Raw genomic sequence first — 144,179 nt, forward strand, 5'->3', positions numbered from 1 at the left:
TGAAAGGAAATTTAAAGTTATATGTTTGAAGTTCTCTATTTTTATAACATGAAAGTTATTTTAGGATTTTTAAAATTTGTTATTAAAAGTTTCAGGTTGTCTTAAGGTCTTACCAGTTATTTTGTGCTTTATTTTTCTGCTTTTCTTGATAAATAAATGTTAGGCATAAATGAATATGCTATGCATAATACATTTACATGTTTAATGTCTTCACTAAAAACTCTCCAGGGAGAATCTCATCAGTAGAGTCGCTTTAACTTTTGGAAAGTTTATGTTCTGAAGTTTATCATCTGTGTTGCCCCTGTGTCACACAAAGATGAACTAATCTCAAACTGGTAACCTAGTCAGCTGTCTGTGGTTGTGATTTCCTTTTTTGTGTTGGCATACAGGAAAAATTCTTATAAGGTAGAAGAAATATCAGTGGATCCAATAATATTTTTTCTCTCTCTTTTTTTTTTTTTTTTTTTTTTTTTTAAAGCAGCATTATGGTAGTGTTAAATTTTTAGGATGCTTCGAATGTTTGATCTGAAAATGAGAGAAACTCACAGGCTTTGGAATGAAAGTAACTGATACTAGAAGGGAAAGTAAAAATAAACACTGCAGAAATTTTGTTAAATATTTTAATATTGTGGATGAAATGTATATGTGAGTTATAAGTAGGACTAGAGCTATGTTGGGATTTGAGCATTTCATTTCTCATGTATCAATTCTTTCTTCTTTTGAAATATATAGAGAAAGTGCTAAGGTAGCCATCTTCCTCCACAATCTAGTATTTGAAAATAGGCAATTAGGAGAGCAAATAATTTAATATTAGTTGACAGATCATTAGCCTGTAAGACAAAAAGTAAGAAAAGACAGGAACCTAAGGAAGTAGTAATTGTATTTGGAGTTGAGAGGAAAAAAAAGGTCTTAATTGTGAAGCATGGTAATAGCTACAGGTTAGGTACAAGAAAGCAGAAAATTGCTGGTACACAGAAAATTGGGATTATGCCTCTTTGCTGCCACTGAATCAGCCTGAATCTGAACACTGATTGGCACGTGTAGGCTGGTTCCTGTACTATTCCTTCATGACCTGGACGTGTCTTGGGGGATGGTGTGTACTGAGTACCTGGGTGAATGACAGCACCCAGTGATGGGCACATTTGGGCCTCATTTCCCAGAGGGCTGGGTCTTCACTCGGATGTGCTTTGAATAGTGGAAAATAGACTCAGTTCCTGGTGAAGATAAAATAGCTGAACTATTTCATGTGCTAAAATTTGGTTTATATATTCTTCCATTTCAGGAGAGAGGAACTGGGGGATGTGTTGCAATGAGCAGCTACAAACTGGAGCCAAATGGGAATTTCATGAGACTGAAACAGTAAACTGGACAGCCACATGAGTAGCTTCTTAAAATACAGATTTTCTTTTAAAGAGTGATTATGGGTGGGTTGTTACTTCATCCCAAACCTACTTTCAAACTTCTTTGCTTACTAGATCACATAATTTACGGTATGGGGCAAATCTTATTACAGATATTTCACAATGAAAAAGAATTATAAGCATTACCTACCCTACATTGAAAACTGCTGCTAGATCTGTTCATTATGATGTAGTCACCACCTGGGTGCAAAACATTCCAGTAGGGAACAGCAATACCAGCAATGTGAGATGGATGTCCTAGGACTGGGCCTTTACAGAAAGAAAGGGGTTATGTATTTTTCCTTCAGGAATTGTAATGCGATAACAGCAAAGACTGGTCTGGAACTAACCTTTCACTCTAGGCAAATAAGCAAAATGTGTTCTACTGTTAATTTTAGGTGAGTTAATGGAGGGTATGATCCCTCCAGAAATCCCAAGCTAAACAGTCACTACCTGAAATGCAATTCACTAAGCAATACATTGGGGTTTTGGATGGCTGTTTAATTATAGTTAGATATATTATAATTTTTCAAAGTATTTTTTCCACTTAAAAAAAAAAGAAAAAACAAAGAATGTTTTAATAAAATTCAAATAGAAGAAAAGTTTGTTCTTCTCTTTTCAGTGTTCCTGTAGAATGCTTACCTTTTGTTAAATTTTCTTCTCTTCTTTCCCAGTACTAAAGTTTGTCTTTAATTAATTTCTATTTCTTCACAGCAAATTATTAGGAAGTAGAATCCGTAGTGGAGATTAAAACAAATGTGAAGTTTTCTGCATTCCCTGAGAAACGTGGGCTCTGAACAGCTTAGAATAACATACAGTTCTTGAATATTATCTAATTATGTGTTGGGGTTTTTTTTTAAACAAATTCCTAGGAGAATAAAATCAATGCTATCTTTCTTTATAGTTCAAAGTCCTCATTCTGCAAAGACATTTGCATAGCAGTTTAGTAGCTGCTCAAAATTGATGAACTATATACCCTTCTCTGATTGAAGTGCATTTTTAGAGAGGCAATTTAAGATATCTTTTAGATTGCTGGTGAAATATCTAGTCATATAAAAATATTATATAGGATACAGTTTAGTAAAAATCTTCTTAAAAATTATAGCACACATCCTTCATTTAAAAATAAGGGTATGGAATTTCAATGACATGCTTAGATGACTTTGAATTGAAAAATGGAAGAAGATAATAAATAGACTTATGGGGGAAAGACATCTTTCCTGCATGGGCAGAAGAGAACAAGTGAAACAAACTTGATTAAATTTTGAAGGTGGTCTGTCCCTCTAAAATCTGAATATGGTGTAAATATAATACAGCACTTGTAAAAAAAATGATCTTGTAAGTGAAATGACAGCTGACAGACCTAGGAGCTCTCAGCTACAGTATTCCATCTGGTTATTCTGATTTTTGCCCTTTGTTTTACCTTCTCTGTGTATACCTTTATGATTGCTGGAATCTGGGACTTCTCTGATACAGATATGTGATTCTCCTGATCTGTTTTACAGCCCCTTCAATTCTCTGTTCTGTTTCTATCCATTGATTCTAACTTTAAAGTCCAGGAGCATATGGGATACCAGATATAGCTATATCCATCTTGTCAGAGGAATGATGTGCTGCTGTGTAGTGATTGACATTTTTAAAGAATGTTGTCCTTGCATATTTCACAAACTGCTTTCTTTCACTAATACAGGAAAGGAGAGTAGAGGACTGAACTTATAACACTGGTTTTGGAGGAAATTAGATAATCTAAATACATAGGTAAAGCAAAAATTTCCCGTAGAATTTAATTGGAAATTGAAATTTTCAAACACAAGTACCTTGGATTAGGCTGTTTCTTGATGAAATACTGCTTCTGGGCACATGTACAAACACAATAATGTATGCAAATATAGCATAAAAAGTAAAATCCTACAAGTTCAATTTTTATGTGTTTCTGTTGGCCAGATTTTCTTCATTATTTTGCATTTTCTCAGCTAGAAAGTACAGGTTCTGACAATTTCAGAAGTTCAGGGTACCCTATAGATATGAACTATAGACACAAAATAGAACTGTGTTGGGATGGCTGAAATTTTCTAGTGAGTGCAGATGAATAGGGCTGCCCAGTACTTTTTTGTTTCAATTAAGGATAATCAAAGCTTCCTTGCTGTTAATTTGTGAACTATAGAATTACCTTTTTTTTTTTTTTAAAGGTTAAATCACACAACACTGAAGAAATACTGTCTCAGCACTGAAACTTCCTGAGCTAATCTAAATGATGAATATTAATCAGTATTTTTGTATTTATAAAAAAAGATATTTCAGGCCACAGAGATTTCTCTTCGTGCCAGAAATGAGCCCAATAGTTCATGCTTGACTTGAGAGGTTTTGAATAGTACTAAAATTTGTTGTGGCTGGTTCTGACTGGCTTATGCCAAACTCCCTTAAAGATGCAATTATCTTCAGTTCTCCACATTTTTCTCTGTCATACAGAATAAGCAATTTCTTGTGTTTTAAACATAGTTTCAGATAAGAACTTTAAAAAACTATAAGTTTTTAATGCTTTTTGTAAATGTCATTCATAATGACATCTTGTGCCAAAAGTAGCTTCTAACACTGTTTTCTCTCCATCATGCCAGAGAATATTATCAGCTGTTAACTAGTGCCAACATTTAATCAGAACCTTTTGCAGTTTTCTGGAAGCATGGACTTCTGGAGGGAAGACCATAATTTTTTGTTAGAAAAAGAGAAGAATGTGTTTCAGGTCTCTTGGTTCCTCTCTTTTGCATGGAAAAACCTGAAAATATAAGCTTTATTCCTCCCTAGTGTCTAGACAATACAATAAAAAGGGATCTATCAGAAGAAAAAATTGGTTTTAAAAGGCATTTGAGGAAAGGGATTGTTCCAGGAGGGGTAGAGGCTGACTAATGAATTTATAAGGCCAGGAATTAACAAGGCCGTCGGTGTTCTGGAACTGAACTTAACTTGTGCAACTGGAGGCACAAAAATTACTTCTCCCTTTTATCTTGCCAGCTAACAATTTATTCTTCTCTGTTTGCTGTGTAGGTTGCTGGTTAGTGGATTACAGGAACAGAAAGCTCCTGTGCTTGTGAGACAATTGCTCTGATTTTCCCATTGTTTGTGTGTTATAAATTGAGATAATCTTTCAGATATTAAATTATGTTATGATTCTGAATAATTTGGATTCTGAATAATTTGGCGCTCAGCAGTGTGCTCTTCTGATCACTCAGTTATGAGTCCACCTTTCATTTGAAGATGACCTAAACAGAAGAAGATGTCATACAAACAATAATCTGTCATTCCTCTTTAATCATTCACTTATGCAAAGTTTCTTTATTTGCTTATCAAAGAAAATTCAGGATGTGAGGTTGGCAGGAGTCCCAGCTGATTCAGAGTGACTATTGCGTAAAACAGTCTTGAGCAAAACCATGGTCTCTTCTGATTCATTTATCTTTTATATCAGTGTGTAAAACTTGGGCAGGTGTGGGATCTGGATGTTTAAGGCTAGGTTGGATGGGGCTCTGAGCAACCTGGTCTAGCTGAAGGTGTTGGAAAGAGATAGTCCTCAAGGTCCTCTTCCAACTTGAACCATTCTAGGATTCTATGGTGTGCTTCACTGTAGTCCAGATGTGGGATTAATACTAACAGATGTGTGCTGGGGTGGTAGATGAAGCTGTTCTTGGCCTCTGTCTCCTTTGCAAAGAGCCCAAAGGGCTGCTGTCATACCCTTCCCCAGCTGCCCTCACTACTCCCTGGTCCTCAGCACAGAACAGCTGCTCCCTCTGACTTGTACAATTATGGGCTTGTGAAGAAGTGCAGGACTCCTTTGTACCCTGTCACCCTCTTTGCTGGGTTAGGTGTTTTAAAGGTAGGTCCATCAGTATTCATTCACTGTCTGCATCCCTTTCTTTTAAACTTTTTTAAGGGTATCGCCTTGTGTGAGAAGAGAAAATGGACAACTGGCCCCATTAGAAACACTGCACAAATTGGCTCTGTATTGTTATTTGTTTGTGCTCAGCTAAACTTTGATTTCTGTCAGTTTTATTACTCAAGTGGTGTGAATAAAATCTGACAGTGTAACAGAACATTCAAGACACAGCCTCAATTCACTTGTTCATTAAATAAGCAATCAAGAATGCATGCCACTCCATAATTAAGTTGACATGTGTCCGGGACTGAAATATTATAGTTTATGATTTAAAGATTTTCATTGAGGACTTTTGCCTAGCAAAAACTGTGTTGCAAAGGCTGCAGAGAAGACCACCACACCCTGAATATGCTTTCTAACTGAGGCCCTGGACTGCTTGCTGATGCAGATAAGACAAAGTAAACTCAGGTCTGGGGTGAAAAGAATGCATTTACACAGGGATCAAGCTTAGAATCTTCCGGGTAGAGACCACAGCCCCAAGTCTATCAGCTGCCAGGTTTGCACAGACCCTCACACCAAAGGGTGGGTGGTGGGGAGAGAGGCTTTGGGTGTGTCTTGGAAAAGCCTCTGGTCAGAGGTGCAGTGAATGCCCATCCTCTACTGGGCAGACTAGCTCAGCTCTGGGGCCCTTCATCTGGGGAAAAGCCCTTCTGCTGGGTATATTTTGAACCTTCAAAGTTCTTTCTGTTTTATTCACAGAGACCTTCTTTTCTTTGCTCTTCTGGGTTTAAACCAGATCATAACAACATGTTTGTAGAACCTTGGGTGCTCTATTGCCTGTTTCTCTTTATGCTTTTCAGGGAATCTTTAGGTCACAGGAAAACCACTTTTACTTGCCCTCAGCTTGGCTCCCTCGTTGCTTTGTAATTTGTAACCCCTAGGCAGTTGGAGCTCATACACACCAAGTCTAGCAAATTCATGGATTTTGTACCCTGGTTTGTTCTCACTGGTATGGCTCTGATATAGAGGTTAAATATCTGGATAGTTAGAGGCTCAGCTTTATACAAAACTGTTCATTGTTCTTGAAGGATGGTGGATTAATGTCCATTGCCTCCTTGGCTGGCACCATATCTTCCTTCATCTTTTCTCCCCTGATATTGCACTGTCACAAGAGGGAGTGCAGTAGGAACATCACTGGTTGAGAATGTTTAGTCCAGAAAATTCTGGGGTTGTGCCTTACCCTACAGTGGATTTCTCTATGTATAACACCAATGAGGTTCCAAAGGCCTTGGGATATGGCTAGAAACATTGCTAGAAATGAATCAATTTGAGTATGAACATCTCACCTGTGTGAGATGCTACTGTTCTATAGTCCTCAAGCTTTTGAGGAAAATGTTTGACATTTCAAAGAAAGAAGTAATACAAAATGCAGGAAAGCTTCTTCAGCATGTTGACATGGGGATCTTGCAGACAAAGCAACACAATTGATTTCTGCATATTGTCATATTCATGTTAATTTTTTATCACTTTTGAAGTAGTTATACCCTTGAATTAAGTATAATTACTTCTAATATGTTTAACTTTTTTCAAAGTGTTCTGTTTCTCTCTTCACCTTTCATGCTTGCACCTCAGACACACTGCAAGGAAGAAACATGCTTTGTTCTTCAATTATCAACAATTCAACATCAATTACAGCAGGATGGTCTTCTGTCCTAATACATCTTTTGTGATAGCTCTTGTTGAAGTAGGTAACAGCTATTTTTGGTAAGTCCCACTTAAGATCCTATTAAGTTTTTATTTCAGTAGCCTGCAATGGAGATCAGTTGAAATTACAAGATAGAATATTAGGAAATGGAAACTTTTGTTATCTCCCTCAGTGCTGCTTCTCCTACCTACCTACCTAATTCACCAAAGGCAGTTCTGCAATAACTTTAATTGTTTTTATAATTGAAGACAGTGATTGAAAGCCTCTCTGAGAGTATATTTTTGTTAAGTGGACAAAAGACACTTGAAACTGGTTTTTATTTTGCAAGGGTAGGAGATGGGGTTGTTTAGCAATAAAGATTACCTTCACACTGTCTCTGTCTTAGATGGCTGTAACTCATGGGAATTCACTGAAATTGTTCCTGATTTACAGTACTGTAAGAGAAGGGTCAGAGAATAGTTAGCTTTAAGAAAATGGAACATGTTTGCAATGTACTAATACTTGGCATTCCTAGAACCTTAAATTTGTGTGTGCTTTGTAGGAAGACATTTTCTTGGTCAGATTGCTGCTGATGGAATTAGTATTACAAATCAGGAATCCACAATTCAAATGGTAAACTTCCAAATCTCTGCTGAAGTGCAGTTGTGTCTGGAAAATATATTTCTTCTTTTAACCTGCTTTAGGAGCTTTTGGATTTCCACTACTAAGACTTCCACATCAGTGTCCAAAGAAAGAAAACCAAGATGTACAGCTGAAAGCCAAACTAGACACAAAGTTGTTATGTGCTGATATTGCTTATGAGAATGAAATTGTATTTGCTTTGTACAGGACTCAATTCTTTGTAGGTCTGGAAATGATGGGTTGTAGCCTTTTCTCAGCTACCACTGAAGTTCATCTTGTCAGTGGACATGAGCTTCCTTCAGAAATCCTGCATGAATATTTTTGGTAGTATCAGTATCTATCTGTTAGTCCAAAGACTGAATCAGGCTGGAAAAAGTGCTTGGGAATACTGCATGAGATGGGTGGCACCATATGTTGACCTGCCACAGCTTGTGCTGTTGTCACAGACAGGGAATCCTCTACTCCAGATCTGCCTGAGCAACACGGATCAGGTGCTCCCCTTTCTTTTCTCTTTTCCTTTTTCTCTAGTTGTCTGTTTGGCTGGGGGCCCTTAAGGAAAGTTCCCTGGCAAGACCATCAAAGCACTTATGTTAATTACAAAGTAAGAACATCAGTAGATTTGTATTTTCTACCTCTGAAGGAACTACATAGGGAGCCGAAAGCTACTGACCACTTGGAAGGATGCTTAGTTAACAAAATTTCTTTTTTTTTTTTTTTTTTTGAAAATAATTTCTCTGACTACCATCTGGTCATTTCTTGCATGACCCTTGTAACCTACTGGTCATCTTGTTGTGTTTTTCCTGTATTACTTGTCCACACACTGCTCTTCTCTTGCATTAATCATGGAAACCTTTTCCCTGTATGCTGTCTTCTTAGCCAGCCATTGTTTTTACCTCCTGATCTGGGTTATACAGGAAGAAAATGTCAGTGGGAAAACTTGTATCTTGTTTGGTGCCCCTTCCAGAATGCTGCTGTTATTCTGTGACTTGTTCTTTTTTTTTTCTACCTGTGGTAATTTATAGCAGCTGCTGTCCTTGAAAGTGGTGAGCACAAAGGTGAGCATATAATTATAGCTAAGGGCAGATCCCTGACATGCTGGGCTTTGGCACAGTGTTGTGGTTTGCATCAGAATTACAAACAAGGCTAGTCCACAACACGGGAGAAACAAAGTGGGAGCAGGAGCCCATAACCAATCAACTAACCAGCACAAACCCCTGCTTGATCCAAGAAGGGATCAGAGAAATGTAAACACAAAAGCTTTCTTAGGAGAAATGTTTGGGGATGACAGTTAGAAATTTCCTTGTGCCATTGCATCTAAGCATAGCTTGTTGAGGTTCGCTGTTTTTTTCTTATAGGAAGCAGATGGCTACCTGATTCAAGAGTGTTTCTTGAAAGGTAGCTGTCAGCCTGGAATTCCAGATCAGAATAATAATTCCAGGATTATCCTAGCTCTGCTGGATGACGTTCCTTTCCCAATTCTTCCTCTGATCTTTGTTTGAAGCCTTTTGTGAGTCTTTTTCTTAGATGGAGAAAGGGAATGAAATACTTCTTTTGCTTTTCTAGCAGTCCTTAGATAGGAGAAGGGTTATAAATATTGAATGTTCTCTTTGGACATATTTTCATTCATTTACTGTTGCCACTTTCCAGTAAACACTTCATTATGATGACTTATTGAAAGCTCTGGCATGTGATCAATAGAAGTGGCAATAAATACTTGGAACTTAATATTGAGCTGCTCTAAAGGAAGACAGAGTTTCTTGTTGACTCTGGTAAGTGCTCTCAGACTTATGATGCCTGCTCATCTTTTCAATGAACTCTGATAACCTTAGTGTAACTGAAATGCTGAGAGTGTTTGGAAAGTGAGAATAAAAAGAGGAACGGAGTTTTTTGATAGTAGATCTGGTAGAGAAGGAAAAGAATAATGTAGGAAAGCAGCAGATATTGTCTTGTATAGGAAACCTAAGATCAATATCACTAACTTTTTAGAAGGATCTGAGTTGTGCTTTTATTATATGCTATAAATAATTTTGTCTTTAGTATTGGGCCCACATATAAACAGAACAGGAACTCTTTAAGGAACAGAATTTGAGTTCAATGTGCTCAGGTTTTTGTTGTCTGTGTATCAGTTCCACATACCTCAATATCCTAATGGTGTTTGGTTTTCCCCCACTAAAACAATTTACCTCCTCTTTTGGGGAGGATGGCTGTCTTTTCCAGGGTTACTTTTTTGGCTGTTCAGATAGATATGAGTAAAGAACAGCATCTTGCCTTCACAATATTCCTTTTAGAGTTCAGCAAGTATACACTGCCTGTGATAGCTACAAAAACTATTTTTTCAGTTTGGTTCATATTGAGACAGAGGTGGGTCTTGAATTTTTTTATAGCCACCAAGACCAGAACTCTTGCCACCTCCTTGTGCCTGGGAGTAGAAATTCTGGGCAAATGGCTCCGGTTCACCCATTTAGAAGCACAGGGAGTTTTAAGGTGGGATGGAAGTGAAGAAGTTGTTGTTTGTTCCACATCCAACCTGTTTCAGGTGTTGAAATGTTGTACAAGGCAGTGGTCAGTCTAATTCAGTGTGGTTTCCCAAGAGCTACCATTGTCAAAGGATGGTACTGGGTTGACTTTGGCTGGACATGGGTCCCCTCCACAACTCGAGAGAGGAAAGAAACTATAACAAAAGATTAATGAGCTGAGATAAGGACAAGGAGAAATCAATTGCTCATTACTGTGACAGGCAACACAGACTTGACTGGGGCTAATTGGTTGCATTTATTACCAATCAAATCAGAGCAGGATAATAAGAAATAACATCTTAAAAACATTCTCCCCTCCAGCCCTCCTTTCTGCCCATGCTCTACTTCCTCCCCTACAAGCTGGGCAGGGATACAAGGAGTGGGGTTATGGTCTGTTCATCACACATTCCTCCTGCTGCTGTTCAGGGAGTGGAATCCTTGCCCTGGATCCCTCCCATCAGAAAAGTGCTCTCCATGAACTTCTCCCAAGTGAGCTCTTCTCATGGGCTATAGTCCTTCACTAACTGCTCCAATGTGAGCCACTCTTTCATGGAGTGAAGTCCACCACAGAGTGACAAATCCCACCAGGAAATCTGCTCTAATATGGGCTTCTGTCTCCATGGGCCCATAGGTCCCTGCCAGAAACCTGCTCCAACACAGGCTTCCCATGGGGTCACCAGCATCCTTTGGTCATCCACCTGCTTCAGCCTGGCCTCCTCCACAAGCCACAGGTGGATGTCTGCATCCCCATGGATCTCTGTGGGCTGCAGGGGCACAGCTGCTTCACCGTGGCTGCACCACATGGGGGAATCTCAGCTCTGTTACCTGGAGAACCACTTGTCCCTCCTTCTGCACTGACCTTGGTGCCTACAGAGCTGTTCTTCTCATATCTTCTTACTCCTCTCTTCCCTGTGCAATATTTTATTTTATCTCCTTCTTACGTATGTCATTCCAGAGGCACTAGCACCATCTCTGATGGGCTTTGCTTTGTCCAGTGGTGGGTCCATCCTGGAATCAGCTGGCACTGGTTTTGTCAGACATGGAGAAAGACTCTGCAGTTTTTCATAGAAGCCCCTGTACCCCCCTGCTTCCCAAATCTGGCCTTGCAAACCCAACACAGGGGCTCAGAGAAGTTGCAAATCTCACTCTGGAAAACTTTTCCACAGATGAAGCACAGCTTCTTTAGCTGTTTTCTATACATTACTGGTAATTTAATATATTTTCACATTGATGTTGGATCTATTTAGGATTTACACAGACACTGTTATATCCACATCCCCTAACCTTTGTGTATTTAGTTTGTCAATTAGATTTAAATATAAAGCACCCTTAGTGCAAATTTAATTAACTTGTATTACTGACTAGTTTTCTGGCAGTAACCTATCTCTAACTGTCCAGGCTGGCTTCTGAAGGGAGCTACTTATAAAAATATATTCCCAAGGGCAATGATTAGAAAGGAAAGACTAAAAGAAGGGTCTGTGCTGAAGGAGGAGTTAGTAGTCAATACAGGCAGAGGAAATTTTGCATATTATCATGCAAATTTTTCCCAAGCTCTTGCATGCATAAAGAAGACCTCATGTACATACTCACAAATGCAAATTGAAAAGCAAACTCCTTACTGAAGCAGTTAAATAGCCTCATAATAATCTAAATAATATGTGAATTTATCGTTGAAATATTATGCAAAAATATCTTATTAGAAGATGCTTATTGGATCTCTAGGTGATATGTAGATATCAATTAGTAAGCATTATATTTATTATTTCTGATAATAGAAACCCACCAAAACACTGAATTATAGCATAAAAGGACACATATTTAGGGCTGAGTTTGTACTTAAAGGAAGGACTCAGCACCTTTCTGGAGCCTGAATCTCCCTGTGCTTGTGAAGTCTCCCCCAAGCTGCTGACCTAGTTGAAGCCTGGAGGAAATCTGCAGGTAGAGAGAGCCAAACCACTCCCCTCTGCTGGGGCTTGCTTCCAGGATAAACCACTGCCATTCTGCTCTTTCAGCTATCAGCTCAGGCTTTTTAAGGAATGTGGAGGTGAATTAGCATCACGCCAGAACTATTACTGCCTATTTGGGCTCCATACCAACTTTGTCAACTAACTTTGATGTCAGGTTACCTTATTATGCTAAAGTAGGATGAGTTAGGAGTTGATTCATGAGTGGATCAGACATCCCTGCCTTGGGGGAGGCAACATCTGTTGGGCAGGTGGGGGAGGAAGGCAGGGAGTGGCAGCAGCTTCAGCTGTCTGATTTTCCTCTGCTGCTGCATGTCTGCCAGAACCCTTGGGTCACAGGTTACCCCTCATTAAAGTCTTTCCAGGACCGAGATTTGCTGTTCTCAGTGAGACTGAGGCTTACAGGATCAAAGGTTCTAGCTTTGCTTAACATATGGCCACAGGCTCTATTTGCTTACTGCAAAAGCAAATTCTTCCTACCAGATGAGCCTGAGCTGTGCAATGCTTTCTTCAGCCCTCAGCATATGGAGAGGGGAGGGCTGCAGTTTGAAACTCCTTTCCTTCCAGCTTTTTCAGTTTTTTCTGACATCTTCCCTACCTTACTGGGTTGGCACTGCCGTTTTCTAATGTGTTTCAGGAAATCTTTTCCCTGTCCATATCTTAAAGACAGTGCTCACTTCAGCTGCAGTGAGCCATCCAAATGCTACAAGGTTGGCATGCTCACCCAGTTTTAGGGTATCCCAGTAGTTCTCCATCCAAGGATCAGCTGTCATGGACAAAAATTTGCAGTCATTCCTGGACACTGTATGCAAAATTATTAACTTAAAAAAATTAGTTTTAATTTGAGTTTGTTTGCTTTTATCTGTAGGAGTCTCTTTGTCGTGTTACTAAAAATGATAAATTAATGATTTCTTGATGTCTTGCAGATTACAGGCTGAGGAATCCTGATCATGTGAAAAGCCTTGTCAACATCTGAGACATTTCAGTCACAGCCAAGGTCTTCATTGGTAAAGAAGAAGTTGCTAACATTTGTTAATAATACTTGTATTTTTCTTGATCAACTTCCCAAACCCAAGTAAGAGAAATTTATTTACCTGATGAAATTTATCTGTTTGCATACTTTAAGATTTTATCTAAGATACATCTAGACTACATACTGGGTTCAACTGTGGTGTATGCAGGTTTTTTATGTATAGAAATGGTTTTTCAGGAGTAAAGGATCACTTGGGATGCAGAATGCAGAACTGGGAGAGGATATGCACTCCTGCCAGGCCTGGTAATACAGAGGCAGCTCAGACTTCTTCTGTTTCTGCTTATGATGACAAAATAAAGAGTAAATAGTATTGCCTTTCATCCTGCTATGAATCCACTAAAAAGACAGACACTTTTTCTTTTCTTTTATGCTGAAAAAGCTACTTGTTTTGGAAGTGGAACTGAAAGAATCTACCTGTAGGATGTTATGGAAGCACATGCTCAGCAAGCATGAATAGCAAGGAAGAACATCAGAAAATAGAGGAGATATGGTAAATGGGACAAGCCATCTCATCAGAAACAAATTTTTCTTCTTGATTCTATTAATATTTTTAAAATACTTTTCCAGCCATTGCCTCTTATTTATATGTATTAGTGAGAAACACAGAAGAAATATTGCTGGTGTCAACCCCTGCCAGAGTGTAAAATCTGGAGAGGATCTCCTCTCAACTCTCAGTCATTCTGAGCACAGTCTGAGCATAAAGATGCAGATGGCCAGAATGTGGAGGCAAGAGGGGAGTGTGGGAAATAGCAATAATCCCACTGAAGCATATCCTTATATTGTAAAACTTTATTCTGTTAAAAGCCCTGTGCTTTCCTTACAGCTAGTTCATATCCTGATATTTTAAACTTGCAAGATTATTATTCTTTTAAGATGCCAAATCAGATATATACTTTAGTAGAGGTATGCCTGATGTATACCTTCACTCATTTTCAGTCTGCTCAGGATGGGACAAGTAGGCATTCAGGACTAGATTCAGATTAGTTGTATACTAAGTACACTTGCATGAAAGGAAAAATCTATGCTAGTTCTCTGAAATACATGTTCCACTTCTCATTTCATTTGCTCAATTTCTTTTGCACACCTCCTAAATGAATAAGGGATTGTTTGTTGTCAGTTAATTAAAACTATTAACTAAATTATTTCTTTATCCCAAATGTATTGAATCACTTGGTTTCTAGTGTAAGAAAGATCTAATGAGGTTAATGTTGCACAGGAAAATACCAATTTAATCTTTTGTTTTGCAACAAATTTTATCTTAGTGTTCTGTTTTTTCATTTAGTACAAAAGTTGTGACTAAAGCTCATCAGATATTCAGATGACAGTGGTCAGATATTCGCTAGAGAACGAATTCGTCAGGTGTGGTCCTGGGCGTGTTCTTATTTCTTCCTCTGCTTTCCTTACCCCCTTCCTTCCAATTAAATTGTCCCTCTCTTGTTCAGTTTCAGATTATTTCATGAAGATAGAAAACATCTGGTGTCTGCTGTGGGCTTGCACAGAGTCAAGGATGGAAAAGGCACACAGCCACAGACAGACTTGGACTGGACTCCTAGCAGACTGCTACAAGGTCTTTTCCACATAACCTTTGCTACACAGTGTGTCCCAATGTGTTTAATTACACCATACCGAGGGATTAAAATCCACAACAATTACCTACCTCGGAAGGAGAGTGGAGAAAAGGGAAGGCATTGCTATTCCAAAGTCCTGAAGTGCCTGGCTATTCTGACCCCTTTTCTTCTAGCCGGTTTCCCCAACTAATTTTTTCACACATTCAGGTTTATAGCTTTTCAGCTTCCTCTGTAAGAATTGTTACTGAGGGGCTGCAAGTGAATTTGCCAACCTAATGCTTTCATTACCACCTTTGAAGCTTTGTTATTTCTTGTGCTCCATCCTTTTTCTCATTCTGATCTCTTGTTCTGAGTGTGTGCCTGAGGGAAGCATTACAATAACATTGAATACTGCAGCTCTTGCCTCTCTTGCTCCAACAAGCACACACATGAGTGTAAGACCCAGGCAGTGTTCATAGAGCTATCAAAGTTTGGGCTTTAAACTGAAAGAGGTTTAGATTAGATATTTGGGAAACTTTTTTATGATGAGGGTCATAAAACACTGAGACAGGTTGCCCAGGGAAGTTGTGGGTGACCCATCCCTGGAAGTGTTCAAGGCCAGGTTGGATGGGGCATTGAGCATCCTGGCCTAGTGAAAGGTGTCGTAGCTCATTCCTGAGATGTTGGACTAGGTGACCTTTAAAACTCCCTTCTAATCCAAACTATTCTATTATTATTCCAAGATAATTAAGCAGGAGGAATTTGGATTGTGTTTGTTTTCTTCAGGTAAGTTGTGAATGTAGTGCTTTCAAAAGTCATGAAGGAACAAGATGATACCCTGTGCAGGCAGAACAGCAAACCTCTTCAGTCTGTTTTATATCTTGGAAATAAAGTGGGTATGCATTTCTTTCTGCTAAGCTCTTTGCATCAATAAATACTGTAAGCTCTTGGCATTATTAATTGCCCTTACATTCTGTGAAGCAGGAAAACAGCCAAAGGTGAATAATCTTAATTCCCAGTCCCTTTATCTAATTTAAACAGTATTAAGTGACCTTTAGCCAGAGAATGATTTTTCAAAAGCCTTTTCAAACTCTATTTTAACATGACATCCAGACTTTCAGCTGTGCCTGAGATTTTGCCAAGCTTAGGGGAAGGGAAGGTCAGGACATTATATAAAACATACCAGCTTCTTCCAGCCATGCTCCAATAAAGAAATAAAATAGATCAATAAAGCATGTTGAAGCCACTATAATACAGATTTTGGAAATTCCTGTTAGCAGAGCACTTGTGGGTATTAACTGAAAATGTGTTTTCTTTAAGGATGAGTGGCTGCAATATCTGCTGTCATTCAGTGACTGGGAGCTTTCTCTGCATGCAGATATCAAACCCAACTCAGAAATGTGTTGGCCAGGTGACAGTCTTGATATGTGCCTTATTAAGGACACATTGGTAAAAGGAGAATTATGTCAAAACTCTGATCATCCTTCAACTAAACTAACCCTGTTTTGGAAGTTTGGACATTTTTCACTCATATGTTTGTATCTAGGTAGTCCTGATTAGGCAATGACTTTGTTCCTCCCTATTAAAATAAAATGTTAAATTATTTGAACTCTGTTTGCCTGAACATATTGATGGGCAACAAAGGATACATAAATAATAGGAAAATAATCAAATTTGATAATATATAAAAAAAAAAAAGGATCACACCAGTGATCCAAAGAGCAAAATTAATTGCTCTTCTTAATAAAACCAAAATCCTTTGTGTACTCCAGAGCAACGTAATTGCCTAAAGAAAAAGAAAATCCATAAAATGCTTAATGCTTCACTTGCTGTGGCATATTTCCTGTTATAATTATAAAACATTTCCAATTGTCACCTGCTGTATTTTCTAGGTGCTCACCTTTTATAGATGGGGTAAGTTCAGGAAATTAAGATAGAAGGAACAAAAAGAGATAAATATTTGTTTGTTTGGGTTTTTTTTAAGTTTCTTGGGTTAAAAGTTGCACATATTGAACTACATCCTAGGCTGATCATTCATATTTTAAAGAAATGGAGAAGAGTATATAAATACGGATACAAGTAATTGATTTACTTACTTTTCTAAAAACTATTCTATCATGTATTGTTCATGTAAGATAGAAAATCCCAGGTGTGAAACAGCTGCAATACAATGAAATTTCTTGTCTAAAAGAATTTTCAGGTTTGTAATTACCTTAATTTTTTATAGAAGATATTCTTTAAATTCCTCCCCCTGTGATGCTTGCAGAAAGAAACCAAATGAGTAAATCTGATTAAGTCTGAAGTAGATGAGATAAAGCTGTTATAGGACTATGCATTTATTTGTTTACAATGTTCCTAAGCCAGGGTGTTTTTCTGAGCACTGACATGTTGGGTGCATTGTGGTGTGGGAGTTAGTTTGCTATAACTCTGATAATTATAAGGTCATGGGATATACAAACAAGTACAATTACTGCTCCAGCCAGGTGAGGATTTTTTCCAGAACAGATGTTATACTTAGCTGTGGTATTTAATAGCTGAAGGAGGGAAGCTTCCAGAAGGGATCGTGCAAATCTGTAAGTGTGGCCGCTCCCAGCTCCTCTGTGAGAGGAGAATGAACTGAGCAAAGTGAAGAAGCAAAGTGAACTAAGAGAAGTGAAGAAGTCAGCCAGCCCCCTGAGCGTGTGGGCTATAGGCAGGAAATTTAATGCATTCTCCTGTTCTCCAATTAGTCCCATTATTCTCCCCTATTTCTCTTGCAATTTTATCCTTACACATGGGAGTAGTCAATCCTAGTGGACATCTGAAGGATCAGGCATTAGATGATGTGTGATGTCAGACCTTGATGAGGACGACTGTGTCCTTCCTCAGGACACAACAAGCATGTTCAATCCTTGTCTTTTTGGTATTTTGCATTTTGTCTGGGAACAAAATACATGACTTGTGTGCTTGAGTTCTGATGCCCAAGGACAAGCTGACAGGACTGACAGTTGTTATAGATGCAGTGCTTTTTGCAGAGTGATCAAGACTTGCTTTGGAAACTACTGACATGAAGTTGATTTTCTGAGGCAAGTCTTGACATAAGTGCAAGAACCATGAACTTCTAAAGGGATTTTACCTTCCAATGAATTTGTTACAGTTTGGAGACACCCCCAAAGTACATGCAGTCTGATTTCACATGAAGTCACATCCAAAATACATTATTGGAAAATGGATACACCCTTAAGCAGAGGAAACAAATGCAGAGTACTGTTTTTTGCTCATCAGTTATTAGATTTTCACCTCAAATGTCAGCTGCTTTTTGAAAAAAGAAAAAAAAATAAAGATCTTCAATAATGATCTTCAGGTAAGTCTTTCTTAAGAACTATTGATTTTACATGCATTAGTGCCTAAAGGAGGTAGAAATTAATCTCATAAATGTCAGAGAGAGAACATCAGCAAAACATTTTCTGTAGAAGTCACAAATCACAAAATGTTTTCCTCTGAAATCACAACCAAACCTAACAGCAGTTCCTCTCCCAAATGGTTAAGTAACCTTTTTCATTTCAAAGATTTTAATGACATACTGTTAGAGGGTGATTTGTTATTTTTCAATATTTATTTATAGGGACCATTGCAGCAGGTAAGTTTGGAGCTGTACTTTTTTTGGTAGATTTTAAAAATTCTTTACTGAAGTCTTTAAATGTGAGGTCTTGTAACATGCATTTTCATAAAAATGACAGCTGTTACAGCTGATAAAAATGCAAAAGGTATGGTAAGAAAAAAGGACATAAGTCACCTTATACAATATTTATGCCTATACAATAGTTAAATACTGGCCAAGAGGAACTGTCTGCCAATGAGTTTAAGTGCATGGCCAGCATGATCATTTGTGCCTTTTTGCAGTCAAAGCAAACAACTTCATTTAACTTTCAGAGAAATCATGTGTAAAAATATGCTGGTTTTCAAATTAATTGTATCAGAGTCAAAGAAAACCTGCAAATCTATTGTTTCCCTGGTTACAACATAACTTTCTGTCTTTGCACATAAGCATTTAGTCTCGTAGCACTTTGTAAACTGGGTGAAATTTTGCAGTGAAAATGGGGGAAAGAGGGGAGTCTGTGGCATAAATAATTTCTGGTTTTAGGCAAATTAGTAATGTGAGGATTCCTGTGGGGCACAAGGGGACCTAAAGTTATTACACAGGAAATTTAGATCTGCAAGTGCCTCCTGAAAATGCAATTAGAAACTCTCTTCCTGACCGAGTAAGGAAAGGCAGAATTACTGGTGTAAGAGAATCCTCCTTGGAGTAAAACCTCAATAACTCTGCTTGGAGATGAAGTTTTTGTTTCATGGTGATTATTGTTGTTGTGCTGCTTCCACCCCTCCTAACCATCCCATCTTGAACCTTCTTTGTACTCCCAGTTTTTCTTTTTAAGTAGTTCTCTTCTTTGGTCCTAACATGTAGAAGAATTAAACAAGCTTCTCCAGGCTGCTAAGATCAAAATCTGTAAAATGAACCCGAGGATGGAAACAAAACTCAGTTTGAACAATAAACAAAAATAATTATGATGAAGGTCATAAGAAGAAGATGAATCCTCAATTACCCACAGCAGCCTAGCCATGAAACTATAATAAGGGGAAAAGAAAATCCATCCTAGCATATATAATTTTAATTAAACTCTATTATTTTTAAGTGCTGCCATAAATTTTGCCACCAGTTTTATAAATCCTGACTTCTTGCCTAAATCTGATTGCAGATTGGGAAGTACTATGTCCACACATAGAAATCCAGATGTCTATGGATTAATTCAGAAGTAGGAAAGGACTTTTGTTTCTTGTGTGGACCAATACAAAGAAACCAGGAGTAAAAGAAAGCAGCTGTGGAACAACAGAGTATCAGTGAACCTGGATTTCATGGGCTTCAGATGAGCATTTTCACTTTAATGTGTCTTTCTTTAGCATGTCTGTGATAACGTTTAGTCAGTTGAGAGGAGGAGGTGTGTAGATATGAATAATTAGTGAAGCCCACTGGATCTGGGATGTGTTAGGAGCTCATGAACTCTTCTATCTGGAGCCCAAGAAAGGTTATTGGTACTATAAGTCAGGCAATATTAGGAAAAATATACAGTAAAAATTGATGCAAGTTGTCTTATTGGAAATTCTTCTTATATTCAAAACTTTGAATGCAGAAAGAGAACAGTTGTGCAAAGGTCAGTCTGAAGATAATAAAGTAATTCCTTCAAGTCTTTATAGTGCCTTCTGAGAGAAAAAAGCCCTATTTGTGTCCTTTTTGTAACTTATGGAACCTCCACAGCACATGGAAAGACTGAGCTGTCGACTTTGGCCACTTCTGAAATGCAGTAGTCTCTTAGGAGTGTGTGACTGCATTGGCAAGTTTGACAGAGGAAAAGGAGACAGAAGGGAAGAAGGGAGAGAAGAAGAGAGGTAGGGGAGCAGGGGGGCTGCAAGAGCTGCTGATCATTATCTAAATAGAAATTTAATTATGGCACTGTCATTTACACAGTTAATTTTATAAAGTTGCTACCTGATCTTTCTTGATCCCAATTGGACTCTGAATTTATTGTTCCTTTGAAAGAATCATAGAATCATTTAGGTTGGAAAGGACTTTAGGATTATAGACTTCAACCATTAACCTAATGCTGCTGTCTTCACTATTAAACCACACAGCTTTAACTTATTTAGCTTATTAACCCACCCTGAGACCTTCTTTCCTGATGGCAGGACACAAACAATCAAGGAGATTTCTGGAAGGCAGCAGAAATAACTTCTTACTTCAAGCACTGGGATGAGCAGCTAGAGTGATGCACAGATAGATCTGCTTATTGTTAACCTGGAAGACATGGCTCTGGGCTTTGGTTAGGCAGTCAGGTTTGGATTCAAAGGGACCTTGAAGATCACATTGTTCTAATACCCCTACCATGGGCAGGGATGCTTTTCATTAGACCAGGTTGCTTGAAACCCCCTATAACCTGATCTTGAACACTTCCAGCAATGAGGCATCCACAGTTTCTCTGGACAATGGCTGTGGATGTGGAGGCCCATGAGCCTGCCAGGGAGAAGTCAATGGCAATGCTCTGGAAGGGTGGGCTCCAGGCATTCCCCAGAAGTTATGATGAGGAGAACACCCCCATGGTGCTCTGCAGCACAATGTTAATTCTCCCCAGTTCTATTCTCCCCATTGGCCCGTTCTTGCTTACCCCTTTTAATGCTTGTACCCCAGTTCTAGAAAGTTCTTTGTTCCCTGTTGGTTCTTGCATCCCCTCCTGTCCACCCTGGCATTCCCTATTGGCTGTTTCCCTTTTCCCTGCTTACATATCTTCCCTGTGCCCTCAGAGCTTTGGTTCCTGTTGCTCCGCTCTGCCCCCTCTTACCCTATACTTAAACCTGGACTCTCCTTTGTTCCCTGGATTCTATCCCTGGACCCTTAGGTGTGTGGATTCAACAAACCTTTGTCAGAACTCCATCTAGAAGACCCTTCGTCCCCTTTTCATTGGTTGACACATCTGTGGCGAGAGCGTGTGCTAGTGCGTGATTGTCAGAGCGCCTGCCCAAACGCCCTCACCTGGAGACACTTTTGGGAAGTCCATGCATGCCACTACAGTGGGGTTCAATATCCTGAAAAGAAGGAGAAAGGATTAGAGAACAGATCCTGGACTCTGTATTAATGTATTCTTCTGTAGGGATTTTCATCACTGAATGACGTGGATGAAGGGGCAGATGCCTTCTCAGTAAGTTCACTGATGGCATGAAGCTGTGAGGAGGGAGCAATACTCCAGCTGTTAGCTCTTCAGAAGGACCTTGATAGACTGTAGAGATGGACAGAGGAGAACCTTCTGGAATTCAACAAAGGCAAGTGCAGGGTCCTGCACCTGGGGAAGAATAACCCCCTGCACCAGCACAGGCTGAGAGTGACCTGCTGGAAAGCAGCTCTGCAGAGAAGGACCTCACAAACCTGGTGGACAACTAACCATCCATGAGCCAGCAGTGCCTAGTGGCCAAAAAGGCTGATGGTGTCCTGGGGTGCATTAGAATGAGCATTGCCAGCAGTTTAAGGGAGGTGAGCCTGCCCCTCTCCTCAGCCCCAGTCAAGCACATTTGCAGGGCTGTGGCCAGTTCTGGGCTCCTCAAAAGAGAATTGGAACTCCTGGAGCATGTCCAGCAGAAGGCTATGAAGATGATGAAGGGACTGGAGCATCTCCCTTATGAGGAAGGGTTTAGAGTTGGTTCTGTTCAGCCTTGAGAAGAGACTGAGTGGGGCCCTCATCAATGTCTGTCTGTGTCTGCAGGGTGATGTCAGAGGATGGACCAGGCTCTGCTTGTTGGTGCTGAGCAACTGGACAAGAAGGAATGGGCAGAAACTGATGTGCAGGAAGTTCCACCTGAACACGAAGGAGAATTCTTTACTATGTGATCACCAAGAACTGTAACAGATTGTTCAGAGAGGGTGTGGAGTCTCCCTCACTGGAGACATTTAAGAACTGTCTGGGCGCAATCCTGTGCCATGTGCTCTGGGATGACCCTGGTTGAGCAGGAAGGTGGGATCAGATGACCCACTGTGATCCCTTCTTGATCCATTCTCTGATTCAGTGACTTCAGAAGAGCTTCAGCTGAGATTTGCAGCAAACTGACAGCTGGGATGACAAGGGAAGTAGCTAGAGGGGCAGGTAGGTCAGGAAAAGAAGCAAGCTTATCAGGAGATGCCTGTGTGTGGAGGGATGCAACCCACCACTACTTCTCTTACTTTTTTTTGCTTATGGATGAATGATACAGAGCAAACAAGACAGGATATCTAGTCTGTTCCTCTGAAGATTGGAAAAGGGCAAGATATCCCAGTAGCTGTTCAAGGACTGAAATCTGCATGTTTCTATAGCAGGCAGGGCTGTACATGTCTCTTCCAAAGAAGTGCCTTGCCTGGGAGAGGGAGCTAGAACAGCAGACAGGTTAAGGGCTGGCAGCTGGTGCCAGAGAGAGCTCTGTACCCAAGAGTACACTTAGAGCTGGCTGTCTGATGAATCATGTCTTCCCAAAGCAGCTAGCTGTACAGGGTGGAAAATTTCCATCTTTCTTTCTTGTTTTTGAAAAGTGATGCCATTTTTTCCTTGAATCGGTGATGAAAAAATAAGTTATACCTAAGGTGTAACTGCAAGCTTGAGTAATGATTTCCTATCCACTCTCATATCATATTACAGTTTTCCTCAATGCCTATTACCTATATTAAATGGTGCCTTTCTAATCTAAACCAACCTGTGAGTGCCAACATCACCAAGAACATGGAGGTGAGGAAGGAGAAAGAGGGAGGACAGGGCAGGCCCAAATCCCAAATCCATCTTAAAACCTCTGACCCCCATGTACAAAACCACTGCCATTTAGAGGCTAATAAGTGCTTTCATCATTTTAAAAGCAGAGTAAAAATTCCCTTTTGCTTGTTACTCATATTAGGGTGTGATTCATCCAAAGCATTTCTATTTGATTTCTGCAAAGACTTTGGATGCCAAGCCAAAGGTGTTTTTAAACCTGAATAGGTTTTGTTGATTTACAGAATGGGGATAGTAGAGAATGTGGAGATAAGCATGCCACGACTGAAATGAGTAAAGGAGCAGCTGAGATCCTGAACTGTTTCACTGGTTATGTGATTTAATGCTCCCTGTTTTGAGTGAGATTCACTTTGCACTCTGTATCCTCAGAGTCTGTAGCACAGAGCTTTGTTGTGCTAGATGCATCTATTAATGACTTGCAATTTCCGTATGGGCTATGCCAAAACAGGGGAAATATATAGAAGAGAAGGCCAAAAAAAAAAACTTGGCAAAAAAGTTTTCTTACAGGATAGAAAAGAAAGGAGGATTAAAAAAAATGGAAAGAGAAAAACCTGGCATTTGTTAGTTGGCTGTTCATGTTAATCCTCTTTAAGACACATGTGACCTCAGCTGGAAAACCTCTCACATTTTTCAATCTGTTGTGAAGCAGCGAGCTTAGTGACAGTCATAAGAACCTTTAAAAATCTCTGAGTAGTTTCTAGCCCCTCTCAGTGTCACTCTCTGACTCTCTAGGCTGGCACACCAGCATTGCTCAGTGACTTGGACCAAATGATAAATACTAAGCCTGCTTCTATATATATCAGTTAGTCTGTTCGAGGACTATTGGTTCAAAATGACATGTCAGAAATTGATGTGTGGATTTTAATGCCATTTTTGACAAGAGGCTTGAACAGAAGTTTTTATTTTTGAAATGGAATTTAATAATTTGTAGTGTGTGCCAAAAAAAAAAAGTGCCCTGGATTTGGGCTGCTAAGGTATTTCAGAGGAGTTATTAAAAGTCCTGGAAGGACAAAGCAGAACATAGTGCTGAAAGCTTTCCCTCTTGAATGACTATAGAGATAACTACTTTTAAAAAATAAAATAAGGTCTAATACAATAGATCATTTTGTCTCTTATGTTGTCAAAGTTAGAGTAGGCTCATACATTGTTATTTTCAGTACTTATCCAGATTAATTTTGGTTGTCTGGATTTTACTACCATATACACCCAGAACTACAGATATGTTCAGATTTTCTTTACTTCATAGGATCTTAAATATATTACCAGGAAATGTGGGCTGACTGAGAACAGTAATAATATGGCTTGTATGGTCTAAGTGTATGGATTAACTGTATGACAATGGTTTTAGACCTTAAAATGAAATTTATACCTTTCATAATTCAGAGGGAAAAACAACCTAGAAAAGAAAGAAAATGGTCAGGTTTGGGGTTTTTATTTCACCATTAATTCTTCTGCATTAGCTATGCATAAGAACTCAAGAGAGCAGCTATCTGCTTGAAATGGTATTTTATGCTGAATTCAAGTGAAGTTTATTTTTATCCCTTTGGTACTATCATACTGTCTTTATTTTGCCTAAATTTTTAACACAGTTATAGTGATGAGATTTGATGTTGTATGATTCCTTTCATATTGTGAGAAATGAAATATGTTGCTGTCTGGAAACACCAAACAAATAATTTATCTTTTCTCAGATCTAATCAATTATGAGAGATTGGGTTTTTCTGTGTATAAATGCTTCAGTCACAGTGGTTGTGAGTAAACCTGGCAAACCTATAAAAACTGAACAAGTGGCAAAACACAGAAAAAAAACATATGAAAAGATCTATTTTATCTGATGATTGTGAGATGATATGTCAGGAATTAAGTACGAGGATGTATTTTGCCATACCAAGATATCACTCTTAAATGAAACGGTTTAGTTCATGCTGACAGACTCTTTCTTCTTCCAAACTGATTTCCAGGTTGTAACTAGTATTAATGAATTCAGTGACAATTTTAAGACTGTGTTTTTTAAATGCAAGTGTGTCATCTCTGGTTTCATGTACTGCTTCTCTATCAACTGAAAAGGTCATCTCAAAAATTCACAAGTGCATGTAAATTTAAAAGAAATTTAGTTTTTCCTTGTAAAATGCTCCAGTAAGAATGATTTAAAAGCATCCTGAAAAGTGAGTCATCATACACTAAGGAAAAGCATTTTGGGAATATGACCTTGAGAAGTCTGGGGACCTGGTCCACAAATCCTACTGCCATTAATTTTTTTTTTTTTTTTAATTAACTAACAGTAAAGCAGAGTCTGACTGCACTTAGATAAACCTTAAAGTGGGTGATATATGAAAGATAAAACTTACAAAGGGACAGTGTGTGAATGGAAGCAGCCAGGCAGGCTGTGGGTGTGGCCATCAATTTATGCACACAACTGCATTTTCAACATAATTAGCTGTCTAATTGAGCATTATAGCTTAGCTGACACATTTAAACATGTAATTTATTTTCATGTACACTGCTTGTAATCTGTTTCTAATGTTTGCTCTTCAGGATGGCATCAGACTCTAGAAGAGGAAATTACCCTTCTGATGAACAGAAAAAAGATCCAAGAGTAAATTGAGAAGACCTGAATGCAAATAAATTTCTGTAATTTGAGATCAGAAGGGGAGCATGGAAACAGAAAAGCCATGCAGAGAAAGTTAAGTACTGAGCACGACTGTAAAGACACAACTTAATTTCAAATACCAGCACTTCATGTCATCAGGCTACAGTGAAAATCTGACTGGATCAGCTGGCACCTGGGTAAGAGGGATATTGTAGAAACTGAGAGGTTTAAACTGCACATCTGTCTTGTCCCAAGGAAAAAAACACCCTTTTCTCAATGTGATGGATTTTGCCATATAGATATGGCTGGCTTTTTCCATTCCTGAACAGGGACAAGGGTGCATCACCCAAATTCTGTTAAAATATGGAGAGTAGTCTGTCAGCAAGTTGCAGGAGGAAGGAACAAGAATTTCCTTCCTTTCCAGTTGCACAATCCCTGGTGTGCCAAAATTTCACACTCTGGGTGATAGTTGAGCACCTAGACATTTATTTTTGGGGGAGAAACAAACCAATGCATGTTTGGTTTTGTTCCCAGGTCAATTTCTTTTTTTTTTCCCTTTACTTTTGGGATTTATTTTCTGAACAAAATAGTGTCAGATTTCCTTTTAACCCAGCAAACTTTAGTAGTTGCAGCTCATTATGTACTTTGTGGTGCTGAGCTATGAATCTGCTGCTTCAGTTGCAGAAACTGCCAACAGACATGAAAATCCAAAACATAGAGGCTAAACCATTCCTGCTTTTTATCTTTGGAATTACTTTTGCATACTTTGACAATTTTACCTTCTAAACAAAATGTAGTAACAACTACAGTTAAGGAATGCAAAACAACTAACATGAAATGTTGCTGCTAAAATAGAGATGAAAACTACTTTTTCAAACTGAAGTTGGCACAATTCCTGGCTTTTCTCCTCACCTTTCCCTCTGCTCTCCAGACTCCCAAGTAATTAATTATCAGAAGGGAAGAAGAGAAATTAAATGCAAGATCATGCAAGTAGAAATAAAAATGTATGAGTCTTTTACCCCAAGATGAATTCACTTATTAGGAAGTCCTGAAATTTATAGCAGTGGATTTTGCATATCGGGATATATAAGGTAGAATAAGCTCAGAAGATAAAAATAAAACACTGTATGTAAAAGGATCTCTGAAATTTGTATAGGTTCCCAAACACATGGATGCCATGCAGAAGCCAAGAGGAAAGGGAACACTTACAGGAAAACTGGTCTTTGTACCCTTCATGGGGAGATGAAGGGAGAGTTAGGAAGATGGACTGTGACTCAGGGCATCGTTCCTCATTTCCAGTTTTTTGACAGAACAATTGTCAGGAGGTAGAATTTCTATTTTGCTGCCCAGTGTGTTCAGAATAGCTCTTGTCAGGAGAAGCAGTATTGGAAATAAAATGAGAAATACATTATAGAAAATAAAATTCTTTATTACTTTGACCTTTCAGTCCTTTACATCACACTCCGTGGTGATATCCTCCATTTTGTGAAGAAATGCAAGGCTGTCCATCCAAAGAGGAGAGCACTTCAAAAAGCTCCCTACCCTGGTTATGGGATTTGTTGGAACTTCTGAGTTAGTGCCTCTTCTATTCTCCCTTCATGATAAAGTAGCAACAAAGCCTTTCCCATTTGAAAGGGGAGGACCAGTGGAAGAGGAGAATCAGAGAAATTACTCCCTAATTATCTCTGATGGAGTTATTTTAATGATGTTGCTCATTCTTGCTCTGCTTCCAGAAAAATAGGAATTCCTGTCTTAGGACTCTGAGTTGACTCTGCTCTGGTGGGAAGCAGAAATGGCACCAATGCCAAAAGGCAATCTGGGAACTGCTGTCTCCTCACCAGAATTCCTGCTTGGCTGTGCACTTGTGTGGACACACAGAGCTGCCTCAGCTGGCTGGTCATGTCCTCCTCCTCCAGTGTGCAGAGCTGGCATAGCCTGGGGGGCAGGCAGGACAATGAAAAGCTCTGGATGAAGCTGCCTTGCTTGGCTGAGCCATCTGGGATAAGGATGTGTATCTGCATCAAAGACTGAATTCTACATTATTCATGAAGATTCACTGAAACTTGGGCTTTCACTGCCCCCTGGAAAGGGGCATGGAAAAATATGGAAAATAAGAAGAAATTAAAATGGGAATGGCTCCTACTTTAATTCAGACTTTACTGAGTGGGTGTCTTCAGGTGGAAAAAAAAAAGGTGAGAAAAAATATCAAAAACTAAAATAAAGCAACAATGAATGGCAAGATACTCCTTATGTAGCAGATCCGTTGCTCTCATGCCTGAGTACAGGCCTTTAAATATATGTTGTTTTCAAAAGCTGAATTGGGCTATTTTCTGTAGTCTCTCTGAAGGGTTTTATAAATTGAACATGAGTATTAATGAAAGGTGTATGCAGATGATTAACTTAATCTCTCTGCTTAACCTATACTACTGTCCATTTATTTCTTGATTAAATTAAGAATAAATAAAAGTCTAGGTTGTGTGACCTGAAGAGAAATTGATACAGGAGCAGCTCAATTTTTCCACAATTTAAATTTCTGTGGTATTTTGACCTATTCTGCAGGAAGTGTTCGTGTGATTTACAGTGCAGCATCTTTCTGTACTCCCTCTCTGCAACTCTCTTGTCTACCACAGAATGACTTTTACAGGGAGGTGGTGTGCTACTCGAAAATGACCACAGTTCACTTGGCATGCTGTTTTTAACTAAAGTACAATTTGTATTTTGATTCAGCATGTGGGTACTTAGTGAAGGAGATATCTGTATATTCAGGGTTGCATACTCAAGGGGAGGGCCACTTCAGTGTGGGTCAGATTATGGGAAGGATTTGCTTTAGCTATAGAGGCAGCTGACTAGATATGTTTTCTACTCTGTATTTAGCTCCCAATTTCAGTGCTCCCTCTGTGTGTGTGTGTGTTAAAGAGGAGTGAGAGTCTTTTATCGTGTTGAATCCCTCTCTGCCACCATCTCCTGTGAAGGAACTATTAGGACTGTGAAGCCTCTAGAAAAGTGTGAACAATACTGATTATATTCATTTCTTTTAAGGCAAGAGCCCTCGAATTGTGCTCCCTTACCGAGTCCTCTCGACTCTCCTCTTTGAAGTGCAAGCAAGGTGTTAACAAAGAAGGATAAAACTCTGAGGTTAGTATGAATTTTGTTATGAAAGAGCCTATGATAAGAGTAGAAACATTTGCTAGGAAAGCCTCCTCTCTTAATATTTGGGCTAGATTAAAGGTGGAAGGGATGGAGAACTCTGTAAGTGGTGCATTATACACAGAGAGGGTTGAGCTGTTGGCTGTTTCTATGTGTGAAGCATGAGTTTGAAATGTGCTCAGAAATCCATGTCAGTAATTTTTTGTCATCCTGGAGACTGAATTTCTCAGGATCTGGGTAAACTGCACCTCCTCACAAATGTGGGGAGGGGGAAGAGGACCTTTCTTTTTCTGTTTTGCACAAAATTTTTAAGTCTAGAAGTGGCAAGTCAGAAATACCTTCATCAAGCCCACACACTGTATCCATTTGCCATACATGGGCTTATTAATCTTCTTACTAAATGTCACAAAACATGGTAAAATTACTATGCTTGAATAGATGGTGTCTCTGAAGAATAGACTGTGAATGTGGAAAATAGGAATTTCACTTTCAAAGTAAAAACAGAGGCTGACCTCAGCACTAAAATGCTGCTCTCTTTTGAAGTGTGGGAGTAATCTATGAAGCTGCACTAGTTCAAACTGCTGAAGCACCTTGGCAGTGCTCCAAGCAGGTGCTTTTTCTGATGGAGTTTCTAATACCTCAAGAAGACAAAGTATGTGTATATAGATGCCAATAAAATGATTCCCTGTGTGATCCACAGGCTGCTAAACTGCTATGACTGTGTGAATGATTGACTGCCAGTCATTTCCGGGCATGTATGTGCTTTTGCTTATCTGCAGGTTAAATCCCTTCTTGTGGTAAATTCTGTCACTGCTTCAACCCTTAACTGAGATGCTTCTGTCCATCTCTATTGATGGAGATGTTGTGACATTACTGCTAGAGAAGTCCTGACCACCCCAGAGCTCATTGACTGAAGCCTGACCTTGTTGCTTTCATGACCTGCACAATGCCCCAGCCAAGATCTGTTTGGTCTCCAGAACAAACAAACAAAAAAAAAACAACAACCAAAAAAACCCAAAACAAAACAAAAATCTACATTAAATGGACCTAATGGGAAAAAAATTGAGTATTGCTACATACGACAATTGATACAGGAATGAGAACAAAATGGGACCTACAATTCCCATCACAATTATTCTAAGGTAAGAGAGTAGTTTTCTTCTAAAGAAAAATCAAGTAACTTTGTATATATTCTCTATCTAGTCTAAATTGTATGCAGCAGAAGGGGAATGAGCTTGCCCAGTCTGGTGGGATAGACAAGTGACTTTCTGTTAGGGTGGAATTAAGGAATTGGGATCTGAAAGATTTCCACACTTACTGGTCAGTAAATTAAAACACTGTTTAAGTTCTTGAATTCTCCTCTCCAAGATTTTGTATAGATTCTTCTCAGAACAGAATTCAGCAGCTGTCATACCTGTGAATAAGTATCATTAACCCTTTAATAAAAAAGAAAAATATTATTTTTAGCATAAAACCATAATTCACAGAAAGTTCAACATCTAATCAAATAGAGTAATGCAAATGGAAAATGATACTGTATGAATTGTATGAAAAATATTATAAAAGTGAATATGGACTTGCTAAAGAGCCAAGGTTAAACTTGACAATCTATGCAGTTGTTGTAGGTTTTCTTCACATTACAAACTTTTATTTACTGTGAAGAATTCTCCCACAAAAAACGGGGAAATGGGTTAGAAAACATTCTCACTGCTAATTCTGTCTTTATCTGGGTTTTTCAAAGATTTGTTTTTTCTGAAGTACCAATTAATTCTCTTCACATGCCCAGCCTAGCCTGAGTCATCTGAAATAAAATCCCGACTCTCTGAAGCTGCCAGCAATCTTGCCATCATGCTAGGTATCTGGCACATGCATTTTTAATGGAAATTTACCCTGAGGTCTTGATTTCCTGAGTGCCAGTGTGTGCATCCAAAAGCTGAGGAAAAATAACATGGGGACTCTGAAAATTATTGTCTCATTCTGCTAATTGGAAATACAAACACAGAGAAACTCAAAAATAATATCTATGTACAGCATTGCTTAGATTTTGATAAGATATAGCCTGAATATGAAAAATGGATTGGTATAAAACACACTCATATTTTCACATCCACAGGGCTTCAGTGAGAATTGGCTTTCTCTCATGTGGAGCTTTCATGCTTGATGCAAGGTGCTAATGATTCCTGTCTGCTTAAAAAAGACCCATTAAACTGTCAAACCATTCAGCTAAATTCATCATGTCTTTTGAAATAGAGCTTTAATAGTGAGAAAAATTGAGAGATTTCTGAAATCCCTTTTTCTTTCCTTCTTTTCAAGCTGAAAATTGACTGGCAGCTATCAGCAAATTGAAGACAGGGAAACTTTCAGAAGCATTTGCCTTCTAAACTGCTCTTGCTTGCAGTCTTCTTGAGATCAGATTTTTATTTGCTTCCTGCATTTTGTAGGAAGGTTTTGACTGAGAATACAAGAAAAAAAAAATATTTGAATTGCTTTTGGATTTCTTATAGTGGTTTTATCTTATTTTTAAAATCTGTGAGCTGCATGTGTCTTTCATTCCTTCTCATTTTTTCTTTCGCTGCAAAATATGTTTGTATCCAGCACAAAGTGGAATGCAAAAGAATTGAGGAATTTGTTAGACTCTGACTACAAAATAACAAACCCCCCAACATTCTCAGTAGTTCCATTTTAAACTAAAGATTTGGCCTGTATTAGAGATAACAAAGTATTTTGATATTCTCACAGTACTATGTTTGTATTAAAACTTTAAAAACTGTCCCAGTAGTCTGAGATTTTAGTTATTTCATATTCTCAATGACACCTTATTTTTTAAATGCTTATGGATTTTTTCCCCCCAGTACTAGCTAAACTTCTCAACACTAAAATAGGAGCTGAAATCCCCAGTCAAAACTACTCAGTGTTAGATTATCTACATGAAACAAATACTTTTAGGTATTTTGTCATCCTTTGACATTTGAAACCAGACTAGTGCCTTTCTGCAGGGCTGCTTTCTGAAGCTCACAAACAACTTGGCATTATACACAGAAGACTCAGATCAGTTTTCTAAACAACATTTTTCATGCCATGCCACCCACGTGTAATAGTCTGGGGCTTTCCTCGCCTCTTCAGTCTTGCTGAACTTCCTCTTTTATTTCTGTGTCTCCAGTCAGCATGGCAACCTGTGGCTGGAGGCTTGACTCGTGACTCTTTGGATTTGTTTGATGCAATAAGCTGATAGCCAAATGCCTGGAAACGTTGTCAAGGTATGCTCTCTACATCTAGAAATTATGGAGTTTTTGTGGGCTTGAGAATTGGGAACTCAAGGTCAGGATTGGACTTTAGGTTCTCCACTTTGCTGCATTCGTTGCGGCATTACCATAAAGTTGAATGCTTTAGTTCAAAATGTGTATTTTGTAGCATTCCCCAGGGGAAATGCCAGAACTGTTGCTTCTTTGGAAAGATACAGCTGTGTCCAGATGCTGGCAAAAACTCTGTTAGTGTGATAGGCAGGGGTAACACCCTATTAGGTGTGTTCAGCCTGAGGTATTGTTATTCCCTGTGATGCTCAAACCCTGACAAGAGAGATGCAGCTGGCCAGGAGAGGCCACTGATGGCATTCAGGCAACCAGCCTGGGCTGCTGAATCTTCTGCCTGATGCTTTAGCTCTTTGCAGGGTGTAGGTGTAGGATTTGTAGGCTTTTCTGGTAAGGATTTTTTGTTTGGAACAGCCAGTGGATAGATTGATCAGGGCTGGTGGTGAGATTCAAAAGGGAACTTTCACAGCGATGATCTCAGTTGTGCTCTAAAATGTTTGTTCAGGAGAAAATGTCTATGGGTTGGAAAAAAAAAAAATAACCAGAGAGAAACAATAAAAAGGCTATGCACAATGCCAGATGCTATTAGAGGTTGAAGGTTTATTTTCAGAACATATTTTTTAGAAACATGGCTTCAAATAATGTCATCAGTCTAAAGAAAATTGCACCTTTTACATTTTTGTTCTGCTTTTATAGTGAGTTTTTATGGAAGAATGGGGTTGTTCTGAGTGTTGGACAGGTTAAGCCCTGTGCTTTCACAAAAGCTCTTTGAAAAGACACTGAGCATTTTTTGTTGTGTTTGCATAGTGGTCCTCTCTCTGTGATGAATAATTGAAGTAAAAGTGGCTGTGAGATACAAATAATAAGAAGAGATGTTGTGAGTATAGTTTAAGTGGGTTCAGCAGACAGTTATGACCCTCTTCCAGCTTCATGACCTCCTCAGGACTGAGCTCAGTTGATGGATAATTCTCATGAAATTCCCAGAATATAACGAAAAATCCCCCAACACCAAATAAGTATTCCTTATCCTGAGTGGAACTAATAATTGGAAGTAAGGCTGGAACTCAAAGGAGAAAAGCTCCCATTTTTCTTATTTTTAGTGGATAGCATTGAGAAGCTGTGAAGAATAAGTAAACAAACATACTCCCTGGGAAGGCTACAAATAATGAGATCTCCAGCAAGCTGCCAGAAGTTAGGAAAAGGAGTTTTCTGCAACCAGCCTTCTTCTGGTCCTACCTTATAAATTTCCCTGGGAATGACACAAAGCCCTAAGCTTTGCCTGTGTGCTATCCCCACACCACTGAAGGAACAAGCACCCTTTTCCCTGCGTGGGAGAGTGTTAATTGCTATGCCCAAAGGGGAAACATGGATTCTTCTGGCTAGTAATCAAATGCTATTTGAAAGCCATTATAGTGCCCAGGATTTGTACTGGATGGTTGTTACAGACAACTGGCTTGCTGGGAGCTGCCTCGGGGTTGTCTGGCTATTGAGCCTTTGGTTTGATCTTGGAACCAACTTCCTGTGCAAATAAAGACATTAGTTAAGAATGTCTACCTTAAAGTATCAGATGTTTGAAGATGTCATGCGCTTCTTCATTAAAAAGCCTTTGAAAATTAAAATAAAGGTCACCAGCCCAACTCAGTTCTCTGGTTAATGCTTTTTGCTGGTTTGATTTGATCCAGTTGCCTAATCCTATTGGGGGGCAGCCTGTGGAACGTGCAGCCAGAGAAAACATCTTGGCACAACACGCCACCGAGTCCTGGCTTGGCTTGTCACTAGTGCCACGGGAATTGGCTGGGTTGGGACTGTGGGGTGACAGGGAAGGTCCTGTCTGCAATCAGCCTGTGCAGTCACATGTGGGATCAGCTGCCAAGTGAGGGATCAGCCACTGAGCACATCAGCGGCTGGAAGCACAAGTAGGATATGTTCAGAAAACCAGACAAGCACTACTTGACTGTCATGCAGCCAGAAGCTGCAATCACTTGGTTTTTTTACCTGTGTGCATTTAAACCAGATAAGCTTTCTTTTCTGCCTTCTTTCATCTCAGTGCTAACTGTTACAGGTGAGTTATAGCTGAAAATATGAGGCTTTAAAAACACTCAAGTTTGACAGCTGCAGCATGTCGCTAGTCCAGTATTTCTTCTTTCTCACATAAATTTGAAAGCACATTTGTGCTCTGAGCTCAGTGCCTTCTTTTTGAAGGATAAAATGGTTTAACTGATCTTCTTTTTACTCCCAAACCTAGGTACTAATTAAGCAATACCTGTAAGAGCAGTAACTGTAGCAATAACCTCTCACTACGCTGATCTAATCTGGAACTATTAGCAGCTGCAATAGTTATACCGCTAAGAATTTTCCCCCTTTGGCATATGTTATAAAGGCTGTCCCTTGATTAGGTCAAAAAATGCTTGGAGGCTATTGATTTTTGCTCCGTTTTAGGAGAAAGCACCTCAATTGCTCAGTTTGAATTTGAATGATCGTGCCAAGCAAATGTATTTATGCATCCGATCACCTGTTTATCTGGTCAGAGGAGCTCTGCGGATTTTTGTGTTATCGGGGACGACACAAAAAAGCCATTCTGACTCCTGAGCTGTTGGAGATGCTGTGCTCTGGGGTGGTGCCCTGCTCCTGCCCGGTCACACACGGGAGGTGGCTGCGAACTTTTGCGGCGCATTTTAACAAAAAGTGATGCGGGGCTGGCTCCCGGCATCCCGGAAAAAGAGCTGCCCCTAAGAAAATGCCTTTTCCATGGAAATAAGCTGAGTAACTCGGGGTAACACCGGGGCTGTATGGATCCTTTCTGGTCCCTACAGAGATTTCCAAATTAATAATATAGTCGTGGGAGAGGCGGATCAACCGCGGCGCTGAAAGTTCAGCCCCCGCAAACGGAACTTTTGTTGGGAGTTTTTCGAGAATGAAATTGGATTAGACCCAGGGATGACGTATCTTGTTTGATTTCTTTTCCTCGTGCTCTGACGAGCTTTGTGTTTAGGCAGGCTTTTGTTTCTGGCTCTGAGCTGCTTTTAAAAAAATTGGGAGCGTGTCTTGGGTGATAGGCTTGCATTGATTGGGGAGGTTTGGCTCGAGTTGCTGGCGAGTGCTTTGTTCTTCTCACCACCCCCAGGTCAGCTGCACAACATGCCCCTACAGTTTAAAAATGAGAAAAAAAAAAAAAAAAAAAAGGAGGAAAGAAAAAAAACCCCAACAACCAAAAAAAGAAGAGGAAGGAAAAAAAAAAAAAAAAGAAATGCTGAGTAATGCCAGAGGTTTCTCAAATGGCTGATGCAAACCTGGAGAATTTGCATCATCATTCAGCTGGAGTAACTTGGTATGACAAGAGCTTAAATACAAGTCCATGCGGAAGCTGAGCTGGTTTCCAATGATAGGGCAGTACCACGGTGTGGAGACGCAGGTGTTCCTGTGCTGGGCTGGGATCACAGGAAGGGCTCACCTACTCTTGAAGAACTTGTTACCTGTGTGTAGGAGCAGCTGGAGAGATAAAAGAAAACAGAGGAAGAGACAAAGTAGTTGGCTACACAGAGAGGGGAAAAAAAAAAAAACAAAACAAACCTTCAGTTTCTGCTGAAAACTTTTCTGCCTGTGCTTGCCAGCAGCGTGCTGGTGGCACTGTAGCATGTTCAGGAAAGCTGCTGTGCCCACGGTCTCTAATGGAAGCTACTTGCAGGGACGAGCTAATGGCAAGTTGTCCTCTATGGACAGTGGACAGCCAGCCCGGGAGGGAAAAGTTGTGCTGAAGAAGAAAGTGACGCTTTTGAGGGGGATATCCATCATAATTGGCACTATCATTGGAGCTGGCATCTTCATCTCTCCCAAAGGCATCCTGAAGAACACAGGCAGCGTGGGCATGTCCTTGACTGTCTGGACAGTGTGTGGTATCCTCTCGCTTTTTGGTAAGTCCCTGAAAAGTTTCTAATTGGTCTAGAGGGGCAGCCGGCGAATTATTGTGATTATTTCTCTGATTTTACTATTGGATAGGAAGTGAGAGTGCAGAGCTTGAGCGCCAATGGGACTACAGAAGGTCTGTGCTTCGCGATGGATTTGTGGAGGGTGCAAAAATTTCAACCTCTGTCCCTCTGCTCCCAGCACCAGCTGGTGAAAGCTGGAAGCACTTTTTTTTTTTTTTTTAATGAGTCCCTAAAGGAACAGAAAAACCAAACGAGCATTTTTTTCCCCTATAGAATGTGCTGTATGTTTTTCTCCTGTAAGATGTATTTATGGTTTGCATGTGAAGCCCTGGCAGCTGGATGAGCACGCTGCTAGATCACCACTGAAATGTTTAGACAGCTCAGCCTAGTTCCCCAGAGGCTAGAGCAAGGTCTGAGAGGAATAATTCCTACTGTATGTAAGCTGTATTGCATGAAGGGGAGCAAAACAATAATACTAATAACCCCTCTTCCCAGCCCTTCCTTCCTCACCTGTGATGTTGCTTTGAAAGATTGGGCTACAAAAAAACCAGTGTGATGGAAGCAAATCTGTCCTGGGAGTTTTATTACTGCTTATTGTGGCAGTTTTTGTTAATTCTTTTTATTCTTGAAGAGTGTTGAATTCTGGAGAAGTCCAGTTAAGTTGTTCTGTACACAAAACCCTCATTCAGAGTGGAAAACCCCACCCTGGCCTCCGTGGGACAGAGGGCTCATTGACCTATTTAATGAGTTAATCTCAAAGAAACTGAAGAACTAACATGAATATTGGCTTTATTTAAAAGGGAAACTGCTTGTTTACTGGCAGGAGGTGAAGAGGACAAAGAGGGACTAAGTGTCTACTTAATAGGTGGAACATGCAAATGCCACCTTGTAAATTGGTGCTGAGCTTAAAAGAAATATTCTTTACAGGCTAAACCCATCCAGGCCAAACAAACAGTCGAGTTAGCTGGGACCCATTTGGGTCAAATGATAAATGTATGGGTACAATGTGCAGCATAATCTCTTGTACAAATGTGGAAGATCTGCCTGCAATAAAATTCTCCTCCTTTCTCTAAGCAAGAAAAACCTCAGATCCAATTCGTAACCCTGTCAAAAGACCTTGGTCATTTGAGTTACTTAACCCAGAATTTGCTTAAGCACTGCATTTATGGCTATAACTTAAGTAGTAGTAATCTTCTGGCTGTGAAATAAAGTGTGTACCAAAAAAAAAAAGAAAAGAAACCCCAACCCCACAAAAAACCAAATCAAAATAAAAAAAACCCATTCTCTTTTATCAGATTTTTAGGTCCCTTTCCAGACATCTAGATACGAAGAACTGTGTAATTTGGCACAGCCAAGGATAATATCTTGTTCTCACAATGGGCCTGTTACAGTTTGTTTGTTTTTTGGTTGTTATTTTTTTGGTAATATTTTGATTTTTAGTTCTCTTCATGACTCAGTTATAGTTAAATCACACAAAGAGGTCACATAAGATCTTGCCGAGGCTGTGTTTATAACATATATTAAAACACAATTTCATTTCATCCTGAACCTCAACAGAAGAGGCTGGCAAAAGAAAATGCCAAAACACCTTTTTTTTAATGTGGCTGTAAGGATTCCTTTAAACACATCTTCAGGTATGTTAAAGAAAAGCAGATAAAAGTTGCCACATTTTTGCAATGTCCCGAACAAAAGAAATGAACAAGGCTGGAGAATTTGTCATCATGTGCTACAGCTTTGATGGGCTTGTACAGGTGATGTGGTTTTGATAAGTTGTAGTTTTTATCTAAAAGTGCTGCAGCGTAGAGGCATGCAGGGAAGAGAGCTGAAATGAGTTCATGTGTGATTCATTGCTAACAAACTTTATTCCTGATTATTACTGGCTTCTCAGAGTCTTCCAAGAGGGCTGCCTCTGTTTGTTGGTTGTGGAGCACTATTGATGTGTTCCACCTGTGGAGCTGTGAATCCCTGGCTTTGTAACTCAGTGATGGTTCCTGACCTTTCGCTGCATTTGCAGGACACAAAACAATCCACCAGTTTTGAAAAGCTGCCACTAAGCCATCCCCTGAGTTTTGTATGGAAGATGTTAGGAGTACCGTTGAGGAGAATTCTTATTCTGCAGATCCTTCTTCCAAATTTTGGCCATTTGTTTGCTTTTGACTATGGTTGAGGAGAGGTGATACAATTTCAGAGATTGAGCCAGGCATCTCTAAGGCTGAAAGGAGTAGATCAGCCTTTGATAACAGGCAAAGATGTCAGAAATCTTTCATTTAGTGGTGCTGCCTGGGAAGTAGGGTGGCTGGTGTGAAACCCCAATTTGTTGTCCCTCTTCACAAGATATTGAGTAGTAATTGCAAATAGCTCGTCCAGTGGCTTTAAATATAACTAGATAAATAGTTTGGTTTACTGCATGTCTGGCTGATTGAATTAAAGTGTAGAAAATTAATTGGAAAAAAAAATATTAAAAGTAGTAGTGATACCATGACAGCTCTATAGTTTAGGCTATATATTTTGATATATATTTCTGGATATCTCTCATGTTGGTGTTATTGAATTCTCACAGGTGCCCTCTGCTATGCTGAACTAGGGACGTGCATTAAGAAATCTGGTGGTCACTACACCTATATCCTGGAGGCCTTTGGCCCATTACCTGCATTTGTGAGGGTCTGGGTGGAACTACTCATCATTCGGTAAGTGTGTCATGACTCTGCACTTGTCAGTCATAAAGAAAAATCTCTGATATATGTTGGGCAGAAAAAAAAAAATCAAATATATTTTGGTCAGTTAACTGTGTTCTTCCACTATGATTGCTTCAGAGAGTTTAAAAATGCTGTTCTGCTCATCAGCTTTGAAATGTTCAAGGAGACATGTTTACATACATGGGGAAATAAGAAATCTACCACAAAAATTCAATAAATTGCCTTAGTTTTGCTAAGCTTACTATGTCCATTGAAGTCATTAATAATGTTGTTAGCTATACCTAGATATGGTAGAATGAAAGACAGAAGTCACCTTTACCTTTTTTCAGTCTTGGCACTACCTTCTGGAGCAATTACTGTTGTCTATGGATACAAGGATAACTCCTGGTGAAATTATTGTCCAGTAGTTTTTCAGAGTTAGGGGCACCATGTATGCTTTTGATGTCAGATTGGGCCCTGATTTTTTTGGGTTTTTTTGTGGAGTGTTGGAGAACGTGACTCTTACTTTGGAAAACACTAACTGACCAAATAAAGAAACACTGTCTTCACATACCTAAAATGTCCAAATATATTGCATTGGTGTGCAAGCCTGCGACTCATGCAGCCTTTGACATTACAATACAAAGATGCTGAATCATATAAAATAAGCTTTCATAATGTAAACGGATCAACGCATCAAACCCACGTGTAGCTTCTCTTTTGTTTTTAGGCTTTTTCTGAGTTTGGAGATCTTGAAACACATAGAACAGGGCAACTTGGAATTCAAAATGACTTTGGGAATGCTCCATGCCCCTGCCTTAGGCGCTTCTTTCCCCTCTTCCGCAATCAGCAGATTAGTCACAAATGAGGCACAAGCAAGGCTTCAAACCACAACTACGTTTACATAACACTGACAAGTCCTAGCAGACACCTTGACTTTAAAAGTGCTGACGGTGCTGAGTCATTATGAATCCATAAATCCTTGTGTTGTTTCCAGAGGAAATAATTTTTCCATTTCAGGTTGTCCAGCACGACCTCCCCACCAATATGTAACTTCTCAATTAATGGCATAATTTCCATCAAGTGTGGTGAAAGGGCAGATGTCTCAACTGTGTGAACCTTTTGCCAAGAAGGAAAATCAGGCAGTGGAATGAGACCCATGTTTTCACAGGTCTCTGTGAACAGCTATATCATTTCACATCAGAGAAGCAACAAAAGGGAACAGTATTAAAAATCTCCCTCTTAACCTGCATCTTTTTCGGCAGAGGCAACTTATTAACCTAGACGCAAACACCCACAGGAAACCAGGCATCATAAATTCCTTTCCTCACAAAATAATTACCTTTTTATGCACAACAGTGTCCCAGGAGTGTTGTATAAATGCTCTTAGTCATCATGATCTGCCCCACACCCAGAAAATAATCGTGTTGCATGGGAGAGAACATCAGTGGATTCTTTAATCACCCAATCTGAGAGGCAGCGAGGAAACCATACATGTTGTGACTTGTGATGAACAGAGCAGCACTGCTGAAACTCTGTGTAGAGTTTTATATCTGACTCCTTCATCAGGAAACTAATTGACTGCTTCCACCAAAGGACTTGAGACCTCTTATTTGTTTATTTTTGTTTTCAGCAGATGAAGTTGCACACACATGTCTCAGCTAGACTGGTTTTTCATCTGAAAAATTGCAGAATTATCACACTCATAGGCTGGTGGAAGAGTCACAATGAAAATAGATATTTCCTTCTCTCATATGTCTCTTTAAAGCTGCTACTTGGCACTGGAGGACACGCTTAACTACTCAGCCCACATACTGATTATTTCTGCCTTGCACTGCACTGCTTCTCACTCAGTGCACTCAGTGTGTGAACCTTTTCCTGTCCCAAAGCCAGGTTGTGTGTATTTTATACATATTTATATGCATTTAAAAAGCCCCCAGTAGCTACCTTTCAAACAAGTGAAGACAGCAATGTGAATGCATTGTCTGTAGAGCTTCATTGTGGTGGTTGCTAAACAAAGGCTGGATGAGAGCGTGCTGCCAGGTGCCTGACTTACCTGTGGGATGTGCTGAGACCCTGTCCTGGTCCTCATCCTCATCTGGTGCCTTCCTGTATCCTTGCCCTTCAGTGAGAGCTGGTCATGCACTTTCTACCCACTCCTGAACACACAGCTATTGAGCATAGAATCAGTAAGGCTGGAAAAGACCTCCAAGATCATTGAGTCCAACCATTGTTGAATCCACCACTAAGCTGTGTCCCTAAACACCCATCTGTGTGTTTTTTAATGCTGCTCCATTCTTTGAACTTCCCCCTCCACTGATTGACTGCGCTGCCAGCAGCATCTCCCCTGAGAGGTGGGAATGTCAGAGCTATTTATTAGAGGTGCAATTTAGGAGCTACGTTTTTAGAAACATAGGTGTATAGATAGCAGTGACTGCTTTTTAAAAAGGGCTTTTCCTTGAAATGGGAGGGCAAAATCCAAGTTCTGGGGAAAGGAGCTGAGACCAAGAGAAAAAGTCTGGGACAGCTCCAAAGATCTGATCTTTCATCTGATCTAGGGCCAAAACTGCTTATGGAAGGCTACCTGCAGTACTTAAAAACCAGAGGCCTGGTGATCTTCTGATATGAATTAGAAATATTGCACTAAAGTCAATAAATGTCTGTCAAAATCCAGACAAAATTTGCCAAGCCATTTGCTGGCCAGTGAGAGGAACATCCCCATGTATGGCAGATGCACATGCAGCAGCACTTATTTATCCATGCAGAAATTTACTGAGGAAGATTGTTCTGTTCTGTGCTGCTCTGCAGCTTGGTCCAACACAGTGTGTGACCTCTGGCTTGAGTCATAACCCAGTGAAAGTGGGCTTTGTTTCCAGGGTGCAACTCCCTCGTGGAAAATTCTTTTATTGTTTGATGGAGAACAGCAACATCTCTGCAGAATTTTTACTCTGTTCCATGGAATTTTAATCAAAATTCTGTGAAGTGAGGTGCTGCAGATTTTTTCACAAGAAATTTGCGTGGACTCTTGCTCAGCTCAGAAATCCTTTGAGAATCATGTGCCCTTTTGTCCAACAGTGTGCATGTGATAAACCACAGATGCCACCAGCTGTCCTAAAAAGAGTGCAAATGTCCTCCCAAATGAAACATGAACAGTAACATGCAGGCACAGGCTAATTTGCTACTAATATATGTCAGTGCTAAAGCTTCTGTCAAACAATTAGCTACTCTCAAAGAGAAAGTCTGTGTGAACATTATGAGCATTTCAAATTTGAAAATGCAACAACTTTATGGGGTGTTGGAGAACTTAACTCTTACTATGAAAAATATTACATGACCAAATAAAGAAACATGTCTTTCTTCACATTCCTTTGTTCTATGGTATTCTGTGGCATACCACAGGGATTTTTGCTTTTGCCTGCAGTGCTAGGAAATTGTTAGTCAATAAAACGAAAAAAAGATTCTGTTGGTATTTTAGAAAATCCCATTTGGACTGTCTCAGAATTTAATAAAATACCTTAGATTTTTGATATTTATTTCAGTAAACCTGAATTCTCACCTTGAATGAGGTGCATTTGATTGTGTCTCTGTGGGGTGAGATATATCTGGCCACTGAAATTCATTGACTTTCGTGCAGGGTGTTTCCCATGTAATCTGATTCTGGCTGTGTTCACTTCAAGTCAGTGAATGAAGATTTCTATTGCTAATTTTCCTTTTTGATTATTACTGCTTTGCAACATGGAAGTTGTAAGAGCCACCCTGGTAAGAAGTGTCGCTGTCAAGACCAGAATCACTGAGTTAGTGCTACATTCAGAAACTGTGGTACATGCCAGCAAAGCTACAAGAAAGCACCAAAATTAAGGTTCTCAGTTTATGATTGCAGATTAATTTTGTGGCTTTGTTTTTTCTTTCACTCTAGCCCTGCTGCCACAGCAGTGATATCATTGGCATTTGGACGCTACATCTTGGAGCCTTTCTTTATGCAGTGTGAAATACCAGAACTTGCAGTTAAACTTATTACAGCTGTTGGCATCAGTAAGTGTCCAATTTTAGGTTTCAGGGGAGGGTAAAGATTATATAAATTAAAAAAAAAAAAATAGCACACTGAGCAGGTTGTTGCTTGGTGTAAATAATTAATTACTGTGCATCGAATGCCAGGGGCACCTGTGTGACATTTAGCCTGGGCGTGTGTGTTTGTGAACAAATGCAGGAGAGAAAAGAACAGCAGACTTTATCAGTGGCAGGGAAAATCTATTGTCAAGGCTGATTGTGCTGCCTCTTGAATTTATGGCCAAATCTTCATTATTTTTGTAGAAGCAATTCCAGTCCCTAAGAGAGGGCAAGGCAATGCCAGAGATATGGAAGAATGATTACTTTCTTTAAGCGCTTTGCTCTACCTTGGTTTTAGGAGGCAGCTGAATGCCAAGTATGATGTCATGAAGAAATGTAATTCTTTTGTGTGCAGACAGGCAACATGAGGTCATCTTCCCCAGTCCCACTCTTTCCATCCTGGCAATAATCCTTGTTGAGGCACTTGTGGTTCAGAAAGCAGGGGCTGAGTTTTGGGAGCAGAGCACGCAGTTGTTGCTGGCTCATTGTCCTACACTCGCTAACTTTGGAGACAGTGTAAAAGGGATCATTTAGGGTTACAGAAAGCCAACATTTGCAGTGGAAAGAGGGACACTTCCCTGAGAGCAGAGGCTTTACAGTGTACCTGGGGTGGTGTGGAGGATGCCTGCAATGGGAAGGCACAGAAGATGATGGGAATGGGAGTTTATAACCTTAGAGGCTTGTTCCCAGGTCTGCCTGGTCACAGGTGAGAATGCTCCTTGTGGGCACACGTTGGAATTCAGCTGTGCTGGGAGGGATCGTGGAGCAGACCTGAGTAATTAGTAACAGAGTGTTCCTTTCCATTTGCTCAGTGCACCTATCAGAAACAAAAAGACTGGAAAAAGGAATTAAGACATGCAAAATGATCAAAGGCCCACAGGAGACCCCTTCAGTTTTGCACAATAATAGGTTCAGATGACTTTTTCTTTCTTCGGGGCAAGGAGTTCAATTGACATTGAAATTTCCAGTCTCCAGGTTACTGTGGCTTTTTGTGGGAGCTCTCTTGGTAAGATTTCCTTTCTTCTGGGAGTGTTAAAAAAAATCAGTATGTGTCTGCATTCCTTTCTAACTTAATTTTGCACAAACTATAGGTTTCATAGGAATAATTGAATTAGGGGTTTGAATTTTGAGTCCAATGACTTTTTTCAGCTACGTCTTGTCTAAAACATTTCAGTGCAAGATAAGAGTGAAACAGATGTTCAGTAACATTAAGGTCACTGAGACAAAAAGAATATTAAGTGAGGACTCCATTGAAGTGTTTTGTTAATTGCATGTGATTTAAGCACAATAGGTGAACAATTTGAAATATGTTTTTATTACTTTTAATTTAAGTGAAAATCTGTGTGATAAGCCAGGGCTTGGCAAAGTAATTGAACAAATAAGTAGCATTGCAGGGGAGGTGGAGTTAGGCTGAAAAAATCACAGCCTAAAGGGAGAGGGGAGGTCAGGTGCTCCTATACAAAGTGGGTCTGTACAGCACAGTTAGGATGAACTGGCATTTCACTGAAAGTAGAGATTCTTGTAGAAAACTTGTAGTGGTGAATGGGATGATGCTGAGAAAAACAGTGACATGTCAGACTGACACTTTATTCTTTGCAGTACGCGCTACAGTGGATTTTAAGTTGTAGTAGCTCTTAGAACTTCTGCTGCACTTAAGCTCAGGGACCTCAGAGTATCTGAATCTTATCCTTGTCTGGTAGGAATCAGCTGCTGTGGTGGTAATTGTTATTATGAATGTTTGGTATTGGGCATGTAGGCAGAGTGATAGGTCAGATTAAGTTGGTGAGCTGAACAGACACTTTGGAGCCCTGAAGATCTTGTAATCCAATATAATGGTGCAAAAAGTAGTATTTGTTTCCACTTCAAATTTTAAGTTAATCAGAAAGTGAAATGGCATGCCTTTTTTTTCTCATCCATACCTGCTCCCTTTTCCTTCCTTGCCTGATGAGGGAGCAAGGGTTGTGTATATGTCTTTATTGCACAGGGAAAGGCAGTGGGATGCACCACTGAACTCTGTCCTTGGCTGAGAGTTGTACCTTGTCATTTCTCATTGTACTAGAAAGGAGAGGTAGAAATTTTGAAAAATCTTCAGGTGATCCCCTGATCCCAAACACAGTTAGTGTTATTGAAACAATTTCTTACAGATGTTTGTATAAACTGGCATTAAAATCTCCAGCATGGGTGTTTTTTAAACCCTTTCTATTATTGTAGCCCAGTTTTTTCTATACTTGTCACAATACAGCTTTTATCTTTCCTTTTTTTTTTTTTTCCTCCCTGCCTGTATCTCTATTGATGCATCTTAAGTCTATTATTAAAAGGTTGACTGAGATGGATGCAACCAGGATTGTGTTGGGGAGTGGCAAATACTATTGCTTCTCTACCAGCTAGAGGGGTTGCAGCCATTCTGCTCCCCACCATTTCCCCTGTGTGCCTTTTCAGTGAAAAAGGAATGATAGTGCAGAGGAGATGTAGATCAGATGAGAGTTAAAATGCAACTACTGGACATGGTGACATTTAAAAAATCCCTTGTTCTTGCTTTATTATTTATGGGAAAAACACATGCTGGGCACAAAATTCCCCTCAAAATCACCTGTTCAGAACAATCTTAATCTGCAAAAACAAATTTTCTGTTCTACAATATGCTGCTTTCATTTTTAGTTGCCTTTATTGTGGTTTTTATTATAGTTTTTCTCTTTTTGCCACAACCAACCAACCAAAATGTCCAAACATTTCAGCGTCTCTGTAGAGAGAATGATGCTTGTGTGGAGTCTCTTTTCAGAAGCCACAGCTTTCTGAACCTCTGAAGCAAAGCATTCCTGTTCTTTTCAAACTTAGAAATCACTTAAATTCACTTGGTGTTTCTTACGCAAATCTTCAGAAGGAGAAAAACCCAGATCAAATACTGGATATGCAGCTCTCAATTTGTCAGTCTGCCATAAACTTTTTCTCAACTTGGTTAATTTAATTGTACATGAAAGGGGAGCAGATATCTGAAAGACTTTTATTACACTATACATTTCATGGACACATAGAATCATAGAATGGTTTACGTTGGAAAGGATGCTAAAGATCACCTGGTCATGGGACATTTTCCACTAGACCAGATTGACCAAAGCCCCATCTGACCTGGCCTTGAACAATTCCAGAGACAGGATATCTAATTATTACAACTTTATGAAAATCATTGGCTGAGTAGAGGAGAGAGAAGCTGGATATGCTCCAGCACAGGGAAGGAGAATTGAAGAAAATGCAAGCAGGAGATTCAGCCCTTCAAACTCTCTGCTTTGTTCCAGCAGGACAAAATAGCTCCAGGACACAAAGCAAAGGGATGTTGTCAACCTTTGCTCTGATGCTGAAGGTAGTCTTTTTAGGAGAAAGAGTTTAAAACTCATTTTTCTCTTGAAGTGAAAGATGATAGACTCCTCCATAGTTATTGTTTCATGACATGAAGAAGCATCCTATCACCACCACGCCTGTTGTGAAAAACGCTGATCACTTGGTTTTTAAAATTTTAAAAGTTTAATAATAATAAAATGGTTATAAAAATAGTAATACAATTAGAGTAATAAAAATTTAGAGTTAGGACAATTACAAGACAATAAAGAGCAAAGAATTATGGGTCGGATGCTCTCTGGCATCTAAGCCACGACAAGCATGCTTTGTGAACAAAGGAATAACCCTTAAAAGCAACAGCCTGTTGCATATTCATACATCTCATACATGATGCATAAATTCCTTGCAAATTAAGAATTTATCTGGTTTTTGTCAACTCCTTCCTCTTAATCCTGGTGGTTCCGTGAAGACGGAGAGAAGGTAGAAGAATGTTTGCCTTTTCTGATAATTTGTCCTGATGCTGATATCTCTGTGTGAAGAGTTTCTGAATTATCCCTTGCTTGAGCTAGTAAAAAAATCCTGCATCACAGAGTTTCTATTTTAACATTATGTTGTAACCTAAAACTGTATTTAAGACACCACTTAAAAGAATTAATACAGCATAACTTCCTAACATTACACATATAGTTTTCATTTTAATATTTGTGAAAAGCCAATCATAAAATCTGTGTTTTTCACACCTATCATTGCAAAAAAAGTCCCTATATTCATATATTGCTTTTTTTGGATCTATTAATTTTTTCGTAATGGTAAACTTAAATATAATGGTAACAGGAAGGGATAAATTGCACTGTGCAAATGTATCAAACTCTTCTATCAATATGTATCCTGAATAGGAGCTGAGTCTTTTCCAGACTTTTCACATGGTCTCCATATCAGAAAGCAGATAAGGAGGTTTCAGCCATTAAAAACTGTGAGGCTGAAAACCACATGAGTTCTTGCACTAATTCCTATGTGTATTTTAGGCATTTTGCACTGCAATAATATAGTTTCCCCTCTTTTTTTTTTTTTTTTTTTTTTTTTTTTTGAGAAGTCTGCCAGCAAACTCAAATAGCCCAAATTTTGACTGTTAGAGGTAAAGTTATGCTCAAAAACTGAGGTTAGCTGTACATGTCTATCAGTGCTTGCTGGCAAATGCTCCAGCCCCAAGTTTTATTGGTGTCTAGGTGAGTCTGTAATTAGATGCCTTTTTTCCCCTTATCGTGGCAGATGTTGCAGATGCCACTCTCTACTGCTGACAGTCTTGAGAAGAGCAGTTTACATTAAAATATCTCCTGGCTTGCAGGGATATGCTCTTGCAAATATGCTCTGAGAGGTGCTTTTGTGCTTCCTGTGACTTTTAATTGGCTCATTAGGGTCTGCAAATTGTGGGTATTTTTTGGCGTTTTTTTTTAATTCCTTGATCCTAAAAGTCTGACAAGTTGTGGGAAGCAGTTTTCTTGGTGTCCTGCTGAGGTAATTGTACATGCATTCTGAAAAGTAGGCCAGGATGTAATGCTTGCTGCTGCTTCTCCCATTAGATTTTGTTATCCATCTATAGCTGTGTCTGTGGGAAGGAAAGAGATGGTGAAAAACATGCTTGGTTTTTCCATTGTGTTTGATTGTTCATGAACCCCATTTTGTTCTCCCTCCACAATACTCTTGGTTAGGATTCATCTTGTTTTTAGCGACGTATTTAGTTTAGGTAATCTTCTGTGCTCCCCATACAGTGGAGAAAGAGGAAAGAGGAACTTCCTGAAGGTAAACTATCTCATCTGGGATAGGCATCTCACAGAGGTATTGTTATTCATCCTCTGGAGCTGTCTCTTCACTGAGAATGCAGCCACACTCAATGCCTGACTTTTAGTTAGAAAAGTTAGACCTGAGTCCTTCTTTCACTTCCCCTTTCCTGGGAAACTGCTGCTCCTTCTGACATTTGCTGTGATCCCTTATCAAAGTGTCTGCAATCAGTTTCTCTAAATATCTCCAATAGGTTCTGTTCTGAAAAGGGGTGTTGGCTAATGGCCATAGCCCCAGAATATAATGTCCTCCCTGAGCCCTGGCACAGCTGTCATCATCTTTTCGTGCTTTTTAGCAGTTTTCTTCATGACTCCACTTCCCCACTGCCTTTCATTACCCAGCTGCTAACACAGCCAGTACTATGGTACTGGTGCATGGCACTGATGTAAGCCCCACATTTCTAGACAAGTGTCATGCACACAGAACCATTAACACTGAATATTTTATTATAAAATACCGTTACTATCATTATTAGTATATAATAAGCAATAATGCATTTATATTATGTAACATTATACTATATTATAGAGAAGACTGCAAACTCTTATAGCCTAATAAAATAAAATTTAAAAATATAAAACTGGTAACTGGTATTTATAAAAATATAAACTCTCAAATTTTCTGAGCACTTTTAAGCACTTAAATCTCAGCTTTGCAATCTGAATTGCTACTATTGCAATCCTCCAACTCTGCTCTTACTCTTATGAAGGACTATCAAAGGACATTTGTATCAAGGGGCTTTTGACAAAGGCAATGATAGGTGTCTTGGTTTCAACCAGGTTAGAGTTAATTTCTTCTCAGTAGCTATTACAGGGCTGTGTTTTTGTTTTGGAATGAGAATGGTGTTGGTAACATACTGATGGTTTGGCTTTTTTTTTTTTTGCTAAGTCCAGTTTACCCCTAGTCAAGGACATTGTTTTCCTGCCTCCATGCTCTGCCAGTGAGGAAGTTCACAAAAGAAACTGGGAGGAAGCATAGCCAGGACAGGTGATCCAAACTGGCCAAAGGGATATTCCATGCATCATGCCTGGTATATAAACTGGGAGGATTTAAATGAAAGGGCATCTGATTTGGGTTTGGGAATGGGGGTCTGGCTCTGTTCAGTGAGTGGTGAGCAATTGTATTGTGCAGCACTTGCTTTTTTTTCCTTTTAGTTATCATAATTATTATTATAATTTACATTATTACTGTATTTTACTTTGTTTCAATTATTAAGCTGTTCTTATCTCAACCCACAAGCTTTACTTTGATTCTCCTCCTCATTCCAGTGGTGAGTGGGGGGAGAAAGGGGGGAGTTGAACAAACAACTGCCAGGTTTAATTTCCATTTGGGCTTAATCTGTGACCATAGGATGACGGGAAGTGGCTTCATGTTGGAAAAGAGATGGTTTAGATTAGTTATGTGGAAGAAGTTTTTCTGATGTGGGTGGTAAGACACTGGCACAAGGTTGTCCAGAGAAATTGTGGCTGATCCATTCCTGAAGTGTTTGAGGCCCTACCACCCAGTACCACTCTCATCTGTGTATCAGGAAGGTGAAACCAATGCATTAGAAAACCTGGAGGAGCTCTCCCCACTCATGTTACCTCCTGTGACCTGTGGAAGGCTGACAGACTGATTGCTGCAGTCAACTTGAGCTCTGAGTAAGCTGGGTATCAAATTGCAGATTCTCTTACACAAAAAAATCCTCCTTGACATGCTCTGGTCCATGCCTGGGCTTCATTTTCTACAGAAGAAAAGTATGATATCCTGAGTCTTTTATGAAAATTAAAATAAGCTAGTGCTTGACTATGCCATTAGATTTCTCTAACTTAAACAGTTTTGGTCAAATAAATATTTTAAATATATTTTGCTTAAATAACGGTTGTTAGTCTTGCTGGTAATCAAGTCTCAGGGAAAGAAGGGGGATTCAAACAGCACTAATATTAATCAGCAACCTAAAGGGATCTTCCAACATTTAAATGAGTCAAGATATGTCAGTGTAATATTGGAACAACAGAGTAATGAATCAGGGCCCTGGGATTTCCTGTTGCCTGTCAAATATATGTATACAAGGAAGTAAAAAAGAAAAAAACAAAACAAAGTGTTTCAGTCTCAAGTGAAAATTTGCAGAAGTACAAGCGATTTCTTTGTGACTTCAGAACACTTCAGCTCTGAAATATGGTGAGATACAGAACCGAGTAAAGATTTTTCAGGATCTTTTTCTGGTGAAAAAATTGTGTTAGGTGGTGTTGTGAGTATATATTGTCTTGTAAATATCTCATTTGAGAGTGGAACTGTCTCTCTCACAAATAAAAATTCTAGAAAAATACATTTCCCCCCACCCCTGAAAATTTTATTTTATTAAAAATACATTAAAAATGCATTGGGGTCTGAATTACTTGGAATTTTCTCAGTCTTCCATTAAACTCAAACTACTTTCAGTTGAAATGAGAAGATTTTTAAATATTTTTTAACCTTGCTGGTGAAGAGAAACTGTATGAAAGACTTGAGATAAATCAGTGGGGTTTTTTTCCAGGAAGCCTGTGCCATGCCAGATTTATAATGCTAGCTCCTATAAACTAGCAAGTTGTGCTGTTGTGTGTCCTGAGATGTGTGATGTGGCTGATGATTTACACAAAGTGGTGCTCTTGAGAGAGCTTGAATTGTGGGAGGATTGAGATGAGGAGCTACTCCATTACCTCCATATGATGGCAAGAAAGAGAGGAATGTGCTTGACCATCTACCTGGAGCAGCAGGGGAAAGAGATTTTTTATCTAGTCAAATGGCTCCCATTTTCATTCTTTAGGGAATTTTTATTTTGTTTTTAACATCTAAACTCCATCTGTTTAGGTAAACTAGAATAAGTGGCACTAAAATGACAAGACTTGCCCTCCTCTGGTCAGTGAGTGCTGTAGGAAATGCTGGAAGATGTTGGGTCCCTGACCCAGGAGGAGATACAAGCAGACCAGGCAGGATGTAAAAACCCTTCTCACTGATCTCTACACATGCTAGGGAGCTGCAGACCTGGGCTTTGTTTTCAAGAAATAAAAGGTCTCTGTTTCTTCACTGATTCCTAGCAAGGGTGGGCACAGTACCTGCACTCTGGCCCTCTGGCAACTCTGTAAAAGAGGACCAGAGTTAAAGCAGTTACAAATTTATGTGTGGCCTAAATGAGGGTGAGAAAGTTCAATATAGTTATTAATTGTTCTTGTTTTATGAAAAATGCAAATCTCTACTCAAAGCAGCGCTGTTAAAGAAATCTGGAGTGACAAGAGTTGGGCAAATAATTTCATTCATCTGAAGAAGCATCCTGCCAGCCAGTTGTCTGCCAGCAGCTGACAATTCTGGGACAATGAAGCTGTTATTTGGTGAGAAGGATGTCAGGCAGAGATGGGACAGGTGGATGGTCAGTGCAGTGGGTGAGGCATAGGGGCTCAGCTCAAGCCTTTGGTGTGGTACCTTGAAGGGTGATGGGAGAAGTGGGAGGACAAGAGCTGGAGAAGGTTATCAGGGTGTATTTCCTTTAATGCATCAGGATCTGTTGTTGTATTTGTGTGACCTCTCTGCTGGCAAAGAATTTTGTGACAATTATTTCTTTCTGACTTTTCTTTTTCCTCCTCACAGCACTGGTGATGGTCCTGAATAGCACAAGTGTCAGCTGGAGTGCCCGCATTCAGATGTTCCTTACCTTTTGTAAGCTTGTAGCAATTCTGATAATTATAGTCCCTGGAGTTATCCAGCTAATTAAAGGTATGAAATGAAATGTAAATGCTTTGAAAAAGCTTTTATCTTTACCCTCAACAGTCTTTCCCCATTTGCCTCCACTGCATAATGCTTATAGCAGCAAAATCTCTTAATTAGTCTGTGCTTGCTTAACTGAGGCTCTGTACTGTCATGTCATTGATAAGAAGTGGAAGTACACTGGGATGAACTGGTATTTCCTTCAGCATGCCAATGACACTATTCTAATCAGACTTGCTTTTCAAAGGAGCAAAGGGACTGCTCTTCTCTGTAATCTGTCTTTGGCCTGAACTCTGTGGCAGGGAAGGATGGGATTTAGAGGCAGAGACATGTGCATCTCCCCAGAGCACATGCCTAGCCCAGGCAGGATGGCTGCTCTGACTGATGATTTACACAACGTGGTGCTCTTGAGAGAGCTTGAATTATGCGAGGATTGAGATGAGGAGCTACTTCATTAGCTCCATATGATGGCAAGAAAGAGAGGAACGTGCTTGACTATCTTTACCTGAAGCAGCAGGGGAAAGAGATTTTTTTTAATCTAGTCAAATGGCTCCCATTTTCATTCTTTAGGGAAATTTTTATTTTGTTTTTAACATCTAAACTCCATCTGTTTAGGTAAACTAGAATAAGTGGCACTAAAATGACAGGACTTGCCCTCCTCTGGTCAGTCAGTGCTGTGCTAGTCCCAAGTCATGGTGCACGTGTGTGGTGCTAGAGGGGGCTCCCAATTCACTGCAAAATCACACGGTGCTTTGGGTTGAAAGGGACCTTAAAGATCATCTAGTTCAAACCCTCTGCCATGGGCAGAGGTGTCTTCCACTAGGCCATGTTTCTCAAAGATCCATCCAAAGCCTTGAACACTTTCAGAGCTTCCTGGGCAGCTTCTCTGGACAATTCCAGTGCCTCATCACTGTCACTGGGTGGGATGTTCCTGACACACAATCTAAACATGCCCTCTGTCAGTTTACAGCCATTTCCCCTTGTCCTGTCACTACAGGCTCTCTTTTCACTGACAAATGCTCAGCTACCTGTAGAGACTTTCCCATTCCAGCCCTCTGAGCAGCTGGTGTGAGATGGGCACAAGCCCCAGGTCACCCTCCTTACAACAAGTACACAGAGCACACAGGGGCAGAGCAGGGAGCCCTCTTGAGTGGATTGATTTTATCCAACAAAAGCTGTCACAGTTTTGGGCTGTGTCCCAGGGGATGCTCTTCTCTGATGTTTGCAAACCCATCAAGCCAAGTGAAGTGTCAGTCTGTGCAGTAAGCTCAAGGACAGGTGGCTTTCTGTGGTTAATACCGACTCCGAAATAAAAGTTTTCCTGTGTAGCACTCTGCTGATTCACTATTTTTGTTTCCTTGTTTTTCACTTTCTTTCTGGCACTTGTAATGCCGTTTCCTGCTGCACCTGATGTATGAAATGTGCAAAATTCCTCTCTGTTCCCATCCACCTTACTTTCTCTAGACCTTTGGAGCAGGTCAAAGCCAGGTTTCTTTGAGGGTTCTTGCCCTGAAGTAGCACAACTAATGTCCCTGATTCTCCACTGGGACCTTCTCCTGGTGGCAGTTTCTCCCTTAACCAAAAAACCTCTGCTTCAGTGGGAATTTTGACTGAGGGCGTAGTAAAAACAGAGTAAAGGGTAGAGGATTTGACTCTGAATTAATTTTCTCCCTGCTGTGTATCTGTGAAGGATCATTGCTTCTTAGGAAACCTGGGATATGGTGGGGACATTTTAGAAACAATAAAGCACTTTGTAAATGAATAAGAGCATAACAAAAATGTTGCATATTTACATTTATAGATATGTAGATAATTCTTACTTGATGTAATATTAATACAGCATTGATTATCACGGTACAGGGTTACTAGACTAATTTCTAAAGGGTAGAAATGTTTAGGATTTTGAGTTTATTTATCTTATAAATGTTTATCTTATAAATGTTGCTTCTGAATGAAATGCCAGCAAAGTTCCTTCTGATTAAAATGTTGAACAAGAGAAATTTTCCACATCAAAATCTACTGAGCTCATTCTGCTCTTTCATGTTGATGTAAGTCACTGCTGGAAATGACAGAGCAGCGAGTGTCATCAAGTTCAGAATGCTTTGAAAGAATCTAATAGGTCAAATTCTCCTATTGCATGAATACAGATTCCACAAAGACTTTTACAATTGGCAGATTATGGCTGCAAGGGTTGAGTCAAAATTTAGGGTCAAGAGCAGAACTTGATGTCAGTGAACTGCTGGGTGATTAAATGTTCCATGATGTGTTGTGTTATGTTTTGTTTTGTTTTTTTTTAAGTAGTTATGACCAAAGAGCTTATTTTTCAAATTTTTTTTTTTTGTTTGATTTTGCAGGAGAAACACAGCACTTTAAAAATGCCTTTGCAGGGAATGATGCCAGTATTATGGGATTGCCACTTGCTTTCTATTCAGGAATGTATGCCTATTCAGGCTGGTAAGTGGATGAAACTTATATATATTTGTCCTGAAAACAAACATTAATATGCTGTAACAAAGCTGTTTATATGAAGCAATGAGTAGAGCATTCTACATTTTTTTTGCCAAGCTACATCATACAGCTAGGCTAGTTATCACCACTGCTCCATTTACTCAGTGGTCATTGTGCAAGCAGCTCTTCAAAGGAAAGATTTTTCTATTAAAGTCTACAATATAGAAACATGCACTGACCACCAAAATAATCACACCACAAGAAAGGAATATTCTTCATTTTTTCATTAAATCTTTTAATAAAAGGTTGAAAGGACTAATGAGGATTTAATTTTTTTTAAGAAGTCAGTAATTATATAAAAAACAAATCTCTGATTCTGTTACAAAGTTGTGTGGCCCTTAGCCTTGCTTTGTGGAAACAGTATTTGACAAGTAAGAATCACTGAGATTGGTATGGACCAGAAAACAGAATAAAAATCTCTAGATTTTTTACACTTCTTGGTCTGAGAGATTTGAACCATACTTAAAAGAAGTGCAACCAGCTTCCACAAAAGTCAGGTGTGACTGACTGTGAGCAAAGGTATGAGAATCTACCTTCAGGTATCCGGCATGGAACTTTTCAAGTTCTTTCTCTCTTTTCCCCTCCAAAGTACACAGCAGCTGGTTTGAAAGGTGCTGCTGGTTTGAATTTGCCTTTACAATTGATTCATGCTCATGGGGGCAGCCTGGGGGGAAGAAAGCAGTGCACAGAGTGGGCTTATTTTATTTTGAGATAGCTTTGTCTGCAGGTCTTCCCTTTGCTCTCCATGGCCTCACGGGGGGCCACGTTCTTTGCCTTGCACAAAAGATAAGGGGTTTATTTATTTAATTTGAAGGGACAATGGGCCGAGTGCCGGAGTTCTCTGCCCATCTGTAACTCCCTGGTTGCAGGAGCATTATAAATGTGCACGCTGAAGTATGATCAGAACTTTATATACTAAATGGCAGCAGGGGAAGGAACCCAAGAGAGTCCTTTATCTGGGATAGATATTTAAGAAAAGAGCCTGGCATTTTGAAGCCTCAAAGAAATAGAATTGATTATGTGGAAAAATCTCTACTTTCTTCCCCCTCTCTCCTATAACTGACTCTGTCTCTCATATCCATACATGTGATGGCTTCTCACTTTTAAAATATGAAACTAAGTTTTTGTATAAAAGCAATTTTAATAGTTCTTTAATATTATTCAGTTTCTTTCCTGCAAAATGCTTCATCACAAATTCTGTCGCTTCTTTCCCATTTTTCGCATAACAATTCAAAGACTTGCAATAAAAATTACCTTTTTCCCCCCCTTTACACCTTCTGACTTTTATTTCAAGGTCCTTATTTGCCACTTATTAAAGAAATTAGCAGGAAAAAGACCTAATTTGGCTAGTGGTTCTTCCCAGCTGTTTATTTTTCTTTGTCATCACCTCAGATCACAGAGGAGCAGACCATTAAGTGGAGTGGCAATATCCCTGCACTCTCAGTTTCATGGGACTAAATCAATAGCTGAATATGAAGGAGTGTTGGAAGTGTTGGTGATGTGTCCTGGGATGCAGGCAGAATTTTATGCATGGCTCACATGGCTGTTAACTTTTAACTGTTAACTTTTAGTGATAGAGCTTTGAAGAAAAGCAGTATTTCTTCTGTGTGTGGGTTCATTATGCCCAGAGCAAAGGTAGACTATGGGGTATGGAAAATATTGGCTGAAAAAGTGGGGAAAAGAATGCAAGGAAACGTGTCTTTGCATCAATAAAAGGACTGATGCTGGGCTATCATAGAATGTTTTGGGTTGAAAGAGACATTAAAGATGATTTTGTTCCAATCCCCCTGCGACTAGACCAGGTTGCTAAAAGCCCCATGCAACCTGGCCTTGCACACTTCCAAGGGATGGGGCATCCCCAGCTTCCTTGGGCAGCAGGTTCCAGTGCTCCACCACCCTCACTGGAAAGGCTTTCCTCCATATATCTAACCTAAATCTTCTTCTGTGCTCTATGCACTAGAAAGTTTAAAAACAAGTCGTGATGTTTTTGCATGAAGTGACAAAGAATTTCACGTGCAGTCACAAAAACCCTATTTTTAAAACGCCACGAGCCAGCGTTAACTTGTTCTGCTAACCCAGTTCTTCTCCAAGACTTGTGATGGGGCAAAGCTCCCAGACTTTCTGCCAGGTTAGTTACAAGCTGGTGTGAAAGTTCTTGGTTTAGGAGGGGTTTTTCTAAGGCTTCAGTTATTTGTATTGTGTAGGAGCCCTTGCTGAGTATTCTGATGAAGCTGATTCCAGCACAAATGGAATATAAAGATTGAAGTGTGCATGTGTGTGTATGTATGGAATTAGGATAAACCATTAACTGAGTAGTATGTCAAGGGAAAAAAAATAACTTAATTACGCACTGCTTTTACACAGTCACTGTATTTTTCTTTTCCTGCTTTGCTGTCTTTTCTGAGAATTCCTTTCCTGAGTGTGGGGATAAGGGAAGATTAAATATCACACTCTTCTTAACCCAAACATGGGCCTCAAAGCCTACTGTAAATAAACAGCAGTGCTTAACTAAAAGAATCATCTTGATTCTTAGTGAGAGAAATACAGAATAAAAATATAAGAATATAAGAATAAATCTTATAATACATTTTATAACTATTTTCTAGGTTTTACCTCAATTTTGTTACTGAAGAAGTGGAAAACCCTGAAAAGTACGTACTTAATGTTTTGCTTGACTTTTGAGAAATGGTAGTGAAATTTCAAATGTTATAAAATTAGTGGTCTTCAGAAATTCTGTATGCTGGTCAAGCTGCTTGCCTTCCAGCAGATCTGGTATCTGTTTGAATTGCCACTGCTTGAAGATTTGCTATTTTTGGTCTGTTGTGACCTTATTATGTATTCTGCTTTTATCTGCACTGAAAGCAGAAAATTAAGTAGATCTCTAGGCCTCTGGTTCTCCTCCTCAGGATACAAGTAACTATCAGTGGCTCCTTTCAGTGGACGTTACTGATAACCTGTCAGGGAAATCTTGCCCAAGAAACTTATCTGATGCAATATTCGTCAGTTTTGCTGTGTTTAAATATTAATCAAATACAGTTCTTGTATTGCTTTAGATGTCTCAGAGATGTAGGATCTTGAATAAACATATGTCACAAAGCATCCAATCTAATTAAACCGAACATGGGGTATGGGTTGGAGCCTGTCTCCAGCCACAGATGAATACTCCCACATCACCTGCCTGTACAACATGGAAAATTATCCTGTCAGGGAGAGTTTGATTTGTCCCATCTATTTTGGTAGATGTGCTTTGGTACGTGGGGCCAGTAATAAAAAGCTACGAATGTTTTCTAAAAGGTAGAGAAAATGTGCCTTGCCAGATCAATTTCTTTTCTTTGAGGAAAAGAAACTATTTACTTGATAAAGAAATTAATGGTTAAATATAATTTTCTTAAGTTTTTAAAATAATATAGCAGGCTGGGTACCAAATGACTTTTAAAACTTATTATTTTAAAGGGAACCCCAGCACTGTACACTCAGATAATATGAATTTGAGATATATAGGGAAAGAAAACCCCAAGCCATCGGTTGGGAGCATGCAGAAGATTTTTGTTGGTTTCTTCAAAATCTGAACCAAACCTTGTGTTATTTCAGAGATGTTTTGAAAATAATTTTCAGGAAATGGATGATAAAACATGAGGTTGATAGAAAGACTGGCAGATTTCCATTGTTTCAGTGACTTTGAGATGTGTTGTGCGTTAGCGGACTCTTGGATATGATCTGGATATGTAGGGTGAGATTTGCATGGCCAAAATCTGAGACCAGACAAATGCAGGTGGAAAATACTACATTAATATTTGTGAGTAATCATTGTGACAGATACCCTTATACAAATGGGTTTTTCACTGGTGATCTTCAGTTCTGTTAAAAATCACCATTTTAGGAGCTGAGGTTTAGTTAAACGTGACTCTGGATGTATTTAAAGTATTATTGGGGACATGGTTTAGTGGTGGACTTGGCAGTGCTGTTTTAATAGTTGGACTCAGTGGACTTTTCAAACCTGAAGGCTTCTGTGCTTTTTAGTCACTTGTGTCAGTCAGTGGAGAGCAGCTAGCTAAAGATTCCCAGGCCTGGGACACTCATGAACTCAAGCTGGGTGACCTGGGGTTTAACTACCAAGGATCTGTGCTCTATATAAAATCATGAGAGGCAGACACTAAAACCAAATGACAACCTACAGGTTTTTTTACTTTTGAAAAATTGTTGTGTGACAGACTGATTTTAAATGTGAAACTAAATATAGGTGTGAAGGGATTTTGGTCCAGGACATCTACTACTTCAGGAAATTATGGAGAAATAGGTTAGGAACCAGAGTCTTGGTGGTGTAACTAAATTCAGCTAGAAGCAATATAATTTGTAAATTATTATGTAGTTATCACCAATACTCTGTGATCTTTTCAAATGTGCAGGTGTCTACACTTTTTGTGACTTTTCAAACAGTTATGTGTCTCTGCAGTTCTTTTAACTGGAATTCTTGGTAATTTTCATTATAGCCATTTTTATATATGTTGAGTTTTTATGATTTGAGTCAGAGGAGTGCCTATTTTTTGAACATCTTGCTCTCTACTGCATAGGATAGAAAAGCACAGCTCCTCGTTTTTTTAAAAGCTAAGCACCCCTTGCAGCATGATATGTGTGAGCTAAGAGAAGTGGTGCTGGTTGAATTCTGATGGTTTTTTTCCACTGCAGCTAGGATGTGAGGGAAGAAGACAGGATTTTCCCATCTCGGGAGGACTTCTCTGTTCTCCAGGTTATCCTTGGAGAACTGCTGTAGTTCTGTGTGCTGCTAGTGAGGATGTAGGACTGGAGGGCAAACCACATAACGTAGCTGGTTTACTGTATTCCAGGATGGCTCTGGAAAAAACCCAGCTCAATATTACATGTGCAATGTCATCACAAGGCTCCTAAAGCTTACCTTCATCCCTCTGCCTCTCGAGGTTGCACTTTGAGAGGATGAGTAGATGCCCAGTTTTTACAATCTCCATGCTAAAGTATAATATAGAATAGAAGAGAGTGGAATTTTAAGAATTGCTAAATAAGCGGCAGGGGATGGTGGGGCAAATGGATTGTTACTATCTGTGCTGACAGAGACCTCTGCACCACCTGTAAATGGGGATTCTGGACTCCCTTGAGCTGAAATAAGCAATTAAGTGAAACATTTGGAATATATTTTTTATCTGGTTGCCACCTGTGAATGGCTCTGTTGGAAAGATATCCTGAATCAAGGCCTGTTCCACCATCGTTCCCAAATTTACAGGGCAAGGGAGTAGTGTGGATTAATCTCAGTGGCAACTGTCTCAGCTGCTACTAAATCCAATGCAAATGTTAGATGAGCCACTAATTGTCCTGCTGTTGTAAGCATTTATTACAACTCAATTGTTTGTTTTTTCTTTCTTTTTTTTTTTGGGGGGGGGGGGGGGTGTGACTTAAAATGCTGTCTGTCATTTTTGTTGTGGGCCTTATGTTAAGGATTGCACTGAACAACCAGGTCTAGTGGAAGGTATCCCCACCTATGGCAACAAGGTTGGAGCAAGATGATCTTTAAGGTCCCTTCCAACCCAAAACATTCTGTGGAGGTGGGCCATAGAATATATCCTGAGAATGTATCCTAAGGAAAGTGGAAGCATCTGCTATTAGACATTAAGTTTCCCAGTCAGGGATTGCATTTCTTGCTGTGGTACATGGCACCAGCAGGACCTTTTGGAACATGGCATGTGTCATTGGGAATGCAGAAGAGAGGCAGGGGAAGGGGGATGCTTATGGCCTTGCCCAGTCCCCTTTGTGCTCCAAGCTGCTGCTTGTAGGGGCAGGAAGGGCTTTGGAGGCTGTGGGAATCTGTGGAGGTGCAGCTGCCTGCCCAGGAAAAATAACCCACACTTGGGTTTAAAAGTAGGATAAATACTCTGGGTCTTGGACACTGGGGTGCCGAGGCAATTTGGAACCCTAGAGAGGGAGAGCAGAAACAGAGACAGTGAGAATGAGCAAAGCAGGGAGCAAGCACCCTTTGTAGTACAGAAGGGAGAACATAAAGACTTAAAAAAAATCTCAAGGTGCATGTCATTACTTTTGAACAGAGTTTTGGAAGTAGTGTTGAGCTCTCACTTTGGAAATGCCACTGTTCCCTCTTTTGTGTAAGGACATTATTATAACCCCAATTATCATAAGATGTAAAAGTAGCTGTTTCTGTCTCTTGCTAAACCCCCTTTTGATGTCTCATTTTAAAGCCTGAACTCATTTCTTTATTCCTCTTTGTTCAAGTGCTTCTCTCATGCAGCTATTAGTGGGACCTGAAGAAACATGAAGTTAATGTTTATTTTAGAAGGAGATATGGTTGCAGTGTTAATGCACAATTTTTTAAATTAGCCTGAAATAATTTTATTATCAAGAATATGTGAAACAACATTAAAGTGTGACAACAAATTTCTTTTTTTTTTTTTTTTGAAAATTATGCTTTGCATCGACAGGCTGGGTCAATAGCAATTGTTGTTTCAAATAAAATCCCTAAATAATCCTAGAAGCAGAATTTCACCAAAACAAACTTGTGCAGGTTTGATCTTTTTAATTTTCTTACACTATAAGGATCAGTCTCAAACTGAGATCTATTAAATAATAGGTGAATGGAGTAACAGCCAGGTCTCTGAGAGAGTTTTTCACCTGAATATTGACAGGAGCCATGTTGTCTGGAGCAGGAAATTTAGAGGACTAGAAATCATGCATGTTGAACTTCCAGATTAATTTATTCTACACAGTCTTTGATCTCATCTGTGTGCTTGAGCACCCACTATGTACTCTCAAGAAACAGGCTGAGTTTTTTCAATCAAGACCCTGAAAGCTGCTCATGCCTGAGGAGCACTTCCCTTTTCCCTTCCTATGCTGAGCACAGTCTGGGATCAGTGCTAGAGTTCACCAAGCATTTTGGCAGAGAAGATAACACAGAATTGTTTTCACATCACAGCATCACCTTCAGAGCCTTGTCAAAGTCAGAGCCAGGTTGTGTCAGATGCTGGCCAAAGAGAATCCCACTTTAACAAAATTGAGCTCAGTCCTCACTGTGATGATTGGCTTCAAGTTGTGAAGATTAGGCTTGTGTTGGAAGAGAGAGAAAATATTATTTCATTTTAAGGGGAGGGATTAAACTCAAATTCCTTACCGACTTCAAGCTAGTCTCTCATCAAGTGGGAAACTTGAGGGAGATGTTAATTTACAGCCCTTGTTTTACCAAATAATTTTATTTCTTTGGCAGTGTTGTTTTTTGGTGTTGTTGAATTTAGGAAATATTTTTCATTTACAGAATAAAAATAATAGCATTTCAAAGAATGTTGATTCTGAAAGCATTTTACAGCATAGATTACTTTGCAGTTGCAGTTAAGTACAGGTGCTATTTGGCATAACCTTTCTTTTTTTCCCTCTCAATCTCTTTTTTTTTTTTTTTTTTTTTTTAAATTTCTCCCCCTGCCCCCCTTATTGAACCATTTCATTTGCAAATATTTCATTTCTGTTTGTAAAATAACTTTGGTCCAGCCCAGGCAATCTATCATTGTATAAAAAATTACACAGTGCGAAGAACATATTATTGAGATGTATAGTGTTTATGAGTGTGGTCTCAGATTGATAAATCATGTCTTGTGCTGTTGAAAAACCAAGAAATGAATTGCTTTGCTATGACCTTGGGGTCTGAGATCCGTCAGTTTGTCTATTAGATTTTTGCAGTGTTCTTCTCACTTCATTTATTCCTTCTTTCCCAAAACACCAAGAAACAGTAGCTGTATAGCAAGTCACCAGAGCTTGATATCATCAGACATTTTGTAAAATCAGGATATCAAAATCTTTGATAAAATCTATTTTTATACTGTTTTTAAATAATGTGAATGTCATGTCTAGCTAATGTAGCTAATGTATGCTGCCCATTCATTCTAATTATAGAGTCAACTTTGCATTTATGAGGACTGCATGAGAGAAATAAATTATTAGGGGTGTTTTCTTCAGTCTTTTTGAGCATTATAGAGATGCAGATGGATGGGAGGGGAATGGTGGCTGAGATGCTACAACTCTTCCAGCTCCCTTGTTATTTGTAGCCGTCTGATTTTCGTCACTTCTCATTAAAATGCAGCCCCCCTACCAAAGTCAGTCAGAAACTTGAATTGCACTGTTGCTCATTGTCAATCTAGCCACTGATTAGGGATCAAATTTCCAGTAAGCAAAAGAGTAAAAAAATCTTTTCAGTGTTAACTGAGAGGATGCAAACCTTTGAGATTTCTGCCTCTCTGCTTTTTGCGTTTTTTTTTTTTTTTTTTTTTTTTTTTTTTTTTTTTTTTTTTTTTTTTTTGTTTTGTTTTGTTACTTTATCATTTAATGACAAGATTTACTCTGAAGAGGAATATTAATATCAGTACTCTTAGACACTAGAACGGTTTATCTGCTTGGAGTTTGAAATCTTGCTTGTGTCATTATATTCTGCTTATTCCTAAAAGACTCATTTGACTCCAATTCATTTTCTTCATGTCAGGCTACAGTGCCAAGTATTCAGTGCAGAAGTTATAGGATTACATTGTGATATTTGACCTGAAGATAATCAAAAGAGACAAATGCTAATCTTTCCAGTATTTTGTAAAACCCATGTGAATTCATCAGATTACCTTAAAGGGAAAACCAGGTCAGTTAAGTGAGCATTTGCATTTTTTCCTCTATATATTATTTGTGTCTTGGTGTTTTTTTTATTCTTCATCACAGAGTGAGTATATTCTAATTAGCCTCCCCACAAGTATTTTTATGCCTCTTTAGTAGAAGTTTTATACTTTCTAAATTTGACTGTATCTAACAGCATTCCAGTCTGCTTAAATTCTGTTAGTTATCTGGGAGGCATCTCAGATGAGGTGTCCAAACCTGGTGAATTCAACAATTTCTACAGTTTATTTGTGCCCTCTGTAAGTGATAAAATTGTGTTTTCAGATCTAGGAAATCCTTTAATGGGGAGGAATCTGTAAAATAAAGAAAATAAATTAATTTCCTAGCTAAAATGTGCTTTCACAAAACCAAGCATGATTTTGCTATTTGTAGTATGTTTGAAAAACATTTAATTAAGAATGTAATTCAATAGTATTTGTGTATGTTTGAGAGAGACAAATAGACAATTACTAGCTCTCAGGGGAGTTGACTCACCAGCGTGAGACTGTTATTAATAAAATTATCTTTACTTTTGCTTTTTCACTAATCTTATTAGTTCCTTACTGTTTGCATTACTTACATCTTCAGCTCATTAATTGTTGTTTCTTTTAGAAATTACTAATAATTTATTTCTGAAACTAAGTATTTCAGTCTTGGATGCACGTTTTTAATGGATTCAGATTTCTGAAATCTCAGTATGGGAACTAACTTTTTTCCTTTCATAAATTTATTTTATTCTTTTTAGTTGAAGGATGCCACTCTTGCTGGAATTTGGAAATTCTCTTAGGAGTGGGATCTGAATATTTGGAGTTGCTTTGCCTTTATTTATATTCTTGTTTTCACTCTTAGTTTGGGAGATTTTAGACCAGGCATCTCAGAGCCCCATCCAGCCTGGCCTTGAATACTCCCTGAGTTCTGCCTCCAGCCTTTCCTCTCTTCACTCTTGCACTAATTTGAAAGCAAATCAGTAAGAGATTCCACATCAGATCTACAATTTAGTAGGAAAATTCCATTGAAATGGTGGCTGCAGTCCCCCTGGAGTGATAGATGTGGTTCTGTTGAAGCAGTGATCCTGTAGAAAGGTCTGGTCTTCTTCTGCATGTCAAGTGGTGGTGATGTGGCCCTTGTCTTCTGGGAATTCAGTAGAAAAGGCTGCTTGTGGTGTTCCAAATCTCAGATTATATCCAGGATAGGACACTTGGCTCCTCCCTCTGGGTGGAGCACCTCCAAATAGGATGATGTAATTTTATCAGTCATGCAGTGAGACTCAATGAGCCATTAACAGAAGATGTCCCCTGCAGTTATCAGGGATGAGTCATGTTAGAGATAAACAGAATAAACAACCTTGAAACCAGCACAGACCAATTATGGCTTCTGCTTTGGCAATGAGGCTGAAAGACAGAGACTTTCTACAATCTCAGAATCACCAATACCTCAGATTCTGACAGTCTGAGATGTTCATGGATGCATACGTGACACACATTCAATACATATTATCAGATAATTCTATTTTTTTTCCTTTCTAAAATTTTCTTTTTCTTGCTTTTTTCCCTCTACCCCATTTTTTTTGGATGCTTATGTCACTGTTGAGTCATGTGGTGAAATTCTACACCATGGGAGAAATGTTCCTCAGGTGTTGTATCTTTGTCATTGGCAGCTGCTTTTATAACCCCAGTTTAGCATTTGAATTGGTTCAGCTGTCTTCAGGTCTTTCTAACTCCTATTTCCACTTTATTATCTTACTTTTTTATGTAAAAAAAAAAAAAAAAAAAAAAAAGTGATGGTGTGTTTTGAAATTGACTGCAGTGAAGAGCTACCTGTGACAGGGTTTAAACTGATGTGTCAGTCAATATGTGTAAATTAGAAAAGAGAGTGATGTAATCTCTAGTGTCTGTAAAGATTTCAAAGATGTACCTTGATCATTAATTAAGACAATAAGGATGTCTTATAAAGCTGCACTTGAGAAGACTAATAATTCACTATTGAATGAAGCAAGGCAAGGTCACTTGTATAATTGCCTGTTCTGACATTTATATTCCTTGTATAAAATACTCCTACTCACATAAAAGTTGAGCTGAAGGCCACAGAAATATTCTGGACTAGGCAATGCAGCTTTCATACCTAAACTTTTGGGCACACTAAAGAAACACACTCATTGTCTTTTTCTATGTATTTGTGTGATTTTTATCGACTGAATTATTATTTCATACAGAGTTAACTTATAGCACATACCTGGCATGGGTGCTGGAGAAGGGGGAGTGGGAAAATTGCAGAATAAAAATGAGTTCTATAGATGCTTGGTTAGATACAGTATTGCTGCGCTGGGTTTTATCTGTGGATATGTGTGTTCAAATTATAGTGCTACCTCTGCTCTTTTCCCCCTAATTGTCTAATATAGAATCTGATTCTGACTCCTTTTATGTCTCAAAAATGTAATAAGGATACCACCAAGACATTAGAAATCAGGAAGGTAGTCAATACCTGAAAAATCAAATCTATTCAGCAAACGTAGGTGGAGGATGGAAGGAAAAAGATAAATTGCAAGGGCAAAGAGTGCAATACCATACTGCTATATACCAGGACAGGATAGTAGTGGTTGTGTTCTCAGTGTGCTGTTGGGAGGCAGGCTAGTAAAGCAGGATGGCTCAGGGATTGTCCTCCTCTAAGGCAGATCTGCATTAAGGCAATTCTTCAGAAGTCATTGCTTTGATATGTTTGTTTCTGTTTATGCAGATTCTGTGGCTTAAGATAAAAGAACCAACTTGAAATGAAAATTACTGGATTAATTCCTTCACAATTCTGGAGACAATTGAAACTTTTTGAGGATTATTTGTTAGAACTGTTTGATACTTCTAAAAATGCATCAGTGGGGCAGGATCCTACTGCAGGAGAGATGGGTGGGAGAGGTTCCTGCAAACTCACTGGGAGAATGGACAGGCTGGGCTGCTGCGATGCATGTCCTTATCACTTTTTTTATCCAAGGCCTGTGGTGAAAGGGGATCTGGACTAATGTCTTCTGAGGGGATGAGGATTGAGCAAACTGGTCAAGGGGAAGGTGTCAGAGGGTTGGAACTGGATGGTCTTTAAGGTCCCTTCCAACCAAAGCTATTGCAAGCGGCTGCTTTCGTTAATTCCTTGGTGGCAAGGGAAGGCATGGGTGAGGTTTTCTTGCAGTGTACACAGAGGGGGCAAACATCTACGTGGAAGTGAAGAGGATACAAGCCCTCAAAAGGTTTTTTTTCCTCTGCCAAGCCCGTGGCACCTCTTTGGAGGAAGCAAAGTCCAGGGAACTCAGCTGGAGCTTCCTGCCCTCTGGAAGGTTTTCCTAGCTGCCAAAGCTGTGGCTGGCTGCTTCAGAGGGTCCTGCAGCCACTGTTCCATGGAGTTTTGGTGTCTCCAAGGTGTGAGGATGTGCCCAGCCCCTGTGCTGGCCCTGTCTGTCCCTGCACTGGCTATTCAGTGTGAGGTACATGGTGTCGTGCCACTGCACAGCACATTGCTCCTTTCCAGCCCTCGTGGCTCATTTTGTTTGCCAATGTGATAACCTGCTGAGTGTAAGGTTTGCTTTCTTTCCTGTTGCTGGTTTTACTTTTTTGTTTGTTTGTTTTTTTTTTTTTTTTTTTTTTATCACTTCTGTTTGTTTATGTGAATCATGGTTACTATGAATCAGCTCTCCTAAGGAAGTAAAGCAAATGTTTATCCACAGTCTCTCTGGGTAGCTGGAAAAATTGCAATCTGCTTTACCAGCAGGGTAATGTAACACAAAACATTGTAACCTTCGAAGTTTCCATTGCCCTGGATTTTCCTTAATTTTCACCAGCTGAAACACATGCAAAACTGTTCAAACATCTATTTCTGTTTCCCTGAGGGACACAGCAGTACCTATACAGAAGGGTGACAGCTTTCTCTTATGGGGAACTTAAGTTGCTCGGCAAAATATTCATGGTAGGAATAAAAACCCCTTGCAAGACTGATGTTCTGCTGTAGAACAGAGTGTATTTTACTGGAGAGATGATGGGTTTCTCAGGGCTGAGCAGCTCTTCTCTTGGCCAATGTGAAGGTTCATTAGACATTTTAATTCTCTTTTGGTGGTCCATAAGCAGGAGGCCTGACATGACTGTAAATGTGATGGGCAGCAGTGAATTAGGAGTAGGTAGAAAAATGAGTAAATTCACTAGGGTGACAAGTTGAACTGAGGTGGTTTGGAGCAGTCACTGCAGCTGCACCTCACATCTCGTGTCCTGGGTCCTAGGGGTGTTGCACTCTTTGTGAAAGCAAGTATGTTTTACAGGACTTTTGGTGTGGGTGCTGCTCTGCATTGTAGATAAACCTCTCCCAGATTTTCCCCTTCCCACTTTAAAACTGGAACCTGGTTTTGTCTGATGTTTGAGCTTTTATTTATGTGTTTACCAATGCCATTAGCTCTTGTGGAGGTGACTCGGAGCATGTTTTGGTCTGAGATTTAAATCTGTTTCAAATAGCAGTGGAATTTCACTGTTAACCCCAGTCAAAACCATGAAATTCCTTATGAAATTGTAGATCAGTCTTTTCTGATGGGTACTGTCAGTGTTGGTTTATAGGCTGGGTATAGGGAAAGAGGTCTCACAGCCATTTATCCTGGTATTTGTGAGAGCAAGCCACCCCCACTACCTATAGTTAGTTATATAGGGCACCAACAGCTACTTTAATTCATAGTGCAGTGTTGTGAGCTGTATGTGGTGCATCCTCTCCTGGAGCCAGAAGGGAATGACCCTCTTCTGCCACTTTTTATTTCCTTTTCTTTTTAATGCTGAATCTCAAAATTGAAGAAGAGCAGGGTGCTAAGGCAGTGTTGGGTAAGCAGGGTGTTATACCAGCACATGTAGCAGCATCTTGCCTGCCATTATCAGCAAATCTTTTATTGGCTGATGCTGGCTGACACCATCTGACAGAGGTGGTGAGATGACTGCCAGAGAAAGTAAAGACAGCATTTTTTACTGGCATAAGATACAAAATCAGGGACTAAAATACAAACAAAGCAATGGGCAAAAAATTTTGCAAGGGCCGTATGCTCTTTATTGCAGTCTTGCACATCAGATTGGAATTTTCTAATGCACAGAGTCATTAACACATGCCATGCCACCACGAGTAGTTGGCATGGTCAAAATTCCAATAGCAATGGTATTATGCACACAAGAGAAGGAATATGTTCCACTTCCTTCAGCCAGCACAATAACTCACTCTGACACAATTTTTTTTGTAGAGACATTAAAGGGGGTTCTCTTATCTGATTTTTCATCTTTAATAGGTTTAAAAGATTGCTGGCTTGTATTTAAGATATGTAATAGTCATAGAAAAATGAGACAATTTGGCTTTGTACATCTTTCCTGCAGATGAGTACATAATTTCCTGTGTTACAGCAGAATTTCCATCAGGGACCACTGATTTTACCTAGTGAATGATAAGATTCTTAATCTCCTGCACATCCCTCCACAGCATGGTGGCTGTTTTATGTGAGTGCTTATGGGTGTGCAGATGTTCTGGGAGCAGGTTCTGGTCACTTACAGTGTAGCTTACACATTGATATTTGGCTGTGAATATATTGGAATTTTAAACACATAGTGACAGTGATATTTTCTTTATGAAATGACTATTGTTAACTAAGTGACCATTAGGGTTTTTAGTCATTTAAATTACTGTACAGCCTATATCCATTAAATGTAAACTAAGAGGATTTATAGAAGATTATTAATGCTCCAGGGGTGCTGTGAAGTGAATAATCTGCATTTCACAAGTTGTGGTGCTGTGGTTTATTATGTTAATCCTCATTCACTTGCAGCACTTGCTGTTGAACAACTGCTGTTATTTGCATCTTCACCTTGTCATTATGTTTCATTTATTGTGAAAAAGTGGAGTATATAATAACGGTATTTAATTTTTTGAAGTATGATGGAGTGAAAAATCCTTTACAAGAATAGTTTTGATACCCTCATTTGAAAAGATCTAGCAGCAATTTAGAGACCTCCTCCATAGATAATGAGAATGGATAATTAATAGGGGCACTCTGGTATGATAAGAAGTTTAATTTCTGTGTGGGGGTATTTTAAAGGAAAGAAAATTTACATTCATCCCACACTGCTGTAAAGGAATGACAGGCACTTCTAGTTTATCATATCTGTTTATTATAGGAAAAAACAGTTGCTAAGCAAAACCAGATAAATGTAAAGATTTATCCACAAGGAGCATGGAAGACCATGAAATTCATTTTCCTTGGGCAAAACTCCCATTAGATAATAAGCTGCTTGTGAGTCTAAGGAAGAAATATTTCAATGGATGTGAAAATAAGCAGAAATGCTTTAGGATTCTTGCTTGATGATTGTAAAAGTCATGAGGAGAAGCTTTTTCTTAGTTGCAGGCTATCCCAGACATGAATAGATCCAAGCCCTAGGCTACCTCAGTTTGATGTTAAGTGTTGACAGAGTCATGATGCTGCTCTAGAATGACCTGGAGCGCAGTGAATTACATATTTTCTCAGTTTTTAAGAACATAATTTTGCTCACAGAGGCCCAAAAGCTGCCATTTGCCTTGTGTTTATTTTGTTCACTGAAAATATGTCTTGCAAGCACTATTGCTAAACTAACACATAAATTTGTCCTGTTCCCCAGAGCTGGTGTTTTCAAATGGGGTCCTGCAAGAAAAATGAAGACCGAATTTTTAGCAGGATCTGTTGCAATCTATAGAAAAAGGGGTAATGATTTTAAACCAAAGGAGAATAGGTTTAGATTAGCTATGTGGAAGAAGGGCTTTACAATGAGGATTGTAAAACAGTGGAATGGGTTGCCTGGGGCAGTGGTAGATGCCCCATCCCCAGAAACATTCAAGGTCAGGTTGGGTGGGGTTCCGAGCAGTCTGATCTTGTGGAAGGTGTCCATGCTCTTCCCAGGAAAGCAGGGAAATATACGTGGAATTTAATAGTCCCTTTCAACCTTAACCTTTCTATGATTATCTAGGTTTACTTTCAAATGCAGATGTCAGGGAGGCTGGTGCTGGACAGGCTGCTGTGGAGTGCCAGGGATTTTTGATGGCACCTGTACATGGTCCTTTTAAGGTGATGCTATGGGTCACAATAAGAGATGGTGTGGTAAATTCTGTATAAACCCTCATTACCACTTTCATTTTAAGATTTCAGCATGGAAGAGTAGGGCATTTTTGCAGAGGGTACACTGAACAAAGTGCAATTGCAAAGATGAGTCAGCCTTAAAGTCCTGAGTCTCATTGATTATACTGTCCAAGATAATTGAAATAGACTATTAAGTTTGGCTATTTCATGTCACTACCAACTGCAGGGAACTTGATTTGCAGCAGTTTCAGGATTAACTCTCTAAGGTTATGTTTAAAATTTCTCAGTTTGAACACAGAAAAAAGGAAACCTCAGCCTTACTGGCCATTTTGAAAATTGTGCATATTTTGATTCATGATATCACTTCATCAAAAAAGACAAGGATAAGCTTTTCTCCTATGCCTGTGATTGTAGTTTCAGCATTATGAAGGTTTAGTGAGAGAGGATTTCAGCTTACTATTTCCCTGCTCAAAGCACAGAAGGTAATAAAACAGAAAAAGTTGATATTCCCATTTGAACTCCATTCAAGTGTGCTGCAAAGGCATATTTGAGCTCACATTTGAAGTTTTCTGGATTTCTGTTCTATGTCAGAACTCCTGCAGATTTATTTCAGTGTGCTGTATGGGCTGTCCCACATCTGTAGGTGCACTGCTGGGCTGTCCCTAACAAGACCATAATTTCCCTGCTTTCTGCAGAGAAAACAATTTATTGTCCAGATAGCCACCTTCATGGCAGTGCAGTATTGTTAAGACTCCTTTTAATTTCATTTACACCTTTTTGTATCTTTAAAAGTGCTAATGCTTTAAGGCACCTGCATTTACCATTTTTCTCATTTTGAATTCCTTCAGAAGAATAGCATGTCTTGGTAAATGATACTTCAGTTTCCATGGTACTCCTCATTACAAATAGCTGCTCTTTTCATCACCAAATGGTGCAATTTTCATTCATGCTGAAATATCAATGGTAACGTACAGCAGCAAATTGTTCCTTTATGATCCTTGGCGTTGTGGAAAGTCTCCTGCTCAAAATTAAATGTCAAGGAATTCAGCAAGTATGAAAAATCTGGCTCCTTTTATGCACATACACACAGAGACATACGCTCTTCCCTCCGTGCACCTAAGCATTCACCTTCCTTTATTAATGTTAAGAGTCATTAACATGCTACCAGTGATGCTTCCCAAAAAGTCCAGCTTTTAGAGGGGTTAAGGGGGTAGCATCCCTTCCTGTACCTTCTGCTGGAACTGAGTGAGGGGTTTTGTATTCAGGCTATTTGTTGCCAGACTGTGAGAGTGAGTAGATCATTTTGGGAATGATAGCAGCCTTGCCAGCCTGCTCCCTTTCATTCCTCAAAGTGCTGCTCTGCCATTTGCCCTGGTCCAAATGACAAACCTCTGTTGTTGGTGTAGGCAATAGAAATGCACACAGATCAAGGCTGGGCTCTGCTTCCACCCCAGCCCTGCTCCATGCAAGCACTGAGGTACCTGTGGGAGTGTGGGGAGGGTACTGTGGCAGGCAGCAGGGTTTTTAGTGGGATTCCTTTCACATCCACTGTGATCTCTTTCCCTGGCCATGATATTGTTATGCAGTAGATGATGGCTTAGGTTTCTCAGCTACGTGGCCTGATGGGCACATTTCCCAGATCAGGTTCCCTTGTTTATAATTCTAAATATCCCTCACTCCCCCACTGCCAACTACTGCCAGTGGTCCATCTTTCCTAAGAAAAGTGATCCTGTCTGGAGAAAGTAGACACTGCTCATAAATCAAGTGCTCAGGGAATTAATATTTTCAAATTCCCAGGAGTGCCTCCGGTAATAAATTAAACTACTTTTGTACACAATTCACTTCCTTCCTTTTACGTTTATTTAAGTCTGGCAATGAGGTATGTGTTGGTATAGAGCAGTTAAGAGGAAGTTAGATTCCCTAGACCCACTAAATAAAGCAGCTTGGAGGAAGAGCTTTGGATTGTGCCTCTTCCCCTTTCCCCTTCATTTCCATACAGGAGCTGGGTGTGGGCAGATATTTTGTTTTTACAGCCCTGTGCCAGGTGTGTTGTTATGGCTTCCTTGCCTCCAAGCAAGCAATGTGATTTACAAGTGCTCTCACCATGATCTACACTACTGGCAGTACTGGGAGCACTTCCAACAAATAGACCTCAGAAGAAAATAAACAGTGGAACTTTTTGAGAGAGCAGAGGTGCTCCTTTCATCTTCTGGCTGGGAGAGAGCTGGGCAATAAAGGTAAAATCTGAGGTTTTGTCTCTCTGGTGGAAAAGATCACGAAACTTCCTCGAGGACATTAAGGTTTCCCACAAATGAGATAAAAGGAGGGTGATGTTAAATGATGATGTAAGATAGAAACATAGAAGTCATTCATCAAACTCAGGAGTGACAGTACATTTGTATTTGAACCCTCTGAGTTTAGACTCTGCTGCTTTTTAAAAGGCAAGCTTTTGAAAGAGTTTGACAACCTTTTGACTGGGTTAAAAGCTAACCTGAACCTCGTTTTTATTGCAATACACTGGGTAAATAACCACTGTCTTCTGGGCATCTTCACTACCATTTCAGTTCTGAAATGCAAAATGCAGATCCTTTGCTAGATATCCTGCATTTCCCAGGCACCTGGCTGTTCTCTGGTTCTCTGGAACTGGGTAGGCCTAGTTCCCTGCAGGTGTGGCTACAGCAAGAGGAAAGAAAAGCAAGCTCCTTGGGACTTTCAGGTTCTCAGGAGGGACGTAACTTGGGGTGAAGCTACAGTGCCAAATAAAAGCCACTTGTGGTTATTCACAGTCTTTTGGAAGCAGTTGTAAACGTTGTACAAAAAGTTTGCAACCGAGGTAACATGAGGATGTTGAACCCTGGCACTTGATATACTTATGGAGATAGAGTTGACTGAGAAATCACAGGGGGTGATGGATATTTTATGTTTCAAGTCTGTATTCCACTTTTTCTTTTAAAGAGATTTTAAAAATTAGCCCCCATAGTAGCTCTGTGTGCTGCCTCTTCTGCTCAATTTCTGGCTCCTAAGAGTGCTCACATGCCTGCTATACAGGACATGGCTAAGCAGAGACAGAGAGACTATTTAGTTCTGTAATCTCAAAAGTCCTTTGTGTGTTTAGCTGTCATCTTTGATATCTGCTGTGTTGGCATAGTTTTCTTTGGGAATTCCAGTAGTGCTATCCACTGCATGCAAAAGGATTAAGGATCCTGCTTGACCATGAGGAGTGTCTCTGGCTGGTAGTCCAAGTTTCAGAGTTCATTCTGCTCTTCCAAGAAAGTTGTTTCATAAAAGGTATTGACTTGACAGGGTGGGGCTTGACATAAATGAGCACTGTGGTCACGCCTGGCTTGGCAACCTGAGTTTGTACACAAAAAACATCATAGCAAACTTTAAACATCTCTTAAAATAAAGCAACTCCCCTTGTGAGCATAACAACTCTTCTCAGTCTCTCAAGGGCTGTGGACAGATTTCTGTCTTGATGCTTGAGCTGGGAGGGTTTGCCTGAAAGGAGATATTTTATGGAAAAGAGTGCTACCTTGTGCAATTAATACCTAAGCCTTAAGGCAGTATTTATGCTAATTAGCTTTTGAGGAAAACCTGTTGGAAAAAGTGCTGAAAACATCTCAGAACTTAATAAAATTTCCTGCCTTTTACAGCACTCTGATAACACAGTATAACCCTTTAAAGTCAGTTGGTCACGGAAGACCCTATTTACCAACTGTGAGCAATTATAATCTGAACCACTGAGAAAACAATAAGTAATTAGCACAGCAGAAGTTCTTTTCTTCTCTTGTTAGGTGTTAGAAGGCAAGAAGACTTTTAAATGCAGACTGTAGCCTGATTCTTCACTCTTATCCCAGTGTCGTGCTGCTGTGTGTCTGAAGTAAGAGATGGGGAACCAAAGCATGGAAAAGAACAAGGGGAGCACTTTAAGACTTCACTCCAGCAGTAGCATCCATGGAGCATAAGGTGGTGTAAATGAGAGTGCAGCTTTGATGATGGGGCTTTCCTTTCTTTCATTCCTTCTCTCAAAAGAAACAAAAAAAGATCACAGGATGACGAAGGGCAATTAGGTAACTGAATATTGTCTAAGCTGCAAGCCCACAGACTGAAAATTCCTCTGATCTGGAACATAAGGATGGAAGGCAGTGAAGGGAAGAGATGATTTGCTGATGGGAATCTTCAAGAAACAAAACAATAATAGCTTGTCAGTGAAGTCAGCAGTTGCTGAGACACTGGTTAGCATGTAGAAATATGGGGATTAGAGAGGTGTTGTAATGATGCCCATCCCTTCTGTCTCTGTTCCTGGCTTTGATTTAGTCCTGGGGAGGTGACCTTTGAAGTTTTACATCTGCCTTTTCTCCTAGCAAATGGATGAGATTGTCATTTTTTTTCACCTGTTGACACGGTGAGGAGGATTTGATCCCTTCAGTGTAATATCTTGTCTTGTAGGCTGCTTTTTACATAAAAACATGTCAGGGATAAGTGAGTTTATATGGAAATGTGCTGCTTGCTGTCCAGGATTTGGGATTGCCACAGCTCATGGAATGACCACCTGGGAATGGTGAGAGACATAGTCTGGACTCTGGAACCAGCACTTAGTAAGGCAAGCCTGTGCCTCTTCCAGTCTTGCACTGAAGTCCTGGGAATAGTAAATTTCTCTTGCCACTTTCTGTATTTCGTTATTTTTTTTTTCCAGTGTCGGTTTATTTAGATAAATTTACTCTTGTAATAAATTTGCTATTTTTCTGCCAAGCATTGGTGCTATGGGCAGTCCAGTGGATGATTAGATTTTTTTAAAGAGTGCCAAAATCTGGAAAGAGTTCATTTGGAAAATTTCCTAGCAGATTGCAAATGGTGAATAAATCATTGCACAGGGGAACTTTTGAAACTCCTCTGGTGGTTATTTTTCAGCTAAGGAGATATAGAATATACAGCATTATGCTCATGAAAACGAAGCAAAACCTTGCCCATGAATCATGTGAGGAAATTAGGATTTCTCTCCTTCTCTCCTATTGTCATTCTAAATTTATATGCAAAATTATCTTCCACAATTTTCTTACTGCAGAAAAGATGTAATTTCATGTAACTTTATCAGTAATGAAGCTATTTATTTAAACCTTTTAATTTATATTTCCTGGCTGGGTCCTGCTAATGCAGCTTTGTCCAGGACAGTTGACTATGATGAATATTTGTAAGACTTGGCTTTGATATGGATGCAAGGAAAAGGTTTTGGTGTGACCTCTAAGTGACAAAGAATGTGACAACAAGTTGCTTCACCATTGTGAACTCAGCTGGCTTGGAGGGGTGTCTTTGACTTTGTGGCTGTAATTTCATAGGAAAAACATCCCTCAGTGGACACAGCTCTTAGTGCTCACTGTTTGCTGTTATAGAAGTTGCTATTAACCTGGGATATGTGCTATACATTTCTAGGAATGTTCCTCAGCTGATTTATTGGCATGTTTTTTCTCGTCCTTAGGTTCTTGCTCTGGCTTTCTTTCTCTTTTTCCTTCTATATTTTTTTTCTTTTTCCTTTCTCTTGTTTGCTCCGCTTTCAGTTTTTTCTTGCAAAAATATTTGTAGGAGTGGAGATGTACTCTAGCTGATTATCAGAAGGCCTATGATTCTGCAACACTGAAGGTTAAATGCAAAACCCAGTGGTTATCCTGATTAACTGAACCCTATGCCCTAACTCTGGTGCCTTTTACAGGCTCTAGAGGAAGGAAATTTTACTTCTAAGCAATACACAGCATTGCTTGGCAACCATTTGAGCCCTGTACAGCACAGGATGGGCTAGCTGTATTCCCAAAGCTGAACTTCTCTGTGATGGTAGGCTCCTTGGTGACTCTTTTTCTGGGAATCACAAGGTAAATGTGCTCTTTGTTCAAGTGTGATTCTTCATTACAGTTGCTCTGTATATAGGGCAGAAGGGGAAGATTTAGCTTTGACTAGCAGCTGGGGATGAGTAAGTCTTAAAAGGTATGGAGATTCAATTCAATTTTAGTCAGCATTCAGCTACATAGAAGCTATCCTAACTGTCTCTCACCCACTTTTTAAAAGATTATTTAATTATAGGGTCAACACTGTCCTGATTCAGATTTCCTCAGATTCCCTTTGATACCGATTTTCTTCAAAGTTTTGGGAGATGGCATGAGTACTGCAAAAAGACTTTCCTGGCAGCAGATTTCCCTTCTAATCAGTTCTTGAATTTTCTCTCTCTAGTCCAAAAGTCTCAGCTGGCTGTGAGGCAGCTGTGAATTTGCTTAACATCAGAAACATGGCTTATCAGTATTATGGGCACCCTGTGTTGTGTGTGATTCATAGAATGCAGAAGTGAAAAGGTGGAAATTGCATCAATAGAGGCAATTTAATGGAGAGTAGAACTTAGGTATGATTTTTCTTATTTAGAGACAACATTGGGAAGTCTGGAGAATATATAAAATATTCCAAGAAAATTGATACAACGATCCTCTAAGGAAAGGAGATACTCTTTATTGCTAATGGTATTACAGCTTTTATTCTAGCATAGAGGCTATAGTTCACAGCAGAGAGTCTGATAATGGGATCATGTTGCAAACTGGGAATTGTCTCTTAAATTGGATAGATAGAAAAGGCACAATGTAAGCTCTCACTCAGTGGTTTTGCATATGGTTCCTACCTGCCTACCTGTGCTTTCAGGTGTTTTGAGGAGCAACGAGAATCTGAATGGAGGTGCCAGTGAGAAGTGAACCATAATGTACTGCTTGTCCCTGAAATCTTGAAACTGGCCTTTTATTTCTGTCACTGGAAGCAGTGGGTAATGAGCAACACTTGGAAGGGTTGTGCAGGCATACACAGGGCTTGGGAGCTCAGAAGCCACAGCATCCCTTGTGCTGCTCCAGGCGCTGGGTGAAGATTTGCAATATCTTTGGCTTTCTAATGAATAGTGCTTCCTGACTAGTTCTGGCTTGTTTAGGGGTTTTACTCTCCTGAGCGTGTTTCTTTGTTGGTATTACTATGCAAGGGCGTTAGCACTCTTCAGCATAACAAAGCAGGACTTGCAGTGCTAGGGTAATGGTCACGTTTTGAAGCATGATTCTTCGAAGCACAACCCCAAAACTCTTTCCCCCACCCCGCTCCATTTTGAATTGCCATTTTGTTTTATCAGAAATTCAACTGGGATTTAAATGAGATGTGAATATAAAGTGTTTAGTAAGAGTTAGAACAAACAACAATAAGCTGTTAAGTTTAGCGATATGCTTTCAGTCATTTAAATGGTATTTGTGAAAAAAGTCCAAATTTGCTACATTTGGCTGAAAACACTCTTTTTGAGGTTGGAGTCAGGGCTGATTTTTCCAAAAGCTTGATGGTTGAAGCATTCATCTGCGATGCAGAAAATATGGATAAAAGAACTGGTCTGAGAGGCTTTAAATCCATGTATCCCTACTTTGAATCAGATGCTAAGAGGATTGAATTCAGTTTACACCCAGGTCAGGTAAGAAGCTTAACCCAAATGATTGCAATGCATCTGGCAACTTACAGACCCCAATTTTGTATATATATTATCTGACTTACAAACCCCATTTTGCCCTATATTATCACCACACAGAGCTGCAGTATTTCTTGTCTCTATAACTATGGGTTTTCCAGCCACACAGCACTTGTATCTGGGCTATTTGCTCTAGTCCTTGCTGTCATCTTCTCCATCAACAAACACATCCTACAAGTTGATTGGCTTCCCTTCTCCCAGTTTCTTCACCTGAGATATGTGCATAAGGTAGCCACGGCTTAATGCAGCAGCATGATGCCTACCCAGATTTGGTGTTCCATTTCTAGCACGATCCTCTTACCTACCTGTGTGTCTGGGTTAATGGGAGCATTTGACACCACGGCTCCTGAGGTGGGCAAGATGTGCAACAATGATACTGTCCTGCTTTACTTATTTATAAGTACATTTATTTATTGATTCTCAGGGTTAGAGCTTGTTTTCAGCTCCATACAGCCATACTGATGTGAAGGATCTATTTGAGAAATAAAGTTAAGAAGATCCTTAAATTCTTAACTGGCTGTGTTTCTTCAAGAAAAAGATCAGAAAAGAACGGATCTTTGTGTTGGTTTTCAAAACACCTTTTTCCTTTGAGATGATTACAGTAGTCCTTGAGAAATGTGCTTGTGATCTCTTCTGGAATACCAGAATTCCTAGTTCTGTCTTTCCTTTAGCCACCTGCTGGGGTGACCTTCTTTAAACATGACAACCTCACCATCCCTCCAAAAGCAGCCTTCATGTAGACAGCCGGAGGGAACCAGCCATGAAAGAAGAGCTCTCAGCTCTCCTCAGAGGGACCATACATACCAGCCTTAGAACTAAAGGATTGGTTTCACATCTGAGTTTTTTCTTGGTGTGATGAAGATATCAATAATATTAGGTGGAAAGAAACTAGTGTAACACTTGGGGTATCTGGGTTTTTTCTCCTGACTCAAACATTTGCTTGCAGTGTGGCTTTGGACAAATTCACTGTGCCTCTGTTCCTCCTTTCAAAACCAGAAATAATTCTGCTGTTCTGACTAGGACATGCTATACAAAAGTTTGGCATTATTATTTATTTGGTTGTTGTTGTTCTGTCTTTTAGCTAGCATGGCAGGGGGGTTGCGCTTTTCAATACCATTTGTGCTGTGCTAAATTTACAAATTGGTACTGTTTCCCTTTCTGTCGTGTTCTGCTCTCCTGTTCCCCTGAATAGTGAGAAAGATCACTGGGATGTGGTAAGGTGTGTAAAGGAAGAAATACACCCAGGAGGAAAGGGCAGAATTTTGCATGCTGGATATTCTGGTATCCAGGGGAAGATGTCAAACACCTCCAGGTGTTTGGGTTCAGTTCACAAGTCAATCTGAGCAGGCAACTTAAATGGGAAGCAGGGGACCCATGGGAAGCATGGGGGCCACATGTCCCTTGATATCCCCAAAGAACTCCTCCCTCAAATGGTTTCTCACCTTTTCATTTTAAACCTATTTCCTTTGTCTACAGGGTTTTTTTATTCAGTTTTTCACTGGTAGTTTCTAATGATGATATTTTGGGATTGCCAAACGTGCATTCACCATCATTAGTGGCTTTTCCCCATGTTATTTGTTTAATGTTCAGGGATTAGCAACCAGATTGCAAAATAATGAGCTACCTTGTGTATTTCAGAAACATACCCCTCGCAATATGCATTTCAATGATTATCGTCACAGTTGGCTATGTGTTAACAAACGTGGCTTATTTCACTACAATCAGTGCTGGGGAATTGCTGCTTTCAAAAGCTGTAGCAGTGGTAAGTTACAGAAGAAAAATACGAAGATATATTCCTGCTGCAGTTATGTTTGTTGATATGATTCTTATTTTCAGGGTGGACACACAAAAAGATTGGGTGGACGCATCCAGTCAGGTTTTAGTATGGCAGCACTTATTAGCATCCCAGTGAAAGTTGATTTTTGACTGATTGCAGCAGGATTGCAGTTCAGGCCATCAGTAGCATTTATAATGTAACATTGGACTGTATTAATTTACCACTTACAGTCAATAGGATTTACATTTCATAGCCAAGCACATGCTTGAAAAATTCAGAGCTAAATTGTAAGCCCAGCTCCTGGGAAGCAGAAATTACAGATATTTATAGAAGAGAGAACTCTGAACTATCTTGTGTAGCAGAATACAGTAACTTTGCCTCTGCACAATGTGTGTCCTGAGTACTTGGGAAGGGGGTTGCTGTGAGTTCTGGAGCTCATTTGGGAAGGAGTTGGAAATGTTGCTTTGATTGTCCTTGCTGAATTGCGGTGATGACACTGATTTTTATATTTGTGGTTTCGGAGTCACAATGAGGACATAAATAATTCCATTTCTTTTCCAGTAGTGATGCTGCCTGTGGCTATTTCAATTGATGTGAGTTTTGAAAAATGACCAAATCCTGTACCTAATGGGAGGTCTAGAAAGAAAACATTTTATAAACATGACGAAAACTATGCATGTTGCCTGTGGTGCCCCAAACTCCAATTAAGACTCATCTGCTAACTCAAAACTCTGAAGCCTGGATGGATAGACTATACCACTGGGTGGTACCAGCTGAGTGCAATGAAGGCTGTAGAAAAAAGATATTAAATGTGCAGATCAGACTTTGATCTATTTGGACTCTCTGTTCTTCTTTGGAACCATAATGGTTTAAATTGACATGAGTCAGGGCCTGATTTCACCTCTTCATCACTGCTTCCACTGGAGGTCTTCCACATCCCTCAGGGGTAAGGGCAGGACAGCGTGGCTGTAGTAGCTGTGCTCTCACAAAAGAGGCAACAAATGCACTGCATGATTTTCAGTGAGGGATGCAGAGAAGGGGTGTAACTAACACCATGCTAATTTGTTAATAGAGGACAATTATTTTCCCATTTGATGAAAAATCACTGCGTGTTTCTCTCTCTTTTCTAATAGACCTTTGCCGAACGACTGATGGGAAACTTCTCTTTAGCTGTACCCGTGTTTGTTGCTCTCTCCTGCTTTGGATCTATGAATGGTGGCATTTTTGCGGTCTCCAGGTGAGCACTGCTGATGTTCCTGGGGGTGAGGTCTTGGGAGACATATGAAAATATGGGAGCAAAGGGAGGGGAGGGTATCCTTTAGCAGGATATGATAAATTACTACCCTGTTTATCAGGTGTAGGGCTTTTTCTCCCTTTGTTTAGGGTACTGTTTTTAAAATCTTTTGAATGGTTTGGAAATTAATGTCTCTGAGGCTAGCCCTTAATCAATGGCTGCTTTTTTTCATGTAAAGGAGGAAAATTAGAGGGAAAATATTAACTCTTTCCCAACACTAGTCAAGAGACACTTTCAGAGATGGTTTCATGTGAGTTTCTCCTGCCAGTGCTTTCATTTGAAACACCTCAAAGAAGACTAAGAAGTTCTGCTCTGCTCTGTGACTTTCATGAGCCACTTTGCATACTCACAGTAATGAGCACATTTAAAGTCTATTCACATTTATTTCCCACCAGGATGTTCTTCGTTGCATCCCGCGAGGGTCACCTTCCAGAAATTCTCTCCATGATTCATGTCCGCAAGCACACTCCTCTGCCAGCTGTCATTGTTTTGGTAAATCATACAAACAAATGTTCCTGCACTAGAATTCATATTACAGGCTTGCTCTAGAGGATTCAAACACAATTTGGGCACTGCTTGAGTCTCATTTATTAATGTGAACATGGGCTTTGTGCAGGGCGGAGGACAGGAGAAAGAGGAATGAGATTTGTGAGCTGTTCTTATTCTATCATCTCCAGGAAGATTTTCACTTAACATGCAGTCTTCATAATCATGGCTATTCAGTCCCTCTTTTGGGATTAATGACTGCAGAGTATCTGGATAGGCCTCTGCCATTATTTAGGCACTTATAGCCAAAGCAAAAGATGCACCTATGAGTCTGTGCTACTAAGAGCAAATGCTTGTGGAAATTAAATTGGTTTTTGCTCTTGATACCCATAAGCTCGCTGCTGAATTGTTGAATTTTATATGTGCACATATAACAATGAGCTTTGAAATTTTGAAAATTAGGCAGTGTGATAATGGTGAAACATTTTAATGAAATTAATTTTCCATAAAGATTTAGTTTGCATCTTATTTCTTTGGGTGTAGTCATACCTTGTGGATAAATTGCATTGACCGTTTTTTTTTTGTTTTTTTTTTTTTTTTTTCTTTGTGGAATGAAATGCACAAAATGTATTAATATATTATTTATTTTCTTTGCAGACATTTTCTGCTATTGCATATGGTCCAGTTACACCAGTGCATTGATTTCCTTTGAAAAAGTCAGATTATTGTACGAAGATAGCTTTCCTTCAAAGATTGCAATTTTTTAGCTCACCTTACTGCAAATAGAGCAGTGGCAGGATATATTCTACATCAATAGTAATTTTGGCATTTCCCTATTTTATTTCTCCTTCCAAGTTCTACATACTGTAAGAAAGAAAAGAGCTTTTGAGCATAAACTGAGAAAACAAGCATGTTTTTGAGGCTTGTTAAATTAAAACAACAAAACAAAAAAACCAAAAACAAAACAACACTTTTTTTTTACATTAAGAAATCTGTTTATGTGTGTATGTTGCTTGAGAAATTTTCTGATCTGATCATTCACAAGATTTCCTGGCAATCACATGCCCAATGCCAAGTATCTGGTGACTCAATGGGTCACCACTGGACTCCTGCACATTCCACTCACAGGCCAGGTTTCCCCACTGCTTTGAAGCTGAGCAGAATTCCCATGGCAGAATAGCAGATGTCTCATCCCATAAAGACACTTATTCCTGGCACAGGAATACAGGAACAACTGAGCTGGTGTTCCCAAGGAGGAGCCCTCAACCAAGGAACCCCACTGCCTTTTATACTCCACATTCTCCCCACTAGTCTTGCTCTTGCTCCCAAATCTTTGGTTCCTGCTCCATCTCCATGTCCATCTACTCTGCTGGCTTCACTGGTCTTCATCTGCTTTGGTATCCAAAGGGTCAGCAATTCCCAGCTCCTGCTGTCACCCAGTGTTTGTTCATCTGGCTGGAGTCACCAATCTTTCATACTCTTTGTTACCTCAAATGTTGGCTCTTCATGGTCCTTTATCTCAAACTTGCACACAGAGCTCAGTCTGCATTTCAATCTGCATCTCAATTTGCAAGTTGAGCTACCTGGACCAGAAGTATTCCTCACCAACATGAGGAATTTGATAGATCAGTGTAGTAACTCATAGAAATTATGCGATCTGATTGTAATCCTCCTTTCTTGTATTTTTTCTTGATAGCTCTCCTTCACTCACATCGTTATATATATAGCTTGCATTATAGTTATAACTGAGATTTTAAACTTGTAGAGGTTGAGTCTATAGAGAAGAAATCTTTCCCAATATAACTCAGTGGGACAATTTCCCTTGACATTTACATAGGAGTTTGCTTACTATCTATATGTAAGGAACCAAGTACTTTATAATTCCTTAGAGGTTGGAGGCCAGAGATCCACATTTGAAATATTGATCCTTCTGATTCAAATCCATGTTATCTGCACTGCTTTGAAAGAAAGGAGAGAGAGGCTCTGAAATGTAAATAATACAAGTTAGTTTTCTCTGTGTAAAGATTTAGCCCAGTGTCTTACTGCATCTGCAGTTGATTTCACCTGTTGCCTTGTTATGAACCTGAAGGCTCTCACTTCCAGGATCTTCTCTCTTGCTGAAGGATGAAGGATATGGTGAATTTTACTTATTCCTTCATGCCCAAATGCAAGGATATTTTTTTGTCCAAATACTACTTTGAAATAGATCCAGGTAGCCTTCACTAACCATCTAACTCACAACAAAACATTCTATACATAACCATACACAGAAACCTTGTATCTCAGACTAGCTTTTCTGTGAGGAACTGTATTTATTCTGGTGTCTTCTCTCCTTCCTGTTCTTAAGTGACAGCTAAATTCTTCCTTCTTCTGATAAATATTTTCATTTGCAATGTGCAATAAGTCTACACTCTGCAAGTCTGAAAGCTGGTGGCAACCCAGTGTGCCCAGCTGGCATCTCATGGTGTGGACCTGCCCCTTGCTCACTTTCCTTGTGAAGCCTGGGGGACTAAGACTTTTTCCTTCCACAAAACACCTAGAAACTTCTGCTTTCATATGATTAGATGTGACCAACACCTAACTGTTCTTATTATTTACATCAGCAATGAGCAAGTAAACCTGCAGTGAGCTTATATCCCGTGAGAATGCTGCCCAGGATGCTCCAGCACTTCGGTGGTGCAGTATTTTTATCTGGGTTACAGGGGACAGATTTGTATTGACTATGTATGGCCACTCAGGACAGATAAATATTGATCCAAAATGGTCTCAGGGGACAGCTAGACATTGATCACACACCTGATTGTATGGCAAAGGCAATCCTGAAATCTGTGACACTCAGGTGTGTGCATAAGTCTGTGCTGCTTGTCACTGTGGAAAAGTTTGACATCACTGCTGTAAAATAATAGAGATCGATCTACTAAACCCCTCTTATGCTCTGAATTTCTTTTGCAGCATCCTCTCACAATGATAATGTTATTCAATGGGGATCTCTACAGCCTCTTGAATTTCCTCAGCTTTGCCAGGTGGCTTTTTATTGGACTAGTAGTTGCTGGGTTGATTTATCTCAGATATAAACGTCCTGATATGCCTCGTCCTTTCAAGGTAACATCTGCTCTCTACTCTTTTACATGAATCCTCCCTCCTCTCTGCCCTGCAGTCAGACAGCAAGGGAGCATTTTCTGATGTCACAAGCTAACCTCTTTCTCAGGAAAAACCGATTTAAGAGGAAACAGTGTTTGCAGTGAAGACTGAGTTTTCCTGCAAGGTCCCCAGTGCTACCCCAGCTGTTTTCCATTCTGGAAAAGAATTCTTGCCTATTCCCTATGCCTGGGGGACAGAGGCTGAAGCTGCTGTGCTGAGATGAAGGTGTTTGCTCAGTTTTGCTTGTCTGTTGCCTTCAGACTGTGTGATGTGAGCTCTGTGATGCAAGCTGTGTGAAAATACCTTGAGACCTCTGCAGTCACAGAGGGCTCAGACTGCAAATGTTGGGGTTACATGTGCCAAACTGATTTTTAGCCAGTCCTCTATTTAATGTCTCCTTTGATAAAGGCCTGGATAATTTTATGACCAAATATACAATAACATGACCAAAAAGTCATGTCAAGCACAAGGATTTATGAGAGAGGGCATTTATGTCATTGCATATCCAATATTAAGTAAGCCAATTTTCTGTGCAAATAAGTGGTTAGTGTGATTTTTTTAATATTTGGCACTTGCAGCGGGTTAGCAGAGTTATTGTGAACCCAGAAAGAAAATGCTAATAGTCCAGCCCCTTGAATAGTAGCTATTTTGGCCTTGGTTCTGCTATTTTTCTTGCTTGTTTTAAGTAGAATCATACAAAGTAAACTGTCCCGTTGTGTATCCACAAAGATTATATCCATCATCAAAAAATTGAGAAATATATCCCTATTTAGATGCTGCCAAGAAGACTATTCTGTGAAGAACTAAGAATGTGTATTGTTGCATTTTTGTAGGTATATTAGTAAATAAGGAGGTGAACACTACAACCTATTTTCTTTTGATTAAAAAAACAGCTTTGACAGTGGCACAAAAGAGGAACAGTAATGCTTTGAGGCATGAAAGGAAGAGAACAATCTCCAAGGAAATCTCAATTCTCCATTACACTTGATGTCTCATAAGCCATGCCTGTAGGCATTTCCTTCAGAGAGTTGCTAAGAGAGTGATTGTATTGGTGCTCTTGAAAATTGAGCAAATAAATTTGATATGGTTGCTTTGTGTACTTTCAACAGTGACACTGGCAATGCCATCAGTCATGCAGTCAGAAAGTGCTTTTTCAATTGCTATCAGGTGCATAACACTATCAAATATCTTTATCGCTAGTCAAATTGCTGTTTAATTTGCTCTCTTCCTGGTAGATTTTGATTTTTACCTTAGGAAGAAAATCGATACGTTCTTAATAGTTTTAAAAGGTGACTTGAGCTCCCGGTTGTGTTTTAAAATGTTTTCTAATGGGTAATTATCAAAACAGAAATCTTTGCTGTGGTTAGAGCTAGTTGCTTATATGCTGGGAGATTAGAAGAAGGACTTTTACAATGTAACTTATTTACAGTCCTTGCATTTTAAAGGAAGTAAAACGCTGGAGTGTTTTAGAGTGTAATTAAGACACTTCTGTGGCACTCACTGCATAGCAGCTGGCAGGGCCTGGCTTCTGCAGTCACTGACATTTTGTGTGCCTCCTCTAGATACCCTTATTTCTCCAGAACTATCCTGTCCTGCAGGGTCTTGTCCAATTTACATTTCATGGAAAGTTAAATGCCTTAGTCGTTACTTTACAATGGCCTTATTATTTAATGGTTCTTTGTGTGGGTATTTTTCAGGTTCCTTTATTTATCCCGGCATTGTTTTCCTTCACTTGCCTCTTCATGGTTGCTCTGTCACTTTACTCTGACCCAGTGAACACGGGGATTGGATTTGCAATAACCCTGACTGGCATTCCTGCCTACTACTTCTTCATTGTGTGGGACAACAAGCCAAAGTGGTTCAGAAAGCTTCTAGGTAAGTCCTGGTGTGGGACTTCTGTCCTTCATGGTGACTCCAGGAGTTTCTCAGAGTGTTGTGAAATCCTCTGGATGGATGCTCTCAGCTGCTGTGGGCTGGGGATGAGGATGCAAGTTGTGCAAGCTGCTTTTGGGCTCGTGCTCTAGCATTGCTCTGCCAGTGGCAATGTTCCCCAACTAAGGAGGTACATGCACAGCCAGTGATTGACTTTAAAGGACTGATGCTTCTTCCCTGCCCTCCTCCCTTACAAACATCTAATTCCTTGTAAATCACCATCACCTTCTCCTGACCCTGTCTCTGTGCTGATAAAGACAGCACTGCACTCCTTGGAGAATCTGTTTGGAATCTCCAGCAGAACAACCGAGATATCAGGAGGAGCTTGGTGCTCCCTACTGACACCACGTGTTTGTGGACCACTGAGGAGTGTTTGGAATGGGACTGGAAGTGTCTGGAAAATTCAGGCAGGTTTGGCACGGGGATATTGTCCTTAGCAGTGGCTCCTGACAGGGTGACAGCAACATGTACCATGGCTGACATGCCTCTATGGACATTATTTCTGTGCTTCGTGAAGAATGACTTCTGTGTGACTTGGCTAGTAGTGTTTCATGCCTGAAATACACTGAGTGAGAATATTTCCACTAAGAATATTTTCTGTACCATTTCTGAAAGGTTTTGAAAGGATTTGTGGAAGTTCTGATGTGTTAAGAGAAGGATTATTTGAAACATTTCAATTGGAAGTCAGTATCATTTATTACAGCTCTTCATTATCTTTTTTTTTTTTTTTTTTTTTTGTTACTAGGATGATAGGCTTCCAAAATAAATGGAATTTTCAAACATGAAATAAGACTATTGGCAAGATATTTCAGGAATGATGGATAATTTATTAAACAAAAAAAAAAAATTTTTTTTTGGCTGAAAAACTAAAACACACCCTGTGAAATCTTTACCTAAAAATAATTGATTTCTGTAGATGCTGAATCAAAAGTGCATATTGATGAATTAAAATGAGCTGCTCACAAGAAAAGAATAGTGCTTTTATATGTAATTACAGTATAAGCAGTTGTATGTATTTTTTATATTTTTTGACATAAATATGTTCTAGAGTTATATCCTATCTGCTGCAGAATATGTAGACTTTCCCTCTCTGGGAAGTCCACAGCCAATAGGGCAGAAAGTTTTTACAGTGAAAGGTGTTAGTTTAGGCTTGCAAAATCTTAATTTTATAGCCAAAACATTATAAATTACTTGCATTGTCCCTGGAATGGGTAGAAATCTTCAGTACAAATTAAAGCAGTTGTATGCAGAAGGACATTCTATTAAGTAGTTGGGTTTTAATCTATTTATAATCCCTCAGTCTTGACATTTGGGGTCTAGAAATTTTTTCCTTATCAAATCCAGGAGCTTTTTTGGCATTTTCTGTCATGTCTCAGAGGTGTTGGAATAGAGCCACTTGAATCTTTGGCCACGGGATGACAGTGTTGAACTACATTTCTCGGGAAAGAGAAGGAATATTGTCTTTAAGGTAGACTGGATAGATGTGGAGATTTTTCTGCCAGCTGTGACAATGAAGGTGAATAATTTCTACCTTTTGAGACAACACAAAATTCTCCTCCTAGAAAGAAGTCTGTGGATGGGCATGGTGTACTGGCTGAGAGAGGAATGCAGCAGAAGCCAGTCAGTGAGCCAAACAGCTTGTTTGCTTTCTATTTATTATCCCCAAAATAACAACAGTAATGACAGAAAACTGATGCTGACAGTTTTGAGGTGGAGAAGAGTGGAGATTTACGTGTGAAACAAGCAGATTTTTCTTTTCCCTAAGAAGAAGCAATAAACCTTCTGTGTGGAGTCATTAAGCTGGCATTATTTTGGGAGACCCATTGTATAGCCTGAGAACATTTACAAAAGGAATGAGGATAAATTCACTTAAGGTACCTCTGTGAGATATAGAAAAAAAAATGGGTGGCTGCAAGCTTGATATTCTAACCTTGAAACAATATGTCTTACATAGGCATGAAAGTGTAAATACAGACATGAGGTAAAGGACAGTATAAAAAATGGGATTGTTATTTAAGAGGTAGATTTTTGCCAGAGTAACTGGGTAACTTTGTATGAGAAGATAAATGACTATTTTTTTTTTTTTTTTGCAAAGGAGAATGGGATGAATCCAATCTACTTAGACTTGACCAAAGCAATCCATGTGGTACCAGAGGGGAAGGAGGAGCCTGCTAGCCTAAACACAGTGCTGTGCTACCAATACTGTTCCCAAGTTGCTTAATGTGCCCAGATCAGCACATGGAGAGCTGATGTTAGGCTTTGAAAAGTCACATTCCTGAGGCATTGACTGGTCCAGCTGCCCAGCATGTATTGAGAGGGAAATTCTGCCCAGCTTTGGCAGTGGAGATGGCTGCTGCTCATAAACCCCTGAAGTGCAAATACCCATGGGTACCCAGTGCCATGAAAGGTCAGAGGGAATATTCTGAATAGGTTTTGTAAGGATCAGAGGAAAGGGATATTGAGCAGCCAGAATGAGTAGTGGGATGAAAAAACCAGCCTGAAATACATATATTTCTGAAAGGAGTTTCAGGCTGATTACACTAGCAGAGCCCACAAGTGGATTACCCAAGGAATTCTCTCCCAAGGCTGAAAGTCTTTGTTCTGTACTTAGGCCATTTATATTGCCAATTCTCCTCATAAAATTGAGCATTGAGCAAAAGGTAACTTTGCAGCTTGTGGGGTGTAGATTCTGGGATGGTATTTTGCAATGAGAATAACATTTTCTACTTTCCTCTTCCAAAGGAATTCTGCTGTAGCACTAGACGTGGTGGGACAAATAATTTTCAGATGGTACAGGCTTCATTTGACCTCTGCATTCTTTTTTTTTTTTTGTAAAACTAATATGAAAATGAGAAAAAGTTAAGCCTAGCAAATCTTAAGCAGCAGATCAGTGTGTAAAAGTATGCATCACCAGCACAAGAATGCTCCTATCTACAGCTCCTCAGCTGAAAACCCAACCTTAGACTCACACTTCAAAACATCTATTTCTTTACAGTGGGTTGACTTGCAAAGAAGTTGAATCCTACTTTTTATCATAGCTGAGCCCCTGCTGGAAATGAGATCTTGTTATATAACAAAATATCTCTGCCAGGATTATTTAGCAACTCCAGAGGATAGGACAAAGTGTTATATGCTCAATTTGTTTCTCTTTGTTGAGTTTGTAGTGGGATCCATGGGAGATTATCTCAGCATTTCATTGTTACAGATTTCATGTTCAATCATATATATATGATAAAATTCCTGCTCTCTTTCCTCACTTCAACTTTATGTGGTGCTTGTGTGGATAGAGGGTCTGGAGTTTTTTAATAAAGGTTGTCCCCTGGGACCCCTTTACAGTGAATTCTTCTCTCAAAAAGGGAAAATTGGGATTTAAAGTGGGCTGGGGAAGTTATCTGCACTGCCATGGTGTGTTAAGTTTTCTTGTGACAAATGTGAAACTGGTCCTGTAGGCAACATAGAGGTACTGACTGGAAACAGATTGGAACATTTTCATAGGGGAAAATGCTCCAAATGCTGATTTATTCTGAGTACATTGCAAACAAAAAATGCAAAAAAAGCTAGCTCCCCCAACTTCTCTGCTGTGCTGTGGCTTCGTCCCAGGAGAGAGAAAAACTGCTGCATGGAAATGGAGACCTGGGCAAGGTCTTGCTGCTAGTGGGTCTGTCAATTTAGGTGAACAAAATCACAGCCAGCTCTAGAGATGCCCACGGTTTCCCTCTGCTGCTATGCCCTTTTACAAGAGCTGTCATGCCACTGCTCAGCTTCATAAAATTCTCTTTTTCCCTTTGCTCATCCTCAGAGCTGGAAGGGCTGGGATGAAGCCCTGCTGTTTTCCTGCTGCTGGTTTTCCTCCTGTCTTTCATCCCTGCTACACTCAGCCCAGCTCTGCTGTCCCACTAGGGACAGGGAAGGCAGATGGGAGGAAAATGCAATGCCTGGAGACTCTTGGCCTCCCTGCCCCTATCAGTTTATAGTCTAAGGGCAACCTGGCTTTGCAATGAACTGGTGACATCCAGAGAAAAGAGGAAAGGATGGTAGAATCTGCCTTAGACAGATGATCAGAGAAGTGGTTTCAGTTCATATCTTCTGTCAGATGCACTATTTTACCCTCCTGGCATTGTGTCAGTGTCAACATTCATGCCACATAGGATATTAAGAATGAGTGAAAAGTGAAAGAAATGGTAATAAAATGTTCTTTTACTATTCTGTATGTGCTATATGTGAATTAACTGTGCAATTTATGCACCAGCACCCTAAAAAGAAAATCACCAAACGCACCAAAAGGAAATAAATGTTCAGAGTGAACAAAAGAAAACATGAAGTTACTTTGGATGGATGATCTTTTCTTTTTTTTTTTTTTTTTTTTTTTTTTTTTTTGCTTAGGCAGGTCTTGGCACATGTAAATTAAGTTATTTGAATTCTTCAACATAAAATCTTGATAAAGCTAAGCAGTTATGCAGAGTAGTCATTTTTAAGATTGCCTTTAAAAGCACGTAGACTTTTATTGAATAAGGTTATACATCTGTACCCTTCCATTATTATTGTATATGCACAGCCTTGGATCAGAGGCTCAGAAAATGGTTAAAAAGAAAATGCCGAGTTTAAATGATATATGTAATATATATGACCTGTGTGAAGTCTATGTGCAAGCAGCCTGTATAGAAGCTAAGACAATTTTCCTGACTGCTTCTCCTTCTTAATGTCTCCTGCAAAATCTTACAATGTGTATGCTTTTATCTTTGCAGGCAGGGTAACCACAACATTGCAAATCCTCTTGGAAGTCATCCCAGCAGAGGAAGATCAGAAATCATGATCACCATGTACAGCTTTTTTGGCTTAGTGTTTCATTTCTACCTGAAATAAAGAGTAGGGAGATTTATCCCCCTTCCTAATGTGCTGCAAACTGGAGGAACAAGTCCCAGTTGCAATGGAAACCGAACAAGTCCCTTACAAGAATTGTCTTTTATGATGCCATTGGAATATTTTTTTTTGACACAGTTAGTCTATATGTAGAAAGCAAGTACTTGTGCTACCAGGGAACTCTTTACTGTTTCTTTTGGTACAGTGTGTTATTTTACCAAACTGTAAGCTCATCACACTGGGATTTTGTTTGCCTTGTCACTGGAGATAGGTTTAAGGGATGTGCAAGTGCTGGGTGTGCTGTGAAGAGTGGATCTTGCTTTCTGTGCTTGGAGATCTCAAGTCTCACCAGAGCAAGGGTGAGATAAAGCTGCTGAGTTTCCCATACTACATTCTTCCCACCACTCTGTTTGGCAGCCTGATTTGGCTTCTTTTGACATACTGGAAGCTGCAGTGCACAGATGCAGAAGCACCACTCCCCAGACCTTTGTGATGGCAAACTCAAGGCTGCTTCATTCCAGAGTTTTTATACCACAGCCAACAGAAGCAACTTCTGAGACTTAACATTTCTGCCAGTGGGGCAGAAAGATTTTAGCACGGGAATTTTAGCAGCAATTTTATGCACGTTAAATTTTTTTACCAGGCTGGAATTGATAACTGTTTTTACTGGTGTTTGTGTACCTACACAACACAAAATCCAGCAAGCTGAGCACTGACCTTCAAATGAGTCAAAATATCTGAAGATCACCTCCACTGCTGTATGAATGTTTCCTATCTGGGAGCATATGGTCCTGCACTTATCAGTCAGGCAAGCCTGATTTTAAAGTTTTTTATCAGTGTTGGTGTGCAGAAATGGATGTCACTTGGTGGGAACATGGTAAAGACATGGCAATAAATGCAATACTTTTTTATGAATAAGGTATAAAGCAGGCTACAGCAGATTTGCTGTTTTGAGTAGGATGTGTGCCTGATCTGTTGGCTTTTCACTCAAGCACACTCCAGTTAAAAGAGCTCTGGAACACTGAGGAACATGTGTTAAAACCCAGGAAAGCTAGTTTTAACTCAGCAGAAACAGAGAAAGGCCTTCAAAACTAATAAAATAAAATGAAATTCATCTCCAGAGCTATTTTTGAACTGAGCTCTGGCTCAAATATAAGCTGAAATTTTGCCCTTTTTAAAATATAATTGTATAGCTAAAGAAGTTTTTTAATACTTAGAAATTGAGTTTTATATTCTTAATGACTACCCAACCTTAGGGTTAAGGTTTATTATCACTCTGCTAAGAATATAACACCTAACTACTGAATGCACTACTATTTGAGCTGTCTGCTTTCAGCCAGTCACGTTTCATGAAAATTCTTATGGAACTAAGCATCATTAACTTCCTAAATTGGGAGAAAAGCACAACTAGTAGCCAGACCACTACAGTAAAGGGAGACTGTGTATTGTATATGTGTTGTATATATCCAGAATATCTACTGCTTTAAAGATGTACAGTAATATGTCTAAATGTATACATGTTTTTTGATTTTGTATCTCTGTGGTGGAATTTCACAGAAGTAGAGAAATGCATGCAAATGCTTATGGAGAAGAGCAATAATTTAAGACACAGAAAGCGTTTTGCAAATAGTGTTCTTCTTTAAAAGTTTTCTGTTTAGAGTAATTTAGTGTTATTTGAGATTTTTTTTAGGCAAAAATTTTGAGAGAGGTTTTTTTTTTTTTTTTTTTTTTTTTTTTTTTTTTTTTTGTGCTGACAGTGAATGTGTTTGTTTAGTACTTACCTTTGGGTCACAGCTCTGCCTTTGAGGCTATCTCCTGCCATCCCCGTTCGTTGGGGTTTGGTCTCTGTCATCATCTTTAAAGTACACAAACTCTGCTGCTCTCTGACAGAAATAAACTGTCTGGCACCCTGCAGGGGTGCACCTAACCTGTTTCTTCCCCTGCAAAGTGCATGGGATCCAGAGCAAACCACTTCCAGAGCCACACTGGATGTAACTTTTTCACTCTAATTCTTTCATTCCCATGTATTCACTCCTGTTGTGCCACTTTACTTGAAAATTTGATTGTTGGCAGTGTTAACTTGTAAAAATAAATGGCCTCCATAAATATAACTGAATGTTGCTTTATTTTCCCATTGTGCTCTTTAAGGTTCAGAAGCCTGATTCAGTGAATATATCTTTACTAGCTTTAGTTCATATAAAGCGTTAATTTATCCCAGGGGAAATCCTAGGACTTTTTGATTGTGAAGTTGTATATTTTAGGAAGGAAAAAAATTACTTTAATAATCTGGGGTTTTTGAAGGTGCACAGGGATTTTAATTTTGGGTTAGTTTCTTTAGCACGTGCAAGTGTAGTACAAAATAATGTAATTGTGTTTCCACTGTATTATGAGAGTCAGTATTAAGGATTTTTATTACCCTTGAAAGTGAGGCATATCTTCAGAAACTGAGGAAAACCATATTTTCTTAAAGCATCAAGTTGTCTAATAAGATTGCTAATATTTCTTTTCAGAGTCATAGAGGAAATTCTTCTAGGATAAAGGATAAACTTTATATATTTTTTTTCTTATTAGGGCCTGAGGTAGTCAGCCAATGAGACTATTTCTGTGTTGATATTCAGTGGTTCTTATTTTTCTTGCATTTTTCACTTTTATATCAACTGGATGTGCCAAAAATATTTTTCTTTTTGTTTAGGTGGTTGTTGCTGGTTTTTTTTTCTTCTTTGAATTTTTCACTTTTTTGGGGTATAGGTAAAAGTGTCACTGAAGACAAGAGAAATTAATATCATATGTGAGTAGCAAATACTGGTCAGGTTTAGTATGGAATAGAGGAACTGTTCAGCACCTGAAGCCTCTGAAGGGGCTGACATGCCTTTGCATCTTCTAATCTGGAGCATTACCATTCCCTCATAAGAATTATTTATTTTCAATTCAAATCACAACAGAGGCTTCTTTTGACCATACCATGTCTTCCATATTTTTCAATCTGAATGGAAAAAAACCCAAAAAACTTTGCTTGCCAAAGCTTCACGTGTCTTTCACTATATGTATATAAATATAACTCTTTGTCTGAATGTGTATGCTCCTGCTTTTTTGATTTTCACAGGAAAATCAGGCTTCAATTTAAGAACAGTTTTCAAATATTTTTCTACAGAAGAAAGTAGTAGTTACCTATTTCCACAGGGTGCAAAATTGTGCTGATGTAACAAGATAAAGAGGATTTCCCATTATGTTCAGTGCTTCCAGAATTTCTGACTTAAGAATTAGCCATATATCAGGATCCAAACAGATTTTAATTAGCAAAAGTCTTCGAGAAATGGGTGTTGATCCTTCCTAGGAGGAATTAGATATTTCATTTTTTTTCATTGTACCTATCAAATATTGTTTTTAATAACCAGCAGACAGATAGATTGGACAGCAGAGCATGGAGTAGGTAACGAATATATTGAAATCCAATTCAAAAATTGTATTTATGTCTGCCAAGGATGCAAAGTGCAAAGTCTGGCATTGGAACCCAGGCAGGAGAAGTCAGGGGGAAGTGCAGGACAATGTGTGATGACCTCTCATGGTTATAGGGCAGCTGCCTAAGGCTGGAGACTCTTCTGCAGGACAAACATCCTAAAAATGAATACTTCTGCCCAAGGTGTCCTGCCTAAGGTGCTCTGGAGTCCCTTTTAGCCTGGCTCTCCCCCTGGCAGGAAAAGTCTCAGGGAAATCTGGTCCTCTCAAAGGGAGATGGCAGATTGAGATAACCCTGTGCCTTTTCTGTAAAAGACATCACTTGTGATTTTTCTTTTTCCCTTGAACATCCCCCTGCATTCTTTGAACCATTACTCTCTGGTGGTGTCTGGAGTAACTGAGGAAAGCTTCCATGCCTTAAACACCTCTGGGGATTTGTTGAGATTGACAAACTCATGGAGTTTTTTGTTTGCCTTCAGAAGCCTGTAGAATTTTCTTATGTGTTAGTCCATGTTTAATTTGTTTTCTGTTGTATTTTTGCCAAGGAAATCTTGGGGAACATGTCAACAATTGAGACCATTTCTGTTTACATTTCCTTTCTTCTCTCTTTTTTTATTCAAATCAACTTTTGAAATAATTTTTCCCTCAAGTGCAAAGAACCAAGTGGATAAAACATCTCTTCCAATGGAGGATTAATTATCAAGAGAGTTGGGATCCTCTTCATATTCTCTGTAACAGGAATGTCTACAGTGTTGTGATGTATATCAGAGTTTTGGTGTTTTCTAAATATGATATTGTCGCTGTCGAGGCAGGATGGGAATGAAGAGACTCTGACCAGATCAGAAGGCTGTGAGGGTAAAACTCCCATTTATTCAAAATACACTGCTCTTTTATACAGAGCTTTGTGAGGACCAACTCCACTGGTTCTGAAGTGAAAATAACTCACCAATTGGTGTAAAGTGTTTGACGCACAGTGATAGAACTTAACTATAAACAACGTGAAAAACAAGAGAGATAAAGAATTATTTATATTTTTTTCTAGCTCTTTTCCAGGCTTTTTGCCTCGCTAGAAACTCTTAGTTTCTTTCTTTGACTGAATACGAGACCCACATGATATTGTTGATGTTCCAACATGGTTATAAAAATGCTGTGGCAACAGTCAGTTTTATGCTCCTCTAGCTCATTCTCTGCTCCCAACTCAGGCTACAAAATGTTCCCACTGCTAATCTTTTCTACAGGCCTTTTTCAGATCCAGGAATTCACCTACATCTCCTTGGAAAGGGAAATGCCATCCCTTCCTTTGTGGTTCCCCTAGAACTGGATTTTAGCAGGTGACCTTAGCTCTAGACAGTCCCTTTGCTGAGCCCAGAGGTTGTTCTGTTCAAGGGAAGCTGCAACCCTGGGTTTTAAAAAGAAGCTGGCTTTTGTAATCACCTCTCTCATTTGTACTCAAAATGTTTTGTAAAACTGCTAGATGGGAATTTTGGAGCTGTTTTGTAAATGTGGTTTTGTGTATGTGTGTGACAGAGATTTTCATTTCACCCCTATGCCCTGTTAGTTATGAGAAGTTAAATGTTATGGGATAGTCTGATTTTACCCTGTACCTTTGGCTCTGCCTGAAGAAAGCAATTTGATGCCATTTCAGCTGCCAATATCTCGTTGCCACTCAGTCATTACAGTGTAATTGGATCTAAAGTACATCTATAATTTGCTGCTAGCAATGCTGGCTTGTCTTAATTATGACTTCCAGCTGATTTCTAGCCATACTCATCCATGAATATGCACAGCAAAGCAGTCAGACTGGTGCAGATGAATAATTCTTCTTGACAACTTGAGCTTTCATGCTATCTATGTATCAACCTGTTAAAAAGCATCAAGGCAGGATCTCTGGCTTAAATTGGATGGAGGCTTTCAGGAGGGCTTATGATACAGCCCAGCACACCACGAGTGCAAAGCCTGAGATGTTTTAGGTTCTATGTATGTGTGCATTCTTCCACATTTGGCAAAATTTCTGGGAGAAAATGAGGAAAATCTGAGTGGTCTAAATGTGATCTAGGCAAATGATTTTCCTGTTGCTTTCTTCTGCATTCACCCTGACTGAAGGCTACAAATGCATTCTCACTGAGAGCATTTCTATTCAGTGTCTCTTCTGCAAGCCAGCTCTTTGAAACATCTGTATTTGATTTTAAGCTGGGTGCTATTCTTGTCAATTTGCTTGTGATTTTTTTTTAACCTCCTATTTTTCTTCACCTGAAAACTGGTTTTTCAGGCTGCGACAGCTGTACTTTTGAAAAGTAACAGAGTCATAAATTAGGGTCACATAAAGTTCTAAAGCAGTTCCAAGCAGCTCCCTCCTAACAGGCTCATATGGTTTTGTTTGCAGATTGCAGCTGGAGGATCTTAAAGTTTATCACAGCAAATACTCAGCTCATCTCAGGTATCAAGGGTGTGGTGTTTAAACAGAATCCTTGCACTTGCACCCCCATACCTGATCAGAGGTCCTGACTTGGCCACCTTGGCATTAGAAAATCTGGGCACGTGGTAAAATGCACTCAAAGTTATGAAAACTCTGTGGGGATAGTGAGAGATTTGGACAAGCTGAAAGACTACATGGACAGCAGTAAATTTTATGGTTAGCCTTCTATGTATACTTAATTACTTGCATATTTTCAACTACCAATAGCTTCATTAAAAAATATCTGTTATACTGCTCTAGAGAGACATTTTAAGTCTCCTGAGTTAGTTTTTGTTTGTTTGGTTGGCTTTTTGTTGTTTATTTTGTTGTTTTTTTCCCTTTTCTTTTTCTTCCCTTTGATTTTAAGCATTATATTCAGGACAGCTTCCTCAGGTGTTCTACTTGAAAGCTGGGGCAGACAAAGAAGTTTTTAAGGGAATTCTCACTGTATTTTCTCTACATGTACTGTACAATGCAATTCAATATTCATCAATTAGTTTTGGCTGCTGTATTTCCCATCTCTGTTTGCTAATTCATGTACCAGATATATGTTAAATGAATCATTAAACATCAGGGGATTTTATGCTTGTTCCACATGCAATAGCTCACTATTGAACAAAACTCCAGTGTTTTGTACTAATGTTAAGCCCTACCTTTGATTTTGTAATAAATATAGGAGTCAGAGGCAGAATAAATCAGATCCTGTGCTGTCAGGCTGGCAGGGATGATTGATCACACCTTTCTGACAGCACTGCATTTGACTGCAAGTCTCATGCAGCCCCACTTTAGATCATATAGAGGCATCTGGATGATGAAAAGCAGGCTGGCTTAGAAGACAGCATACAGGGCTGCACCACTGTCATATTTATTTAGTGGTATGTGTCTGCTAAAATGATTCAAGTTGTAGCTCATGGTAATAATCCTCTCTTGTATTGAATCCATCTTGGCTCATTTTATTCCTTTACCCATATTTTAAACAAAAATTGTTTTCAAAAACCTCTCCAGAATGGAAACATAAAGCCTTTAGCTAAAGCAGACATATGTGTGTAACAAAATAGCTCATCTCTGCACTCACTAAGAGTGCTTTTTTTAGAAATGAAATCATTATGTGTTACTCAAAAATTTAGATGGTCACCCAAACACTCATGTTCCTCCTACTTTAGAAAAAAACTGCTTACTCAAGTATCAGAAACTCTCTAGTCATAAAATTTGAGTTTGGTTGCTGCTTGGCTCTTGGCAATAGATGTCTGCACCAAGGCTTTGGCATTGGACACTGAATTTGGATCTGAAACCCAAACATTTTTCTGGGCAGAGGTAGCAAGGAGCAGCAGCCTATGTCTGAATCCCTGTCCTGCCTCCTTGGTGAGGGGTTTGTGCATCTGTCATGAGAATAGAGCTCACCTGGAAGCTGCTCCATGGAGAAATTGCTGCTCATTCATGTTATGAAAATACAAAATACAGAGTGGTGCAGCACATTGTGTTGGGTTTCTCACAATTTTTCAAGATGTTATTTGAGATGCATTGATGTTTGGCTTGTATGGCTTTAATTTGGCTTTCTCTTTTATACTACAAATGATTTTTTTTGTGTGTACATATACATATATGTATGCATTCTTTAGGTTTAGTGATGCAGAGCTGCACTCCTGTGTTGCAAGTTGAAGACAATCAATGAAGCATTATTTAATGCATGCCAACTTCTTCTTTAATACTGTTTCTAAAGTAAATTGCAGCAAGTACACAGCTATCCACCATGGAATAATAAATGGATATAGAATGTGTGGGGAATAGGCAATAAGCCAGAATCATTAAAAAGCTCAGTGCACCACTCCAGCAGCACAAAGCAGCTGTAAAGCTGAGGCTGGAATTGCACACAACAAATGGTGTACACCAGTAAATCTGGCCTTGGTAATTTTACTGCAAATGGCACACAAGCCAGAAAAAACATTTAGATAATTGAAATTAACACTTTTAACAATGATCTATAAAGCAGTGAATGATAATCAAGAGGTTCTTTCAAGCTCTTTGTAGCAAACCTATAGTATTTCACACTCTATTTTTCTCCAGTATAAATTAAACAAAATAACATGGATCCTCTTTTCCTTAAGAATGGAACATCTTTATGGTAAGGTATCATACCAGCCCCTAGTTTGTCAAACACTACAAGGCTTGGTATTTTGGTCTCGGAACAAAGTTAGATAAAAAAGGAGCTGTTGGAAAAACATTAAACAGATTTTTTTTTTATTATTATTTATGCAAATCTGCACCTGTGTTTATTCATATCAAAGTGCCTGTGCATACCAGATCATGTGAACATAGCCCTTGGGTAGGTAGAAAAGCTGCTGCAAACTTTGAAGTCCTTCAGAGGGTGTAACCACTACTGGAAGATTGGATATTCTTCACTGATGCTCTCAAAATGAAAAAGTTTTTTATTTTATATTTTATCCATTCCATATTTTTCAATGTTGCTCTTAAAATACAACAATTTCCTTTCTTTCTAAACTAAACTGATGAAAGAGAAGATTCAATCTCTCAGGCAATAAATCAGCTTTTAAATGTTAGATCAGCCATTTAAATCACTGTTTGACCACATTATTGGCCACTGTCTCTCATTAAGCTGCTTCCCAAAGTCACCAGGTATCTTTGGGATAGATTAGATAGATATATAGATAGATATATAGATATAGATGATAGATATAGATATAGATAGATATAGATTATATAGATAGATATAGATATAGATAGATATAGATTATATAGATAGATATAGATTAGCTATAGATATAGAGTAGATAGATATAGATATAGATAGATATAGATTAGATATAAAATTCTGAAGGAGAAGGTGCCAAATGTACAATGGACAGTGCCAGTGATGGGGCCTTTAGTTCAGGTCTTCCCACCCCTGCAATGTTGCTGGGGACTCTCCATCCCTTCTCCTGAGGCTGCTTCACTTAATCCAAACACTTATGTGATAAATGCAGGCAGTGGGAGCAGCAAGGAGTCCAAGAGGAATGCTTTAAGAGTCATGGGCAGAAGGGATTTTTACTCCCATACTCTTTCTCTCTGGTCCCATTCAGTTCAAAATGCTGCAGACAATGAACTAATTGTTTATTTTCTGAAGCAAATAAGCACTTCAGAGAGAATCTAGTTTTCTGATCAAAAGGAAGGCAGGATTAAAAACATGCAAGCAGTAAAAGGAAAATCTACTATTTCTTAGAAAAACAATGCTTTGCAGCCCTAATCTGTTACTGAAAGTTCCCATTAATCCCTAGCAATACGATAAATCTGTGGTGAAAATTTAGTCTTGTATGTATGAACTGGAAGTGATCTTATTAGTGTTTCACTACATCAGGTCTGATAAACTCCCATATCTATTTCGGTTAAGCTTCTTTTGATCCACCTAGAACATAATTTTGACTTCCATAATTTTCTGGGGGGCAATTTAATTTGTCTCAGACTGAAGTTATGAAAAAAGTGTAACCTAGCAGTTGGAGGATGCATGCACTCTCCCACAGGTGCATGCAAACAACACAGACAACTAGATATTTGTGTAGCAGCAGTGCCTGTGTGATGCGTTGGAATTCCCCTCTTGGTTCCTCAGTTCCTGATGGTGTATTTGTGTCAGGCTTTGGTGTCTGAACTGCAGTATGCCTATGGGAAGAACAATTCAATGGGCAAAAGAGACTTTCCTCAGTTCAGCTGCAGCTGAAGTTCAATCTGCAAGTCAGAAAGTGCCCTACAAGTGAAAGGCTTTGTTTCCAAAAGAAGACAAAGGGTGCTGAAGAAAGAGACAGGTGTGAGGTCTAGACCCTTGACTATAAATATCAACTGCAATAAGTTGCCATTAGGAAGAAGTTTTCTTAGTCCTTTGCTGCAAAAAAAAAAAAAAAAAAAAAAAAAAAAAATCAGAGGGATGTAGCACCTCTCCTGTGAGAGCCAAGTCGAGTTGTTCAGCACAAGAGAAAGCTCTTGAGACACCTTACTGTGGCATTTCAGTGTTTTCAAGAAGTTTGTGAGAAAAATTGGACAGACTTTGAAGACTTTCTTCAGAATGAGGAGAACTGTTGCTCTCAAGAAGGTTTGATTAGTTCTATTCATAATGAAGGGCATCACCTATGGCCACTATTTAGTTGAATGGTCACAGTAAATTTTTATTTTTCAAAACAATGTGATTTACATTATGATACATTTTAGTAGGGCCTTTAGCAACAGGACAAGAAGTAATGGTTTTAAATTAAAACAGGTTCTGTTTAGATTAGATATAAGGAAGAAAATGTTTACACTTAGATGATAAAACACTGGACAGGTTTCCAAAGAGGTGGTAGATGCCCTATCCCTGGAAACATTCAAGGCCTGATGGATGGGGCTCTGTGCAATCTGATATAGTTAAAGATGTCCCTGTTCATTGTAGAGAAGTTGGACTAGATGACCTTTAAAACATCCTTCCAACTGAAGCCATTCTAGTATTTTTTTCAGGTATGTTAGGCAATGCCTGTAAGTGGAGGGGAATAGGGAGGGAAGGACTGTGAGAAACCCCCCCCTTTCTCCATGTATCTGCCAGTGGCTTATGGTCTGCCTTCTACAAGTGAAAACATAAATAGCTCCTGGAGGTGTGGAATAGGAACAGGATCTCATCCCTCCTGAGGGTTTACACCTTTCTTTCATATGAGCCAAATACTCCCCATTTCCCATTGGCAACGCATGGATCAGGACTGTGCCTTCTGTGGCCAACAGTACCAGGAGAAACAACTTGTACAGGTAAGACACTACACTCATGGTGAATTTGAAACATTTTTTTTTCATTACTGACATGGAAAGTAGGCATCTCTTCACTTCTTCTCTGAAATGCATGAAGTCATTGAACAATCACAAAAATAACAGAGAGAAAGGCCATAAGAAGAAGTTCTGCTGTGGTATTTTGCCTCTGTAAAGATGTCATAGACTAGTTCCTTTTATTTATAGCTCTAGTAGCATATACTGAACTCAATTTTTCTGAAGGTATTTTGCTATAAGCCTACTCTCTGTCTTTACCATTGTTATTTGCACTGCATAGTGAGATAAAGTTATTAACAGAAAGAGACTATAGGTCATTCAAGTGAAAATAATTCAGAACAATAAATTGAAAACATTAAAACCTCTTCCAAACTGAGAGGTAGACCTCTTGTCCAGAGATCTGAAGACTCACCTAGTAAAGGCAACTGGCCCCCTCCACCCACTGTTTCACTGTGAATTGACAACTGATCACATTTATCATGGTTTCCACTACAACCAAAGAAGACTGGTGGAAATGGAATACTTGACCCAAAGCCTCAAAAGTTTCTTAGAGACTCAGGAGGTGACTTTCTATGGTCAATCCCAGCACCCCTGTGGGAAGAGACAAGGTAGAATTGAGTTACGGCTGTGGGTGGCTCCTGCAGAAGCACATGGGAGCCTGAACATATAAGGAAATACTGTGTCTTCAAGAAGTGTATAAAACCAACTTCTTTTTTCTAAAAGATTCAGATTCCCAGTCAGTCATTACCCATTTTTAACATGGGTGCAATAAATTGAATTAATATAGTTGTCCTAATCCTAAATGCAGTAGAGATTTCAGTCTTGCAAGCTGTCTTCTCAACAGAGGGAAACAAACTTGTTTATTACAAAGCTTGTAAAACAGGAGACAGAAACCTCCCTTTTCAGGGAGATGCTAAATTCTTTGGAAGTTTTTTATTCACCATGATAACTGTCAACGGATGAAAAGTCTAAAGCAGAGTGTAAAATATCTTGCTTTTCCAATGTTCTGATTCCACTTGGAAAGGCTCCTAGTGGCAGACTGAGCGTGGTCAGTACTGCTGCAAGGATTGCTCATGGATTGAGGGAACAGGACACCTTAGAACACTCTGCAAATGTATGCTTGCACAAACCTGAAGTGTTGGAATATCCTGCTGTAATCTCTGTGAAACATGTATTAAGCCTGCCTTCTCTCTTGAAATATTACCTTGTATATATTAAAATATAATGCAAACTTTTGTGAAACACTTAATCCCAGGAAAACACCCTTTAAAATCAAATCACTGGGATACGTTCTTACTACTTATAATTTCCATTGATAAAAATACTAATAATAGTGATTATCATCACCCTGCTATATATTTTCTTTCCGGTGCTATGGCAATTTCTGCACCACATGTGTGCTATTCAGACAGCTCCTCTTAAAATACTTATTCAGATTTATTGATAAATTGTGCAATTTGCAAATGCAGTCCCCAGCTGAGTAGTGCATTCCTTGTTAGCAAACCACTTCTGCCTCCTATAAATAGGTGTGTGCTTAAGTGCTTTTTCAGGTGTGGCTTAGACACTTAATGCTGGACAGAACAAGGGTCTAGCAGAAGGCAAAATATTCAACATGCTCTACAGAGCCATCATTTACCTCCTGCATGAAACCTCTCTTCTGAGGGCCAAATTTTTGTTCAGCATAAGTGACAAACCAGGTTAAGCAAATGTCCTGGTTCAGGGCAAATTTGGGAGAGAACCCCCAAAGGGGTTCCTCTAGAAGGCAAATTCAATCGGCCCCTCCCCACCAACTGGTTTGGGAAAAAATACCTCCTTAGAGAAAAGTGGAAAAACCTGAACAGTATTAAACAATGAAACATCTTGTGGCTCCAAAAGAGAGACAAACTCAGAAAAATCCCCTGGGCTGCAGCTCAGCTCACTCAGTCTCTGATCAGTCCCTCCAGAGCTGCCAGTGCTCTTCTGGTGCTCATCCAGAGCAGGTTTGAACAGTTCCAAAGAAAAGGAAAAGCCACAGTCCAGGGAACTTCTTTGCCTCAGCTAGCTAAAACTAACTAAAAAGCAAAGGAGAGCTGTGTCTTGCTGTCTGTCCATCTGCAGACAGCACACCGGAGCAGGAATGTGGAGGAGGGAGTGAATTCTTGAAAACAAACTGTGCTTCTTCTCCCCCCACCTCATTCCTGGAGCGGGTTTTAAAACCTGCAAAACTTATTATTCACCATAAACAGAACAGATGATTGGGGATCAAAGCATCATACAGTCAACCTAGGACAGCAAATGAACAACATTTCTGTCTTGCACCGCTGTTACAGTTAAACTTTGCAAAATTGGCTTTTGAGTTATTAAAAAAAAAAAGTCAGGAAAAGGAGGGGGAAGAAAGAAATGTAAGACTCAGCAAAGATATGTTATGTGGCCTGATATGAAAGAAGAATTCTCTTGCTGGAATGTCAATAAATAAAACTTGAAAAAAATAGAGAAAATCAATGGAAAAAATTCTAAAAGCCACCTGGTCTCTATATAGGAGGAATTAGTACATAAATGCAACTAATTCCCTCAACTTTTCATTCCTGGGAAAGGTGAAATTTTAAGCCATTATTCATGTCATTAGTCATCTTGCAATCCTAATTGGTATTGCTAGGCCAGATGCCTGCATTCCAACTTTTCACCTACCCCCATTGAACAGGGAGTGCAATTAATCAACTCTTCTAGGGTGGCTGTCCCTCTGTGAAATGTCATCAAAAATCTGAGCACATTTTGTGAGGAGAGGAAGAATGTCATTCTGGAAGACTTCTCTCAATGTTAATGCATTTTTTAAATGAGCCTTAGAAATTGCACCTTTCCCTAGTGATGTTTGTGAAGTACTTAACCATCTCAAATGGTAGAAGAATTAATCTCAGGATTAAAACTGCCCTGGTTTCCTCCCTTTTTTTGTACCATGACCTGTTGTTTTGTATGATGCTTCATTTCGTTGTAGGACTTTTATATTTGCATACAAGAATCAAAGGAGAAAAACTGGGTTGGAAAAATTGGACTTCAATGGACTATTTGGTCCATCCTGGAGTCTGGCTTACAGGCTGATAGTGTGTGAGTAGGACAGAGGGAACTGGGGATATTGGACATTATTACCACTAAAGGACTGTGAGCCTTTAGGCAATGCTCTTTGAGAAACCTTTATGTTTCTCAAAGAAAAAGCAAACCTCTCTCACAGCATGGCATGGCAGTATGCATGGTGCCAGCAAATAAAAGCATTAAAATGGCAGAAAGAGCAACAAAAGCTCCTATTAGACTGAGAATAAGTAAAATAAAACTTTACTTTTAGAATTTGACGTGTATAAGTGACATAAGTCTCTTCTTCCAAGTAACAGCAAACAGGACAAGATGAAATGTCTTCAAGTTGCACCAGGGCAGTTTGGATTGGATATTAGGAAAGAGGTTCTTCATGGAAAGGGTTACCAAGCACTGGAGCAGACTGTCCAGGAAAGTCATTAAGCCACCATCCCTAGAGATATTTAAAAGTTGAATAGAGGTGGTGCTTAAGGACAAAGTCTTGTAATGGCAGTACTCGGTTAGCAGCTGGACTCATAGTTTTAGAGGACTTTTTCAACCAAAGTGATTCTGTGATTGTATTAAATAGGTGCTACTGCTGAAGGAATAGTTAAGGCAAATCTGGGTTTTAAAACAGAAAGAGCCTGTAATTTTCTTTGTCAATAGGCCTGTCAGTACAGCCCCCTCACCCCAACTATAAGGCAGATTTTCGCACCTCTTGAATTTTCAGCTTGTCTAAAACATTTTGATTTTTTCTTTTTTAACACAGACACATGTAAATTTATGTGTATAAAAGGTGAATTGTTTTTATGGAAAAGTTTTGGTCAGGAACAATTAATTACTTTTACCTCCAGGCAGCACTGTAATACCAAATGGAGCTCCAGGTTTAGAGAAATATAAAACTAACTTCTGGCCCTATTCAGCAAGAACAAGTATGTATTATGTGTTTTATCACCAGCTGCTGAAATTTATGGCATTGGAATCAAGAGCCAGCTAAAAGCTGACTCAGCAGATTGTCCTGGTGACATGGACAGAAGAATGCCTGAGTTATGTCTGCAGGGCAGAGTATGTCATCTAAATTAATACAGAAAAAATGCCTCATAAGTCATCTCTGCAGTTGCTCTGTATTGCACTATTTGAAGACCTGAATTCGACACTACACTAATTTTGCAGATGCAGCACTGATTCATCTGGTTTGGATCTCTACATCTTTTCACAGAGAGCGAGTTTTAATGACACTTGGGTTATTGAGAGAACCACACTAGCCAGACCATTAAACCCAGTATTAAATCCAAACTAACTCTCAAAAAGCCTAATTCATTTCATATGAGGCAGTAAGTACAGTGCTGCTGATGACTCCAGTGAAATACTTAAAATATAGTGTATCCCATCAAAAGAGAAACAAATGCAAGATATACATAAGAGCAGGCGACATTGCTTAATTACAATTGGGGTTTTCTTTTGGTTGTAGGGAGACACCAAGGAAATTTCATTTTAAACTACATGGTCACCCTGGGTGTTGCATTGTGTTGACCTGCATTTCAGACTTACTGTGAACTCTCTGGAGAAGTCAATATTGGAGACCAGAGTGAACAGAAAAGAGAGATTTCTTTTTGCAGTTTTGATGAATTCATAAATTCAGATGCCCTGGGGTTTTGAAGATTTCTGTTTTGTTTTGGTTTGGTTTGGTTTGGTTTGGTTTTTTTGAGGGGAGGAATGGTGGGGGAAAGTATGTGTGATAAGCCTGTGGCCAAAAAAAAAAAAAAACCAAAACAAAAAACTAGGGAAAAGTAGGAGGAAAATAACTTTTTGAGAAACTTGTATAGCTTCTTATCTGTGGCAGCCAGCAAGTGGGACCTACTTCTGGGCTGTGAATCATAGATTAATTGCTGGGCTTTCATCAGCAATGATATTTTCAGGACAGACCCTGGGTTCCTAAGGGTAGCTTCATCTGACTAGAAACCAGTCATACTTCTCCAGGCCCCTCTCACCAAAATCAGCATTTTAAGAAAATGAATAGTAAATGAATAAAAATTAATAAAACCCAATATCTGATGTTTGGAAAATCCTATAGGTTTCAATGAAAACATATTTTTCTGGAATTTTCCTGGCTTGCTTTGTTTGGGGTGTTCTCTCAGAAAAGTGTTGGCATTTATTCAGACACTTCTCTGGTCTGGCATGGCCTCATTCCAGCCTGCTCTTAGTGACAGTACTGGAGTGATACACCCCAGTCTACTCATTATTGTGCAGAGGGAAGAAACTGCACAAAATAGTCTATTTAACAGCAGAGAAAATAGGTAAACTTGACAGGCTTTGGAAGCAGACTGTAGCTAGGCACTGGCAAGTGCAAGAAGCATAATGTGATCCTGTGCTCATGCTTTTATTGCACACAAAATTATTTGAGAAAGAAAAGCAGAGAAAGCTTCCCTCCTAAGTGGTATCTCTTGTAAGGAAATAGCTGATTTCTCCAGAGGGTTCCTTGAGGAGAAATTGATATTTTGTTGATATTTTGCTCCCTTAGGTGTTTTATTATTATTTTTGTGCTTTTTTTTTTGGTTTGATTTTTTTTGTTGTTTTACAATAGAAACTCTTGCTGTTATAACCTTTCTTTTCTAAGCAGATGTTTCATTGCTTCTGGTAGGTGTTCAAGGTTTGGGCATTGTGACAAAGCTTCAAAAATGAAGAATATTTTCTGTAGCTCCCAGCATTTCTGTTTTGAAATTCATTGCCTGCACTGTTTGTATGCTATGTGCAGCACCACCAGAGCAGAGCTGATGTGCTGTTGACACACTTGAGCAAAAGGAAATCATATTGACCCAGGATGCTCAGTAAGGTCCTGAAAACAACTGAAATGCAGCAGAGAAAGCAATATGTTGCAGCTCTCTTTCAGGAATGGCTTTTTGAGCCTCCTTTTCTCAAAGGGCTGAGCTGCCAGAAGACCATGAAGAACATTGGTATGGGTCAAAGAAAAATAGTCTTTACAGCATCTCCAAAAACTGGACTAATTCCTGTGTGCTGTTTTGTGGGCTAGTCTCATAACAGTTTGAAGATGGTATTTAAATGCTTTAGGAAGTGCAGAGAAGGGTAAGGAGTGAGTGTGCTGCAGGGAATTAAATGAATGAGTTATGTATGAGGTGATGTTTGGATGGTACATTATCTCCAGGCCTAGAAGGAAGGTGGCAGAAGGGGGCATAATTGCATTATGTGGTCCCTAAGGATGTTCATACAATAATGACTGACAGAATGTGTTCACACTTGAAGGGAATGGATAAATAATCCATAGACGTTGTTTGAAAGGAAGAAATGAAAAGTTCAGACTACCCAGAAAGTCCCTAGTATTTCTCCCAGCTAGATTTTGGCATAAAAACAGGCTAAAAACATAACTAATTTTGCCAGGTTATATACATATGTGTATACAGACACGCATATAGGTGCATTCCAAGAGGGGATGTATTAGATGACCAGAGAGGAAAAACACTTGTTAACCTGTTTTAAATAATGCACAAACATAGGTATTCCTGCCTACTTTTTACCAACATATTTTTTTTTTACTTCTGTCGTGCATGACTTCCCTTGTTTCCCTTTGTTAACTTTCTTAGGGAAGGGAAGGGGAAGAGGAGGTTGCCCTTTCCATATGGCACAAAGTTCATGACCTGATGCTACCAAATCCCTTTTTTCTGTTCTAGTGGCTCAGAAATGCTGCAGGATTGGTAGAGAGAGGTGATCCTTCCTGCCCCAGGGAGAGGAACTGTGTACCAGGAGCACAGTGCCCAGAGGAGGCTCCCTATTGCCTGGAGGAGGAAAGGTTTTGTTGTATGGTTTTTTTTTGTTTATTCTGCTCAAGAGGAAGGAAAAAAAAAAAACCCAAACCTGTGACAAGCATGCTGTGTGGAGGAGAACAATGGAGCCAAGGCACTCTGTGAGAGTGAGGTCACACTACTGCAAACTACACATTGCTTTTCCAAAGTGTAGACAAATTGCTAAGTAATTATGTCCAGCTGCAACAATGACAGATATGCTTACAGAGGAGATAACAGTGATTGCTGCAGGCAAAGCAGCAATGCAGTTGAGAGTTTTGCAGTGTGAGGTTACCCTGACTTTGTACCTACCAAAGTCCAGATAAGCCCAGCTGACCCATCAGAAGTGTGTTCAGGCAGACCAAGTCCTGCAGCCAGAGGCACATAAGGGGCTGATTGCACTTGGCATGGGATTTACCTTCAGCTGTTTTCCAACTTAAATTTAACTTTTTAGGGATCAACCAGATGAAGCTGCAGCTGTGAGGCTTATCCCTCCATGAAGAGCAGCAGAGCTCCTTGGCAGGCTCCAGGTGCCTGGGCTGTTCTGGCTCAGCTCCTCTGCTGGCCCAAACCTCTCGCTGCTTGTGCTTCAGCCATGCTGTTCTTCAAGAATCTCCAAACACTCCAGGTGTGTCCTGTAAGTGTCCTGCTTCAGGACAGAGTTCATATTCATCTCAGCAGCTGGTACAGTGCTGTGGCTTGATTTAGTATGGGAATAACATAGATAACACACTGATGTTTTGGCTGTTGCTCAATAGTGCTTACCCTAATAAAGCACTTTTCAGTGTCCCAGGCTTTGTAGTGAGAAGGATCTGGGAGGAACCATGGCTGGGATAGGTGAATTAACTGGCCAAAAGGCTATTACATATCTTAGAATGTCATGGTCAGTATAAACTGGGGAGGGTTACCCAAAAAGAGGGCAATCACTGTCTGGGAATGAGCTGCGTATTGGTCAGTGGGTGGTAAGCAATTGTCTGTTGTGGATTTCATTTCTTTCTCTTTTTTTCCACCCTCATTACTATAATTGTTTTTGTTATTGTTATTCAATGTATTTATTTTATTTAGTTTCTATTATTAAACTTTTCTTATCTTAATCCATGAGGTTTTTTTTTCTCTTTTTCTCATTCCCCTCCCTGTCCCACAGTGAGGAAGAGGGAATTAGTGAGCACCGGTGTGGTATTTAGTTGCTGGGTTGAGTTAAGTCTTAGATAGAGCTCATCAGCCTTCTCTGGAGGCTCATTATTATGGGAAGGATAGAATAATAATATAATCAGGAAGCACTGATGTTCTTCCCTGAAGTGTTTTCCTAGGATACCTTAGGATGATGTCTGTGGCACAGTGACTCAGTTCATGAAGACCTCCAGCCTCCCAAAGCAGTAAGAATTCACCAACAGACCTCCTTAGATTTTGCTCCTGCTGTAGATTGCTGTAGACAACAGGGCAATATGTGGGGAAGAAGATCAGCAAAAGTTTGCTCTTCTAGTTATTTGGGTATCTATATGGAGGGTGCATATCCATAAGGCTACATTATAGGTGTTCTAGATGTTGATCACATTGATCAAAATGACAGTGTTTGTGCAGAGTTGTTTGTGTAGCAAATTTGTCCCAAAGTTACAAGGTTATTTACTCTGAACTATTCAGGTACTTTGAACCTAGAGCTGAATTTTCTGTGCTTAGCAGGCTATTTTTGAGAAATGACCTTGCCAGAACAATGACTTAATTTTCAGGTATTGTGAGAAGCATACAGAAGATGCTGTGAGCTGTTGCACTTTATTGGACAGTGCATCTGAATCCTGAAAGCTCAGAAGCCACTGACTGTGAATCACAGAGCATGGCTCTTCCTGTACTTCCTGACTGCAGAATACCAGCATAGAGAAACTTTAATTATTACCAGAAAATTAACTTTCCTCCAAAAAAGCTTTAAATATTGCTTTGAGATGTCTCTCAAGAGAAACTGTATGTCATGTGTCACTGATGTGAGTGACATTGAGTTTTTGTGTTCCCCAGAGAGGAACTTCCAAGTGTTCCTGTGCTGAATGAAGAGGATTCCAGTGCTGGCCAGAGATCCACTGACAGGGCATGAAGGGTGACACAGGTAACATGTATTAGATGAGCTGCTGCCAGGTTACAAATCTGGCAAAACTGGTAATCTTCCAGGGTGACTTTTAATACTTTTGGCATTAAATCTGAGCTGATGCGCTGATGGATGGGGGTTGGGAGTATGGTGACTGCTCTGAGTGACAAAAAGGAGGGAGTGACAGGCTCACACTCTGAAAGCACAATTCACCTGTACAAAATATGTGCTCTGTCCCCTGCTGCCTGTTCCTGGAGGTCAAAACCATCCCTGTTAAGATGCAGGAGGTGTGTTGTGGCTTGTGAGTCAGCACCTTTGAGGAGTTTGTGTTGGAAGCCGATAACTTATTGAAGTGTGATGTACAAAGAAACAGAAGAGCTCCTGACGTGTGTCTGGTGTCTTTGTTCAGCCTGGTGAAAACTTATAACAAATATCATGTCTCCTACCAGCGGGTTGTGACTCCCTCCTGGTGTGTTACAGGTTGTCTTTGGTACTGGGAAGTTCTTGGGATCTGTGATGACCATAAAAATTAGCAGTGAGAACCCCTGAAGGGACAGTGTCTGTCAAAGCCTCCATCCTACAGACATTGCATTGTCTACCTGCCCTCTGCCCTTGATTCCCTCCTTGGGTCTCTGAGCCAGAATGCACTGACCCCCTCACATATTCTTCTACAATGACACAGCTGAAAAACAGACTAGAGCATATGTTTGAAATCCAGATAACAGAAAGGCAGATTGTGCTGGGAGAAAGTCCAATACAATTTAAAGAAAGTCATGCTGCTGTAAGTTTCCATCACTCAAAGTTATGTGATACCAAAAAAAAAAAAAAAAATACAGAGTACATAGTTTTAATTTAGTAGAAGTAATTTTGATTTGAGTTAGGCTGCATGCTGGTGACTGAAAAAAAAATAATTTATAGACTTTAATTGTAAAAGAGTGAAGCCTTTTGCTTCAAAGAGCCCATCAGCATTCTGTCTTTCTTGTTTTATCAGTGAGCAAAGCTGAGAGCAAATAACAGATGGGCATGTCCCTTAGCGCCAGCAGTGAATGCTCATGAAATATAGCACAATCTACTTCTGATGTGCTAGGTTTTTTTAACAGTAGTAGTAGGTGTGAGGCAAGATGAATAATTAGCTCAGATCAAAGCTCCCTTTTTTCCTCCTGAGAAGGTGGCAGCAGCTGGCACTTGGGAAATGACCAAGTTATTTTGGTGTGATGGTTGAAGCAGAGACAAACAGCTTCAAAAGCCACATAGAACAAATTTTAAGGGGTGCTTGGAGCATGAGAAAGATTTTTATGTCTGGATTCAGATCCCCCCAAAAGAAAAAAAATATCCAGTTAATAGGAGGCAAATGAACCTCTTCCAGCTGTAATAAAAAATAAGATTGGATTCTCCAGGGGGCTGGGCAGAGCACTGGGTGGAGCATGGACCAGCAGCCTCCCTGGGCACACAGAGCCCAGCCCAGTTATCAGTGGACTCTGCCAGCACAGACAGCTCTTCTGATATCTGTGCTGCCTTGAAGAGCACCACCTCTATTTGGAAATATCTCTTAAAAGGCTGAGACTGGTGCTTATAAAAACCAACATGTTGAGTAGGAAGCTGTTTAGCCTGCCCAGCAGAAAGCAAGAGAAATGTTTAGGTGTCTTATTCAGAAATGAGAGGGAAAGGTCTTTGTGGGCGTTCAGGAGGCACAGCTGTGAAAGCTGGCCAATCCCTCCCTGCTCTGAAAAAGCAAACAAGCAGAAAAATCCTATGAATCAAAGCATCACAGGGATAACTTTCAACAGACTGGATTGTTCAGAGCTCCATCCAGCCTAGCCTTTAACACTTCTGGGGATTGGGCATCCACAACTTCTCTGGGAAACCTCTTCCAGTGCCTAATCATCCTTGCAGTAAAGAATTTCTTCCTACTATCTGATATAAACCTATCCTCTTTCAGTTTGAAGCCCTTTCCCCTTTTCCTACCACTGCCCTTGTAAAATGTCCCTCTCCAGATCTTTTGCAGGTTACTTTTGTTGGAATTTGTGGTATTGATGGTTTTGAGATTGTGGAAAGTTTTTGGGTTTTTTTTGCTTTGTTATTAAAGAAGTTATAATTTGTTTGTGTTGGTTTTTCAGGTTGTTTATTTTTGCTTATTTATAACATGTTTTGCTGCTTTGTTGTAGGTTTGTTTTGTAGGGCAGTGTGTGGGGCTTTGTTTTTTAGTGGGATGTTATGGACATTATATACTAGAAATTATGTGTGTTATATTTATAATAATGTGCTAATATTTATTATGTTGAATAGTGTGTTTTTAGCTTAAATTAATAGAAAAATGCTAACACTATAGTGAAACATGGAGGGTATGTAGAAGGGGAAAAAGGATAAGATATACTTAATTTTTAAAATTTTGTTTCTTTTGGACTTTCAATTTAGAATCTTAAAACTTTATTTTTACACTTGTGCCACACTTAATTATTACTTATATTAAACATTTAGAGTTTGTAATTCATGCTGTAAGATTGAAAACTCTTTTCCATGGGCAGAGATCACAGCCAGTGTCTCTGGGGGCTCTGTCCAGGGGGGTTCCTGACCCCTGCCAGGGTCCCAGACCTGCCAGGGCAGCCAGAGGGAAGCCCTGGATTCCCACAACTTTAGTTTTGGAAGATAATTTAAGGTCCCCCTGGTGTGCTTTTATCTCTAGGGAGAACACCCCCAGCTCTCCCCACCTGTCTTCACAGGAGAGATGTTCCAGGGCCATGATCACAATCCTGGACCTCCTCTGGACTCCCCTGGGGAGGTTACCAGTGCCACACCAAACTTTCAGAGGGCTTAATTTTGGTTTCTACCACTGCTGAGAAAGAGAAACGTTATCTCCCTGAGCACTGTTCCTCATTGATTTAATATTGAATCCATTTTGCAAGCAGGGCCACTTCAGCAGGAGAAATTCAGCATATCCCTGAGTAATGAGGGAAGCACTTGCTGGTGAACACTCTAGGGGGTTTGTCACGGCTTAAGGGCTGGGGAGGTCTGTGTGTATCCAGCCTGAAAGAGTTATGTGTGTTAAGGCAAGTTATAGTCCAGTATTTTCAGCATCTAAATTTCAGATTAATGCACTTTCGTGCAAGATGAAGAACTAAGTCTTATTTGAAAAATCTATTTCTTACTTTCCCAATTACAAAATGGACAACTGGTTTACATATGTTCACTACCTGTTAGTTTATGCTTAGTTACTCAGCTGTTACTCCAGCTCTATTAGATAGAAAATGCCAGAGGGCCAGATTTTCAAACAGTGTAAATTATCCAATTCCACTGACATCAGCTGATTTTCATAAGCAGGTGTTGGGGGCCCTTAGAGTTATCGTGTCCATATTCCAACTCCTGGGTGGGTTTAACAGAAAAGCAGTGTGATCTGTTTGCAAACAAATGGAAACATGTAAATTGAAGCCATGCTTTGGCTGTGGTGGTTCAGACTTTTGGAATGTGAAATGTTCCAGAGCCATGGGACTTATTTTTGCATGGCATTCAAGTTACCTTAAAGCTTATGCATATAAGTGCTGGTTCCACCATTCTAAGCTTCCCAAACATTTCAGGGGACTGCACTGATGGTAGGTTGAATGTGAATTGAATTTCACTTGGTTTAAAATTCTGTATCTGGAAAAACAACAAAAAAAAGTTTGGATAGAGGTGATGTGAATTCAGAATAAACTCAAGTGTAAAAACAGAAAAAACATGAGTAGTTTATGATGTCTTCAGACTCCAAGGAGACTTATACACCTATATCATGTTTTTCTAGCTTGAACACTTTCATTATCCTATACCACCATGAAGAGCAACATAATTTTCCTACATTTATGGCTTGTAGAGGCCACATATACACAGGCTTCTGAGGAAGAAGGTCCCCATCAGTGTAGTATTTTGGGTATTTTGTCTATAAAAATGTCTTCTCCTTGTGTGCTAAATCCTAATATTGGGAGGGACCAGGAAGCCTAAAGACAGTTTAGAACGGAAATCCTCCTGAAGTTTAACAGAGCTTTAGGAAAAAAAAAAGTAAAAAGAAATTCTGGGTTTTTAAAAATTTATATTAAAAATCCCAATCAGAAAAAAAGAAAAAAAAGAAAAAAGAAAAGAAAAACAAAAATAGCAATAAAGTTATTTTCTGCTGTTTTCATTTGCAATTGTAGTGATAATATTTCAGTGGGAGACTCAATAATAAGAAATACTGAGTTTTGTTTCCAGATATGGGGCTGTTTCTCATAGCCCAGAAACAGTGCATGGATCATACTTTGCTACCTGTGGATGACAGACTCCTGACTGCTTTTAAAGAGTCCTGACCTTTTTTTATTTTCAGAATAAAATATTTTCCAGCAAGTCTCCCTGCTCAGTTCGGGACCTCCCTGAAAAGCAGCAGACACCGTGAGACTGCTAATTTGTAACCTACTAATTTGTAAAAATCAAAACCAATAATGCAACAGAGGCAAGGCTAGTAGTAAATATTTTATTAGCCGATGTTTTTTTTTGATAGTGTGGTATTTTTTTTTGAGAAAAACACCTGCCTGTTTGCCACAGGAGAAGGGTTAATAGGGTTAAAGGCTACTTTTTAGCCTTTTCAGCGTGGTTCCAGTCGAATTGCAGGCGTGAATTAAGGAGTTGGGAAGATGCTGTATTGGCCTCTGCTGCTTTTTGCTGCATCCCTGCCTTGGTTCTCCCAGTGATCCCCACTAGATGGGAGTGTCAGCCCAGCTCCCATTTCCAGCTGCCATTTCCAGCTCCCAGCTCCAGCTCCCAGTTCCAGCTCCCAGTTCCAGCTCCTCTACCCATTTCTAGGTGCACCTGTGAAATACCGCTGTGATGGGGATTTGCCCCCTTTTTTCTTTCTATTTGTTTGTTTTGTGGAAGGAATCTCTGTTCCTGCTGCTTCTGGGGTGGTGTCTCAGCAGGAGAGGTGATTTCAGTGTTTATTGCATGGTCAGGCCAGGCTGGGGATGAGCAGATGGAGAGCAGCCCTGCCCAGGATTTGGGGATGCTGGTGGAGGAGAGGCTGGACATGACCCAGCCATGTGCACTCACAACCCAGAGAACCAAATTATCCTGGGCTCATCCAGAGCACAGTGAGCAGCAGGAGAGGGAGGGAGGGAGGGGATGCTGTCCCACCTGCAGTGCTGCACCATCTCTGGGCTCCAGCACAGGAAGGACATGGAGCTGTTGGAGCAAGTCCAGAGGAGGTCACAAAGATGGTTGGAGGGATGGAGCACCTCTGCTGTGAGGAATGGCTGAGAGATTTGCTCAGCCTGGAGAAGACTTTTGCTGCCTTTTGGTACTTAATGGGGGCTTATAAGAAAAGTGTAGACAGACTTACCAGAGCCCATTGTGATAAACTAAAAGAGGTTTAGTTTAGATTAAATATGAGGAAAAAGTTTTTACTCTGAGGGTAGTGAATCACAGGAACAGGCTGCCCAGAGAGGTGGTAAATGTCCCATCCCTGGAAACGTTCAAGGTCAGATTGGATGGATCAATTACATCCCAATGACCTAATTGAAGCTGTCCCTGCTCGTGGCATGGGGGTTGGACTAGGTGACCTTTAAAGGTCCATTCTAACACAAACCATTCTATGATTCTCTGCTCAGAACTAGGGATGCACACATGGCAGCATCATGCAGATCACCCTGAAGACTGTTGAGAGAAGTAAAGGAAATAAGAACAATCTCTTTAAGAGCTTTCACTTTTCACTTTCAGATTTATTATCTTATATCTTTTGCATACTCTAATTGTTCATTGCAATATTTAACATATATAGCAGCTAAGAGTAGGGACATTAATAATGTCTCAGAATGAGCTATATTTTAGCAGTTGTATTTTGCAACATATAGTCCTTGTTGGTGTTTAAATTTATCTTTTGATCAGATTTGGGTCAGAAATCCTGTCCCTTTTTCTGCATGTGTTTTATACTTTTATCACCATAGCTATTCAAAATCAGTAGTCTTTCAGAAAGTACAGTGTTAAAATGGAGGCAGGAGTACAAGGCCCTTCTTTTCTTCTTAGGATTCAGAGAATATCTAGAATGATAGAAAAATCGACTTCTGTTTCCCAACCTAAATGTTACCTGTTTTGCTTTAAAAGACAGTTATCTTTAATTTCTCCTTTCAATTTTTACTGTTGAGCAGAAACTTTTAAAGAGGAAGACATAAGTTTTTTTTTGGTCCATGAATAAACAAATAAAGCCAAAAATTTACTGAAGATTAGTGAGGAATAAGGAAGGATTCTTGTGTGTGCAGTCAGTATATTGCACAGGACATAGTGAATAAGACAGAGATCAATATGCATTCTTCCAGTCATGCCTTTCTAAAGTGTTTTAAATTATGGGATCTTCTTTTATTCAGTCATACTCTTTTAAGATAGAAAATTACATAAAGACTAACAGTGTCAGTATGTTAAAACCCCAGATATTTTGCTCATAAGGCAGGTAGTGACTAAATTAAAGCTTTATCTCAGCCATACTAATGAGATGCAATTGCATTGCAGTCTTTAATTACATGATTGCTTGGACCAGGCCCACAATGCATATAAATGACTGTAGCTCCCTCAGAGTCAATGCCAGTGTACACTAACAGAGAACACAATTCCTTTTCTTGAACAGAGTAATTTTCCAGAGAAGAACCTTCATTTACTTGAATTAAAAGAAATTCTATGTGGAAAATATTTTAATCTGGTTTACTTACCCACAGGTGTAGGGGGCTGCATAGGCTTATTAAGGGCAGCACACCAGGAAATGTGTTGTTATTATATTACATCATTAAAGACTGATCATATACTTAAAAACCTGTATCATCATCCATATGGACAAGGGGCAGAGCCCTGGAACCCATTTTTGGCTGGCAGTTGCCTAAATGTGCAGTTTCCCCTCTCCATTAATGTGTAATTTTATAGGGATGCTCTAGAGCCCTCTTCAAGTATTATTGCAGCATTTCTTTCATATGCCTCTCTCATGCCAGGATGCAAATATATTGCTCCTAATGCTTCAACCTATTTTTGTTTTGCATCAGCAGTTAAGGTAAAAAAAGCTAAATCTAATATTCCCATCCCTCCCCATACAATTTCCTTGATTATAAATACATAATGGTTTTAGATTCCCTGTAGTAAATTGCTGCAGGTTCCCTGTGAGCATTAAAGGTTACTCTTAAATGGTGACTAGTTTTAAATACCCCAGCAGGCAGTAAAAGCCTGCCATGAAGGTTTTGACTTGGCCACATCTCTCTGACAGTGGGGCTGCAGTGCTGAGTCTGTCTGCAGACACTACAGAGAGGGCTCAGGTACTCCCTGCACTTGCTGCCATATGCAGGCTCCTCTTGCCTTGATTTTTCATGAAAACTGTTGTGCTTTTAAACTTCCTGGAGCTTAATTAATAAACATGACAATGAAAGTGAGACTTGGCACAAAGCCCTTCCCCATCCAGCACAGGGGCATAGTAGGGTAATTGCAGTTATTTACATTTGGCATCCAGCTGACTGAACTAACAGCACAGTATCTTTTTTTTTTTTTTTTTTCCTCTTGGAGTAGAGAGGATATTAAATTAAACAGGTTAATGTAGCTGCAGCATTTCACCCCCTGCTATCCCTGCAGCCATAGTAAATCTGCCACCTGTTTATTTCCATAAAAATTCAATTACAGCACCACATATTAAGAAGTTTATTCTTCTTAGGTGTGTTGTTAACTTGAGGCAGTTTCAAACTCAAAGTGTGTGACCTGTTCCTTTCCAAAGCTGTTTTTCTGTTGCTTCTCCTTAGCTGCTAGCTTTTCCTTTTGTTAAGTGTCCTAGTACCACACCCCTTGAAAATGAAAGAATAAACTTCTGCTGTGGTGCTTTGCCTCGGTGGTGCAAAAGGTGAAGCAACATGTGCTCATAAACACATATACACAAATTTACACACATTTACACAGATCTCATCCCCATGTGGGGCACAAGCAGAGAACTGTCCATAGGCTCCCAGTGGCAGCAGTTAAAAGAGGTCAGCCAAACAGGCTAATGACTTACAGTAAACCAGACATCTTTTAAAATCAGGCATAAATTCTCCCCCTTTCTTCCTCTTTCCCGATTTTCTCCTCTGAAAAGTGCAAACACATCTCTCTGCAGCAAGGAGGTTCTGAACGAGATGCCCCTTCCTCTTTGGGCTGCGTTAAGTAAAACACAATCTTTACAAGGCCATCCTTGATACTCTTGCCATTGAATGAGAAGCAGCAAATGGCCTGGACTGGCTCTTCTCTGCTGGCTGCGGGTGCTCATTTGGGTATGGCAAGAACTGGGCGTGGTGAGACTCTCAGAGTGAGGAGAGCAAGGGAAAGGCATGGAGATAAGTCACCTGGCAGACTTGTTTCGTGGTATCACTTCATCCCCTCAGGATCCCAAAAGGAATGGTAACATTTCACTCACTCCCTTATTCCTGGTGAGACAAGTTGGAAATGTTATTCTTACAACAGTGTAAACTCTGCTCAGATGCTTGGCTTTTTCCATTTCATCACTGTTCCCTCCTCTTCCTCCACCTTCACCTAATTTTGTAGTTAAGAGCTTTTGCTTCTGCCAAAAGCAATATTTTTTAATGGGGAACCAAGGTCAGAATTCAGAGAAAGAAATAGGGTTTGACTCAGAAAGGTGTATACTGTCATCCTTGGTTCTGGTATTGCTGCTAGCACAGGCATTTACACACATTTACACAGAAGGGCCCTTTTCCATGTACTGCTGCTGGGAGAGCTTTGAAGTAGTTAAGGAGAATAGGAGCAGGGTGCTCTTACTGCAGAGAAGGGAAAAACATTGCTTTTTTCTTCAGGAGTTGGGATAGCTTTGTTTAAAAATTGCAGGAGCTGTAAGTGCCTCTTTTAGGACCTGTGCAGAGATTCAGGGGCTGATTTCCTCCTGCTTCATCTCTGTGCCCTGGGACATTGTAAGTGTCCACCAAGCCTATGACTTCCCTAGAAACTCTCTTGTGGCAGCATTTGGCAGAAGTACAGACTCATCTTCACTGAGCAGAATGGTCCACTGGGCTTGTGGAGCTCTTGAGAGACACTAGATTTATTAACCCTTCCTCTGTGGCAAATGGGAAGTGTGGGAATCCAGGGCATCCCTCTGGCTCCCCTGGCAGGTCTGGGACCCTGGCAGGGGTCAGGAACCCCTCTGGACAGAGCCCCCAGAGACACTGTCTGTGATCTCTGTCCATGGAAAAGAGTTTTCAATCTTACAGCATGAATTACCAGCTCTGAGTGTTTGATAGAAGTAATAAACTGTGGCACGGGTGCAAAAGTAAAATTCTAGGATTCTAGATTAGGGGTCCAAAGGGGACAAGATGGAGGAAATTGGGTGTGTCTTGTCCTTTTTCTCCTTCTTCATGCCCTCCATGTCTCACTGTGGTGTTGGCATTTTTCTGTTGGTTCAGGCTGGGGACACACTGTCCAACGTAGGTGACAGATATTGGCACGTTATTGTAAATCCAGCCCAGGGAGTTTCTGGTATTTAATGTTTGTCACATCCCACTGAGGGCAGAGCCCCACACGCTGCCCAGCAGGACAGAGCTGGGCAGGGCAGCAGAACATGTGAGAGATAAACAGAATAAACAACCTGGAAACCAGCACAGACCAATTATGGCTTCTTCTTTGGCAGGGGGGCTGAAAGAGACTTTCTACAATCTCAGAATCATCAATACCACAGATTCCAACAAGAAAGGTGTTTTCCTCAAAAAAAAATACCACATTACCAAAAGAACATAGGCTTATAAAATATTGACTACCAGCATTGGCTATTGCATTATTGGTTTTGGTATTTACAGATAGAGACCTGCTCACTCTGAACACGTTTTGTGACAGGCTTCTTCCTCCTGAAGTCAGTGGAGAGAACTGCTCCAAAGGCACCTTCTCCTCCTACAGGAGCAGGAAGGCTGCTGGAAGGTGGGGGAATCTCTCATTGCACCTCTCTGAAAAGGAGGATGCTTTATCTACTTGCTTCATCCCACTTTCCATGAAAATACTAGTTCTAAATCAACTGTGTTGCATTTGTAAGAGAAAACTGGGGCATAAGGAAACCCTTCTACTACAAAATTATATGGGTTTAATCTCATATGCTCAATAGCCTTTAACACAAGTACTGTGTCTACTTGCATATATGTTTTCTGAGTTTTGTTTAATTATTATTCTGAGTTTTGTGTAATGAGTGACTAATGCATTGCTCAGGTTGGATTACACTAACAGTCTTTGGAAATCTCCCTCATTTTTATTTTACTGTTTTCTTCTCCAGAGTTATATCCTTAGGAGATGAATGGCTGCAGAATTTTGTGAAAAGATTTAAATTTGGAATGGCAATATTTTCAAAGGACAATTAAGAGAAGGTAAATGAAGTTTATATCTATGTTATGTTATTTTGTCATAACCAGATGTGGATCAATTTTCTTTGGATACCAAATTACTCAACTTCATTACGATTAAACAGTTGCATTTTTTTTCCCCTGCTGGATGATTAGAGTCTTTCAAGTAAAATTCTAATTAATTTTTTTTTTCTGTCTTGACTATGATCTTAAGCAAAATTCAACAAGGAATTTATGCCTCTGCTTACATTTTAGAATGCAATTAACTTGGGGTTTCTCTACATACCAGAGTTCAAGTTTGCCTCCTAGTTCAAGGATTTGCATAACCATGTTGAAGTCAGAGTAAATGTTTGTGCAGGAAGGAGCTCTTGGCAGGAGCCAGAGCATCAGAATCTAGTCTTTCTGCAAAACACAGCATAGCAAAACATTGCTGTTTTTGTTGTTGAGTAGTAAGGGCTTATTGGAAATAAGAAAACTGTGGTGATGTGTTTGCTCTCGCTGCAGGTGGTTGTGTCATGTCAGGTGGTTGTTATGAAACTCTTGGAGTCATAAGGCTTTGTTATCTGTATTAATTGTTCACGAGCTATATTAGAGAGATCATTGAGGAAATTATTAAAGAAACCCAAAGAACATTGGACAGTTTCCAAATCTTTCTCATTTGGGGGATTTAAGATTTAACTGGAAGATTTAACAGCTCCTCTCCATAAGAATGAGTAGGTAATGAGTTATTTTATTATTATAGAGAAATTGTCATTGCAGTGGAGAATTTTTCCACATGACCTCTGAGAAAAAAGCTATATCTTTATACATGTTCCTTGTATCTTTTGTAAGAAACAATTGACCAAGTAGCCCTGTGAAGCTTTAAAAGCTTGAAATTGTTTGCAATTGTTTGCAAAGTGCTATTCCTCCCTGTTGAAATGTCGCCTTTTGCAGGATAAAATGTGACAACTCTTTGATGCAAAAGTAAAGGACCGTGTAGTAAAGGTAGATTCTCTGGGCTGTGGTAAGGTACTGTAAGGTACTATGTAATTACCCCAAGTACTATGTGGTCAAAGAAGTCAAAATCCCATTTTATTCTAGAGACACTCTTTTTCATGAAGAAGAATTATACAACTTTGGTTTTGTTTTTGTCTTTTTTGTTTGTTTGGTTTCTATTTTTGTTTTTGTTTTGTTTATTATATTGTAAAAATTGAGTTTTGGGTTGGCTGAGTCTTTTTGCCATAGAATACCATAATTAGATTTTTTTAATGTCCTTTTATATAAGTTAAATTTCTCAGCTGTTATCCTTTATGTGATATAATCCCCTAAAGAAAGTTTTAATGCATTTAATAAAAGACTTAGACTTAATTTAAAAAAGTACCCTCTTGAATCCAGGACACTGGATTCAGATGATCTGATTTTACCAATCCCTTTCAGAATTTTCTAGAAAGGATGAATGATTTAATAAAAAATAATTTATTGTGCTGAACTTCCTGGAGGAGTATTAATAAATGCTACAGAATGGAAATGTGTTACTATTTATTGATGCTATAATTTCTCAAGTTGCACACAGGAAACCTTCCTTCCTGTTATATTCCATGTTTATTTATTTTAGCCCAGCACATGCATTTATTATTTGCACTCTACAGCTTCTTCAAAAGAAAAAATCACTTAAAGATCACAAAAGATCATCATGCTTTAAGAGGTAATGACTATAAAGGCAGTCTGGGAGATTGTGGGAACTCAAAATGTCCCTCAGACATTTTTGGATATCCCGGGCCCAGGTCAGAAGCATTTGAGACCCTGGCAGGCAGCTGCAAACAGCTGTGATTTTGGATTTGTACCATGGAATGATTTACCAACCTTACAGGAAGAACAAGAAGTCACAAAAGTTTAGATATTAGAGTAGAAGTAGTCACAGAGTAGAGGGAAGAATTTTTGAGTGCTGTACAGGGGGGTTTAGTTTGTACATGGGGGTCAGAGGTTTTAAGATGGATTTGGGATTTGGGCCTGACCTGTCCTCCCTCTTTCTCCTTCCTCACCTCCATGTTCTTGGTGATGTTGGCACTCACAGATTGGTTTAGAGTAGAAAGGCACCATTTAATATAGGTAATAGGCATTGGGGAAAAACTGTAAACATGTAACACGGAATGTACCATATAAAAGATAGAAAATCACCATTTAACATAGGTAATAGGCATTGGGGAAAAACTGTAACCATGTAACACGTAATGTACCATATAAAAGATAGAAAATCACCATTTAATATAGGTAATAGGCGTTGGGGAAAAACTGCAAACATGTAACACGTAATGTACCATATAAAAGACAGCAGCAGCCCTGAGCGGGGAGAGAAGAAGCAGTCAGAGTCAGAGAGGATGTCAGGGTGTGTGTGTGCCTCTGCCTGAGCTGTGAGCAAACCACAGCAGCCCAAGGAGAAAATCTTTTAGATAACTTGCAATAAACTGCCTTGAGACCCAACAACAGAGACTGCTGAGCCTTTTTTGGAAGCTCGGGCTGGAGGAGATTTTTCCACCACATGAAGCCACCCCACAACCTAGGGTGGTCTTCGACAGGAGATCATTTTCTCTGTGTGTCCCTTCCAAGGATAAACTGAAGGCTAAACACTAGTTTCCTGACAGTTTTTAATCAGAACTTCTTGGAGGTGTGAATGAACAACAATGCAGTGATTTTGTGTTTTAACCCTCTGGTTGAATTTTATTATTTGGAAAACAGAACACAGCTCACTTGAGAAGTTCAGCTGGCATATGAAACTCTCTCTTTTTTGCCCTCTCCCCCTTAAGCTTCATTAAAGTTTTCCCACCAGTGGTAAGATTCATAGAGCAATGAAACTAAATTAGTGATTCCTGTGTGCTCTCTAGAGGCAGTGATTTCAGGATTCTTAGATTATATTGCACGTGAAAAATCAAAGTAGGCATCCCACCCAGTATTTAATTTTTCCTTCAGCACTGTTAAAGGGTTGCATTTGGTGTGGCAGAAGCATTCCTGTAAGCTCATTGGAGTACAGGGACTTGATCTTTTTCCTCTTAATATTTCAGTAGAATAACTAGCTGGTTATATAATAATTTATTGTTAGTTTCAGGTTTTTTAAACAATAATAAAAAAAGAACATAGAATATATATGAAAGTCATTTTTGATCAGAAATTTTCATTTCTTATCCTGGTTGTGATTGGGCCACAATGGGGCACAGAATACAAGTGCATAGTTCCATAAAAATGGGTTTAAACAAATCAAGTTAATTTAGTCTAGAGAAAGTGATTATTCTTCATCCCACTGAGATTTATATTTCTGTGTTTTCTCATCAGATGCTTGTGTGAAAATTTCTTGATGGTTACTAACAGAAGCTTGCTTTGTAGACATGTAGAACTTTTTATTTTTAAGAATGTGAGCTGCAGGGAAACCTTGAAAAGTCCTATTTGGAATGTTTGAAGACACAATCATTTCACATAGGCTGCACCTCGTACTTGAAAAACAATGTGACAAGGTGTAGTCTATTTTTAATTTATAAAATCAGATAAATTGTGTTTGCAATGTTCCTAATCTTCACTGGTAATCTGAGAATATCAGTCACAGTTTACCTGTTGCAGTCTTGATCTTGAGCATCAGATTAAGGTCCCTGATTTGTTGCATGAATTAGTTTTACTGTTTATTATTGCTATTAATAAATAAGATTTGAACAGAGAGCTGTGCACTGTATTGCCAGAGTTAGTTACCCTTTGTAAAGTAGAATCATCAGCTCTAATCAGTTCTGGCTACATTTTATGGACTACATAAGAGAAGAAACAGCAGTAGTGTGTATGTGTGTGTGTGAGAGAGCTCATTACCTTTAAAGGTGATTTGCAATTCTTCTATTGATGTAATTAAGAGAAGAAGCTGTGGAAAGGCTGTTCTAGATAAAGGCCCCAGAAGCCCATGAATACAGATGTACAGGTAGGGATGGGCAGGCAAGGGATCAAGTACAAAAGCAGATCTCCTTGCGAAAAAAAAACATCCATTGAGGTTTTAAAACCTGCTAACAAACTAATCTTGGCAAACGAGGGGCAGTGGAGCTGTGTGAGAGAGATGTACTCCTTCAAGTGCCTGAGTTCTGAGGTCTGAGCAGCTTCCTGGAAGAGAAAAAAACATGCAGAAGGGTATTTGATCACTCTGGGAAAGAGGGAATTAAAGCACCATATGAATTCTTCTGCAGAAAGGAAGTAATAGCAGAGCTCTGTGCAGGTGATGCAGTGACACAGGGAAGGCATGAAGTCCCTAAATGGAAATGAAGTCCTTTCATTTTAGGCAGAGCAGATGTTTTACTGCTCCTGTTATGGTGAGAATAAAGTCCAGTATTGCGTGCTGACTTCTGCTCTTCTGTAAACTGCAGGAATAAGATGCCAACAAGCAATTTCTGTCATGATTTGGGAATTGGAAACTTTGGATACAAAGTACTTTCTACATCTAGATAGATGTTTGTTACTCTCACTTTGTAAGATTTTGGTAATTGGTATTTTGGTAATTTTGTATTTTGGTAATATTAGTGACATTATCCCAATTGCAAACTATATATAAAAAGCATACTTAATATTGTAAGATAGAATATTAATTTTGTCTTAGAATTCTAAAAAGAATATTTAATATTCTAAGATAGTTTATGCTTTTGAAGTCTGAATACTTACTAAATTTGAAAAAGTTTGAGATGCTTTTACAAATTAAGAACAAAAAACATTGGTAACAGATTTTTCGTCGAAATTATCACTTAATACACTTTTTCTACTTGCTCTTATTTATGCCAGTACATTTTTTGTAATCAAAATGTGTACAATCAATCTCTATGTGTACATTATCCTGTCATCCATTCATTCTATCAATTTGTTTCAGCAGGATCAAGGAAGAAATGTGAGGGTGCCAAGAAGAGAAACAATTACCACAGAAAGAAATGGGCTTGTTGCAAGGCTGCAGACAGTTAAAATGCTATTTGTTCTACTCTGAAACAATTAGCAGCTAAGACTGTAGGAAATTTTTAATTGAGTATTGATTTGAAACAAAAGCAGTGATCACATGAGAAGTTGTGTTCTGTTGAACAGCCCTCATCTTGGCTTCAGAAAACTGTGTTAATTAATCTGTATATGGCATCTGCCTTTTCAAAATCCTTTTGGAGGATCAGGGCAGGGAGCTTTTGGACAATCAGAAATGGCAATGTTTGGAAGATAAGGTTATAGGTGACAGCTATGACAATTCTGTTCAATTATATAACAATACTGAAGTTTCATCTTCAAAGAACAAAACTGGCATCTATCTTACCTCCAAATACAGTTGGAGATCCTTTGCAGTGTTTAAGTTTTAGATTATATGTTTGGATGTTATTGAACATATACTCAGGGGAAAGGGAATCTGAAACAGGAATCTCAGTGGAGAAGTTTTGTTAAAAATTTGTTTGAGACTGAAGAATTTTTACACCCTTCTTAGCCACAAAAGCTAGTTTCCTGGCAATATTTTTTTTTTCTTTTTCCTTCTTTTTCTTTTTGCCAGGGAGCAAAGCAGCAGGTTTTTTTCTCCAGCCCCCCAGCCCCCCCCCCCCTTTTTTTTTTGTGGTGTGATAGGTTTGTTTCCTTTAATTTTACATGTTTCCTTTAATTTTACATGTTTAATATCTTCATGTCAAATAATTCTCTTTGCACATCCTTATCTAGCACAGCTTAGCTTCTACTTTCAGCTGCGAAATCACATATTGAGTTTTAATCATAAACCTTAAAATATTGATGACAAACACTAATTTATGTTGATTATAGTATGCACATGAATTGGAAGTAAAATATCTGGAAAAATATTAACTGGTGTCATTTATAAGTGTCAGAGGGTTTGATAGGCTTTGTCTCTCTTCTCAATGTGCATACAGATTTTAACCAACTCACTGTATTTTTCCTTTTACCTCTCTTTCTCTGCATTTTCTTCTCATTGATGATAGTGTCAGCACAGGTGAAAATATTAACTCTGCTCCTATGGAGGTCTTTCCAAATTCTAGCTTTTTGCATGGTAGGTTGGTCCAGAAAACATTGCCTATCCTAAACTACAGACAATTAGATTAGCAATTTTATTACTAAAAAAAAATATATGAATTGCACTCTTATGTTGCTGCCTACTTAGAAATTCACTTTTTGTGTGCACAACAGGTTGCTACTCTAAATCAGATGTCTCAGGATATTGAATGACATTTCTTGTGGTTACCATTTGATAGATATGAAACTCCAGCAGAGTGGCCCAAAATTATGCAGAAATATCTGAGCTTAGTGGTGCATCCTCTTCTCTGAGCAGTTTTAAAAAAGGTGTCTGGGGAAAACTGACCCATGTGGGTTTCTGTAATGAGCTGTCAGAGACTGAGAGTGGACAGTGAAATTCTGGTGCTCAGACCTCTGCTGTAACCATTTAAATTTAAATTTTCTTGTTAACGGTGAGATGAATAATACTTATAATTCAACAGATACTGCAGTTGGATGAATATTGATAATTATGATGAATTAATATTAGGCTAATTGTGTCTAAACTGGCAAGTCAGAAGATTAAAAAGTATAAACTATCTTTCAGACAGACAGAGAAAAAAGCATTTAGCAAAAGTAAAAATTCCAGACCTTTTCTCATATTCCATTCAATTTCTAAAGTACATTTATTAAGTTCTTTTGCTTCCAGCATCTCCAGAAAACCAAGTTTGGCCTGACTGAATTCACTTACAAAGCTGAATATATGTTTCTGCTCTAGGAGCTAGATATATTCCTGCCTGAAACCCCTGTCAGGCTTGTCATGCCTAAATTGAGGGAAACTGAATAATGACTTAATTCAATGAAGAGTAATAATACAATTATTTTGTGATCCTGAATATTCTGTAATTCCCTAAGCTTTTTGCATGCACAGCTTCAGAGTAGAAAGGCCCTTTTTTTTTCCCCTTTTGCTATAGAATCTATCTGAAATTTCAAGTAAAAGGGCTAATGTTCATTCTTACTCATGTATTTTCATAATACTTTGACCCCTTTGATTTTAGGTGCCTTCTCTGTTTATGTTGCTGTTTCTCTTACTCTGTTTCTGTCACAAAAACAAGAAATTCAGCATAAATTACACCTGTCCAGAAAGAGAGCTCCTGTGCTTCTGACCATGCAACAACTTTTGAAAGCAACTATCCTGTCACATACTGGGTGGCAGGGAATGACAAAGCATTGGAGGAAAGCATGTCTGATGTTCTGATGTCTTCATGTCACCTGGGACCACGTGGGAGCACGTAAGAACAGTCACCTGATGCTTCAGAAATGGCAATTCATCTTTATACTGGAAAATATGTCAATGGTAACAAACTCTGAAATCCAAATATTTTTTCTTTAGTGTGTTGCATGGATAAGAAAGTGGTTGGGCAGTCACATCCAGAGGGCTGTGGTCAATGGTTCAGAGTCCCAGGAGACATTGGTGACAAGTGGCGTCCCTTGGGTCTGTGTTGGACCAATGTTATTTAATATCTTCATTAATGACTTAGCAGAGGGATCAAGGGCACCCTCAGCCCACTTGCCCATGGCACCAGGCTCAGTGGTGCAGTTGGCACGCCTGAAGGATTGGATGGCATCCAGTGGGACTGTCAGCATTCAGGAGCACACATAATCACAGGATTCCATTGAGGTGCTTTTATTGAGAGCTCTGGGAATCAGGGGTACAGACCCAAATCTGACTCCAACACGGCTTTCGAGCTGAACGTATTTTATATTCTATCCTTATATAACTTACATATTACTTATTAAACTTATATTGTTCTATTGTATAGATTGACATGAGTTTCTCGTGATCTTTTTTAGGTTCCCTGACCACAGTTTCTCATGATTATTCTTACAATTAAACAGTAATTATATTTAATTACTAAACAATCATCACATCTAACAATTATATCAATTATCATGTACTAGCTACACAGTGCAGTTCTAGCAAGCACGAGTTCTCCATGTGCTTAGGGTGTTTATTTTTCCAGGGCCTACTAAGCTTATTTTTCCTTTTAAACCTTAATCCCCATGATTTTAAAACCCTTTTACTATCAGGACCTGGACAACCTTAGGAGGTGGACCCATGGGAATATCACAAGGTTTAACAAGACCGAGTGCAAGGTGCTGCACTTGGGCTGGGGCAACCTCCAGTGTCAATCCAGGCTGGAGATGAGCAGATGGAGAGCAGCCCTGCCCAGAAGGATTTGGGGCTGCTGATGGAGGAGAGGCTGGACATGACCCAGCCATGTGCACTCACAACCCAGAGAGACAAATTATCCTGGGCTCATCCAGAGCCCAGTGGGCAGCAGGGGAGAGAGGGGATTCCTCTGCTCTGCTCTGGTGAGATCCCACCTGCAGTGCTGCACCAGCTCTGGGTCACAGCACAGGAAGGACATGGAAGTCCAGAGGAAGGACACCAAGGTGACTAGAGGGAAGAAGCACCTCTCCTTTGAGGAAAGGCTGAGCAAATTGGGTTTGTTCTGACTGGAAAAACGTCTTTTCAGGGTGAAGCCGAATTGTGGCCTTCCAGTACCTGAAGGGAGACTACAAGAGAAATGGAAAAGGGGTTTTTACATGGGTATGTAGAGACAGGACAGGGGGGAATGTCTTCAAACTGAAAAAATAAGTTTAGATGAAATATTAAGAAAAAATTCTTTGCTGTGAGGGCGGTGAGGCACTAGAATGGATTGCTCAGAGAAGTTGTGGATGCTCCACCCCTGTGAAAGTTCAAGGCCTGGATGGATGGAGTTCTGAGCAAACTGATGTAGTGAAAAATGTTCCTGCTATCTTTAAGGTCCATTCTGTGATCTATTATGTGTTTTTTCTCCAACCACCCATGTACTATGTGACAAATGCCTTCAGAAAAGCTGAACAGATTTTTAATTGATTATTTATGAGACAAAAATAGTCTCTACCACTGGTACCAGTGGCCCTTTATGGAAGAAAGAGCCAGAAATGTTTAATGTTAATATCTAAGCACAAAGTGATATAAATGGGCACCTCAGTGCTGCCCACGTGGAAATGGAAATCCCAGGCACAGATTGCCTTGGTGTTGTATGCATTAGCAAGGGATTTACTGTAAGAATTATTGATTGTGGCAAGTCTTGGGGTCTTTTCTCTCTGGGTAAGTAAAATTTGCTTTAAAAGAGAATAAAGTACTTTAGGCAAAGTTTTTATCTGAGGGCAGAAATGTCACAGGGACATTCAGAAATCCATTTTTGGTGCACAGGACAATGAAAAGAAAAGATGATGAACAAAACTTCTTTTGTCCCTGCCAACTGTCTGCCATTTGACATATTGGAATTCCAAGTCATTTTATATGATATTCATATAAGAAGTCTTTGCTGAAGTGTTCATGAAAGGCAGTGAAGGAAAACTATGTATATATGCACTAATGGTATTGTTATACAACTCATGTATAATAAAAATATGCAACTCATGTTTTCTTGATTCCAAAGCAGTTGTACTACAACCTTATAGGTGCAAATTGTCTGGAAAGGAGTTGTAGCAGGAACAGATTGTTAAATGTCTTTAAAAAATATTAATTCTTAACAAGCTGCTTTGTGTGCAATTTCTGAGAAAGAATTATAAATTGGAGTTGGTGTTTGTCTGCATAATTTCACTATATTTTGGTATAGTAACTTGGTGGAGTGGTGAGGAAATATTGCATCTTTGTTTTAATCTGATGTTTCAGTTCTTTGGCTGGCATGTGAGCACAGCTAGTTTTACTACTAGCATGTAAGGGAAACTGAATTTACTTGTGGGGTGTGGGGTGGTTCTTTTTTAATCAGATTTGTATTTTCTATTAGGCCTAATAAATGTTAGAAGATGCAGAGCTATATTCCTCATGGGGGCTCTCTTTGTCTTTTCAGGATTTCCCAGGAACCCCAGAGCTGTCTAATGTCCTCAGTTTTTCGTGTCAGGAAAATCTGCAGTCTTCCTTCCCACCTTGCTCTATGATCTGACAGGTTTCACAAGCTATTGGAATCACTGCTGGAATCATCCCAGGTATGAGCCTGGCTGGGGGACGTCATGCTCAAGTAGGAGACGGCAGAACAGATGTTGCTGGTGGTTTGGAGGTCCTGATTCACAATCCTCAACAAGTCTTCAGCCATAGGAAACAAGTTTACAAAAATCACAGGGTGTTAAGTTCAGGAATAAGTGTCCACTTTCCCAGCTTTTGTTGTCATAAGTTTGGGTCCTGAGCATTGGGCAAACAGGCCTGTGGACTGTATGGCAGGGCTGTAAGCTACCATTTGAAACTGTGCTATAATAGTTGCTGAGATAACTACAGCTTCCTTTAATATAACTTCTCTGAGTGTCCCTTCCCTTCCATTTCAGAGGTTCCTTTAGTTCTGAGAGTTTGGTGCCATTTTAGGGAAACTTTGCAATATATCTTGCTTTACTTGTTGAGCAAAGAGCAAAGACAGGTTAAAACCTCTTCTCTAATTCAGAGCCCCAAAATATTTAAGTGACCAAATCCAAGGGAAAGAAACTGTGCCAGGTGCTTACCTAAACTTGGCAGACTGTCAGCTGTCAGTATTGCATTATGAGATCTGAATCCCAGTCAGTCTTAAGTTTCTAGGCCCTATAAATATAAACTTCTTGCCTTGAAAGGAGAACAGTAATGACTATAAATCAACTGATTCTGAAAAGCAGTTGATGCAATCCTCTTCTACTCATTTTTATCCATGTATATCTCAGTCACATGGACAACAGATAGATATAAGGTACTGGGCATGGTACTTGGAGTATGCTAAAGGCTTTGGCTTATTCAAGTTTGGTTCTGTTGCTGTGTGTTATTAGTAGGGAAATCTTTAACATCTTAAGGCATAAAATTCGTGGCCTGAACCCTTATTGCTAAAGTAAGAGAAATTGCATTTCAAAGGCTTCATGACAGAATTTACAGCTCTTAGTGAGGCATTGGTGATGAGGCATTTCTCTTCTCCAAATGGACAAATTCTACGGGCAGAGGTAAGGTAAGTGAAGGTAAGTGAAGCATCTTATCTTTGAAGCAAAAGTTGTGCAAGTGACAAAGGGCAAATTGCCAGTGGCCTTCTCCCTCTGAAGCATCCTCTGTAGCTTGAACAGACATTAACTGCTCTTCTCAAAATACCTGTGGGTGTTTAAAAATATTTATTACTTTCTCCCTCTTTAACGTTAAAGCCTGCATCTGCCCACCACCAAACAATCCTTTAAGAATAGACATGGCTCGCTGCTTCTCTGCAGTTGGTACTTAGCAGTGAAGAGAGAAACTTGTGTCTGCAATTAGAAATTAAATTTCTCATCCTCCCTACTGTGTGGGAAGTTCTCATTCCTTTATTCTTGCCTCCTTGCAAGGCTGAGACATCTGGCTATCCTGAAAAAGCCTGGGACTCCTAAGACAGACATTTCAACATTAATAGTAATAATTATAAAAGGTATTCAGCTTGCATTTTTAAGCACTGAATAATCCTTGTCAAGAACTGAAGATGAGTACTTGTTATAATCACCATTTTTTTTGGAAAGTAGAAATGGACAGTTAACTACTGAATAGTACCAAGACTTCTTGGGAGGAGCATGTATAATGACACCCTTTTTGGTAGCTGTGGATATAGAAATCTAATTATAGGGTATTTTACATAGCAGTTATGTAAGCAGACAGGTTTGCTTTTGACCTGCTCTTTTCAATGGACCCAGTTAAATCCTCCTGATTTATTCTGGTAGGCGGCGCCTTAGTTCAAAGTTGAATAAAATAACAGCACTTCCATTATGAATATTTTTCCCAAAGTTATCTCTAAGTTGTAAGGGAGGTGAATAACTAAGATGAATTACTGAATTCGGAATGTTTGGACTCAGATTAAGCATTTTTTGGTAGCAGACTGATCACTACTACTTAACATATGTCTCTATTGCCGCAGTGTTTAAGTAAAATCTCAGATTCTCAGATCTAATTTAAGAATAATGCTTAAAACCCTAGTGGCACAAGCTCTACAGAGATCAGAAAGCAGCTTTCTTGCACATTAGTCCCAGAACGACCATGAGTAGCATTAGTGAGAACATGTTTTGCACCATTTGGAGCACGAGAGAGAGAAGCTGCTCTCTCTTGTTCACCCAGAGCAGGCTGGGCTGCCTGAGGCACAGATACTTCTTGTGCATGGCCACTGATCACAGGTGTGTTCAGACTCTTAATTCAGTACAAAAAGCTTGCCTGTAGCCACAGAGTAAATTTGGGGGTTTTAGTCAACCTCTCTTTCACACAGCTTTGTCTTTGGAAGAATAACAACATCCCTTTTCCTTTCCACAGGGAAAGAAAAGCAGTTTTATAGCACTTGCTGTCCTAGACATTTAGCACGTGGGGGGTTTTGTCCCCTTCATCTGATGTCACTTTTTCTAGTGCCACTTGCTGGTGGGGCTGTTACTGTTGCCCCAGGCTGCTGCTTCTCAAGCTACGTCAGGGAAGGATTAGGCTGGATATTAGGAAAAAAAATTTCACTGAAAGAATAATAAAATACTGGATTTGTCTTCCTGGGGAGGTGGTGGAATCACCATCTCTGGATATGTTTAAAAAAAGACTGAACTTGGAACTTGGTGCTATGGTCTAGTCATGGTGTTAGGGCATAGGTTGGACTTGATGATCTTGGAAGTGTCTTCCAACCTCATTAATTCTGTGATTCTGTGATTCTCTGCTGTGCAGACAGAGCACTGAGCACTCTCTCTGTCCTGGTCTTGTGTGTCAGTGTGCAGTGATTAGAAGTGTGGGAAAGGTCCAGTGGAGGACACAGAGCTGAAGTGTCAGAGCAGATGTGTGGAGCAAACAGGTCGAGCTTCTGGGAGTGTGTCTCCCACGCTTGGCAGAGATGGTGAGTACTCATCAGTCCCTGGTGAGCACACTGGAATTGTCTTCCTAGGGAGGTGGTGGAATCACCATCTCTGGATATGTTTAAAAAAAGACTGGACTTGGCACTTGGTGCTATAGTCTAATTGTGGTGTTAGGGCATAGGTTGATCTTGGAGGTCTCTTCCAACCTCATTATTCTGTGATTCTGTGTGTGGGATTTCCAGTTAGCATCCTCAGTCAGACTGGGATCTACACCAGAGCTACTGCCCTGAGCAAGTCCATCTGAGAACACTTTGCTGTGTTGTCTAAGTTTGACTCTGTGGTTAGAATGCCTTGTGCAAAATGCAAAAATCCCCTTTCTTTTAGAATAAGCCCATTGATTTCTCTGTTCTCCAAATCAAATCTAGTGGAAAGGCAATTTTGGATCAGCAATTATTTCCTTTTAATATTGACTTATTTCTACAGTAGTACATGATTAAAAATACTTTGAGGAAAAACACCGAGTAACTTGTTCTGGGAATGCAATAAGAATCTTATGACATTACTATAACATTACTGTTTTTTTCCTCTTTTTTTCTCCCCAGCAAAATTAGGTAAGGATCCACTGATTCAGTTTTACAGGACATTGTAAGGCTGTAATTATTTTTTCTTCTACCAACTTTCCATATTGTATCTCTGTTGCTTTTCTCTGGGTATCAATATCTGTCATATTTACTTTGTGTATTTCCACGCAAATAAAAAGATTTTATTAAAACAGTGTCTAAACTTACTTTTCATAGAACATCTAGATATTTTTCTGCTGAAAGTCAACGGGCTTGTTGACCAATAAATTCACTCACCAAAGTTTGGATGACATCTCCCTAAGCAAGATCACTCTGCAGAGACTATGTGGTGTTCCATTAAGAGCTGTGGCAGTGTCGATGCAGATTTCTCCATGCTAACCTAAAAATATGGAAAGTCTGATCTCACAGTTGAGAGGTCCTTTTCTGTATGGGCTGTGGCCTGTCTAGCACAGCGTGTTATAATGTTTGTATGTCAGTTTGGCTGAAATGTGGTGGGTTTCTTTTGTGCAGAGGCTTTTGCAGTCATGTAAGTGCACTTTCTCTGGCAGGTGTGCTTGCCCATGAAGAACAGGCTCCCTGTTACCTGCAGCTAGGTGGGTATCATGACCAGCACGACCTTTGAGTCGAAATTTCTTGCCCACCAAATAACTATCAAGTACACCAAATAACTATCAAATGACTTCAAGTACTATGCTATTAACAGAAAAGTTAAAATAACATCGTGGCTGTGTCTGACAAATCTGATATGACATTTTTTAAGTTCACACTCATGCCAGTGCTAAATTAACTATGTGAATTCTAACAACCCAAATCCTGCTGCTTTTCCTCCAAGCCCTTCCATGTACAGAAGGCTCATTGCAGTTCACAAGGGTCTCAAGCATGGATCTGGGCTGTGCATCATTCTTGTCTGTTTGAAAAATGTAGGCAATAATGAAGCTTGTGTTGTTGACTTAGAATTGTTTGTCAGGAAGGATGTATGCTTGTGGTCAAGGTCAAAGCAGACTAGAGGAAAAACATGTTGATTTTGGTTGGGGGAAAAAAAAGCTGTTTTTGAATGACTAAGGTTCCATCCAAAAATGTATTATATAATCACCCCAAAGTGGCCTTTTCCCCACTGTGGGTGACCCATTTATTTTGTTTTGCCCTGGCCCTCCACAGCACTACCCATGTGAGTACATCTCTTGTATAAACTGTTAGGATGTTGTCATTTGGTGTCATTCCTAGTTTCATGCTTGCTTTGTCTTTATTTTTTTTTGAGACTTTGGGGAATAAAACTTAAAACTTCCACTTGTCTGTATCATAAATCAAATATTTCAGTGGAGGATAGTGGCACATTTAAAAGTGACAGAGACTTCAATCTATATAATACCTTAAGAGCAACAGCTTGTCTGCAGCTTGAATTGTAGTTAATTAACTGGAGTCAGCATTGAAATATTTAGTATGGTGTATTAGTTTAGAAAGCAACTAAAAATTAATTCATCCTTCCAATGCATTTGATCAATGTATGAAAATCAGAACAAATTTTTTTATCCTGTTTTTATTATATGTACATTATTTAAGCAATGTACACCCCTGGGCAAAACTTACAGAGAAGTTAATTCAACTATTCTATAATTTTAATTCAGTTTCTGCAAATGTTTGAGAAGAACTGTTTTGTGCATTTACTGAAATCTCTTTTTTCAGGATTCATATGCTTCCCTTTTCGGTCCATATACTCCCATGAAATAATTTTTGTGGGATTGAACTCTGCAGAGATTATTCTCTGCAGGACTATGCTTTTCTATGCTCTCTAGGATGCAGATGGATTTTGGAGAACTGCATGGGTATAGGCTTGTGTCCCTTGTACTACATAAGGGGTGCAGAGTCCTTGTTTCAGCACATAGAAATAGTGTCATAGTGTTTGAAGCTATGAAAAATAAACTCAACATAGATAAGGGGACTTTGTCCCTTTGCCAATATTGTGCAAAACTAGAAGAAATTACTTGGTATGGTATGAATTTGCAATAACCATGCCAGGAAGGTTGGCTATATCCTGGTCTGCTCACTCAGCAGGAAAATGGTCGTCACCAAACTTTAATGCCATTCTTGCAGTGGGTGTTTTTGTATACCAGGCAGCCTCTGGCATCAGGAAATATTTTAAAAGGCGTGTGCCAGTGTGGTGAGGACCAGCACAGATTGTTTGTCTCAGCACAGCTCATATTTATTTAAACAGAGGGAAGAGTGCCACTGGCTGTGAGACAGGACCCTACTCCCCTGGAAGCCAAGAGGAGTATCTGTAAGCAAACAGACTGATACACAGACAAGGGGTTTTGAAACATCCCATTAGATAATCCTTTTCCCCATTCCAGATCCCTGCTTGCTCCATGAGTACCTCTGTGGTCACTGCCAACCCAAGTGCTCCAGTTCTGAGCTATTCATGTACACAGTGCTCTGGGTGTTCTGGATGGAGAAGGGAGCTACAAGTCCATTAAAATACATGCCTATTTATATTTATATTTATATTTATATTTATATTTATATTTGTATTTGTATTTATATATATATTTATATTTATATTTATATTTATATTATTTATATTATTTATATTTATATTTATATTTATATTTATATTTATATTATTTATTTTTATATCAGAAGAGTATTAAAAAGGCTAAACACTGATAAACACTGATAAGCACTGAAGGAACTGCAGCATTTTGCTCCGTGGTGCAACACATATGAGTTACTAATTATTTATAATTATACTTAGTGTCTATGTTTAAATTAATTTAAAAGTAACTGGTTTACAGGATGTGTCAAGGGAAAATTTAATTTTTAATTGACTATGAATAAATAAGCAATAAAGACTGCTCATGTGCCTGAAATGGGAAGGTAAAGTATTCAGGACCATTAGCAAGAGTCCCAGACTCCGAGTGTATATTTGCAGACTTGCACAATGATACTGAGCCAAGTGGCTTTACTTTCCTGTGGATGTTGTCCTGGGCCACATGGAAAGGCTGCCTTTGCACCTTGCTGTGACTAATGGGAGCATCTGGATAGCACTTCTGTTGCACAGATGTGGAATGAAGGGTCTAAAACTTAGTCAAACCCTCTGAGCCAAACACTGTGGAACTACTATGAGACTGGGAGAAATATAAATTTGAATTTGAGTCTCTTTAGATCCTCTATCACCTCTGCATTGATCAATTTTTCTTTTCCAAAGTGGAATTTTATGTTTTACATTCAACCTCATTTGACTTTCATCCCTGCAAACTCTCCACTTAGCCACAGCCAAGGAGTGGCTTAGGTAGATATTTGTGGTATCCTTGCTGTAGAGCACTTCAGAGATGATCACTGTGGTTCTAAGTGATATCTCAGAGAAATCATAAATTAATGCAAAGGATGACTCTGTTATCACTGCTAATCAGGTGAAAAATAACTCAGAAAAACTTCATTAAATGCATTCTGGATGAATATATCTCTAAAACCAGCAGCTTTTATAAATCTGTAATTGCTTTTAAATGCAAGCTTAGTGCACACAAATATTTTTCTTTCAATAAATATGTGATTTTCATATTGAAGGTTCTGAGCTTTGCCGTGGGTTGAAGAATTCTTCATGGTTCTCAACTATACTACTTCTAAAAATTGTTACAAAACTAAGCAAACAGGCTTCTATCATGGTTAGGATATGTTCTTACTTTAGTAAATGGTCTTCTTGGTAAGTAAGTCCATGTTAAGCTCTCAGTATCTCAAATTTTTCAAAGGAATGATTTATAACTTCTGACATTTAGGACCATTTTTTAAAAACCTTGAAGATGCCTTCTCCATTTTCGTTCTCTTATTTTGCTGTCACACACTGAGTTAATTTAGGAGGCTTAATGAGTTTCAGAGACTTCCTCAAAGGTTTCAATGCTAGGAAGAGTAGCATGCTAAAGGCTGCCACCTTTTCTGTGGAGGTGCCTAAAATAAAAGCTTGCAGTATGTTTTGGCAATGGTTTGTGACTTTGTTATGCTGGCTGTGGCCAGGGCAAATCATCCTGAATATTGGCATAGAAGACACTTATATCACTTGTCAATCTGCCCCCTGAATTTAATGGTGGGGGAGCAGAGGTGGCAATATTAATATGAAATTTTTACATATTCTCTTTCTATTGTTTCATTATTGACATGAATTGTAGAAAAATAACCACAACCCATGTCTGTCTGTAGCTGGAGAAGTCTTCTTTCCTCACTGAAGGTTTCATTGTCTTCATCTAGGCACGTTGCTTGTTGTCCTGAGCAAAACTCAGTTTTAATAAACCCACAGCAGTAAATATTTTGAGGCACCACTTCTAATTGCTTTACAATGGCAAGTATAGGTCAGAGCTAGCAGGGAAGCCTGCTAAGTCAACCGAGGTAATAAACTGAAAATGAATCACAAACTAATTTTCATGACTGACACTTCCTCTCTGAGTTAGAGAAGAGAGCAGAATAGCTTGAGAGGATCTGTGGAGAAATATCAGTTTGATATCAATAGGTTTGCTATGGATTTTATATGTACATGGATTTAAATAAAAGCTGGCACTTCTTGTTTCAAGTGAATCTTTAATGCCACAGTAAAACTTGAAGAGAAAATCTAAGCAAACACTATTCTTCCCACTAAAAAAGAACTGGGGGTAGAAATGTAAGATCAGTCAAATAAACTGGATTCAGAGGTGGCACTCTTGCTCTATATTCTTCTTGTGTAAAGATATATTTTTGTCTTTGATTAATTCAAACAGATGCAGAGAGAATGAACTAGGCTGCTTTTGTAAGGTTAACACAGCAAAAATCCTGAATTCCTTATGAAGATGATGATGATGATGCCAGAATATTAGGCCTACAAAAAGAAGGGAATTTCATGAGGTGAGTATGCAATATTGAGCTGAGATTCACATGTTCAGTCCCCTTCTCTAAGGGATGTAAAACTCCAAGGGATGAAGCAATTAAAACCCAAAACCAGTTCCTAAAACAAGTTGACAGAACCTCCATATCAATCTTCCAAACTTATGGCAAATTTTAGGATGGTAACTTCGGATTCTGTAGCTGTAACACCACTCCCCCACCCCCTCAGTTTATTCTGATGTAAGCTATCTTAACTCTCTTAAATTTACTACAGAGAGAATATTTTTTTTCTGAATGAGAGCCAGTGGGTTATGACAATGCTCTTGGGAGCATCTGAAAAGGATGCTTTCAGAGAAGGGGTTACAAAGCCTGGATTCAGTTGGGTTATCTTTGAACTGTTAAAGATTATTTTAATAATTAATATGGTTGTATAATCGATACAGAATTCTAGGTATGCATTTGAAAGACTTTTTTCTCCCTACCAATATTTTCCTTTCCCTTTGGTCTAATAAGTTCTTTCACCTGGATAAATTATTTGTTATAGATTTATTGTCCTCTTGTCTCTGTACCTCATCTTCTATTTAATGTTCTTCCTTACTGGTAGTCTAAAGGAGTTTTTGGCATTGTTTTTTCTTTAGATGACAAAATATAGCAGAATATTCTGACCAGTTAAAATAAAAGAATGAAGATAATGAATTTTCAGAATTTATGGCCACTTCACTTACATGAGAGCATAGAGAGAAGCGACCTACCATCTATCCAAGAAGTTTGATAAATCAGGATGTATCCAGGGTATTTAAGACAAATAAAGCTTAATGGCAAGGACTGTTGATTTTTATAGGTAGTAATTCTATTTAACTAGAATTTTTTCCAGATTATTTAGTGGTGCTCATTATCTGGTCTTTATCAGTCTCATTAATTACTTCTTACCATGCTAAAGGAGTGTTCGCTTTCATCTTGCCTAAAACTCATAAATGCAGTAATTTAATTTTCAGTTTTCTGTCTGTGCTTGGTAACTGCCTTATTCCCCACCACTATGCAGTCAATAAATCAAAATGCAGATTAATCAAGCCTGTAAAAAGTATTTTGTAGTTTATTTCCTTTCTATACCCCAGGCTTATTTTTCATAAGCTCCTGTGTAGCATGTGAAAAACAGCTTATTTGGGAAGTGACCTAGGATAAACTTTATACATTTAGTTAAAGCAACTGGCAGTCTTCCAATTGTTTTGTACTATTATAGTATACAGTTGTTGATATGTACCCTTGGTTTTTTTTTTGGTTTTTTTTTTTTTTTTTTTTTTTTTTTTTTTTTTGCTGTGAAGATAATTTCCCATGAGAAGAACACTGGGATCAGACCCATCTCTAGTTTGCACCTCTATTTTTGTAGAATATTTCGTCATACCACATGCCTTGTAAGGACTTATTTTCAGACAATGCTTGCCATTGAAAGGTTGCACTAAAATTATTGGAATAAAATTGGAAGAAATTGCTTTAAATTTTAAGTTGGAGGAGACATCTGCATGCTACAGTGCTAAATCCCTGACTGGCAAGTGCTGGCTCTCTGGGGCTCCTGATTGCTCCTTTACTGCTTGGACTTTTGGGGCCCTGGCTGTCCTATCATGTCTTGGAGTCCTTACAAAGAAGCTTTTGGGATGCCCGTTTTGGTTCTAAATGGAGTAGAAATCAGGTGTTGCTGTATGGAAATTTCATGGTTTTGCCTCCTCCCAGTTCTCCTCAAGCTCATAGAAACATAGAACAGGTGATGTCGGAAGGGACCTTAAAGATCATCCTTTAACACTTCCTGGGATTGGTCACCAACAACTTTTCTGGGCAAAATGGAGATATAGTGATATTAATTGTGAGGATGATGATTGTAAAGATATAGGAAGAAGAGAGCAATTTCCTTGTTGTTGGACTTAAACAGAAGGGCACGTATGTGCAGGAATATTCAGAAGCTGTTTCAGACAGCAGCAGCTTCAAAGGAGCAGTGTGGGAATCCAGAGCTTCCCTCTGCTGCCCTGGCAGGTCTGGGACCCTGGCAGGGGTCAGAACCCCCTGGACAGAGCCCCCAGAGACACTGGCTGTGATCTCTGTCCATGGAAAAGAGTTTTCAATCTTACAGGATGAATTACCAGCTCTCAGTGTTTGATATAAGTAATAATTAAGTGTGGCACGGGTGCAAAAGTAAAATTTTAGGATTCTAGATGAGGGGTCCAAAGGGGACAAGATGGAGGAAATTGGGTGTGCCTTGTCCTTTCTCTCCTTCTTCATGCCCTCCATGTCTCACTGTGGTGTTGGCATTTTTCTGTTGGTTCAGGCTGGGGACACACTGTCCAACGTAGGTGACAGATATTGGCATGTTCTTGTAAATGCAGCCCAGGGAGTTTCTGGTATTGAATGTTTGTCACATCCCACTGAGGGCAGAGCCCCACACGCTGCCCTGCAGGACAGAGCTGGGCAGGGCAGCAGAACATGTGAGAGATAAACAGAATAAACAACCTGGAAACCAGCACAGACCAATTATGACTTCTTCTTTGTAGACTTTCTGCAATCTGGGAATCATCAATACCACAGATTCTGACAGAGCAGACTCCAGACCAAGGTGCCAGAGCCAAGGTGCTGTGGAAGGAAGTTCAGGGACATAAAAGGAAGGATGACTTGAATCCTTGAAAACTTAGTTTAAAAAAATAAAGCTGTTTCTGAGTTTTGAAAACACAGAGGCAAAACTCATGTCTGGTTCTGTGAGTTAAAAACATTGAGGGTTTTCTTCCTAGTTCAATTTAGGAAAGAAAAGAAAGAACCCTTCTGGCTGTGGTCATGTATACCGGCCATCAGCCAGGAGTAAAACTTTACAGCTGACTTATACACCCCCAGAGATGGGTTTTCTAATGGAAATACTGACAGCCCCTGGACCAGCAACACTAGCAGGCACCGTTGTAATAAATGAGACTGAGAGACACATGATACAGGGCCCAGAAGGTAATTAATGGCTGGAGTGAAATAAAATATAGACACAACATCCCGCAGAGAGCATGACTCAATGGAACAAACTTGTAATAAAGCACAAAGAATGTCTGTTTAGCAAAGAGCTCTGTGGAACTGCTTGTAAAATAAATCATGAGCTAGTGCTAGAGACAGCTGAGCTCTCTGTATGTTTCTTTTAAATAGGAGGATTAACAAATGTCCCTTCACTGTAAAAAGCCATTTTTGGCAATGCAGAATTGCCAAAAATGAGTTAAAATAAAACGAGAAGAAATGAAATGCTAAGTGCACCTATGCAAATAAGATTTTAACACACATCTCAGCAGAAATATGGCAGAGGGAAGTTATGACTGCACCTACCACCTCATCTTTTTAACCAATTAACTTTTGGGCTGGCTCTCATTCTGATTTAATCCAACTGTCTTCTCATTCGGAATACTTGACTTTATCCTTGTCACATGTTTTATGTCAAAGCAGGCATCAAAATTCTTCTGATTCCTTAATTTCCTTTCTTAAATTCTAAGCTTAAAAAATTTTTAAAAATCACCACAAAAACCTCCCCAAACCTAGACTCTGTTGCCTTGTTTCTTGCTGTGTTCCATTGATTTATGAGACTGTAGCTACGATACTTTAAGGTAAACTATTGTTTTGGGATTATGCATGAAGATGCCTGATCACAACTTGTGAATTTGCTAACAGTGTATTTATAAGCTCCTGCCTTAATGTATCCTATGTTCACATTTCTAAAGCAGAAGAGTAAATTGCTCCAGATTCCTAATCCAGTTGAGGTAGACATCACAATGAATTTATTCCCACACTGCAAATCTTGGAAGGTTTCAGACTTGGGGTGGTGCAAGCACTTGCCTTGTCACTGCTACTTTAATCTTTATCAAACAGTGTTGGCAAGCCTCAATCCAACATTCCTTGAGTTAGGACTGATTAATTTCAGCTTCTGTGGTTTCTATCACTAATTAACACATAAGACTATCAAAGCCCACTATTTAAAACTGATGACTGAAGTTGAAGTATGGCAGCACTACAATGTCAAAGTTGACTTTGTGCTATGTGAATGGTGTAAAAAACACAATCAAAAATATCTTATCCAAATACACTTTTCTAATATTCTGTTCCAGCTTTGTTTCGTTTTATGCATCCTTAGGGGGAAAAAAAATCAGAAATTGCTTCCCAGGTTCTTATGCTGCAAATCTTCTGTACTGGAGTGTCTCAATGTTTTTATTTCTTGGCTGAAGAGCAGGGACCTGTTTAGTGTCAAGCTCTGTACAACAGGGAAATACCCCACATGTCATCTTTGTGACATACTGCTGGAGACTAAACCACTTCCTTACATAATCTACACTACAAAAGTTGCCAAAGAAGTTTTGTGATTTCAAGCAGTCTGCTACTTAGTTTTGCCATAGTTTCATTTCCCTATCTTTCTCAGGAGGCAAGATACCTTACACTCAGTACTGCATTCTTTTCATGTTCAGGCTTTACTAATAATACTTTAATAATTATTCTGAATGTGAAACATAGCCAGTCACAATAAATAGCTTTATATAAAGTTGGGATCAACTTCACCAAAAAAAAAAAAACAAAAAAAAACCCCAAAAAAACACCAAAAACCTAAAACCTCTTTGAAATCCAAAAAAACCCTTGTGCTGTTTGAAGTATAAAATGCGACAAGTAAACTAGAGAGATCCCCACCTTGGCAGAAAGTTTAGAGGTTCCAATAAATGAGCTCTAGCAAATTGCACAGGGTGATTTTAATCATCTTTTTTCTGCCTTTCACTTTGCTTTGACTTTGGCACGTGGGTGGTTAGCAAAATGTTTTTTCAGCTGCTACAGTCATGTGATGTGTATGCTGGACGTTTACTAAATGTGTAAATCCCAGCTGAAGTATGTGCCCCAATTCTTTCTTATTCTGTGTGTAAAATCTTGGACATTTGTACCATTCCAGAGCTGGATTATGGACTGTGAAGTATTTTGCTGAGTGGGACCATATTAAAATCCCTCAAATGTGCACCACCACCACCCAAAATCCTAATTTCTCTTGTACTTGGGCAAAAATAATTGCCCAAGTACAAGATTACTTAATTTTTTTAATTGCCTATTTGCATAGACAGAAATAATTTTTGCCTCCCGCTTGCGCTCTGTAAGTGACAA

At 39.4% G+C, this 144,179-nt stretch overlaps 1 protein-coding gene across 1 annotated transcript; it reads left to right on the forward strand.

The window, feature by feature from the left end:
• Positions 1–35,614: 35,614 nt before the first annotated feature.
• Positions 35,615–90,853, forward strand: SLC7A11 (solute carrier family 7 member 11). The gene is made up of 12 exons (XM_021529575.2): positions 35,615–35,922; positions 38,498–38,624; positions 42,529–42,644; positions 51,495–51,620; positions 53,966–54,065; positions 56,726–56,770; positions 79,043–79,166; positions 80,315–80,418; positions 80,871–80,967; positions 83,914–84,063; positions 85,800–85,977; positions 90,780–90,853. Exons 1-12 carry the CDS (start codon positions 35,646–35,648, stop codon positions 90,845–90,847), a joined length of 1,512 nt encoding a protein of 503 aa, XP_021385250.1. The 5' UTR covers positions 35,615–35,645; the 3' UTR covers positions 90,848–90,853.
• Positions 90,854–144,179: the final 53,326 nt, after the last annotated feature.

This window comes from Lonchura striata, chromosome 4 (genome assembly GCF_046129695.1).
Source record: "Lonchura striata isolate bLonStr1 chromosome 4, bLonStr1.mat, whole genome shotgun sequence".
Lineage (NCBI taxonomy): Eukaryota > Metazoa > Chordata > Aves > Passeriformes > Estrildidae > Lonchura > Lonchura striata.

Excerpts from the sequence above, each read along its gene's own strand:
- SLC7A11 (XM_021529575.2), top strand. The coding sequence starts at position 35,646 with ATGTTCAGGAAAGCTGCTGTGCCCACGGTCTCTAATGGAAGCTACTTG. Across the intron at positions 51,621-53,965 it reads AGTTATCCAGCTAATTAAAG|GAGAAACACAGCACTTTAAA; the intron begins GTATGAAATGAA and ends TTGATTTTGCAG. Across the intron at positions 80,968-83,913 it reads TGCCAGCTGTCATTGTTTTG|CATCCTCTCACAATGATAAT; the intron begins GTAAATCATACA and ends TTTCTTTTGCAG.